Source organism: Pygocentrus nattereri, chromosome 6 (genome assembly GCF_015220715.1).
Source record: "Pygocentrus nattereri isolate fPygNat1 chromosome 6, fPygNat1.pri, whole genome shotgun sequence".
Taxonomy (NCBI): domain Eukaryota; kingdom Metazoa; phylum Chordata; class Actinopteri; order Characiformes; family Serrasalmidae; genus Pygocentrus; species Pygocentrus nattereri.
In genome coordinates, this window is record NC_051216.1 from 26,864,606 (window position 1) to 27,008,784 (window position 144,179).

Sequence of the window (144,179 nt, forward strand, 5' to 3'; positions counted from 1 at the left end):
ACCCTCCGGTCCCCCTTTTTAAAAATAGGGACCACCACCCCAGTCTGCCAGTCCAAAGGTACTGTTCCCAAGGTCCATGCAATATTGCAGAGGCGTGTTAGCCATGACAGCCCCACAATATCCAGAGCCTTAAGCATTTCTGGACGAATCTCATCCACCCCCAGTGCCTTGCCACTGAGGAGCTTACCAACTACCTCAGTGACCTCCACTAGGGAAATGGAACTTGACACCCCAGAAGCCACTGGCCCTGACTCCCGTGAGGGAGGCACGTCTCCCGGATGAAGAAGTCCCTCAAAGTGCTCCTTCAACCGACCAACAATATCCTCATTCGAAGTCAGATTTTCTCCATCCTTGCCAAATACAGCTTGGGCGCAGCCACCCCGACCCCTCCTGACTCCGCAGCCACCCTGACTCCTCACTGGACAGTTGTCCAGAACGTCTTTGAGGCCGAACAAAAGTCTTTTTCCACGGCCTCACCAAACTCCTCCCATGCCCTGGATTTTGCTTCTGCCACCGTTGCAGCTGCCACCTTTTTTGCCTGTCGGTACCTATCTGCTGAATTGGGAGTCCTTCAGGCCAACCATTCCCTAAAGGCCTCTTTCTTCAGATTGACGGCCTCCCTCACCACCGGTGTCCACCAGGAGGTTCTTGGGTTAACGCCCCGACAGGCACCCACAAGCTTTTGGCCACAGCTAAGCCTGGCAGCTTCCACAATGGAGGTTTTGAACAGGGTCCATTCAGACTCCATGTCCCCTACCTCCTCCAGGACATGAAAAAATAAATATAAACTTTGCATCGTGTTAGTCTGGGTCTTCACTCCAGACCTGTTCGCCCTGGGAGACCCTACCAGGAGCATATTGCTCCCGATGGCTTAGCTCTGAAGATCCCTAGACCACACAAGCCCTCCCGCCATGACAAGGCCCCGATCCATGAAGGGTGATCAGACAAAGTGTGATCCAAAATTCCCCCTATGAAAATAATGAAAGAACGGCACTTGTGTACCCTGCACGGAACAGGGTTACCGGGGCCCCACCCTGGAGCCAGGCCTGGGGGAGGGACTCGCCAGTGAGCGTCTGGTGGCCGGGCATTTACTCATGGTGCCCGGCTGGGCCCAGCCTGAAAGGGTTACATGAGTCCCCCCTCCCATTGACCCACCACCAATGGAAAGGGCAGTAGTAGGGTTTCAGTGCTTTGTGGATCGGGCAGTGTCCGAAGGCATGGGCTTTGGCGTTCTGATCCTCAGTTGCTGAAAGTGGCTTTTGGAACTTGGAATGTTACCTCACTGGCGGGGAAGGAGCCTGAGTTGGTGCACAAGGTTGAGAGATACCGGCTAGATATAGTCGGGCTCACCTCAACACACAGCTTGGGCTCTGGGTCCAATTTTCTTGAGAGGGGCTGGTCTTTATTCTTTTCTGGGGTTGACCATGGTGAGAGGCGGTGGGCAGGTGTGAGCTTTCTCATAGCCCCTCGACTCGGCACCTGTATGTTGGGGTTTTCTCCGGTGGACGAGAGGGTAGCTTCCCTACGCCTTCGGGTTGGGGAACGGGTCCTAACTACTGTCTGTGCTTATGCACCGAACAGCAGTTCAGAGTACCCAGCCTTCTTAGAGTCCTTGGGAAGGACACTTGAAAGTGCTCCTCCTGGAGACTCTATTGTCCTACTGGGGGACTTTAATGCTCACGTGGTCAATGACAGTGAGACTTGGAGGGGTGTGATTGGGAGGAATGGCCTCTCTGATCTGAACCCGAGTGGTCTTCAGTTTTTGGACTTCTGTGCAAACCACAGTTTGTCCATCATGAACACCATGTTTGAACACAAGGATGTCCACAAGTGCACATGGCACCAGGACACGCTGGGCCGCAGTTCAATGATTGACTTTGTAGTCGTGTCATCGGACCTGCGGCCATGTGTTTTGGACACTCAGGTAAAGAGAGGAGCTGAGCTGTCAACTGATCACCTGAGTTGAATCATGGTGGCTGGGAAGATGCCAGTCAGACCAGGCAAACCCAAACGTATAGTGAGGATTTGCTGGGAACGTCTGGCAGAAGAACCTGTCAGATTGATCTTCAACTCACACCTCCGTCAGAACTTTGACCAGATATCGGGGGAGGTGGGGGACATAGACTCAGAATGGGCCATGTTCCACTCCTCCATTGTTGAAGCGGCTGACTGTAGCTGTGGCCGCAAGGTAGTTGGTGCCTGTTGGGGTGGTAATCCTCGAACCCGGTGGTGGACACCCCAGGTGAGAGACGCCGTCAAGCTGAAGAAGGAGTCCTACCGGGCATGGTTGGCCTGCGGGACACCAGAGGCAGCTGACAGGTATTAACAGGCCAAGCGATCTGCAGCTTCAGTCGTCGCCAAGGCAAAAACCCGGGTGTGGGAGGAGTTTGGTGAGGCCTTGGAAAGTTCGACTTTCAGATTCTGGCAAACCATCAGGCGACTCAGAAAGGGAAAGCAATGTGCCACTAGCACTGTATATAGTGGAGATGGTGTGCTGCTGACTTCGACTGAAGACATCATTGGACGGTGGAAGGAATACTTTGAGGACCTTCTCAATCCCACCGCCACGTTCTCCAGTGAGGAGACAGAGTCTGGAGACACGGGAATAGGCTCATCCATTACTGAGGCCGAGGTCATTAAGGTAGTTAAAAAGCTCCTTGGTGGCAAGGCTCCAGGGGTGGTGAGATCCGTCCCGAGTTCCTCAGGGCTCTGGATGTTGTGGGCCTGTCTTGGCTAACATGCCTTTTCAACATTGCGTGGACATCGGGGGCGGTGCCACTGGATTGGCAGACTGGGGTGGTGGTGCCTCTTTTTAAAAAAGGGGACCGGAGGGTGTGTTCCAACTACAGGGTAATCACACTCCTCAGCCTCTCTATTAAGGTCTATGCAGGGGTACTGGAGAAGAGAGTTTGGCTTATAGTCAAACCTCGGATTCAGGAGGAGCAGTGTGGGTTCCGCCCTAGTTGTGGAACACTGGACCAACTCTTCATCCTCTCCAGGATCCTAGAGGGTTCATGGGAGTTTGCCCAACCAGTCCACATGTGCTTTTTGGATCTGGAAAAGGCATTCGACGGTGTTCCCCGGCGTATTCTGTGGGAGGTGCTTCGGGAGTACGGGGTACATGGCTCTTTGCTACGAGCCATTCAGGCCCTGTACAAACAAAGCAGGAGCTTGGTTCGCATGGCCGGCAGTAAGTCAGACTCGTTCCCAGTGAGAGTTGGACTCCATCAGGGCTGCCCTTTGTCACCGATTCTATTCATAATTTTTATGGATAGAATTTCTAGGCGCAGTCAGGGGATGGAGGGTGCCCGCTTTGGTGACCTCAAGGTTTGCAGATGATGTGGTCCTATTGGGGACATCAGGCCATGAACTTCAGCTTTTGCTGGATCGGTTTGCAGCCGAGTATGAAGCGGCCGGGATGAGAATCAGTACCTCTAAATCCGAGACCATGATTCTCAGGCGGAAAAGGGTGAGGAGCCCTCTCTGGGTAAGCTCTTGCCTCAAGTGGATGAGTCTTGTTCACGAGTGATGGTACAAGGGAGCGGGAGATTGACAGGTGGATTGGTGCTGGGTCAGCAGTGATGCGGGCTCTTTACCGGTCTGTTGTGGTAAATAAAGAGCTGAGCCACAAGGCAAAGCTCTCGATTTACCGGTCGATCTACGTTCCCACCCTCACCTATGGTCATGAGCTTTGGGTAATGACCGAAAGAATAAGATCGCGAATACAAGTGACCGAAATGAGTTTCCTCCGCAGGGTGTCATGACTCTCCCTTAGAGATAGGATGAGAAGTTCAATCATCCGGGAGGGACTCGGAGTAGAGCCGCTGCTTCTTTACGTCGAGAGGAGCCAGTTGAGGTGGTTCGGGCATCTGGTTAGGATGCCTCCCTCGCAAGTCCACCAGGGAGGAGACCCCGGGGAAGACCCAGGACACGCTGGCGTGACTATATTGCCCAGCTGGCCTGGGAGCGCCTCGGAATCCCCCCGGAGAGCTAGTGGAAGTGGCTGGGGAAAGGGAGGTCTGGGCCTCATTGCTTAGGATGCAGCCCCCCGTGACCCGAACCCCGGAGAAGCGGAAGATGATAGATGGATGGATGGATAATAAAATAAAAAGTTCCAATAATTTTTTTCGTACAACTTCAGTGTGTTTATTGTTCATAATATTAATGAAGGGTATCGTATATTGTGGAAACATGTATCATTTAGTCCTTGGGAATATCAGTTTTATTTGCTTTCAGTTTTGTTTTCATCAGTGTAAATGCTCAGGCATAAGGAAAAAGAGTGCCTGTGAAAAGGAGATTGAACATTATATTGAATTAAATAATTAACATGAAATAATTATCTCTTATGTACATTTTATAACGTTTGTGTGGTTTTATCTGTCTTACTGTATACATAATATTTGCTCTCTTCAGAGGTTTTAGGGTTCATACAGACTCAGACACAGTTACGTTGTGACAACTTATTGTTTTGGCACGCACAACGTCATCGCAACGATGCTGGCGCTGGTGAAGATTTCACACATCCCTGCTGTAAAACCACAGAAACCATTAAGTGTTTCTGTTAGGTCCTGATGTGTTTTGGCTTTTTCCATGGGCTGACATCACAATGTAAAGGATCCTAATGGATTACAAGTGACCAATGACTGATTCTAAGTGCATTTGGCATTTCCTAACAGGATCTAAAGGTTTCTGGTCCTTTTTAACAAGGATCTGTGGAATATACACCTCTTAAAGATATTCCTCTTTGCCTTATTGATATCTATGAAGCTGGCTGGTGACATCCTGTATAAATAAAGAAATAGAATGTGTGGCCACGACTCAGTAAGGTGTGGGAACAAGATAATTAAGGCAAGGCCATAACTTTGTAAGGCATGGAAATGTGATTCTAATGTGTGGCCATGATCTTGTTCCCATGCCTTACTAAGTTGTGGCCTCAACTTAATTATCTTATTCCCATGCCTTAGTAAGTCGTGGCAATGCATTATTTTGTTCAAAATGTTTTGTTATTTTATTGATGTCACCAGCAAAACTAGACATGTGTGCAAAATGTTTTATTATTGTCCAAATTTTACAAAGCCTCGCAGACTCTCAGTATTTTTGTGAGGTGCCTGTCAGGGCTTTGTTTAAGCATCTTGGCACATAGATGATTCTTAAATGATTCTTAAAATGAGCATCACACTAAACTCTCTCGCTCTACCAGTTAGGATGCTTTCAGGAACTGGCCTGTTATTTTTGTCATGAATTTGAACTTGTCCCATGATAATGTGGGGTTAATACTATTGAAAACCTTTGGTTACAGAGCATGTGCTAATGCACCTAAGAGTATGTTCTTTTAGCAATCTAACAGGTGAACATGGCACAGTAGGCAGTGTTAGGATGTTTATAGGTCTAACCACACATATGTAAATATACATGTGTATATGTATAAGGTTTTCTTTACTTAATGTGTTGAAATAATTGCATTTTAAAATCTTGAGAAAGTAAATATTTGGGAATTATTATTTTGACTTTTTTTTGAGAAAATAAGTAATTACTTTAGGATTCTGATTCAAACTTTCAACATAACTCACAGTTGACATACTGCTGCCAGAAACTGAGGGGACAGGGGTGTCTGCAGTTTGCGTAATCATTTATATTCATAAGTGTTCACATTCTTGGCAAGAGCAAAGGTTTAAAGATATTTGTAAGGCGATTCTTTGGTGTAAATGGAAAACATAAACCATTGAAAATATTGAACAGTTAGTTATTTAATGCAAATTATTTTTAATGTTTTAAATGACATGTTTGAATTTTAAGGGGTATTTTCTTTTAAAAACATAAAACTAAACATGCCTTTTAAAGAGGTAAGAGTGGTTAGAAGAGGCTCCAAAATCAAAACAGTATCAAAATAGTATCAAAGTGTATGTTGCTGTCATATGGAACCTTTTATTCATTACACAAAACTTTTTTTCCTTTTTCTGTTAGTTTGTGCCACATAAACAAAACACTCAGCAAAAGAACGGTTTATCACCTTTAATAGCTGCTTGTTTGCAGCTTTGCATTATGTACAGCTAAGCTTGGGGCTGTGCAGAAAGATGACTGTTTAAATCATCATAAAGAGCCATGGTCAAATTAGTTCAACATTACAACATTACATTTAAAATACATTGGTGACAAAAGCATTAAATAAGAGCACAAACAGAAAATACAAAATAAAAATATGAAAAACAGTCACATTACAATATCTTTACATATAGTGAAAAAACTAAACAGTAAAAAAAAAAACTTTTTTACTAAATAGTGCATCATCTAGTTGTTTGTCAGAATTTGCTGCATGCAGATATGTGCAAGTCTACTTGTCCTTATTTGTTACAGCTCTAAACGTGTATGTGATCTTATCAAACAGCTTACTTAACACTCACACAGGAACTGGTTCAGTACAAGTGTGAGTGTGCTACTGAAATATTCATGTTCTCCAACTTTAAAGGACTCAAGTGTGTAGAGCTTCTCATTTCTCATGGCATCTTAGGGTTCACACTGAAATGAAATACATAACAACAGAATAATGTAATGTATGGGTCAATAAATTATAACATCCAATCAGATGCCTTGTTTTCCACATTATAAGAGCAGTGGTCTCTGCTATAATAGTCCAATAATGTCATAATTCTCTGCATAACTCTGCTAAAAGTATGTTAACGTCTATTCACAACTCTTTTTTACTGTACAAACACTACCTGTGATTGGCAACAGCAGGAGAAAGGCCTTTTCCCTAAACATATACAACCCGTAAAAAGCACATGATGTCGTAAGTGTTGTGATAGTCTAAAGGGCTCATTTAAAGTGTAATATGTAAACTCTCGTGATGAGGAAGGACTTGATAAGACGTACTCTGCCACATCACGTTTGGTAAGATAAACGGTTTGCTGAAAATAAGTTTCTACTTGTTTACATATAGGGGAGAGGGAGAGAAGACAGCAGTTGACACTCTTAAGGCAGCTACAGTACAGTGTATTAATACATGATAAACAACAATGCTCGTGTATATATTTGGTGCGTTTGAGAACTCAGTAGCTTTGCAGACTGTGCCTAATTGTCAGAAATGTTCAAACTGATATTAATCTCATAACATGTACACACATCTCTTAATTATTCAAGAACATGCACAAAACTGATAAGGGATGATAAAAGAAAAAGCTATTGTTTTTCTGATATGTTTTTCATTTTTACTTTTCATGTTGAAGAAATTAAGCCTGTAATTAGGTATCTTAAAATTATGTTCTGTACTGACCAAACACACTAAAGGAAATGTGTCCTTTGTAATGGGGATTTCATGGAATTCCTTCACTTTTCAGCTTTGCACTGATGCTGAGTTCTGATGCTTGATAAAACATTTACAAGGATGCTACTAGCCTTCACTACAACCCCAAAAAGCCACTGAAATACCTTTCTACTAGTCTCCCTCCTGATCACCTTTGCTCTAGTAACCACTGACCAATCAAAGGACGGCAGTGAGCAAAACACGGACTTTACCCTTTGTCTGGCTACAGGAAGTGTTCACATGACTGCATTCACTGCAAAGTTTCATTCAGATCAGTGGTGACAGAGTAAAGGGGACAGGCGAACAGCCTGGTGATGAGCAGGTGAGGTGGGTTAACAGATTAGCGTTCATATCAAGTCTCCACTTTTCCAAAAGTGCCCTCTGGTGGTCTGTACTGTTTGGGGAAGGCCTTCAATTGGAGCGAATTGAAGGCATATTTTCTGCTGCCCACGTTCTTCATGGTGTTCTCTCTCCTGCAGCCCTCACTGTAGATGGAGATGGATGAAAGGGAATATTTAGAGAAGTGCAAAAACAATTGTTTGGCATAGTAGCTGGTTTTTACAGCCAACATGGAATTCTGAACCTTTTTTACCTGGTTAGTTCACATCTCTGGTCATGTTAAGGAAGATTCATGATATATTGTTTAAACACAAACTTCCATCAAAGTGTAATGACTTTTGCCTGCCTCTAAAATATCATATGGTTTTTGGATACACCACTAAAGCTGCACAGAGAGGAAAAAATATTATAAACCAATAATATAATATTATGTTTTACCTCCCTTCACACCACCCCACCTGACATTTAACAAAAACACTGAGCTAGTTCAGACACCCTCCCTGAAAGTGGAAGGAACAGACAATCAGAACAGATCTCATGTGCATATCAGTCTTAAAGACAGAGTAACTAAACAGTTTGTTTAATGCTGAAGAGAAGAAGGAAAATGTATATTTTTATAATGTATTTTTATGTATAAATGAATTATGATTTTTTTTTTTACAAAACCCCATACAAATGTTATGAGCTCCAGAGGCAAAAATATAACACAAGAAAAAGGACCAAAAAGGTAAATGAAACAATACAGCTTGACACAGTGACTGCAGTGATTCACAAAATTGTTAGATTTGATTAGATATCATACGGAGGTGTTTATAGTGGGCTCTGTATGATGTAGGAAAAATAAGGAGTGCATGAAAACTTGCCTTAGGTTTCATTTTAATAAATAAATTAAATAATAAAAACACTGCAGATTTCTTCACACTGCCTCATTAAATACACCTAATTCAGCTCATCAGCTAAGTAGCAAGGCCTTCATGAACTGAATTCAGAGTGTTAGATGAGGGAAAACACTAATCTCTGCAGCACTTTGGCCTGGAAGGTCCCCAGTTTGACATGCCTGATTTAAGACATTTCATATTGTAAAAGTATGAGAATTTAGAAAGGCACAGTGAAGTTTCCTTGATGCATGCATACTGCTTTTAGCAGCATATTATCGCTTTTGGGACAAAACCTTGTGTTTCCAGAAAAGGAAAATACATTTTTATGTTAAAAGTTACTATAAATTGAAGACAAAAATGGAGATAGCAACATGTGTACAAAAACAAAGACCTGTGCTTTATAATGTGTTTTACAATGAAATCAATTGTGCTTAGAAGAAAATAAAAGAAAAAAGTCATGTCTTATCAATTCAGCCAATGACCTGAATTATTCACTGTTAAACAGACATTTTGAATCTAGAGCATCACTGAGGGAACCTGATCACTCTTTCTTTTTCTTTTCTCTTTCTCAGGCAATGGCAGGACAGCCTCACCTGCGCATGCAGTCCAGGGCCTGGGTGAAAACCTGCGGGGCCAAGCAGTGCTCCTGCTGCAGGATCATACACTGTTCCAGAGTGACAGACATGGCTGTGCGGTCCTTTGCACTTTTACAGCTGGTCACCCGCACGCCATTCAGACGGCGGCACACCTGGGATAACAGCAGGTGAGCAGTGGTGGGGAAAAGATATCCGTCAGATATGTAGAAGATTATAAGCACTTTTACACAGTCAATTGACTTGTTAATAATTGAAGAAAGAGTTTTGGTTTAGTGAGTCTGTAAAGGACAGAAGGTTTAAGGTAAAACCAGATAGGTACAATGTGATCACTTCACACTGAAATGAATCCAAATGAATGACACTCCAATTAATTCAGATTATAAAGACCAATAGTAAATGACTGTACCTCTGCTGCCTGCCACAGGATGTCCACATTCTTACTCTTTCTGGTGTTTATATTTTGACTGAGAAATTTCAATAGCTCTGGTACACAGTTCTGACTGCGCGATCGAGGCAGACCTGGAGGAGGAAATAATGACTTACTGAAACATTAACCACTACAATAAAACATTAATCTGAGATAAACTGGGATAATTCAATAACCAATGATTTCTATAGTCGTAATCAGATAAAATTGTAAATTGAGCTTGTTTACTCACAGTCCTCCGGCAGCACTTCCTTAAACTGGTCATAGTAGGAGTTGAGTCGTGCCAGACTCTCCATATTGACTATATCCTGTAGTGATGTGTCACCAAACCTTTTGAATAATATAAAGTTCATCAATATTACTTTAATGTTTTTTATTCTTATACTTAAAGGGCACTTCCACTGATTTTTCTAAATTTATGAATAATTAAATGCTTAAGAAAAACTAGAGTTGTTTGGTGTGAAATTCTCAGTGGTGGTGATAGGAACCAGGCATCTGAAGAGTATAATGCTTCCAAAAGCTCCATCAAAGAAAGTTATTAAATGAGATGGTTATAAAAGTTGTCTGATGTCTGAGACATTGTTAATGCTAGTTTTGAGATAAAATGTTGGCCTAAAACGTATTAGATTCTCCCCTTCACGGCTCTTTTATCACTGTCAACATTACATATAAAAACCTCCAATTCACATGTACGTTCACCTTGTGGTTTTGCATGATAAATAAATTAACTGCATTAACTTTTATGTTGCTATGAGTTGGTATGTTTCTCTACAATGAACCATTTACATCAAACCACTCTTATTGACTTTGTTTACATCTCAATGATTGAAAATTTGAAAAATAAGTGGAATTCTCCTTTAAGATAATCAGTTTTTCACAACATGAATAAATAAGATATTATACAGCAAATTTGTTCTGCTTACTTCTCTGCAAGTGTCTGCTGTTCATTGATTCCAATGTTGAACAGCACTGGCTGAACACGCAGTAGCATCCCGTTTTGGATCTCCCGTGGCAACACATCAAACATGTTCCCAGGCAGTGGGACACGGACATTAAACCCATCTCTGTTCCCCGTGATAACAGGCAGCATGTCAGGCCCAAAGCTAGAGGTTGCTTGGGTGACCTTAAAGGTGACGTTCCGAAGGTCCATGATGCCAGTGCTCATGTCCTCCAGCATGGCCAGCTCCTCCCCTATAACACAACGACAGAGCTTTGAGTTCCATTATGATTTTCTATTATAAGAAAATTATAATAATGATAATAAAAACTGCACTTGATACTTCAACAGTTCTCGTTAACACTTAAAAATGTGTTACAGTGTTTAGAAATTGTAAAAAGCTTTAACTATTAACTAAACAACAGTTTAAAAGAACAGAACACATCCTTATGGTTTTATACACTGGCATTTCTTTGATGTTGCATTCACAATTCCAACCCCTCTTATTTTTTCTTAAAACGTGCTTCAAAAGTGTTAGAAAAGTGTCTCAAACCTTAATTTTGGATTTACAGTGTACTTTTGTTTTTATTTAACTGGATCATGGTATGATAGAATTGTTGTTGTTTACATCATAAATTCTCTCTACTTCAATGTGATTTTGACAATTAAAATATTTTCTAAGCCACTCTGTATAAAAACATCCACTAAATAAATAAATGTACATTCTTAACACAATGCAAATAAACATAAACATCAAATGCAGACAAACACTAACACTTACCATAAGTGCTAAGCAGACCCTCAAACTGGACCAGTAATCCAATAATGTGAAGCTGTCTGAGGAAGCCTTCTTCACACAGACAGTTCCTCAGCTTTGTCACAAACCCACAGATCACAGCCGTCAGCTGAAAAGAGAGAGATGCATTCACCACAGATATGGATTATTATTACATAATGGATACATTCAATGACCCACTGCTTAAAGTACGTATGAGGAATATGTACACAGACCTCAAAGAATTATTAATGATGGCTATTAATTCAAAAAAATTTCTTCAGTTTAATACTAAACTGAGAAAATAACGCACTGAATTGAATGCACACATCATTTCCATTGCATAAGATGTTACATCAGCTTAAGCCTCACATTTTGCTTATTCTCGGCAAAAACTGTGGAAATGATTCAAGTTTAAATGAAATGCATTTTTTATACAGAACGCCATACGATGCTATTTGTGTTTGTATCCACATTTTTTGATTGTGAAGCTAGAACTCCTGAGTTGTGCACTATTGTGTTCTATTCGGTTACTCTGTTATTTGTGTAATGACAAATACTGAGACGCTGAGGCCAAACCTTAATGACTTCTGGTTTTTGGATATACAAACAATGACTCATGATTTTAATAATCAAAAAATTGAATTGATTTAAAATAGATTTAACATTTTCCAATTTAAGTGAACAAAATCTTGTTATTCTCATCTAAATTTTTCTTTTCATGATCTGGATGCTGTTGTCAGCTGTGTTGTAGAACTTCAAGACTGTAAGTTAACGGTCTGTTTTTATTCTCTCTGCCTCAACATACTTTGGACTTATTTCAGTTTCATGGTAAGGTAGACTCTTCAAATTCCAATGTTTTCTCTAATTCAAACATCCTCTGAGGGCAGAGCAAAATGTTATTATTAAAATGTTTTCATTTAATATAAAAAAGGTATGTTATTGATTGGTTTATAATTGACTTAGTCAACTTTAGGCAGTGATTCTGAAAAAGTCTCGGAGAAGAAAGGGCAGAGAATAATCTCACCATCATATGCTTCTATAAGTTACAAAGCAAAGATAAATTAAAACTAACTATTAAAGCATATATAATTATGCTTTAATTGCTTTAATAGAATAAAGAATTTACAAAATAATCTACAAATATAGTATTTTACAATTTTATCTCATTACTGTAGCACAGTGATGGTCAATGAGGTTTATATTTTACTTGTACCACATAACATTTTGTTGTTTTGATTCACTTCCTTAGATTTTATAAGGAATATATTAAAGTAAAAAGATTCAGCAGTTAAAAGTAATACAAACAAATTTTTTTCTAGTTGAAAAAAGCAAAAATATTGTACATATGGTAATTAGTTCTGCACATTGTAATGTAGAATTACAGTTTATTTGCTGAATTTAACTTGGGGGGGTGGGGGGGGGGGGTTGGCCAGCGCAAAGGTTATGGTATATTTTAGATATTTTTTCCAATATGTTAAACTCAGCAAATAAACACATTGTCACTAAAATTTGCTGAAATCTATCTTGTATATGATGTTTTTACTTATTTTCACATTGAACAAAATTAACCAAGGTGTTCAAACTCTTGCGTGTGAGTACACTGCGATTCTGAGAATTGGGGACAAAATGCAAAAAAACCTTGAAATAGAAAAATAAGTATTTAAATATGTTTTCCTGAACCATATAGAGATCTAGTTCATCAGCTAATTATATAAATATTTTATCTGCATGATGACTGATAAATATGTATGGACATAGTTTTGTGAGAATGACTCATTTGTTTAGTCATTATGTGTGAAGGTCCTCACTGTTTGACAGAAGACCACGTCCCTGCGGTACTGTAGTGTCAGACTCATGCCAATAGTGGGAGCGCAGTCCTGCATCAGCACAAACACCATAGACTTCTTCGCTTTGTCACTCATCATGGCCACACACTCATTCAGTGTAGTCAAGAGTGGATACAGAGCATCACTCCATTCACCTGCAGCATCACACAGGTAACACATTTCACTCATTGCATAGATCCAGTACAATTAAAACAAACTAAGCTGTTCTATTTTAAACTTGCACAAATGAGACCCACACAATCAGGCTTACCTGGAGAACTGCCCTCAACACCGGGGCTTCCATCTGTAGAGGAATGCAATATGTAGTTTGTATTAGAAAAGCTTTGGGGACTACAGAATATGTTACTCGTGATTTATAATACAAATAAAACAGGAAATTATATGGTCTTGCAGAGAGTTGAATAAGGATGTAAAACTGAAAGCACTAGACAAAGAAGTGCTGGAAGTTTCAGAACAAAAACATGTTATAAAAATAGTGTCTGGACGTACAGGAGGATCTGTAAGAAGAGGGTGCACATGCAGAGGTCAGAGAGAGGGATGATGGTAATGATGAAGGGGACTCAGGGTGAGGATGTGATGAATAAAGGGAGGTGGAAAGGGAGGATGAAGCAGACTCGTAGTTGGGGTTGATCCAGAATGCGTCGCCCTGGCTACCTCTCTTGCTGGTGTTGGGCTGCTGGTCAGAGAGGAAGACGTCCTCACTGCTGTCGCTCTGCAGCCTCTCTCTCGTTAGCAGCCTGTCCACACAGCGGATCACACATTCCAGACTCTTATCGACATTTAACCACACCTTCTCCTGCAGCAGAGGAGGGGAAAGGGGACCAGAACATAGAGACAACAGTCTGAGTAAAAGATTACCCTGTATATGTGTAAACATAGGTGAACGGTATCAGGCACATTTGACAAACACTCATATTTTCAATTTTTCTTGAAAAATTGACATGTAAACTTAACATGTTTTGTTTTGGTTTTATATATCAAAAACAGTTCCAGTGCTGCATGATATGGACATAAAATGCAATGTTTGATAAGCTGTGAGATATCACACTGATGATATGAGAAACTTTGGTGCTGGGTGTATGAGGTAATTTGGTCCGTCATCACAGGCCTTAATAATAGTGTTTATCATGAAAACACATATTGCATTAATGATAAAAATTGTTGCAATGCATTTTTACATAAACATTATCCAACCTTTCTTTATGCCTTAAAGGTTTTTTTTTGCTATGTCTTTAAGTCTGATATATGGAAATGTATTGGCCTGTTATGATGGCTACCTGGTTCAAAAAGCAGGTCAGGATGCAATGTACTGAACAACTTAAATCATCCAGGACAAAGAAAATGAACTTCAGCCTTTTCTTTTGTATGTCTAGATCCTGTTGAAAGGCACACAATGATACACTTGCTTCTTGGCAGCCACGAGAACGATTTTAACTCTACAAGAAACTCCAGTAACACCATTCCTTAGAATTTCAAAGTGAATGCTTATCTGAACTGTTGTCGGCTGAACTGGCAGCTTTATATAAATGTCTTAACAATTTTGATGTTAGAACTATGGACATGACAATTATCTGCCAATGCAAATCCATGATCATTTATAAAATGTAGAAACTGAGACTAAATCAAATCTGGATTAGCACTACGGAGAAATGTCAGATTGATGTCTATAGGGTTAAAAATGCGGTTAGAGAAGTAAAATGCAGGCATGTTAGCCCAGTGTCATCTAAAGGTTCTGCTCTTATGGAGTATGGTAGATTCATTGTCAAATATTGTTTTGAAATATTGGTCAAATGTAAACATCTGATTCTGATATCATCAGGCATTCCTAAAGACAACCATGATAAATTCAATACGTATTGTTTCTGCAGCTTAGTCCACGTAAACAGACTCTATGGACTAGGGGGTGAACTGAAAATTTTGAAGCTTGGTCAATGTTTACATACTACATCAAACTTTATTTTAAAAAGCAAAGAAAATACGGCCCCTGTATACCTGTCAGCACTTTGTGCTAGTTTAGGATGCTTACCCACTCTTCTTCATGCCAGTCCACGTTCATAGAGGCTCTGTTCCCTTTTCCACTCCACTTGGCGTGTGGTGAGCCTTGGTCATTTCGGAGAACCACGCGTTCAGTGTCTGGTGCAGAGGGAGAGGCTTTAGAGGCAATGAACTCTGGCCGTGCTGCACTCAGGGCCTGGATAGCTGAGGCCAGCAATTTATTGTCACATACAGTCACCAGCTGCCTCGTCTGAGATGGAAACAGAAGAGCAATGTACATAATGAAGAAGAGGAATATAAAAGGGATATTGTGTTGAAGAATGTTGTATTCTTAAAATGTTTGTAATACAGTATGCTTGGCAGGTGCAAGATGTGATACCAAAAAGAAAATGCATGATCCAAAACACTTATTTATAGCACAAGGAGAGCAGAGAGTAAAGAGAAACAAAACAACTGTAGTTGTCTGAGTTGTGGTTTAAGAGGAAGCAAGAAACTAAAAAAGGCAGAACGAAATGATGCCAGAGAACAAAACAAAGACTGACCAGGGTAATAAACTATGTAGCACCAAGTTTCATAAAGCACAGCAAACAGTCTGACCTTGTCTGTGAGGATAGCGAGGGTTCTCTCCAGTGCATTAGCTGACCGCTCTTTAGCAGCACGAGATAAGCGCTCAGTGTAGTAGCTGACCTGAGTCTTCAATGTGTTAATGTGGGAGATAATCTCTTTCGCTCGTACCACATCCTGAGACTGGTACACCATTGACTGTGGACGTGATTCTCCAGCACTGAGAGGAGAGGGAGAGGCAAGAGAGGTATAGGTGGGTTAGTCCATAAGAGCTTGAACAGTCTCTCTATCCATTTTTCATCTTTCTGCTGTCTTTTTCCATCTAGATGGTGATGATCAAAGTGTACATGTGAAACATTCACTCAGTGCAACGTGAACACATGTATGTACAAATACACCGTACAGAAGAGAGTGCTGTGCACAGGGGCATCCTACAGTGGTCCAATTTAACATTTAGTGAACACACAAAAGTCTGAACTAAGTAATTTATGAGCATGAAATTAAAGTGGCAAAACACCAGCAAAAGATAAAACAACATGGAGCACCAGCACTGATGAGAATGAACATTTGAAAATCTGTATCCCCATAACTCACCCTTCATCCTCAAATGCACTGATTAGAAAGCAAGCATAAAAAAGCAAATGATTATTACTGCAAATATATTAGTTAGAAAAATGAAAGGCAGAAAATTCCCAAATGTTAAGAGAAAGAAGCAGCAAAATTAAGCAAGTATTTCCAGAGAAAGCAATAATGTCCCTCAACCATCCAGAACATCACTTAGCCAAACTTTTGGCCAAGCTGTGTGATCACATTCCACTGGCCAACTGGTATGCAGCAATCCTAATATGACTGAAAGTTCTACGTCCAGCTTTCCCAACAAAGATTAAATCAAGCCTCTAGTTTACTGTCTCTACTGTAAATTACCTTTACTATAAGATTAGATTAAACCGAAGCAGGAAGAACACTGAAGCCAGGCTTGTATCTTACTGTTTCTTGGTCTCTTCAAACTTCTGAATAAGTTTCCTCAAGCCACTGCCTTTAAAACCTTGATGGTGTGCTGCAGGGGCTCCAATAGTGACCACATCATAGGTTCGGTCTGTAGGAAAATATACTGCTTCAACCCAAGGTTCATGCAAACAGGAACATAAATACATAGTTGCCGTAGATACTACACTGCCTTGTATCCACTGGCTAGATACCAACCCAACTAAAGTATGGTTAGTGTTTTTGAGCATTTGTATTTGTCATTACAGCTTGACCACGCAGCAAATATAGATATTGCTTGGTTAACAACAAGATTAGGGGCAACAAAAAAGGCACTGCATTGATTGTCAAAATATATCAAGCTAATATTTAATGAAAGTTATGCTGTCAAAAAAAAACTTGTGACTCATCACCTTAATTAAAACATTTAAAGACTTTTTTAGCAGCATAAAGGGAAACATGATAATAACTGCACTGCATCCAAAGTCCAGCCTGCTATGCTGTGGCATAACTGAACATAATCAGAAAATATCCAGAGTATCTTACCATATCCTGACTCGCCCTGTACTCTTATTCTCTGCAGGTGGAGGTTGGTGGGCACAAACTCTAACTTTCTTTCTGCTTTCAAAGTACTGGATTTGAAAGAGGGACCTGATAAGAGAAGAACAAGTAACAGAGGTAAGAGAATCTGTTTTAAAGGCATGTAATATTATAACTTGGGAATAGGTACTATTTAATGGCCTATTATCTTATCTAAACTGATTATTATAATCATAAGCTGTGTAACCATGTTACCAAGTAACCACTAGGTTCCAAACCCCCTGCCCTGCATGTTTTAATATTTTTTCCTGCTTTAACACACCTAATTCAATCTATGAAATACTAATCAACTCCATATTTCCTGACATCTTGTCAGAGTTACATTCAGGGACTAAGTAGCTTTGCTACTTTATTTAATTAAAACTTGCCATCAGAATAGTTGGGGCATGTGGTTGTCATGTTGGGTATAGTAAAATGTGTCTCATAGAACTGAAGCTTTCTGTTTGCTTCTGCATTTTCTATTACTTACTGAAAGAAGCACCAATATGCTGTCATTTTTAGTGATTGTGCAATGTGCAACGTTACTGTTATCTGATTTACATCATTGTTCCATTTGTCTTATTATTTTTCTGCTAAATTTTTGTCTCCTCACTCGTTCAACATTTTTCAAGATACTGACACACTATGTGCCCAAAGGTATCCAGACCTCACTTCTCATTAGTGAATTCAGCTACTTGGGTACATATGTGCACCAATTGCTGACACAGTCAATGAATTGTACACAAACAGCTTGTATTACCTCCACAGAAAAGCACGGCTAGTAGAAAGAGCTGCTCTGGAACAGCTACACATGAGTATAGGGTCACCATGCCCAGTGCCCAGAGTCATCTAGAGGGGTAGAAAGCCCAGCAGCATCAGGCTGTTCTCTGGAGTGATGTAGCACCATCAAATACCATAGGCATGACCTTGAGTGGGGTTTGTGATCTGGCATCTAGTGTAAAGCCTTCTCAGAAGAGTAGAGACTGTTACTACGGCCAAAAGGTGGACAAACTCTCTATTAATACTCCTGATTTTGAAAGGAGTGTTGAACAGATGTCTACAAACCTTTGTATACATAATGTATGCAGGGCAAGGATACTTCAGGACCCAGACTAGAAACTACTGAGTTACTGTATCATAGTGAAGCACTGTAAGTCAGATATGCATAGTGTAGTGATGCAACTGTAACTACTTTGCACTACGGTAAGCCAGTGCTGTTGTATTTCTGTTACATAGTTAAGCAATAGAAAATGAGAGGGAGTGTATTATTGTGTGTAACACCGACAAGCGATGATGAGGCAGATGCATATGCGAAGAGAAGCGAGATTTATTAGGGGCAAATCCAGATTCAGGGTCAAAACGGTCCAGGGTCAGAGAGCCAACACTGATAGATCATGGAACAGACATGATGAAAGAAACACAGACTAAACATACAATGGAAGTCAGAAGAACAAACACCAATCGATAAAATACACTACAAAGAATACACTACAAAGACCAGCAAACAACTAGGGAAAAACACAGGGCTTAAATACAGAGACAACAAGGGTTAATAAGACACAGGTGATAAACACAGGTGGTACAATTAAGGGCAGGGTCTAGAAACAAGGGGGCAGGGCCAAGAAAAAGCAAGGAAGCAAAACAAAAGCACATGGAGGATTGGGAGGGGCCAATCGTGACCGTGAAATAACCAAAAAAAAAATTATAATCAAGACTGTGATTTGGAAAGCGAGTGTCGTAGATCATCAAAGCCATGATGTTATTTGCGATAACACATGACCTCAAGTGTTTTATTACTTTTATACAACAGTTAAATAAGTAAAGAAATAAATAACGTGGGTCGTGAACGTGGCATTCAATATGCTTTAATGTGAGCAATTCCTTCCGCCAAATTATAGTTTTTTAACAAGCAGCTTGTGGCAAGATGAGTCTCATCTTCAGAATCTGGCCAAATTGGCTTTAGGTCAAATGTGATCTTAAAAGTATCCATTTTCTGTTTGTGTGTAAAGTAAGAAGTATAAATATTCAAATGGATAAATATTCAGAGCGTCTCCTACAGCTGTCAAAGTCCTTGCTTAGCAACAGCGTCTCAGCGGAATGATAGTGTTTGTGAAAAACCTGTGATGTTATGGTGAAATAACAGCACGGTTAGAATGCTTCTCAACCAATCAGCTTGCATGACTGGAACTGTTGCATAAGAGACATTTAGGTCTACAAGGAGATGGCAGTCCTTTCTTACCCTTGTACTCATGAAGGTCACTAAGCGTTTCTTGGTAGGTGAGAATGATGGTCTGGTATTGAGTGATGATCTGCCTCCTCAGATTCTCCCAGCATGGAGACAACTCCCCCAATTCCTCCAGCTCGCAAACCCTTTACACACACAAGTGATTACACAGATATGCAAAGATGAAGAATTTCTCATTCCCTCAATCACAGAATCAAATGTTTGAACACATGCACCAACACACTTTCACACATTATGGAATATACCTGGCAGCATCCTCCTCCAGGAGCAGTTTTACAAACTGTCTGGGTATGTGGAGAGACAGCACACTCTCCGCCATCTGCTCCAGCACACGAAGGTGGTTGCCATCGGTGGTGGGTAAACGGTACATACGTGATATTGTTCCCCCAAATACTGCAGAAATGCAATAACAAATCATTGTACTTCATTATTTTTTTTCAACAGGTACAATGTGTACTAATCAACAGCACTTTGCCATGATGCAAATGTGCCAGATTTGGCCAAATGGGCCAAATGGGTCAATTTTTCCTCTGCTACCCCTGAGCAGGTTGGTGTTAAAAATAAAAATAAAATAAAAACAAAGAAAATCCACTAAACAGGTCAATTCTTGTATCAGTTAACAAGTTGTCAAATCATAGGTGAGTAAATTCATCCATGTAATTTTTATTACTTTAATTAATTAATTTAATTAAAGGCATTATTGTTGTTTCATTAGTGTTTGTTCAAGTGAATTAATTGTTAATGCACTAAAAACAATTATCTTTGTTAATTTCATATCTAGTAAAGGTTACTTTCTTTAAGGAATATCAATTGATATTTTTACATGAATATAACATATTCCTACTCTTAAGTCTTAATGAATGCAGTGATAGTTTTGACACACAGGTGAAATTGTAGGGAATTTGAAAGAAGTATGACTCATATAGCCTCAACCACCCTGCTACACATTATTAAGTTATAAATGAGGGAGCTTGTGGATAATGAGCTCTTTTTACCAATTAAAGGACTAAAAATAAACATATGCTCCCAGGCACATCTGCTTCAGTTTCAAAAGTGAAAGGTTTTTGAGACAGTGGAAAATGATATACTAATAACTCATACAGCCCAAAAAACAGACATCAGACATAATTATTCAGACACTAACCAGCCTTTAATAGTGTATCTTTGCACAGAGAAGCAGATTTTGCTCTTATCCCCATGGATTCCGTCAGGCTCTCATCAACAGGTAACACCATCTGTGACACGCAGAATGCACAGTTTATATGACACCTATGTAATGCATAGATCATGAGTAAAGACTGCACATCATTCATTTATTGAAAGTCTGTATCTTTGCCAGAATAAATGTGATCTGTTTACAGCAGATCTTATTCAACTGTCCAGTTTAAATGCACAGAAACATTACTACATTATAAACTCTACTCACTCTGCCATTAACTGTATCTGTCCGTGTCAGTGGAGCCCTTTGGTCTTTCTTTTCCTCCATCTGCCAGGAAATAATGGTGATGTTGCCCACCCTCTCGTTCTCTGCTGATCTGAACCATTGAACAAGCAACAAACTAACCAACTACATTTCTCAGACTCTTATCGTGAATTGTGAGTTTGTGGGTTGGTTTAATCAGAGCTGCGTTAATTAGTACTTCAGAGTCTGTGTGTGTCTTGTACACCTACCTTAGTGTGAGGTGTAGTCTATGATATTTGTCCTGTAGGAGTTCTTTGACTGTGAACATGGCAGAGCCCAGCAGATACATCTGTTTAAAACATTGAGACAAAAAACACAAACACTTGGCTCTATGCTGCAAAATGTCATAGATCAAAGTGGATAAAGAGCAAAAAAGTTAATGTAATGTTTAGTATAAATGATGATTTGGATGTAAAGTCAGAGGTCTCTCACCGTTCCCTGCGAACGATCTTTGACATCATAGACAGAAAGTTTGACTTGAGTCTGCTGGGTGATCAGAGAGTCTTGGAAGAAAGCGATGCTACTAAGGAATATTGGGTTACTTGTACCCTTCAAAGAGAAACAAAAACCATTATAATATACACATCATAAACAAAATGCACACAGTCTATATTACAGCTGGGGTATTTTAGCCTTAATCTTCAGAAGTCTTTTTTTTTTTTTTATAATTTTGCCACACTGAAAAAAAAATTGTAACTGCAGTCTTGAGTCTTATGCAGCTCCATGTACCCCCACCCCCTCACCTCTATGATCTCAGTCTGAGCATGCTTTGTCCAGAAAGCTTGAGGAGGGGTGGTGCAGCTCACCGCAACAAAGCTACTGGGCTTTCGCTCCAATGATGGAGTCACTAACTCGCTGCATGCTAAGAGAAAAAACAGAAAAGAAAAAGTACTACTGTCAGTAGATAGAAAATATGGGTTGCAGATTAAAAAAAAAAAAAAAAAAAAAAAAAAATATATATATATATATATATATATATTATATGTATGACTAGACAATAATCAGCATGATTATACACACACATATATATATATATATATATATATATATATATATATATATATATATATGTATGTATGTGTGTGTGTCTATATATACCATTTTATCACCTTCACATACTGTATAGGTGCACTTTGTAGTAGCAATTACAGACTTTAGTCCATCTGTTTCTCTGCATATTTTGCTAGCCCCCTTTTACCCTGTTCAGGATCCTCATGGACCCTCACAGACCAGGTACTATTTTGGTGGTGGATCATTTTCAGCACTGCAGTAACACTGACATGGTGGTGGTGTGTTTGTGTACTGTGCATATCACATGTGGCGGTACTCAGCCAATCAGATCTGTGCATTACGATGAGCACTGTCACTTGAACGAGGAGCCAAAGGAAAGTTAATTCACATGACGTCCTCTAAAAAGAAAAAACTGACAAGAATATTGAAATATGACTAAATTGTACTTTATTTGATTTGATATTCAGTTGTTGACTGCATAAAATATACCTACCAGGCTTCATCAGTATACAGTATATTGCAGTGAATCATAATGGAAGTTAGACATCATGATGTTCCGAACCTTTGCTTGAGGAAATTTTCTTGAAATGGACCTCATTGAATTTTAATTAAATACCCCTACTCTAGTCCTTCATCAGTGGTCACAGGACACTGCCCACAGGATGCTGTTGGCTGGATATTTTTGGCTGGTGGACTATTCTCAATCCAGCAGTTACACAGAGGTTTTTAGAAAAACTCCAGCAGCACTGCTGTGTCAGATCCACTCAGACCAGTGCAACACACACTAACAAGCCACCACCATGTCAGTGTTCCTGCAGTGCCGAGAATGATCCACCACCCAAATAGTACCTGCTCTGTGAGGTCCTGACCACTGAAAAACAGGGTAAAAGTGGGCTAACAAAGTATGCAGAGAAATAGAAGGGCTATAGTCTGTAGTTGTAGAACTACAAAGTGCACCTATATAATAAGTGGAGCTGATAAAATGGACAATGAGTATAGACACCAGGTGATATATCTGCTATATATATTGCCATAATTCCTTCAAATATAACCAACTGCACCAGACAACTTAATTAATTAATTAGGAGGAGACCAAAATGAAACTTTTTGGCAACAGCCCTATATTTCAAATGAGACAAATTATCTGACTCAGAATAGCTGCATCATCTAGCCTGAATAAAAAAAATCTAGTTTAGCCAGAGGGCAGACTCAGGAGAGTGCAATAAGACATTTATAGGCCAGCTGTTATCCTTTCTATATTAGACAACAGTAAATATCTTGATAACACAAGGTAAGGGCTGAATTCCAGACTCTGACACAGACCAGTACCTAAACAAGACTGGAGATGTTACAATGCCCTATAAAATGTATTAAAACATTTAGTCCATGTACTTACTGGCAGAATACCTACAAAGTTATAAATGTTTAGAGAACCATGAGTCATTGTGTGAATTTACAGCCATACATTTATTTGGCACTGTTTAAGGACATGCATAATAGTTCAAACTGCAGTGATTTAAATTTTCAGACCAAATAGTGAGGCAACTTTTCTGTCTGCTACTCACCCAAACTGAACTCCAGCACTGGCTCATCAGGATCCTGGCTGTTTCCTGAATACCATCACAACACAAATGAGACATTCTGTATGCTTAATCTTAGTAGGCTAACATAATAACTCTTATCAGTGACACATATCATCTGCAATGATAAAACATGCTGCCATTCATTATACATGCTAACTAGAACTTTTCTTTAAGAAAAGATTATTTTTCTCCATACCACATTTATGTTTTAATGTAGAAGAGGAGATATTTATTATGATATACATCTGTCTGTAATTATTTATTCATTAATTTAAAAAAATACATTTGAGAAATACGGTAAAATAAATAACTTGTAACTTCTGAGGGTTAAGTGTCAATCTTCAACATCCCAAGACATTAGATTCATGCATTGTTGAGTCATAAAATACATAATTAAATTATTTCAAAAAATCATGTGCGACATGATTTTTTTCAGGCTCTCTTCAATCAAAAGTCAAACTGCATACTCAAACTCAAACCCATAGAGCCATCTCTTACCTGCCAGTGTGAGGCCCATCATTTCAGAGGACAGGTCGAATGTGTTGGCGCGGTACACAGACCAGGGCCGGTGGCGAGGGCTGCGCTCTCTCCCTGCCATCTTGGCTCCAATTTCACTAAAGACCTCTGGGAATCAGAAGAGCAGGGCGGCAGAGCAGTGGCCAAAACCCTCACACCTCCGTAGAGTCAGCAAATCCTCCAAAATCCAGGCCTGCTTTACTCCATAAACTGACCTCTTAATGGTAAAACTGGGGAGAGAACACAAGAGGAAGAAGATAACAACAAATATGAAGCTTTCAACATATGTCAAAAATCGGCAAGACCAGCTGTGAGGCAAGCTGAGCACAAAAGCCTCAGGATCTGCTTTAATGTGAGACAGCAGACGATTTTATGCTAGTGAACATGGTCGTACATTATTAATCTGAGTTCAAAGGAAGCCATTTAAAATTAAAACCGGATACAACAGAAACAAGGGCTTGATAAAAAGAGCGGAGACCTAGAAAACTTTTTCCCGTTTGTATGGCTGGATAATTCATGGCCATGAAGAAGCATTTTGCTAATAATAAGATTTGGTAAACTACTTTAAGAATTAAGCACAGAAAGATTCTTTTAACAGATTCCCTTTTTTCAGCAGTGGAGCTTGAAACTTGATTCTTTACTCAGCATGAATTTCAGTTACTTGGGGGAAATCTCTTCTAAACCACTAACAACACTGAGGCATTGCTTGAGATTAAAATCTTGACAGTGGCATAGACTGGCAACAGTTTCTCAGAACACTGCTTGAGGTCTAAGTTATCATACTAGGATCACAAGCTGTAAGGATGCAGGGTCTGAAGGGCCAGCCTTTTCTTTTTCATCATAAAGGACAGCACTCTGCTCTTCAGACCTTTCAGAAATGATTGATTAAAGCTCATCCACTCAGTGCCATGACACACTGACAATGACAGAACTTACTAGTGGCATAAGAGTGCTTACTTTTCTCATCATTTTCAAGTCCTCCCTATGTATTGCCATTAAGATTATGAATAAAAATGAGATGTTTTTATGGTATTGACAGAATTGCTTTGAAAAATGATGTCTTTCAATACCAAACTTCAGTACCCAAGTAAACAATATTAATGAGTCAATAAGCATACGTGTTCCAAAATCTAGAATAGTGATTGGCTGTCTAGATTACATGCATACATATGGATACAGGAAAACACTGTATTCATATGCCTCTTGCATTTTAACATTAATTTCTCTTTTAGTAGGGTATTGAAAAAAGTCCAGATATTGGTATCAGTATCAAATTATAATAAATATTACCCAGCCCCAATTACCACAAAACAAGATGCCTGTTATTAACACATTCAGACATCCAAAGCTGTGAAAAAATAACCTTTACGAACCCAAAACTAAACCAACTCTGCCAAAAAATAAACAGCCTATTTATAACAATCAGTGTCACAACAACATTGTCAGATTTTCTGAAATAACTCAAAAGAAAAACAAACTAAAAAATCATGCCAGTAGGCACATATCTGAATGCTGATATCTAAAATTGGCAGCTGGCAAATGTATAGAGCAGCAGGTAGTGGGCTGTGAATGAGTACTGGGAGGTTTGGCTGGCTCCACTGCAACCTACAGCATACAGTCACCCAACTACCCACCAGCTATCCATCTGCCTGTACTGTGCTGCAGCCTAACTTCTAGCCATTCTCAAAGAGAGTGTGCATTGGGAGGATGCATATTTGTACCTTTTTAATAATGAACCTTTTAAGTAGAAATATAAAACAAAAAGCCAAGTTAATACATGCTGTGAGGAGTCAATGCAACTTAAAAATAACTATAATGGAATAAGTTGTGATTATGTTCTCTAAGTAAAGGTACTGAAGATACCTTCAGGGTATCACTTCAGTGATAGTGTTTATACCCTGAAAGGTACAGTTTTTCAGTACATTTACAGTAAATTCACTATTAGAATTCACAGTTATGACAAGCAATAATAATACAATACAGATGCATGTTGGATTTCAATATTAATGAGCTTTCATTTATAGCTCTTTCTAAACTTTCAGTTAGGATAGGCAGAAATAGTAGAGAGATATTATATTATGATTTGAATTTGATGAAAAGTTACTTCATGACTGTAGTTGCACAGTATGAACGTAGTTAAATCAAATGTAGACGCAATTAACTACATAACAATGTACTTATTTAATAATTACATAATTACACTTACAGATAAATAATGATAACTCAACATAAATAAGGGTTGCAGTTTGTTTTACACAGACACTGCTCATGACCGTGTGTGATACCAAGCTCACATAGACAGAGGACAGTTAAGACTAATAAAAGCGAGTAACAGAAATGAGCTAGTTTTAACCATGACCAGAATAACTGCAATTGAAAGTAAAACCATCCTTATTAGGGCCACAGGTGCTAAAACTTCAGCATAAGGCACATTGCTTATCCTTCAGCCTTCACAGTGGCTCTTAACAGCTTTTCCACATAGGCTTTTCATTCAGGCTGCAGCATCTGTCTTTTAATCTCTTCAAAGCAGAGGGCACTCATGTTAAAGGAGTGGGTTACAGAGTACGCCACCATCAGAACAAAAAGTCTGAAATAGATTAAATATGGAATAATGTTAATTTGCTCAAAATGGGATACTCTGTGTGTAACCTGCAGTGCTCTTTCATGCAGAGTGACTCACTCTTATGAGTCAGAGTCTGTGCCTTTATCAGCCTCCACACAGCACACGAGCTGCTGATGGTTTAGCACACATCACTCCAGAGACAGCATGAAAATTTAAGGCGAGATTCACCTTTTCACTCTCAAAAAATAAAGGCATTACTCTGTAGAAGTCTTAGTCACCTGTGAAAATGATATTTAAAAAGCCATTCATGTGGGCAGTCTTTTGGCTCAGAAATACACTAACATTAGAATGACAACAAATAACTTTAATAGCAAAAATAGTACATAGTTCATGTATATCAATGTTTTTTTTTAACCCTTTCCAAACCTCTCCTCATCTCAGCTCAATTTTATTTGTAGTTATCATCTAATATCTGGTTTATCTAATCAATCAATACTTCATTAAGGTGTAGTGGTTTTGAAGTTGCACAAATACATTTGATGACTGAGGGTGTTAAGGATTAATATGTAACCAAACCAGTATCCTTCTAACTAGCTCACATTATGTAGACTAAAGAAGAAATTCCTATCACTGTTTACTGCACTTGATGGTATTTACTCTAATGTTCCACTTACAAAATTAAAGCTGTCAGATTGAGAGCCACTTTTTGGTTCCCTAAAGAACCTTTCAATGAATGCTTCTTTTGTAAATGAGATGTTCAACGGTGGTGAACTTTTTGAAAAATGCTTAAATCGGTAAAGAATCTTTATATTTTGTGAAGGTTCTCCAAGTCTTTAAAAGGTTTTTGACACTTAACACATTTATAGTCCAGATACATGTTTTAAACAATTAGTTTGGGTGCTTTCAATGTATAAAAAAAAATAACAAAATGTATAAATCAGATTAGATGTATCAGATGTTCGATGGTGTCTAAACACAACAAAAATAAGGAGTGGCTGAAAGATTCTTATGTTAATAATTTCATGTTTGTGTTTTTACTTTACCACAGCATTCAGTATTATGAACATACAACCTATATTTAATAATAATGTGCTAGCTAAAAGCTAATGTACATTTATAAGGAGTATCCTTTACCTTCCTGCTCTTGAGTTGGAGGTAAAAAAAGGAAGTAATATTTTCAGAGGAGAGAGATTCTGCCCCTATTGTATACTGAACCATTTGTCACTGTGTTTGCACACTGTGAAATTAGACCTCTGCATTTAACCCATTTGTGCAGTGAAACACCCCACATGCATGCACACTAGTGAACACACACACACACTAGGGGGCAGTGAGCACACTTGCCCAGAGCAGTGGGCAGCCCTATCCACGGCGCCCGGGGAGCAATTGGGGGTTAGGTGTCTTACTCAAGGTCACTTCAGTCACAGACTGTTAGCTGAGGGGACCGAACCAGCAACCTTCCTATCACAGGGCTGATTCCCTAACCTCCAGCCCACGACTGCCCCCTGTGTATTGTCGGATAGCTTGTATATTTTTTTACACTGCATGCAATATAATCAGTATTAAAATACTTACTCCTACACAGAATAACCCACAGTTTTTGAACTTTACTCTCATCCAACCTAAATGAATAGAGTGGTGTAGCAGACAGACTATTCCTCCAGAGCATTGCAGAGGCTGAATTAAGGCATCAAAATATGACCTCTATCTTCAACACCCTGCCTTATTGGCTTTCACTCAGTACTGCAGTCTGAATGTCCTCATCACAGACAATATAATAACTCTCTGTTTCTCTTCAGTCTTTTCTGCCATTCTTATAAAGCAGACTGAGTGTGAGCTATGTGATTAGGTGATTGATATACAGAGCGAATGTGGAGCTGTTAGTTTAGTACCAGACTGGCTCTCACATTATGAGCTCTTTCGCAGCTATGATGCAGAATGTAAACAAACCATGACAGCCTTGAATGCATCTTTCTCCCTCTTCTGCTCCCTCTCACTGTCCTCTCACGATGGCTAATCCTCTCCCACTCTCTCTCCTTCACTGTGCAGCCCTGTTTCAAGCTCTTCAATCTGTTCATCGAATGACCCCCTCTTGCCTAACTCCTGTCATCAAACATGGCTTACAACAGTGCCCTGAACCATCCATCCATTCATTCATTATTCATTTGTCTCACATAGGCAGAATTCAGCTTAAGGTATAAAAATACTATGGATGCACCGATATTTGGAATATGATTGTTGGTTGTCAACTGTAAATTGTAAAATATGATGTTTACATTTTTAAACTCATATAAACAGCAGAAACACACAGTCTTAAATACTATAAATATTTTTGTACAGCACTGGGGCAAAGCTACCCAGAATTCTTCTCTCTATAGGAAATATTTTCCATTGTAATAACAAAAATATGTGTAACCAGAAAAGACATTAGATATTAATGTTAGTGGCGCAATTTTCACCAATATCAATAAAACTGTGTGCATATCGGCTTATATTATGGGCAAACGATATATCAGGCAATCTCTAATTTATCAGCTATTGTATTTTTTTGTATTTTACCATCATTATTTCCCGGTAAATGTCATGTGATGTGATAGGAAGTAACTCAAGCCAAAACTGATCATCAATAATACTGAATGGCCTAAATAATGGGCTGGTTACTACACCTATTTCTAAACTCAAAGTAAAGACAAACAGACTCTTATATTTTAGATGAAGTGAAACTTTACTTTCACTCACCATCATTTGACACAAGAAGAGCACCTTAAAATCAAACACTCCTGTGACATTAAGAAATCACACACTCTTTTTTGTCTTGTCTGTGTTATTCCACAGATCTTATGTGCATCATGAGCATCCATAGAGTCAGTGCATTCATGTGTGAAGGCACTTCTGTATGAATGGCTACTGCCATGTTCTTATCTACAGTGCATTATAAACACTGCCACTTGGAGGAAATACCATATACCATGTCAACATCTCAGTATGTCACAACATGAAGCCTGTAATATACCCTAGAACACATATTAATTAATTAAAAACAATGATTATGGCATGCTAATGTGCATATGTCACAAACCAAGAAATCGCCTGTAGCACCGATCCTTGTTTTTGGCTGGATTCATATCAAAATATAATTAGAAGAGCATATCCATAAAATGCAGCCAACTACATTTAGTGATGACTCTTTATGTGTAAGAACAGGATTCTCCATGCTTTCCTTTCATCTTCATTTCTCTATTATTTTGCACAGTATGAATGAATGTCTGCTATCATGAGTACCCTCTTTAGTGTTCTTAACAAACAGAAGTGTGTACATTTTCAACCAACATTCTTTGAGATAAGTAAAAACAGAGAGTGGGCAGAAATGGGCACTTTAACATTAGAAATTACAGGGCTGCAGTCAGTAAGGGTATCTGTTGTTCATGCATGATTTAGCACTGTTTGTAAGCTATACAGACTATATCCTGTACAGACTGCAAAAAGCTTTACAGGAGAAGAAAAGGCCTGGTTACTACCATTTAGTTCCCATGACCACTGACATCCTCTGGGAATGTATTGTACCATGATTAGATCACAACAGTACATTGGCTATGAATTGGTCATCTGCTGTTATAAGTCCATAATACATGATCACTGCTGTCTGTGGGAGATCTGCATGGTTGGGAGGCCTAGTTTTGTGATTATATTGCTATATACAATTGTATACAAAAGTTAGAACATCCCTATTCAAATCATGTTTTTGTTGATGTTCTAATATGGTATTTTTCTGCACATATATTAAAGAAAATAAAATGTACAATATAAATGTGTCATAACTTTTGCACATTATTATTAGTATTTATATTATTATTTTCCCAAATATGTTAAAATAACCAATAATACACAAGCATGTCTCTGTAGAGAACATGTTCTCATTTAGAAAATCAATAAAACATGTAATTTAACCAGAAGATTGTAATGTAATTGCAACTTTTATTGTACCACATGGAAATGCATTGGGGAAGCAGTAATGTGATGTGGTTAAAGATAGTCCTGCATTATTTTGATCAAAACAATGTACTTTTGTTGGATTACACAAACACTTAGATTACATGAATACTTTGACTCACAGGTCATATGTAACTGTAATGAGTGCTCATAGCATACACTACAAACATTGTGATTGCAGCCTGCAGTGTCAGTAATGATGATAAGGTACTTTATTTATATGCATTTTATATTATATAGCAAAATCTCAGACAGCAAAGGCCAATAATACAATACCAATGTTTAACAAACTATATATTTTGCATAGTGGTCTACTTTCTAAAAGGCTTTTTGGGTGAGTGATCAGTGGAGAGGTCAGTGGGGAGGAACAGCCTGGCTGTCTTGCAGCTGTGGCTGTAAGGGATGAAGTGGACTCCCGGTAGGGGCACAGCAGGCCTGACAGATCCAGCACAGCAGGATCCCTCCCCACTCTAAAAGTACCCTCGGAACTGGATGCACTGCGGCTCTTTCTCAGTGCTATCTCAGTCTTTTGCTTATTAAGCCGTGTTTTCTCCTCTCTTTCAATCTCCTTGAATGTTTGCCTCAGCCAATTCTCATACATCAGAGCCTTAATAACACTCACTAACTGTCACTCTCACTTTAAAGACATATGCTTTCTAGACAGTTGTTTGAAGGTCGCAAAGTTTCTACTACACTATTGGGATCAAAGCCTAAAGACTTTACATGAATATTACAGATATACTCTGATTCAAATCTATAAAATCTCTAGATGTTGCTGTGGAGATACAAGAAGGTGAGAGAATGCAAACTGTACCTTAACCGGTTAAACCAAATCATGTACATTTGTGCTTTTTCCATGTTTTTCTCAGTGACACTGGATTTTCTTGGTTTTATATATGAAAACACTCATTTGAATACAGAAGCATTTGTTTTTCTGGCCCCACAAGGAGAGGTCAGAGTGCAGGGTCAGCTAAATCTGCTTGTGGCTATAAGGGCAGTAGGTTTAGACTCATTCATTTCTGCCACTAGCGTTGGGTATTGACCTAGAACTCTGTGTGCTTGTGCTCCTGTTTTACTGCAGCTGGAAAGAAATCTGAATCATTGCGCTTTCAGCTCTTTACAAAGGATTCTGTGAGCAGTACAATGATTTGGTGTTAAACTCTTATACTTTAGATCTTGAACTGACCATCACTTGGCATCATCTACAACCCCTTTTTCAAAAAATTTGGGACACTGTGCAAAATAAAATAAACAGAAACAGAATGCAGTCATGTTCAAATCATTTAAACTCTATTTCATTTAATGTAGCACAAAGACAACATATCAAATGTTAAAACTGAGAAAATAGTTTTTTGACAAATATATGCCTATTTTGTATCTGATGTCAGCAACATATTTCAAAAAACAAAATTTGTGCAATGCTAAAAAAACAACCAGTCCAACATCTCACAACTAATTAGGTCAGTTGGCAACAGGTCAGTAACATGATTGGATGTAAAAGGAGCATCTCAGAGAAGCTAAGTCTTCCATAAGTAAAGAGGAGGAGGGGTTCACCACTCTTTGAAAGACTGCGCAGGCAAACAGTGCAACAATTCAAGTATAACGTTCTCAATGTAAAATAGCATTTCATCATCTATGGAACATTATATCATTAAAGGTTTCAGGGAATCCAGAGAAATCTCTGTACATAAGGGACAAAGCTGAAAACCAGTGTTAACTAGCCATGATCTTCAGGCCCTCAGGTGACACTGAATTAAAAACAGACATGATTCTGTCGTGGAACTCACTGGATGGACTCAGGAACACTTCCGAAAACCACTGTCTGTGAAAACAGTTTGTTGCTGAATCCACAAATGCAAGTTAAAACTCTACCGTGCAAAGAAGATGCTGCCATCTTCTTTGGGCCCCAACTCATTTAAGATGGATTGAGACGAAATGGAAAAGCATCCTGTAGTCCAACAAATCAAAATTTAAAATTATCTTTGGAAATCATGGACAATGTGTCCTCTGGGCTAAAGAGGTGAGGGACCATCTGGCTTGATATTAGCATACAGTTCAAAAGCCAGCTTCCATGATAGTATGAGGGTGCGTCAGTGCATTTGCACATCTGTGAAAGCACCATTAATGCTGAACGATATATATACAGGTTTTGGAGCAACATATGCTGCCATCCCGACTAAGGCCTTGTTTATTTCAGCAAGAAAATGTCAAACCACATTCTGCATGTATTACAACAGCATTACTCTATAGTAAAAGAGTCTGGGTGCTAAATTGGCCTGCAGTCCAGATCTGTCACCCACTGAAAACATTTGGTGCACTATGAAATGAAAAATATGACTGAGGAAACCCTGAACTGTTGAACAGCTAAAATCCTATATCAAGCAAGAATGGGAAAACATTTTACTTTCAAAACTACAGCAATTAGTCTCCTCAGTTCCCAAACACTTACAGAGTGTTGATAAAAGAAGAGGTGACGCCACACAGTTGTAAACATGAACCGTCCCAACTTTCTGGAAACATGTTGCTGGCATCAAATTCAAAATAAGCATATATTTTACAAAAATCAAAATTTCTCAGTTTATATATTTGATATGCTGTCTTAGTACTATTGTCAATTAAACACATTGTTTTAAATGATTTGCATATCATTGCATCCCAACATTTTTGGAAACTGTACGATACACGTATTGTTACGTTCAATAGGATTTTCAACTCTGAGGTCAAGTTTCAAGATTCAAATGATAATAGAATAACCCTCGAATGTCAATCCTATGAAATGTATATGTCCAGTTTTTCTTAGTGAGGGTGCCCATATAACATATGTGGTTTATAACGTATGACATATAACATATGGACAGTGGTTTCCACAAAAAAATGGCAAAAGGGAGACCCTCAAAAGACAGGAATGTATCAACGAGTTATTTTCTGATAACTTTTGTTATAATTTAAGTTATAATCACTTTAAGTGATTTAGATTATTTACGGTTTGGGATGTATTGAGTCTGTTACGCCCTCAATATCTATCTATATGGCGTGCACATGTCCACTTTTATCTTTAAGTGTTACTTGCAAAGGCTGACTACAATAAAAATCATCACTGCTTGCTTTTGAAATGTTTCCAGTGAACAAGCCATTCTCCTTCACCAGTCAATAACTCTAAACATAACACAGTAGGCCTCCAAAACCTAGAGAGGGAGAACACTGGAACAGACCAGTAGCAACACAACGAGTGGACGCAGTTCCACACATAAAAAACAGAAGGAAACAATGAAGAAGAAGAAACGCTCGAACATTGAGGCGCTTGTCTTGACAAAAACAGCGGTACTTTCCTGCTGAGTGTCTGCCGCTTATAATGGACCTGCCTCAGTCATGATGATGTCAGGCTGTGGATGCACTACAGCAATTTCCTCTCAGGCCAAATGACCAGTTTTCCTCCGAAAACTGGCAGGAATGGAGGCCTTGCCCTTCTGAGTCAAAACAGCCGGTCTGCAGCAAAACGAATCCAAAGCAACTAACGCTGTGTGAAACAGGAAATTCGTGAGATTTACAGCTCATAGCCAACCAGAAACACAGCGCTGCACAGCCTACCAGCGAGTAACACGTTCGGCGAATTTAAACCTCAATGAACCGCAACATCTCGATTTCATATATTCGCTTTCTTAAAGGCAGTCCGTTAAATGAGTCGGTGGAGCGCTGTTGTCCAGTCATGCGCTGCTCTGCCGCTATAAAGAGCTCTTCCGTTCTGCTCCTGTAACACCACTCACAGCGACACAAGCCTTTGGAGAAGCGATACCATTTAAAACCGCCCAGCCTTTCCTACACCAGCACAACATATACGATTCGCTTGTTTATTGCTTTTCACACGCGCGATCATTCAGTCTATCCCATCCAGCCGCGATGCGAACCAAAGCTGGTCAGCTCCGACGATGAAGCAGAGGAGACTTACGCTTCGGTCACAGACTCGCTCCATGTTCACAACGTCTGTGGACCATCTTCTGCTGTTTTTAACACCTTTAATCTGCAGCTCTTACACTCGCTCTGTAATGTATAGATCTTCAGACTCGCCCTGTTACTCCGTCACTCGACTCGATGACGTCAGACTCAGTTCCGCCTCCGCCAGTCGCGGTTTCGCACTGTTACACCGACTGTGTGTGTCCGAGCTGGTCCATCTCACAACGCCGTCATATGCGCTATGAGTCCACAGGTCTGGATACACCTGCAGGTGCAGCATTTCTACTGGAATTAATGGCATTAAGAGGGAATAGCAAAGGCTGTTCTTTTTTGGAACCTTGCTGTGAGGATTTGATTGCATTCTCCACTCCAGCTCCACTTGCAGCTGTGGCTGTAAGGAATGAAGTGGGCTCCCTGTAGGAGCTCTCCACTCCAGCTCATCCCAAAGTTATGGGATGAAGCTCCTTCACTCCAGAGAACGTTGCTCCACAGCCCAAAGCTGGGAAGTTTATAGCCCTCTAGCGAGGCCTGAGACTTTAGATTAATCCAGATTATGTCATAATACGCTTTTCTGCATGTTTCAATACAAAGCATGGTCAGTGCTGTTTAAGTGGCTTCAATGCAGCACAGCATGTGAAATGTTAAATAAACTGTACTGTACTTATTGCTTTCTTGCAATTTGGCACTGCTGGTGCGCTATAGTGGTTCCAACATGTCAAACAATGGTTTTCACTCCTACTTTGACTGTGTTATGTAGGACAGTGTTGAATAAATGGTTCAGTCCCAGGGGTCGGTTTGTTGTGAACTGCTCTATTCTGCGCCACACTGGCAATGACTATGGAAACAGAGGAGAGGCGCAGCCACACTGCCGGCTAGTGGTCAGCACCAAAGACTGCAAACACATTGTTTACAAATGTAGCCATGGGTTCATTCATTGAACCCACACTGATTGAAGCTGAATGGTATGATGCCCAATGAAAAACAGAGTGTGGACATGTCAACATGTCTACTGCACTCTGAATCTACAGTGGTTACTCTACACCTCTGCTGTACTTTACTGGGCTATCACTCTTTATTTGATAAAAATCTCAGATCACGACTTTCAATATCACATAGTTTATTGCAGTATTGCTAAACTGCTTGATGATGTCATTAGAAGTGACTAGTAGCCCATCAAATGTTATGCTTTACAGACTGGTGATAAAGTTTAGCAGCAATAGTAGAAACAGTTATTCTTCTGCTATTGCTGTTATTCAGTACCAGTGATATAAGAAAAAGTATAATAGGCTCTTACTTACACTCAATTGAGGAAAAGAATTGACTGTTTGCTCAGCTTCATTATAGTCCTTCACATTTACTTTTTTTTTTTTTAACCTGTCATGTCTGGCAATTTTTGCAATCGGAATGGTAATCCGAATGTACTGATGTACCAAACATATTTGTTTTCACAAGAAAAGCTCTATAGGTTACTAAAGCCTATTCTTGTTAAAGTTTGTATTTTATTTGTTTGGCCAGGCCTGACAGGCAATAAAAAAGAGGACAGGAAAGAAAGAGAAGAAGGGAGGAAAGAAAAAAAATAAAATAAAATAAAAAAAATACAAATAATGATAATAATAATAATAATAATAATAATAATAATAATCAATCATAATAATGATAATTAAATAAGTAAATAAATAAATAGGGAAATATATATATATATATATATATATATATATATATATATATATATATATATATATATATATATGTATGTATATATATATATATATATATATATATATATATATATATATATATATATATATATATAATAGAAACAAAAAAGAAAGAAACAGAAAAAACAAATAAAATAAGTAAATAACCAGGCAACTAAAAAAAAAAAAAAAAAAAAAAATAAAGGTAGGGAAAAAAAACAATTATACAGAAATACATACATATACATATTCACATATCTATACATATGCATATACATATATACACCCAAACATAATTCTACTATTTGCTGCTACATACATACACACACATGTTCACATATCCATACATATGCATATACACATATACACCCACACATCACACACAATTCTACTGTTTGCAGCAATGTGTATATGTGTGTATACGCGTCCACGTGTCATGTGTCATGGAATGTGCTCAACAATGAGGGCAAGAAGCCGCAACCATGCCCCCGTGGTCCAGAGACAGATAGGGAAGGACCTGGGGGACCCGGACCATCCACAGCCCATTAGGAACTCAGGAGACCTGAGGCCACACGCTCCGATGGCCACCAGACGGAGCGCCCACAGACAAGGGGCAAGAGACCAGAGAGCCAGAGGCAATGAGCAGCCCACCCCCCCGGCAGGCCAACATCCCCAGCATGAGGCGAGCATGCGGCCCCCGAGGCCCCAAGCGCCCGAGAACGGCCGACCCCCGGCAGGACCCCCCCCATGCCAAAGAGGCCCAAACCACCCCCAGGACACAACCGCCAAGGGAGCAGGGCAGGGACAACGCCAAGATGTCCAGCCATGCACCCAGGGACCCACAGGACACCCATACCCCGAGGGGGGGGGGGGGTCTGGGGGGGGGGGGGGGGGGTGGAGTCGGCAAGCAGCGGGGAGCGGTGGGGAGGGGTAACTCCTGCCCACCACCATGTACCACAGATGTCCAGGCTCAGCAAGTCATAGACCCAGGCCCAGCTGTCCACACACACATGCTCACATGCACCCACACACACCCACACCCACACTCACACACGCCAGTCACCCACTCATGCACACACATGGAACATACATGGACTCACAGTGTCGGCGGGCGGACACCAGCACCCCCAAGGCCCTCAATGTCTAATGTGTAAATAAAATTGACGGGCAGGTAGCAGTGAGCAGGTAAGTGAGGTCATCTCAGCAGCGCCACCCACCATCCACTGAGTGACCCACCTGCCCCCCAAAGCCCTGTGTGTACTGTACTGTGTCATGAAATGTGTCATTGTAAGGGAAAAAAAAAAAAAAAAAAAGGGAGGAGTGAGACATCACGCAGCACAGCGAGCAGAGCCAGGTAGGTGGCCCTACTCACTGCAGCATGAGCCCCCCTCCCCCAGAACCCCCATGTGTAGTGTAATGTTTGACTGGGTGGGAGGAGGGGAAGGGTCAGGATAAGAAAAACCGAGAGGCAGAGAACTACCCCTCGGAGGAAGAGAGCCAGCTCGCGCTAGCTCACTAGGCACCCCGGTTTCCTACACCCGGCCGCGGCGCGGGGAAGGCCGGCCCAGGGCCTGAAGCGGCCACGGGCCCAGGACACCACCGCGCTCCAGGCCGGCCCAGGACCCCGCCCACACAGCTGACACAGCACAAAACATACACCCCCACACGCACACAAGAGATAACAATTATCGCACATACACATACTCACGATTACCATACACATACTCACAATGACAATACACATACTCACAATTACAATACCAACACATACAAACACACACAAATACATACCAACACAAACACACTCACCCGCAACAAACTTCACACCCACCCATACACACGCAGACACAGTGATCCTGGGTCCAGAACCAACCGGCCCTATGTGGTTGTCCCCCTACTCCTCCCAGGAGGCATCCAGAATCCCGGAATGCCAGACAGACACCCCGGCGCTCCCCAGACCCCCCACCACCCGGCGGTGCGCCCAGGGGGGCACAGACCCTTCCAGCGCAGGGAGGAGCCTAAACGGGAGACGGGCGACCCCAGGTGCCAAGGCCCCAGATCCCGCACCCCGGCCCACACAGAGGAGGCCAGCCCCCCGGGCGGGGCCAGCACCCACCCCCACGGGCCCCAGATCCCCACCCCAAGACCATGAGCACACACATCCAGGCCCCCCACCATCAACAACAGGGCCCGCACACAGAAACCGCAGAGCGGCAGCCCCCGTCTCCAGTCCAAGAGCCATCAGACACCCAAATATTGGATATCACAATGGAACCATATGGATAAGTCTTCATATATTGTCTGCCAAAATCTCTGAACAGGCATGCAAGACCATATAGCATGCATATAATTTTCAGTATAATTACATGAGCAGTTAGTGCATATATTTGTTTCTCTGAGGCCCATTTGGAACATTCTGTGCTCTGTATAATGTATTCTATGGAGAGTTTTGTGTTGTATAAGTTGTAAATTTACTATACATTTACTTTTTAATTCCTGTTCTCAGTCTGTGCTGTTGGTGAGCAGCACCTGGACTGCTATGCTGCATGTAGCTCACTTCCAAAAAATAGAAGAATAGTGTCTTAGAAACTTCAGTTTCATTTGTTGACATTTGCTGGATGTATGAAGGTCCATTGTAGTTCTATTGAAGTGACCCTCAGCCTTGGTTTTGAAGCCCCCCTGCCGTGCACATTTTTATGTTTTTTTTGCTCCTGTGTACATGATGGTCATATTAGAAAGTGTAGAGCATGGGGCTTCCAGGACCAAGCCTCAGAATCATTGCTCTAGGGAACTCAATACTTGAGGGTATGCTTTGACTGGGTACTTCACCTACTACTCCAGTTGAAGTTGCTTTTATGGTACATTGCATTTCATTTGACTGAGTAATGAGTAACATTTACCCAAAAGTGGTCTCACACTGTAAACTTAAATTTGTTGCCTTCACTTAAAAACAAAACACACACACAAAAAAAAAATCATACAAACAGGCTCAGGCTTAAATAATTTTATATGTGAGTTATAGTTAGTTTCTAATTTTCAGTAATCCACACTTCTGCAGCAAGTAAGACTAACTCTAACTGCCCATTTCTTTTTTTTTTTTTTTTTTTTAACCTGTCATGTCTGGCAATTTTTGCAATCGGAAGCAATATTTGCAATCGGAACTAACTGCCCATTTCAAATGGTGACCATTTAACTGGTAATACTCTACCTTTTCAAGTAATGCTTATTCTTGAATTGATTAGAACTTGAACTTGAATCAAATATCTAGGGTAATTTTTTTATTAAATTAAAACAAGTAAAACACCTCCATTACAGTAATCTGAGTGTCCCATACAGGTACCAAATGTGGCTTAGATGAGAGTATTACCACCCGTTTCTGATGACTCAAAAAGTTTGACACATGTCTGCCCTTCTGATTGTCTTTACAGCTCCAGACTGAACTGGTACACCTGACCACAGAACACCATCATGGTGAAAATAACAAAAGCATCCAATTTTCTCATTTAACATGAGGGTATGCTGTGACAAAAATAATATTTTGCAAAGAGAATTATATTTATAAATTAGGGAAATAAAGGTACTTAACATAAACCAGCAAAACTGCCAAGAATGCTGGGAAGCTGTCTGGGCAAAGATTTTTCAGTCTGTAGGACTTTTCCAGATCTTTAACTGGATTTACATGAGTAACCAAGGATTATACAAAAAATAGGAATTGTTCCTAGATACATATGAGCAATTTTAACAAATAATTAAAGTAAACGAAAAAGTGTTATGTTTTACAGTGCAGTGTCCTCAACCTTTACTGGAGGTTGGAGATATTGTAGATGAAGTTTGGCGAGGCTCACTTGATGAACAGTACAGTGATCCTGCTCTCCTATCAGGTGCAATCAGGAGGCCACGCCTATTAGAGTCTCTCAGACTTAAGTGAAGTGCAGGTGAATGCAGACAGCGAAGGGAAACGAGGAGGGAGCAACAAAAGAGCCTTGTACAGCATGCTAACACACTGAAGGACTAATTCTGGACAATCACGGGCTACTAATGGATTGTGAGTGTGAGGGGATTACTTTTTAAATAAATTGTTTGTTGGATGATTTTCTTCTTGCATAATCTGTTATACTGCTCACAGTGATTGGCTGTGATTAGAAAACAGCAAATTTCTTCTAAGATTCTTCACGAGGGCTTATACCGTGGATGAGAAGATGGGCTTTTTGTCTTACATCAGGCCAGTTTTTGCCATTTACATATCTTGTGCAGTGCTGGCATTGCTCGCTTTTGGAACTACCACAGAGGTTTCACCGAAACCAGCAACTACTAAGCCTCCATATAAATCTACAGCACTTGGGCCAATAAATACTGTTCCTAAGGTGTTTCCTGAACCAGAGAAGACCTACCTCCCCCTGTTCACCATCAATTACCCTCGTGTTCAGATTCCTTTTGAGATTACATTATGGGTGTTGCTGGCTTCATTTGCGAAAATAGGTAAGCAAACACAGCCTACAGTTGATAAGCAGTTTCTGTCACAAGTTCCCTGTGAACTTTCTTGTATTCTCCATTACTTTTTACCTCTTACATATTGCTCATGGAGAATTATTTCCCATGTAATGAATATGTTGAGCAGATTGTTTGACTTGTCTCATATTATTCCATTAAATATAACAACCCTTGAAACTTTATTTGGTATACAGGTACATTCAAACCCTACAGATTTGACCTTTTCTTTAACCTCTACAAACAGGTTTTCATGTGTACCATAAGATCACAATTTGGGTTCCAGAGACCTGCTTGCTGATTGCTATTGGCCTTATTGTGGGAGCCATTATGTACTCTGTGCATGAACAGCCTCCAGCCGTCCTCACCTCCAGCATCTTCTTCCTCTACATGCTGCCTCCCATTGTCCTTGACTCGGCTTACTTCATGCCCACTCAGGCCTTCTTTGAGAACATGGGCACAGTGCTGTGGTTTTCCATTGTAGGCACATTGTGGAACTCCATCGGTGTTGGAATCTCTCTTTATGGTGTGTGTCAGATCCAGGCCCTTGGGGTTCAGGACATCAACCTGCAGGAAAACCTGCTCTTTGCCTCCATCATCTCAGCTGTGGATCCAGTGGCAGTGCTCACTGTTTTTGAAGATGTGAACATCCATGAGCAGCTTTACATTGTGGTGTTTGGCGAATCCCTATTTAATGATGCTGTCACTGTGGTGAGTATTTGTGTAGTTAGATTTTCAAGCTCATGTATGGTAATGATTACACCTTGTTTTGCACCAAAGGACCGTCTTACTCATTACAGAATAATCAAGTGGGCCTTGTTAGCTTTGACTGACATCTAGGTCTGCCTTCTACTTCTGATCTGATGACTTGTGTTTCTTTGTGAGCCATGAAAGTATCTATACACGCTTAAACATAAAGGTTCCAGAGAAGGTTCCAGTGAAGGAAATGTTTTTTCAGTGCCATAGAAAAAAAAATTGGCACACCTTCCAATGGATGCTGTTTTAAAGAACCAATTTAATTTAAGATATATGAGTGTGAAGAACTATTTTACAAGTTAAAGAATTTTCAAATAATGTGAAATGGCTGTATGTGGGCTGCCCAAAGTGAGAAAGCTTGCTTTGGCCCAATGAAAAGTTACCCATCCCCCTCACTCAGTGAGAGAACAAACATATTTTTATATGATATAGCTTGTTAAATTGCTGTTTTACTTGTAAATTTGTATTTATTAAGTTTTAGTAACAAAAGATAGTGTAATGTTATAAAATACCAATTTAAAAACTAGGTTTGAGACCTACATACCTTCTTAATTTATACAATATTTTGTATTTTTGGCTCTTCACCACAAATGATTGGGCACCCCTATTCTATATCAATTACAAGCTTTTCTTTTACATACATGTAGGAACCTTTATTTTTAAGAGTGTAATCAGTCATACCTGCAACTACAGCTTCAGGGAATTACAGTAGTGTTTTGTCCAAAGGCTTTTAACACATTGCATTTATAATGAGATTCTACTGCATGGTTTTATACAGTATTTTAAATCCATTCCCATCCTCCTCTGTGTATAAATGCAGACCTTATTGGCATTTTTATTCATTTGTTATAACACTGTTATTGGTATTTCTGTTCACTTGCTATGAGACTCTGTTGCCCATTGGAGTATTTGACGTTTGAAAATGTAAATAATAGCTATTGAGAACTGTTGTCTGTACAACAGGTCACCTTTCAGTCTATGCAGCAGTTATTTGAATCAGATGTTATGCGATATGCTGAAATGCTTCTCCTGGGTTAATCTCTCTGTCAGTTTAACCTTTCTACCTTGCTATAGCAAACAAAACGAAGATAAACAGACACAGATGTCATACAATTCCACTCCATCTTTCAAAATCTGGAAGAAAAAGTGTATGAACAATGTCTGTCCTAAAGCTTTTAGCGATCTTTTGAGAACAGTGCTGTATTTGCCTTTGTTAGCAAGTCTTTTGTTTTACTCACAGTTACTGACAACAAGGGCAAACATTTGACCATGTAAGAGCAGGCGTGGTTGCCACCTGGAAACTTGGAGTTTCAGTCGCACAATGACCAGGCAAAGAAAAGAACTTTCTTCAGGCCAGGAAAATGCCTCCAGATTCAGAAATATCTACCTACAACTGTTTCATAAGCTTATAGCACGATATATAACTATTTTTTATTCTTTTTAACTATTTGTTTAAGATGTTTAACATTGGTAGAACAGTATGTAAATTTACCTATACCTGCCAACATAATCAGACGAGGATGACGAGGAATCAGATGAGGAAGCAGCTGTATTTTTCTTAGCAAAACCACATGTAGAGTAAAGAGATTATTTGTTTAGCACAACACTTGAATGTTAGCATTTACATCTTTGTTATTTTTCATTGTTTTTCTACATTGTTGAGAATGAGTTGGCAACTGAGTTGGCAACACTTTAATGTCTGTATGTGATATTGTCTCTCAGTATATGAAATACTGACTCATGTTTCAGATGCCCCCTTTTTTCAGGTGCTGTATAATCTCTTCAACCACGTGGCGGAACTGCCAGTGGTGGACGCTACAGATGTACTGCTGGGAGTGGTGCGTTTTTTTCTGGTGGGCATAGGTGGAATGCTCTTTGGTTTCGTGTTTGGCTTTGTGGCAGCTTTCACCACACGCTTCACGAAGAAGGTGAGAGAGATCGAGCCCCTTTTCATCTTCATGTATAGCTACCTGGCCTATCTGCTGGCTGAGCTTATCTCCATCTCCAGCATCATGGCGTAAGTGAAGTAGTGCAACACACACACACACACACACACACACACACACACACACACACACACACACACACACACACACACACACAAACCTATGCACATGCACTAATTCTTGGTATCTGGTCAAATATAGCTCTGTGCAAAGACATCACCCTCAATCTATCTGATTTTCAGTGAAACAATGCATTTAGTAGAAGTTATACATTTTTCAGGAGATATTTCTGAGAAGATGAGATATAAAAGCAACATGCACAAGGAAGGAAGGAAAACAGGTGAAAACTTGAGTTTCAAAAACGAAAGTTGAAAAATGATTAAAATAGAAAAAAAAGCAATAAAGAAATTGGGCCTAACAACTTTTCAAAACCTGGTAGAGAACCAGATCTGCACCCATCAGATACACAGTACTTTCAAGTTTGAGATATGTAAAAAGAAATCAAGCTACACTCAGAAAAGCTACCCTCTAAAAAAGAAATTCCTCCTTCCACTGTGAGAAGACCACTCAACACTATGAGTCTAAAAGGATGTGTAGCTATCAGAAAAAATGTACTGTGCAGGTTTATTTTTCAAGGACAAACAATTTCAATATACCCTCAAAGGTACAACAATGGTTTTAAAGTCCAACTGTGTACCTTAAAGAAGTTTTTCTCTGGCAAAAGGTACATATTTTTACCTTCCTAAGCAAGAGAGGCTATTGGAGTCAATACAACTTAAAAAATATATAATGTCAATGGAATTTGGTAAAATTATGTTCCCTAACCAAAGGTATTAAAGACGATTCCTTGAAGGTATCACCCCGGTGACAGTTTGGAAACTGCACTTTCAGGAAAAAGGTATGAAACTGTGACTGGGGCAATATCCTTCATGTCACCAGGGTGGTACACTCAAGGGTACATCTCAGTACCTTTAGTCAGGGAACATAGTTGTACCATAATCCATTGTATTGATTTGACACCCTGTCTCATTTCCAGGCTTTTTATTTTATTGTTCTGTTTTAAAACATTAGCTCATGAAAAAGTACAAATATATACTTTTCCACTGGGAAAGATTTACTTAGGGTACACAGTTGGACCTTAAAACCACTGTTGTGCCTTTGATCGTACGTTCATATTGTTTGTACCTTGATGGACGAAAAATATACCTGTATAGTACCTAACAGTCAGGGCATCTGAGATGTGGAGGAACGTGTAATGGATTGATGGTATATATTTGTGTTATTACTTGGACTGTGAGGAGCAGAAAATGCAACCAACTTCTAAGAAATTTGGAAGTATGGAAAAACATCCCAAAAAATGAAAGCAAGTGTCCTGAAAAAATGGAAACTAAACACAATGGGTGAACACTCTATATATTTAAAATTTAGATTTTATAGCTGTTGGGACTTATGTGTAGTTTTCTGTTATATGTATATTTTCTGCTTTTTTCTTTAAAAATGAATAACGTGTACTTAATGGTTGTTTTGACTGGAAAAAAATGAATGGTGATCTCTTGCGTTTGCAAGGTACTGATGTTGCTAACACACCCCAAAAAGACAATTTTCGCACTGACCACTGAATACGCAATCAGCACACTGCATTGTCTGTATGTCTCTGATGGTTTTATTATAATATCATCAGCATTGTGACCTGTGCCTTGACCATGAAGTACTACGTGGAAGAGAATGTGTCCCAGCGCTCGTGCACCACTATTCGTCATGTCATCAAAATGCTTGGCACAGTGTCAGAGACACTCATCTTCTTCTTCCTGGGTGTTGTTACCATAACAACTGATCATGAGTGGAACTGGGGTTACATCCTCTTCACTCTGATGTTTGCCCAAATCTGGAGAAGCCTGGGTAAGGGGGTTAAGCTTGTGTTTATATGTGAGACATTCGTCATGCAGAGTCAGTCTTTGCAGCTGCTTCTGTTGAGGTGTAATATAGCAAGGACGTGGACTAATTCATTCCAAGCAAAAAAATAAGTAAAGATCAATTTAAGGATCAGTCAAGATTTTAAGACATCCAAGGCATTGTAGTGTCATCTTCAAAAGCATTTAAGATCATCTTAACTATCATTCAGAGCATTCAAACTGATGCTTTATTAGTTTGTTCAATGATGCAATGAATGTCAGTCCTCATTAATCTGTCCCCATTTATTGTCTTTCAGGCATCGTGGTCCTAACACAGATCATTAACCCTTTCCGCACCATTCCGTTTAACTTTAAAGACCAGTTTGGTCTTGCCTATGGTGGTCTTAGAGGGGCAATAACATTTGCCTTGGTCTACACTCTTCCAGACACTATTGTGCAAAAAAAACTTTTTGTCACAGCCACAATTGTCATCATCATCTTCACAGTCTTCATCCAGGTAATCAGATAATTAGGCTATTTAAGAATTTATCCATGACACAGCACATCTTAGCCACTGAACTGGTTTATGTGCATGCAGTCTCCAGTGAATTAACAATAATGTAATTCTTCTGTCATTTGAAATTTTGAAGGCTTATAATGTTTACAGTAATCAAAGTGTGGGCCAATGAAATTAAAAGTTTTTTTTATGCCAGAAAACTGAATCATTTTCCTGACAAAGACTGAGTATAAACAGATATTAAGAAGACTAAAATTTTGCTTAAGTTAATGAGTCAGCAAGGTTAACAGTGAATTCTAATTGCAGTGTAACTTACAGTGATGGTGATTGGAACCAGGGGTCATGATGTCGGCAATGCAAATGAAGCCATTTTATTTACTATCCAGGACAATCAGTAAACTCAGTCAGTGAGTTTTTTTGATGTAATGCTGAAAATTATAAAATTGTAATAAATCAGAAAATCTAAGCTTACTTTCAGTCCTGTTTTGTCTCATGACAACCTTCGTGTACGTTTCTGCCATAAATTAATTAAAAATATCTTTTAGGCTAAAATCTTTATCTTAAAACTACCATAAAACATTCATTCAGGTATAAATATTTTCATATAATTGCTTTCTGTGAGGTGGCTTTTAGCAGCATTGAATTATTTAATTTCTCCAGAATGGTGCATTCACACTGACTTTGTTTACACACTAATGATTAGATTGTCAGGACAAAACATATTGCAAATTGATTGAACTCCCCTTTAACCTTATACATTATTATCCCTTTTTATTTGTAGGGTGTCAGTATAAGGCCAATTATTGAACTGATGAATGTTCGTAAGACCAACCGGAATCTAGGCACCATCAATGTTGAGATCCACTCAAGGGTAGGTAATCAGTGGAGGACGTCCTGGTCTATATTATTAAAGCATTCCTGGCATAAATGATGTCTGACAATCCAGCTTGATGTTGATGAGTAGAGATAATTTGACATTAAATGTTCATCTGCTCTAAGAAACAAACTTTCACTAGTCATGATCAAGTTGCCTTTTTGTGCCTTTCTGCTGTCTTTCAGCTGATGGAACATATCATTGCGGGTGTAGAGGATTTGTGCGGACAATGGAGCCACCATTCCTTGAAAGATAAGTAAGTATTTGGTCTGTGATCACAAGATAGGGTTGCACTAGAAAACTCAGTAATTTCTATGAAGTGATATATTTGAAGGCAGGCTGTAACACTTGTCTGTTATTCAATAGCTCTTGTTTTTAGTAGGCAACTTTATCAAAGCCTTTTTTCCAATTCATATACAAATGCTATGTTCTTGAAACACAACTTCAAAGCTAATAAACGTTTGCATAATAATCAGCATGATTCATAACAACTATAACGTCTGGTTGCCCATATCTTGTTTAGGTTTATGAGGTTTAATAACCGTTACATTCGTAAGATTTTGATCCGTGATGACCGCCCTGAGTCAAGTATTGTTGCGCTGTATAAGAAGTTGGAGCTTCAGAATGCCATGGAGGTTTTGGACACAATTTCTGGTGATATCAGTGCAGCACCTTCGCTCATCTCATTGCAGTATGTCTTTTCTTACTAATTCTTTATTTTCTGTACTGTGCATAGTGTTAAATCATCTTAACACGTGGTAAAGGCAAAATCATATTTGTTTTGTTCTCTGTTTTTGCTGTTTTAGTGAGGAGAAGACTTCTAAGAGTTCTTCTAAACCTAAGAAACCATTCTTGGCATCTGATCTGATAGCCATGCATGAAATCCTGTCAAAGAACATGTACAAGATCAGAGAGCGGGTGAGTTTCTCACTTGTGTCAATGTGAAAGTTTAAATTAGCTTTAACTGCTGTTCATTTAGATACAGTCTGAGCCCAACACAATGCTGAGCAAGACCAACATGTGTCAAGCGTCTCATTGTCAGATTGTCGTCTGTCCACATACCTGTATTAATTTGGATTTTTGCACTCTTTAGGAAAGTGTGAAAATATGACAACTATCTGTGTCTTTAAAATGGGTTAATTCTCACTTTGTAAATAAGTAAAAATTCTTAATTTAAACATCGTCTTATTATGCTTCCTCTTTAAGCTCTAATGTAATACAACACGCATTCAATTGTTCCTTTAACAGACGTGTTCTGTTAAGATAATTAGTCAATATAATTGCATTGTAAGTGAGTATATAACTATTATATATTCATTTTCTATGCACTTTTTACATTTCTAATCTGTGATAACAGAAGCGTGACTGAAATAAACAAATTTAGTCACAAATGCAAAAGGAATATTTTGCCCCTGTTTAAGTCTGAAGTGTAAAGTGTCCTTTACTCTCTTAGACAGTGTCCTACACCAATAAGCATGCCCTGCCCAATGACAGCAGAGCCAGAGAGATCCTGGTCAGGCGGCACACCAGTATCCGACGTAGCCTCAGAGCTAGAAGCTTCCAAGGCTCAGTATGACCTTATTCTTAGTGCATCATGAAATGCCACCTTACTTTTTCATATACTAGATCAAATTCTACTTTACTTCTTGCTCTGCCAGGAAGCGATGAGATCCCAGAAGTACTTTTCTCTGCCTCTGGGTCAGAGTCTGGACTACAGATCTGCTGCAGAGAGATTCTGTCACAATGGTGAGAACAATGTGCAGTGTGGTTTGTACTTATTTTGCATACAAGTAACTAATTTGTGCTTTTTGAGTTAAATACTCAAGGACACACCATTATTTGCTCTTCCTTGATGTATGATCTACTCAATTCAGTTATGTAATTATATCATATCCATTGTTGAACAGCTTCATTTGTAGATTAGATTTCACAAGAAGTTTTTCAGCAACCCAATCAGTGTCATAGTCATACTTGCCATGGCTGCCTTTGTCATGTACTTTAAAGAACAGTGCTTTACAAACCTGGTCCTAGAAGCCCTGGTCTGAATATTTTTGGTTTTCTTTCTACTCGAACACATCACATCCAAGTAATTAGCTATTTAGCAAGATCTTTAAGAGTTAAAAGTACATGTGTCAGGGCAGGAAAATGCTATTTGTAGGGTGGGGTACTCCAAGACCAGGGTTGGGAAACACTGGCTTAGATACTGTATTTTTCAGGCGATGGTGACACTGCCTTCGAACTCAGCTCTTGGTCAGCCAGACCCAGGTCTAAACAGCCTCGGCTCTCCTCATCCAGGACAACGAGACTGGACACTCTCACAGAGGTGCACTCTGTGGCTAGTGTTGAGGATGAAGTGAGGGAAGAGCAGAGGGGACCTGGGCCATCCCACGTGAGCTCCAGTTCCACTGACTCCAGACCGCGAGCTCCACACCAGCGCTACGGATCATCAGGCAAGCTTAGCATTGTAGACAGTGATGCCGAGGCTGAAGAACAGCAGCCCGTACCTCCTCCATCAGCATGGATTCCGGAGCCCCCTGACCAGGGCAGCAGTGGTCCACAGAATCCTCTGCTACGAAGAGCTCAGTGGAAGCCACAAGATCAGTAAGGCATGTAGAGCTGTGAGTGGCATAGGAATTCAAGCAGGATGTTGTGGTTGGTATGTTGTTACTCTGACAAAAGAGGTGAAGAGGTCCACACTGGGCTTTTTGGATTTATAAAAAACCTTTTTTATGCATGTTTATTTTTTTGCAGTATATAAAATAATCAGTTTATATATTTTTTATACCATTCACTAATTAAAATCATTAGAAATCAGAAAACATTGGTATTAGAAATCCTGAAAAAAGACCTATATGTAGTTGGGATAAACAGGTCTGGAAAACATTCTGCAACCAGTTTAAATTTAACTCTTGATTTGCTGTAATTTTTATATCACATATAACAAAATGTAAATGTTTTCTATTTTCTGTAACAACTGAGGAATGACATGAAAAATCTAGATTAAAAAGCAAACAAAAACAAAGTTTCCTTCAGGTTATGATTTTATTTTTTTCCATGTCTTTTTAGAGGTGCATGATCTTAGTATTTTCAATTACATTCATGGATCACAAGAACATTCTTAATTTTTAGAGTGTAAATGTTCATTTAATTCAACAAACAATAAAAAATCTATGTAAAGAATACAATAAATATTGTAACACCTCAATTAAAAAAAAAGCAATAAAAAAAAAAAAAAAAATCAGTGGACTTGAGATGATTGAATTATGCCACTGCTCTCAATAAAACAAAATGGAAAAGCTAATGAAAACAGCTCTTAAGTACAGAATGTCTGTCTATGAGCTGTAAGGCCATATGTATCTTTGCAGTATAACTGTATTATAGTGCAATCTGCATTAAAAATTATGGAGGAGGAAATATCTATTATGAAGTGCAATAATAATGAATAGTGTTTTTGTACCACTAATGCCTCACTGAGGTTAAAAACAAACAGTCCAGAAAGTGATGTTTCCCTGTAATGCACAGATCTCTAAGGACCATGTAAATCTGACTCCAGTGGCTGAAAATTAGTTGGTGATAGTGAAAGGATTCTCAACTGCATAATATCGACTTTCTACTGCAAGTCATAAATTGTGCCAGTTATTGAAAAGCATGCCTTCAGGTATTCAGGCATGCTGTTTAAACCTTCAGCTTGTGGTCTTTTGCTTCTGTCTCTGGGTTTTCATTTAGTGTGGCAGGTCCTCCTGAGAATGGACAGGTGGCTGCCCTGCTGGTGGCTCTGCTGACAATGTCTTACAATGCTGAAACTCACTGCTGTGAGAACTCTAAGATCAATCAGCTGACTGGTAGATCTGTGATAAATCACAGTCACAGCTTTAGCTTCCACCTTCATTTCTGACAGTGAAAAGTCACTGCCAACTCCAGCAGATGGCACCACAACGCTCATTTTTTCCTGTGTGGGAATTTGACCATTGGGTTATCACTATTAGTGGTTCTTGTCCTTCACTTTGGCTTTACTGTCCCACTTTGGAGTCCTGATAAGCAATAAGCCCACAGCTATCAGGGCCAGCACCACTCCCAGACTGGGTGGCCCACAGGGACTGAATTCTTGGGCTAGACCAGACAGAAGGGGGGCCAGAACGCGTCCCACTGCTGTTACCGACTGCCCCGCCCCTATCAATGTCCCGCTGGCTTGTGCACCACCTCGCTGCAGCTCCAGGTCAGTGATACAGGTGCGGCCAATAGTAGTAGAGATGGCAAAGAACGTGGAGGTGAGCAGCACTTGCCACACATTAGGTGCAGTGGTGTACAGGAAGATCAGCGAGCATGTGAGCATGGTTGAGTGCAGTAGGAGAGCTGACATGTTGTTGCCATAAAGATGAGTGACAGGGCCCACCAGGCAGCCAGCAAGGGCACCCAACATGCTGCTGTAGCTTATCAAATAGCCAGTCACTTTGGGCTTGAGATCAAAGCGCTCCTCCATAGCCAGGGAAAAGTTACTGTAGTAAAGCATTATAGCTACAGCCATTAACAGACGCACAAGGAACACGTCCCACATATCTGAGGAGGCCAGCATGCGTATCCGCACCAATACTGATGTCAGCTGTCGCCAGGCAGGCTGGAGAAGATTTGTATCCCTCAAGCCCCAGCAAGAAGCTATAGCAGTACCACAAGCTGTGGTGGAAGAGGAATGGTCATGGTGGTTCCTAACAGGACAATTCTTCAGCTTGTCATAAGATTTGCTGTTGTTACTATTACTATTAGCATCTACACGGTGGTTTAGAGTCTCACTCCATGGCAACATCCAGACCAAACCTGAGGAAGATTACAAAATGGGTTGAGTTCATCTATGGAATAGATTACTATCTAGCCATTTCAGTCAGTTTGAGTTGAAACATACACAAATACGTAATAGCTTGAAGGGGCAAAATGCTTTACATCTCAGTAGACCTTAGCAGATTTTAAAAGAATTTAGTAGACCTTAGCAGCCTATACTTAGCCTAAACAGATTGCTAATTTTTGTTTTCTGCTCTTTATAGGCCAGAATACACTGACGGGACAAACATGAGCAAACACAAACACATTCTAATGATTGCATTTGTCCTTAGAATGTTCAGAAAAAGAACTCAAGTAAAATTAACTAGAATGATTGAAGAAAAAAAAAAACCTTTTAAACTCTTATAACAATCAAACAAGGGTATGGCACACCCCTATGGCACATGAGCATGCATTTGTGCATGCTCACTCCTGTTTGTTCCACCGGTGTACTCTGGTCTGTAATATCAACTGGAATATGTATTTCTCTCTTTTACCTGCATTAAGGAGGAAGATGGCTGCGCAGACGAATGAAGATAAATAGAATCCTCCTTCATGCTCAGTGAGGTAGCCTCCTACCACTGGGCCCAGAATGAATCCCACACTAGAAGCTGCATTAAAGTGACCCATCACCAGGGGGCGCTCTGTCTCTGACACAAGATCCGAGAGGAGAGCTCGACAGATGGACAAAGAATGTTTAAACAGCCCTGTGGAAAAGCAGAGAACCATTACTTATCCATTACTGTATGTTAAAAATGAAAGAATTATGTTTTATCGCAGACAGATCATTGATTTACATAACACTCCATAACTTACCCACTGGTATTCGGGCCAGCACAAACAGGGCAATACTAGTGGATAACCCCAAAAGGCCATATCCAAAGGCACTGAGCAGAAGGCATGTCAGCAAGGAATAGCGCCTCCCCACTACATCACTCCAGCTGCCCTGCCAAACAAAGTTTGTGGAGACAAAGAGAAATCACTATACAGTGCTGTGCAAAGGTCAGAGACCACCTTTGATTTATTCACTATCCAGTCAAAACAGTGATTAAGCATTACATTTTTAATTTTAAGCATCAGGGGGGAAAAAGCAGGAAACATATATTTGACAGAAATATAAACAAAAGCCTCAACAACTAAATATAATATCAAAATTGTGTGTGTCCATCTGTATCTTTCCAGCTTCTTTTCAGCTGTTCAAATAAATCTGCAGGGATATTTTTCACAACTCCAAAGTTCAGTCTCAGAAGTTGGTTGCATTTTCTGTGTCTTGTGATCCAAGTAATCCCAAACACATTCAGAGATTCTGAGGTTTGGGCTCTGGAGTTTTAAGAGCACCACCAGCTTCTTAGTTTGATTTGCAAACTTTTTAAGTTTTGTCTAATTTTTTCAGAGTAATTGTTTCTTAAGAGCTTCACATCCTTTCTGATTCACAGTATTGAGTTGTCTTCTCACAGTGAAAGGATGGACAGAAAGAGCTGTGGATGTTCAGACATGAAGCAAGAGTGGAGCTTGATTTCCTCCTCTCTCTCAAAAATGAAATCTGTAATGCTTTTTCTCAGGTGGTGACAGTGTTGGTGTCTACCAGGTTTCGCACAGCTGTCAGGAGTCCTATTTCCTATATATCTTTAATTTTTTTAAATTCCAGTTTTGGTTTTTTTCCTTTGACTTTCCACGTTCTTACGAAAGTAAAAATCTTTTAATCAATCTCCTCAGCAATATATCCTGTATAAAGATTGACTTATACTTATTGGCTGTTTTAAACTGAAATAAATCAATGAAGGGTGGCCTCTGACTTTGGCACAGTAAAATATGAGACATCACAAAAAGCTTTGTTTAAAATTGTCTCTTAGTCAGACATCTTGTTTTTATACAGGGTTACAGGATGTATGAGGAAACAAAGGCTCTGTGTTAGTAAAAGTATGCTGTACAGGAAATGGTACATTTAATTCGAACTGCATACTGGAAGATAATGCATATTTGTAATACTGTAAAGGAAGTGATTTGATGGTGCAGGTAGAAGTTTGAGTGCAATGCTTTATCTGTATATGCTTCTACAGGATTTAGCTTGACAAACTCCACAGCTTAGTTCCAAGAATAAGTGCTGCTGGTGCCTCTGTACCAACTCTCAGTAGCGTGAGATATGACACATGCGCACACACATTCGCACACTACACTATACTAGACACAATTACAAAACATGCTGACATAATGCAATAAGGGCCCAATTGAATTTGCTATGTTCTGCCTGTCGGCTTTAGGTGCATCACAGAGCCTTGGCTGTTTCTCTCCTCCGTGTCTATGCTTAGCATCCAAGAGAAAACAAACGCTTCCTTCACTTCTTAATTTGCCTCATGACCCTGCAGATGTAAACCAATTTAAAGTAGGGAGGAGGCTTCCGAGGACTAGTGAACTGATCTGCTCAGATGATGCATACACGTCTTACAGTAGCATTTCTAGTTTATAAGCAAAATCTCCAGTTTGAGGCACCATGTAAAATCAACAAGAACATAGAATTATTCCATACACACCAACAGCTTAATGAGCACTTGTAATGTGTGTATAGCACAACTTGTACATTTTTTCTGTATAATTATGTTTTTGTTATCACTCTGAAATGGTCATTTCTAGGAAGCAAAATGTCAGAAGGCAATAATAAGTTACTCACAACTATAGTGCTGGAAAACAGCTGCAAAACCCCATAAGTGGAACCTGCAATATGAAAATAAGAGAGTTAACTCTGAAACCTCTGCTTTGTCTCTGGGTTATTTTTCTAGCTAGTTCACAGTCTAGGTGGTGACTTTTGAGGATCTCCATTGTACTGGTGATGTGAGACTGGTTGTGCTTTACACATCAAGCCAAATTTACAGTCAATATTGCCAATTTTAAGAAATATTTCAGAAAAAAATCCAGCGTTTCATTATCGAAAGTTTAATTCAGTATTTTGGCAAAGTCAGTTTGGAAGAAGAAATCTATAGTCAAAAACAGAAATGCCTTAAAAGAGAAATTAGAAAAAATACTGAATAAAAACAGATAAAAAGAAGAATAAAAAGAGAAGAGAGACTATAAAATCTGATATTTCTGTCAAAAATGTTCCCACATATGGGCATCCCTACCCTAATGTGGGAAATGCTGACTTATGTTGAGTGATTTAGTATAAGCCCTTATTAAGAGTGACCAGTGTAACCAATAAAAGACAAAATTATGAGAAGTATATAGACACAAGAAGGATATGGACACATCCTGAAGAGATGAGTCTTAAAATATAATAGAAGTAATTCAGAAATAGGACCTGAGAGAGAATCTCAATCCACAAAGCAGCAGAACTCTGCCCTGTGAACATCCTTAGATCTTAAGGACAGTTATACTGGCCAAATGCACATTCATAACTGCTATGTGTTTTGGTTCACAAACAGATCATCTTAGCTGAGTTCAGATTTTTTGCTCCTGATTATTTGTCACAATTTCTATGCTCTTCCTCAGAGGAACATTCATATCCTAATCCTACAGTCATCAAATGAAATCACTACTAGTTCAGTGTTAATTTGTTTTACCCACTCACAGAGCACCTGAGTAATGCGGTCAAATTCTCAGAAACTGACATACAGCAAGGAATCACAGATTGAATTATGGATTTTGCATGAAATCCTCCTTTGAAGTAATCATTGGATGGCCTGACCAAAGAAATGGAGACCTTGTGATGACAATCTACATCAACCTTTTGAAAGAAGTAAAATGTTTTTTTCAGCTGGTGATCTCAAGTGTATTGGCCACAAACAGCCTTTTGAAATAGTGTGCATCCAACGTACATGATTTACAAATACCCCAACATTAAAACACGACTGAGAATTCTCTTAGATGAATATCATGATTAATGCATAAAATATAAAGATAAATAAAAATGCAAGGACTGTTCAGCAGGACACATGTTACTCAGTGGACATAGCACACAATTCTATAAAGGGACTCTTTAAGGAAACACCTCATCAGTGTAATGTCTGTAGACTCACACAGTGTTATATCTAGGCTCTTCTAAGACCTATGAAATATTTTAGTGTGATCAATGAGTATTTCAAATGAAATATTAACCAAATACAAAAGTATGCATATATATACTGAAAGTATTAACAAAAGTAATTCAGGGTAAAAAAGAAAAATGTGAGGAATGTAAAATCTTTAGCATTTAAAATGTTGGGTTTCTTGGGCTTTTGCAGAAAATTGGTATTTTGCCAGTGCTTTGGTTAAAAGATCAGCAATGAAAAATATATCACAGCATCACATTTCTTCATGGGTTATGATGGTTATAACTTTAAATCACTAGTTCTTTGAGCTCTAACAAACCAAATTCATCTTGCAAATGAGTTTGGTAATCAGGTGTGTGACAGATGAAAATAGTCTATCCCGTACATAGCTCTGGGTACCCATGATTAGGGCTATGTTCAAATATCGATATGGCAACATATCATGGGTGATCTTGTGGTGATGTGTACTGATGCAGTAATGGCTGTACTGATATTCATAAGTCTATTTTTTCACACACACAAGTAAAACCTTCAACTACATGATTGCATGATATTAGTAACATCACGTATGTGGCAGAGTTTTGCCCTAATAGCTCTAATTATTTGTGTACATTCTATGTATATATAATTTACATGTTAATTGTGTGTAGTTATATAGGTTTAACAGAGTCTTACCCACTATCCCAGCAACTGTAGGGCTGGCACCTAAAGCCTTCACGTGATGACTCAGCAGAGGGATGATCATACTGACCCCAAACAGGTCCTGTGCAAATCCAAACACATTTCAGAATCAGTGCAGTGACATAGGCAGTTTTTTTTTAATCTTATTTAAGCATTAAATGTTTACATATTACATAAACAGCACAGGATCCTAAGCACAAGCTGAGTGAACACAGTGAATACAGTCAGCCAAAATCTTTACCCAAATATACCACTGACACATACTAACATTCATCTGCAGGTTCATCTGTCTTAAGACATCTTAACCTTAAGACGTCTTCACTAACTACTAAAAATAATTTAGTGACTACTATTAAACTAATAAGTGACATAGTTACTTAGTAAGAATGAGGAATAGAAGTGACTTTGTATGAGCCCTTGGAGTTTGAGTATTAAGTTAATTACAGGTTAAGTGAATTACAGAGTGACATTAAAAGATGTTACAATTAAAATGTACGAGTTGACATGCAAGCCCAGAGCCTGTTTAGCCACAATTTTCCTTAAGAAGGTAGCCAGCATCAAGCCAGCCAAGATCATGATTGGAGTCACACCATACTTCTACCAGTGTCACAGCACTCTATTAAACCTAGTTTAATTCGGGGGGGGGGGGGGGTGGGGTAGCGCTCCTGCTGTACAGTGGGAAAAACACTGTGTGAATGGACGTGGGGGGCGGGGGTGTGGCGAGACACCGGGGGTAGTTTTATTCCAGTTTCATCAAATTTGGATACTGGATGATTCATCAAGGGGAAAACGACACTTTACACAAAACACACTGAAGCCAGGCAATTTAAAAGGAGAAGGTTGCTTTTGGCTTTGGACTTAATCATGTCATTAGGACAGTTCATGAACAGCTCAACTCTGTTTCTGTGCGAGATCATGTGAAAGCTTGTGAGGGAAAATGCTAGAGACAAGAACTCTTCCCGCTGAAGTGTCCTGAACGGGATAAGGCAACTAGCACTAACACTGAAAACCATTTGATACACTAACAACCAGTTTACGCCTCTTTACATGTCAGGACAGAAGATATATAGCTTTCCTAACTACAATATGACACTGACTGCAGCCTAAGAAGAGTAAAGGGGAAATGCTGTGGATCTTCTATATCGTTCAGTCTTATCCAAAGTTACAGAAGACAGAGTGGCTCGCAGACGCCCCAGCAACGTCTTCAGAGGAAAAAGAAGCTACTCACCATAAACCCAACTACGTATATACATCTTATAATCCTGGTGGGTCTCCTTGGTTTCTGATAAATGCTACATGCTGAGTTGTTCATTCTCCCTCACTGCACAGCTCGACCTACGCGGAAGCGTCACCGGACTGCACTCATTTACCAAACAGTCCCAGCGTCACCGCCGGGCCTGGACCATGTCTTAGAGAACTGGGGGAGACCAGGGCGTTTGAATGCGGCAGCCCTCCACGGTATTACATTAATGCCCTGTTAAAGCTCGTTTATATAGATAAATACATACATAAGGCATTTATGAGAGAATGTAGATAAGTCGCTCCCGTGTATCACCAGTCACTCAGTAGACATTCATAACATGCCGATTGGTACAGTCCAAAATCTGCGTCATGGTATGACCTCAGACGCGCTTCGTTTAAAGCCCTTTATTTTTCATTTAACTGGACTGTGGTCTAAGATTTGAGGAATAGTGACCCTGTATTTGATCTTCTTTATCTTCAAAAACGAAGCATGTTCAAAAAATGATGTTGGAAAAAAATGCAATTAATGTTTTTGAGCAAATAATGATGGCTATGGATAAATGTCAGCTGTTCAAAGAAGTTTCAAATTTAAAAAGACTGTTATTATAGTTTAGCCAGACAATCAGACATTAATCAGACTTAGCTTTACTTATTGGTCACCTCTTACATTTTTAAGAGCTTAACTAATAGCAGATTATACCTTTAATAAACATTTGGTGTTTACTGTACATCTGGAAGTGTCATGTAAGTATTGTTTACTTAAAATTTTGCAAATTTAATGGACAGTTCCTCTGATGCAGTCTTTTACTCTGGCTCATTTTTTTTCAGTAGCTTGAGTAACTTTCCATATTGACAGATAGGCAGACATGCACATTCCGTGGAGTGTGAGATCTGAGACATTGTGGATTTTGTGAAAAACATTAACATGCCAACATTCGGTACTTCAGATAAAACATATGGTAAAGTTGTATTTGTATTGAGACATTCTGTGCTGTTGTTTGTTCTGAGAATCTGTGGGTAATGTAACACACTGTGAAGCCTGATATCAATCTACAAAAAATCCCCATTAGCTTATCGTATAGCGCCTTGGTGGATTGAGCAATGGAGTGGATGGACAGAGTTGACTATGTTCTCAAATTCATCCATATGTGACATGCCATATGTTGAGAGCAGCCGTCTCTGTCACTTCAGATCTGCAGTCAGCCCAGGGGTGTGTTTAGGGTCTGGCCATTGGGCTATAACCACAGGTCTCTTTTTCCTCTCACCATGGTAGGCTACTGTATGATTTTCTGACACAATTTACAAAGTTACTTAGTTAGTACCCAATTTGATCAGTCAGCCTTCACAATAGTTTATTACAGTACAATGGTTACCATGGTGAAAAAACACACAACTGGAACTGTCACCCCCTTTTCATTTAATAGATAAATTATTGGATATTTTATTGATACAGTGACTACAGAACTGGAAATGTACCGATTTTTATTTCAGAAATCTGGCCGCCTTACCCTGAGGTGTCACTCACCACTGACTCCAACCGTGCTGGAACCTCAGAAACTGTGGTTTCCTCTTTTGACCACCTTCTGGATCAAACTGGGCTTGTTGCCTATGCCTTTCAGATAAGTAAATTAAGTTTTGCATTATTTGAATCTCACTCTATTTAAAATCTAAACCCTAGATTAAGAATATAAGAATTTAAATGAATACACTCAATGCCAGAACTACCACATTTAGTCATCCTTCATTCCTAAATACTCTACAGAATGGCTTTCTTATGCATTTGCAAATCTAATTCTTTCTTTGGACTTATTTGCGCACTTTGCATATTTGTTTCATATAGGCCTACCTCAGAGGGGAAACATCAAAGTCTGTTTGTTATTTTTAGTTCATTTTCAGTCAATATAATCATGCTTATACAACCCCAATTATAATTAAGTTGGGACGCTGTGTAAAACATAAATAAAAACAGAATACGATGATTTGCAAATCCTTTTCAACCTATATTCAATTGAATACACTACAAAGACAAGATATTTAGTGTTCAAATGGATAAACTTTAGTGTTTTTTACAAATATTCATTCATTTTGAATTTGGTGCCTGTAACACGTTCCAAAGAAGTTGGGACAGGGGCAACAAAAGACTGGGAAAGTTGAGGAATGCTCAAAAAACACCTGTTTGGAACATTCCACAGGTGAACAGGTTAATTGGAAATAGTTGAATGTCATGAGGACGGGACGAGGTTCACCACTTTGTGAACAACTGCGTCAGCAAATAGTCCAACAGTTTATGAACAATGTTTCTCAACGTGCAATTGCAAGGAATTTAGGGATTTCATCATCTACAGTCCATAATATCATCAAACGATTCAGAGAATCTGGAGAATGAAAGTAAACCAACATTGAATGCCTGTGACCTTCGATCCCTCAGGCGGCACAGCATGGTATGGGGTGTTTTAGTGCCCATGGCATGGGTAACTTGCACATCTGTGAAGGCACCATTAATGCTGAAAGGTACATACAGGTTTTGGAGCAACATATGCTGCCATCCAAGCAACGTCTTTTTCAGGGACGTCCTGCTTATTTCAGCGAGACAATGCCAAGCCACATTCTGCACATGTTACAACAGCGTGGCTTCGTAATAAAAGAGTGCGGCTACTAGACTGGCCTGCCTGCAGTCCAGACCTGTCTCCAATTGAAAATGTGTGGCACATTATGAAGCGCAAAATATGACAACAGAGACCCCGAACTGTTAAGCAACTGAAGTTGTACATCAAGCAAGAAAGGAAAAGAATTCCACATACAAAGCTTCAACAATTAGTGTCCTCAGTTACCAAACGCTTATCGAGAGTTGTTAAAAGGAAAGGTGATGTAACACAGTGGTAAACATGCCCCTGTCCCAACTTCTTTGGAACGTGAATTTGGAACAAATTCAAAATGAGTGAATATTTGCAAAAAACAATAAAGTTTATCCATTTGAACATTAAATATCTTGTCTTTGTAGTGTATTCAATTGAATATAGGTTGAAAAGGATTTGCAAATCATCATATACTGTTTTTATTTATGTTTTACAAAATGTCCCAACTTCACAATTGGGGTTGTATTTAAACTTTACAACTATTAAAGTACTACTGTTGTTTCATTGTTATGTTTTGGACGGAAATACACACACACAAACACATACACACACACACACATACACACACACACACACACACACACACACACACACACACACACACATACACACACACACACACACATTTCCTAAGCTGCTTCTCCCTCAGGGTCGTGGGTGGACGGAAACAGAAGTGTTAAATTCTTTACAGTTGAAAACTGGCCAAATATAATTATAGTTATATTGACAAATATCGATATAGTTAAGCAAGCTCTCCTATTACTTAGGTCTTCAAGAGCTGACAAGCACTTCTAACACATTAGTTTAACCATCAGCATAATTAGAAAGTGACAGTGGAATCAGTGATCGTGTTTTGATTTCCAATGAGTGGGGCCAGTTTTGAGAGATAAAAACGTGACTCTAAATCTAAAACTTCCCAGACTGTGAATACCAGTGGCCGCCTAACCATTAGAGAACGACTAGAATCCCATAGGGATACTAGCAGAAAGCAATAATAATAAAATATATATTATTAATAATATATAATATAAATTAATAATAAAAATATAGTACCTTTCATACATAAAAATAAAAAGTCAAAGTGTGTCAGAATGAAATTAAATAAAGTATAAATATGGACAATGAAACATTAAAATATAAAGAAGATAGAATAAAATAAACACAGAATAATAATGAAAAATATTAACAATTAAATTAATAAAATAACATTTGAAATAAAACAAGAGCCCAACACACTGCCAAATAAAAACATTTTAAGCTGCTCTTTAAAGCTGGTTACAGACGATGCATGTCGAATGTTAATTAATAAAGAGTTCCAGAGTTTTGGTGCATAAAAACAACACTACTTCACAAGTCTGTTTGTGCTTCATCCTGGGAATATTTAAAAAACAGCACTTGATGGTCTTAAAGCACATTTTGGAACATGTTTTATCAGGCACTCAGAGATATCTAGAAATAGTAGTAAAATATTTTTAAAAGCAATTCTAAATGAAATAGTCAACCAGTGTAATGAAGCTAAAACAGGTGTGATATGTTCCTTCTTTGTTGTATGAATTAATACTTTAGCTGCAGATTTCTGGACAAGTAGTCTGCCAGTTATAGTTTAATGTAACCCAGTAAATAATGCATTACAGTGGTCTAGTTGCAAACAAACAAACAAACAAAAAAGCATGGATTAGCTTTTCAGTATCTTGCAGTTTAAGAAATGTCTAACTTGTTTTACACTTTTTAAATGAAAGAATGCTGTTTTTGTAACGTTATGTATGTGAGATTTAAAAGTGGAGTCTAAAATTACATCAATATTTCTAATTTCATCTTTTGACTGTGGTATTGTATAAATACATACAGTTTATTCAGTTAATGATACTGGACAAACAAGTTGTCAATTTATTTAAAACAATTGTATCATTTGGCTCTAAAGAAATATATAATTGTTTATCATCAGCATAGCTGTGATAACTGACTGCATGGTTTTTAATAATGTGACCTAATGGAAGCATGTAAGCATGTGCAAAGAAAAAAAGAAGTGAGCCTAATACAGAGCCATATGGAACACCACAAAGTATGTCATATTAATTGGTACTAGCTCAAGTAGACTAACAAAGAACTTTCTACCTTTGAGATATTTCTGAAACAAGTTTAAAATCCAGTCCAAGTTCTAGAAAGGCCTACCCATATTTCAAGGCAGTTCATAAGAATATTGTGATGCACTGTCAGAAGCTCTACTTAAATCTGAAATGGACAGAAATCTTATTTTCTGTTTTGAAATTGGTCTAAAATGACTTAAAACTAGATTATGTTTCTTCAGTAGAGCTTGGACCACTGCAACCTTGAGAGCATCTGGAAAAAAAGTATGATTGTAGTGGTGGGTTTTTCCCTCATGTTTTGACCAAGTTTTGACATTTATGGCTCGAGTGGCAGTCATTCTCCTGTTCTTTACACACTGGGTATATATGTAGGGATGACTACAGAAGTGTTTGAAGTTTTACAGCGCTTACTGATGAACTTGAATATGAACATCACGCATTATACTGCAGCTATTGGAAAACATCATAAACACCATAGAAACATTACTGATCTACAATGCTATGCATGCAAACATTACTGGTCTTCCGACAGCATTGCATTCTCTGACTCTATATACCTGAAGCTCACAGCAGAGGGGGTATAGAAACCTATAGGAAAATATATATGAACGACAGTCAACCACTTCTGCTGCTGTGATCTTCACTCACAGCATAGTGCTAATTGATAGCTGGTTTCTCTGCTCTCTGCTAAATGTCCCACTCAGCAGATAATGGGCTTTTATTTTAAATTCTTTTTACGTCTTTTGAAACCAGAAGTATATGTTGATCATTTCAGCATGTGGGTTATTGGGTTAGCTTTTGAGTTATTAATCAGTAGAAAAATAAAATTGAACTAAAATTAGTCAGATAATAATTTAAATATGAATCCAAAATAATGGAATGTAAGGATATATTTAATTTTCGCAACCTCCTGCTCAATTCTACCCACTTCTCAGTGGGCGACTAGGTTAGAGACAATGTTGGTGTCTTTCCTCCCGTTCCCAACTTTCTAGTCCTAAGGGGTGGCCTTCAGCTGGCAGGAGATATTTTGGTCTATACCAGGGCCCCGCCCACCAAACTTTTCCCATTCCCAGGCCACACCTCTAAGAGAGCCAGCAGGCACCTTCAATCAGCAGTCCAAAATAGCAAAAGGGGGATGGCTCCACACATGAGTGTGCTTTTGAAGCCCTTTCCCCTCTCCTATACCCAGGCCAGTTTCATTCTGACACCAGCACTGTGGGAAAGGGACAAGGCTTCAGGACAAGAGATCCATAAACACGAGTGAAGAAGACTGTAAGGACATCAGCACAGCGTGATAGCAGAAGAACTTTGACACTCAACCAATCCTATAGAAACAAACCAAGGACTTTAGTTTACATATTTGGAGTATTGACATTTTTTCAGGGACTTGTTTATAGCACAGGAGAAAAAGAGTGGGATTCCAGCCATGAAGTTGAGTGTGGCATTGTTTTTTGCTGGGCTCTTTGGTGCCTTGGCAGCAGTCTTCATCCTCCTGTCCTTTGGTACAGATTACTGGCTTTTGGCTTCAGAGACTTGCAAAACGGTTTCTACAGAGGTGGGTGGTGGCACTGTTTCAATCAATGTTTATTATAAAGAGCACCAGACAAAGAAATTAGATTAATCAGATGGAACAGGGTTAAGTCTGAGATATTTGAATATCACAGTGGCATGAAAGACAACTGTCAGTTAGTCACATTCTGGAAAATTATAATAGAATTCTACTTGTCACACAGTCTCTCTGGGTATTATATGATTAATCTAAAATCTAAGATAGTCCAAAAGGGCACTTTTTTCTAAATGCAGGCTGAAGTTCAGGATTACATAAATGTAGGTTTGGGTTTGGATGAGGTAACGATTGAGACCTTGTGTATCAAACGTCACTATTTACAGTCTCAGTGAAGCTCAGAGGGTAGAATAGCATATGCTGGAGCATGATACTGCGCTTAATAGTGAGCAATGAAACTGGAATCTTACTGCAATGTCTGCACTATCATGCCAAATCTATTTGTAGCAGTCACACGCATTGCAGTAATTTCCAAGGGGCTAACATTTGCCTCTGTAAATGCACTAGTGGAAGTGACTTCAACCTATACCACTTTTACTGGGGTTGAGAGAGTGAAAGCCTTTTATTTGTTTCTACTCTGTTAAATTGCAATAGAATTGTTCAAACATTAATGCTAGCAATATGTTCTAAAAAATAATTAGTGTAAATTTGGGAAATATTATGCTGATCTTAATTGAATAGTTCTCTAGTACTGGTAATACATGGCTTTTGATTATGAATGCATGGATATTTCTTTATGAGCCAAGGGTTGGTGTAGCATAGTGGGTAACACCTCTGCCTTTTACTCTGTAGACTGGGGTTCAATGCCCCACCTGGGTAAGCACCCTACAAAATAAAAATAAGAGTCCTTCGGCAAGACTCCTAACGCTACCTTCACCTACTTGTGTGAAATGGTCAAATTGTAAATCACTCTGGATGAGAACGTCTGCCAAATGCCGTAAATGTTTTAATTTTGTTTTTAATGCCCTCATGATTTTTGGAAATCTTGGTATATGTTAGCATTGACATTGGCCTTACAGCTGTTAATCCCCATTTAGGATTTTTAGAATCCATCTTTAAAATTTTGGTGTTGTGAAATGCATAATAATAGTCTGCTGAGGAATTTATCTATATTCCAATATTCTATATTTTTTCCTGCAAACACACACACACACACACACACACACACACACACACATATATATATATAAAACACACCCATTAACAGGCTCCATATCCACCCATAGCCCAAGTGACCTTTGCACTCTCACCCCTGTGCTCTTCCACAGAGAGGTGAATTGGTGGTGAATGATACTGCAGATGCTGGAAACACTTCTGTGTTTTACCATGAGGGCTTTTTCTGGCGCTGCTCTTTTGGAGGCAGAGTGGAAGAGGACAGCATGTTGAAGTTCTGGTTTAGTAAGGAAAACCTTCCTACTTTGGGGGGTTAGAGGGGACATGTCCCATCCACTTTGTGAAATTAGGCGAGATGATTTTTGGGTGTCACTGGATGGTTGTTTTAAAAAGTACATGGCTGAGTTGTGAAAGAGCTGTCCAGAACTAATTATAATAAAATGAAGGTCAAAATGATCCAGTTAAAGCTAAAGTAAGATAGAGATTGTCATTTTGTTTAGTTATGGTCTGTAATGACAAAAAGAGAGAAACACTAATCTGCTCTGGAAAAGATCATTTGTAGACTTATGCCATTAAAGTTATTAGTAGTCCTTCATTTTTTTTTAATCACCATATTTATTATAACCACAGTATTTTACAGAAATATTTAAGACTACGTGCAGATCAGGCTAAGGCTAGTGATGCAATGGAAAGAAAAAAAATGTAAAAAAAATGGTAAAAGTCAACAAAATGTACTGAATATGTAATATGTTATTATTCCTGAGAACAAGATTGTTTTTATGTTTTTATACATATAAAGTATGAAATATCAATAAAATAAGTGTAATTGAAGGTTTTTGTTCCAAAGCACATTATAGATTACTTTTTTTGTGACACACATTGTTTAGAATGGGCTTTACACATACGATAAAGCCTTACAGCATATATAACACATTACAGTTAATAACATAAAATACGGAAAAAAGTCAAATTTGCAATAAAACAGCCTGTTAATGATTATATTACAGTACAGTGATAATCTGAGCCAATGTTAATTGTTTTTGTCCTCACAGCAAATCAGCCACACTCCAAAGTCTGCATCCATGCCTACCTGTTCCCTTTCCCACTATCTGAAAAGACCCACAATGCAACTACCTATGATTCTGCTATTAGTAAGAACATTTCTGCACTGACATGACTGCTTTAAAATCTGTCAACTTGATTGTACTATCTTTATATAAGAAACCATCATTTGATTTGTTTGATGCTTCACAAGTACAATACGTGCTCACAAATGAATCGGTCATAGCTCCATTACTTTGCTCAAATAGTAACCGGTTGGTTGTGTTGTTAGTCTACAGAGGTTTCTGGAGTGTCTTTGTGTTACTGGGCGTGACTGCAGTCATACTGGGTGGCTTTATCATTATTTGTGCTGCTCCATTTGCAAGTTACTGCCTCTACAAGGCAGGTGGTGGACTCTTCCTCATATCTGGTGAGTTAAAGCACTTTAACTTTACCTTTTGTTTATATTCTTCTGTTTCAGTTATTTTTAACATGCCTTCATGACTTTGTTTTGGGTTAAGCTTCAACTTTAGAACCATGGAATATTGTTCTTCTTTTTTGGTGTTGCTAGCTTTGTAACCTGCAAGCTAGCAGAGTAATGACTTTGCAAATATGTGTAACCATTTGGATTTGTTTTCCACATAAAGCACAGCCGAATGTGGCACAGTATTGTTACATGCACATGAGCAGTTATTGTAAGTGAGTATTAGGTATTTTGGTCATCTACCAAGCTGATGTGTCCTTCTGCAGTTTTTTTCCTACTCCAGTGTTTGAACCTCTTGAATGAATTTGGCTCACCTGCAAGTTTGCCATGCTCATCCAAAATGGTAGCACTGGTGCCACTACTGATTGAATATGTATTGCAGTGTTTTGTTACTCTGGATTCTAAACAGCTTTGTCTGCTAATTTAAAAATGTTTTAAAAATTGGATCACACTGTAATGAAGTCTACATTTCTGTTGGTCCGATCCCTTGCTCCATTTAACAAACTTCATTCGAGCTAATGCAGCGATGGAGTGGCCTAAAAGATGGCACTGAAGATTCTCCTGTGGAGAAATGGCGAGGCAAAGTAAAAAGGCATGTTCTAATAGTATTGAAATGGAAGAAATGTGCAGAAAGCAAAAGCTCCCCAGTGAGCAAAAATATGTCTTTAATATACCTGGCCATCTGAATGACGTCTTTAGATGGTGCAGAATTAATTTTAAAGATTTTTTTGGACATCCACTCACTGTCAACTTTTAGACATTGAAGTCAAGTTATTGCTGTACAATCATTGTATTGAGTAAATATTTCCTTAATTTTATCCAGAGGTTCTAGTTATTTTGAGAGGTTATTTGTGAATTGTTGGTTACTTAAAGGTATATGCTAAATGAAACATATAACATTCTAAATCGTTTTCAAACAAATAATTTTCTTTAAGACAGTTTCAATTTATTTTTGAAACTGCCATCATCTTTCTCCATTTCTTTCATCAGTTTCTTTCCTTCTACCACCCCTTTTTTCATTCTTCTCATTCTCTCACTCTCCCTTTAGGTTTCTTCCTCCTTGCTGCCACTATGATGTTTGTGATCTGGGTGGAGGTGATGGATGTGGTGGGATCGTATGTGATTTACCAAAAGGCTCATCTTTGTTCAGGCTTTCAGCTGAATATCATCTATGGCCTCTCATTCATGTTTGCTCCAGTGGGCGTGTTCTTCTGCCTGCTGTCCGGCCTGCTCTTCCTCCTGATTGGTCGGTCAGTGCAGATGCATTGCCGCTAAAAACATAATGACACAGACACAGGCCAGATAAATGATATGTTTTTATGTCCATAGGTATGACTTTATGATAACGAGAATGTGCTGTTAAGCTGAAAGGAAAGACCTGGACTGCGTTGCATCAGTTTTGCATAAGTTTATACTTAGTCTGAGCATAAAATCTTTAGTCCTCAATTAACACTAGTTCATTTCAGCCTATCCTTTTACTAAATTTGGTTACACCAAAAATCCTTACACCGCTCCTAGTAACTAACTAAAGTGTATGTTGCTTTAACATGACGACAACACATTCAGAACCAACAAGCAAACCTGCTGCCATGGAAACGAACAGCTGCTATGACTTTTTCCATGAAAAAAAAAAGATGTGTACAAGTTAAACTGAATAAAACAACGATCTAAATCATCAATTTACCTTATCTAGTGTCCTATCTAATTTGTGTGGTGCAACTAGTTTTGATTTAGTAACACATAAGCCTTAACTTGTGTTAAAACTAGCCTATGTTTGAACTTATGCAGCTGGTGCAACCAGCCATTGATCTTATTTTTGCAGTAAAGGGCTGATGGGATGCTTCTATTATATTTAGTGAGGGTTAGGGATAAAGGGATGGAAGGATGAAGGGAAATGTATTTGTGAAGTATTTGTGAGGAAAACAGGCAAGAGTTGTTTGTGCAACCACTCAAGTGGCTCAGTCTATGAGCTGAGTACTGTTATGTTATTACATTTTGAGACTAAGTGACTGAATGAAGAATGATTTGGGATCACAGTGTGTGTGTGTGTTTGTGTGTGTGCCCTCATATGTATGTTTGAATTCATGTAATATATTTGTTATCTTTCTTTTATCAGTGTGCCTTATTATGAGGTCTATATTACAAAACAAGTAATTTGCGTATTCACATACATTTATTAGTATGAGCAATGCCGGACTAATCTTCATGAGTGATTTTTATTGTAGAAAAAATGTTTTTGCAGATTTAACATGAATCATTTATTGTCGTGCATGTACCTCTTCACAAAATGTTATTTTATACCAGCTTTGAATGGTTATGATACGTATTAAATGACTTGTGTGTCATAAACATAACATATTATTTACATGTTCTTAGTTTTCTTACGTACTGCAAGTTCTCATGAATGACTGTAGCTTTTCAAAACGTGCTTACAATTAGTCTCTACTTTGTAAATATTAATCTTGCTTTAAAAAGTGATGTTTTAAATTTTAATTAATAAACTATGAAATAAAAATTCTCCTTGTAAAACTTTCATTTAACACACTTTAGGGTCTGCTTTCCCAGAACACTCTGAGCAAAGTACTCAAATACAAGCTATACTGTCAATAAAAGATGACTCACGCACTCTTAAGCTCTATTTCTGGAAAAATGCTCTGAGGGGAGACAGAGCTATATCTGCAGGTAGAGCAGCTTAAATTTGTACTCAAAAAAAAAAAAAAAAACTATTCTATGAAATAATAACTCAAAGAATAAAAAGGAATGGTTCTTTAAGGGAATTGCTACAATGTAGCTGATTAAAAAGTACTTTACTTTCCTTACAAATACACCTTTTGGTGCTATATAGCCATATACATTGCATTCTTCATCAATTTGAAGAAGCATTTCAGAAAAGAACATTTAAATGCATGTAATGGTTTGATACATGGTTCTAAATAGAACTATTGAATTGACTAAATGACTAAAATGTAACTGAATAAAAAGTACTTCACTTTCCTTACAAATATACTTGAGTGGAAGAAAAAATATTCTGAACTGAAAACACTCAGCAAAGTACAAATCCATCAGAATTTTACTCAAGAACATGTAACTCAGTGAATACGACTAGTTACTACCCACCTCTGTCCTCATTCTACTAAAAGGTACATTCCTTCTCTTTTTCCTGTAAACACTTTTCTGGTAGATACACCCTATTTTTAAGTTGGCTCGAGTTCAAGTACAAAAGTGCTTTCTATTAAATGTACATAAGCCTGAAAAGTAAAAAGTATTTTGACAAATTTTAATGATCCAATATTTCTAATCTCATGTTATCAGTTTAGGAAATTTAAATGTATCCAGCTCACCATTATAGGAGTTTCTTTAATTCTGAAAGTTTGTCAGAGTTGCCTGGGTCTACTCACTCTTGCCAAGCTGTACTTTGGCATTTGGTACTTCAGTGAGAAATTTAGTGATAGATACATTATGACTGGTGATTTATAGGGAAAGTAAAAGTCTTATAAATTTAAATACTTATAAACGTACGGATACAAAGTATAGATAAATTCTTATGTACTTTGTTGCTGCATTCAAATGGTTCTTGAGTTTTCATTGTCCTGCCTAACCACTGCCTTTACCAAAGAACATTAGAAAGATCCATTTTAAGGGTGTCTGATACTGTTTCAGTAGCCAGTTTTTGGGATTCTTTCACACCCAAAAAGGGTTTTGTATATAGTAAGCAAAAAGGTTCTATGACCTGGAATAATATATAATAACAGCAGACATTAAAAGAACTATTTTCTGAGCTGTAAGGAACTATTTAAGCATTCAGTTGGCTCTTCCAGTTGATGTGGTTCTGGATATAACTACTGCCTTTACCAAACAACCCTTGAGGAACTCTTTTTACAGAGTGTCTGCAGTAATAATTTCAGGTCCTCCTACGCAGAATTGAGGGGGAGGTCGCTCTATTTGAGGACAGTGTTCACACAGGGCTTATGTGAATTTAGATCTGCTGTCAGAGATACATTGTCAGGAGATGAGACACTGGCAGGTGATTCCATTTAATACATGCAGCTATGGGAAATATGACTCAACCACATGGCGGGTGACAGCTGTTCTGTGTGTACTTGTGCAAAAGTGCATGTGTTAATGTGTGTGTGTGTGTGTGTGTGTGTGTGTGTGTGTGTGTGTATGTGTGTGTGAGCTTTCAGCATTGATAGTGCAGACATTTGAAAAAGAAACAAGAAAAAAAGTAAAGCTCAAAGTTTGTCAGTAAATATGTTTGATTTGTTTATTTGTACACACTGCCTCTACATCCAAATGATTGAGCTCATATTGAGATTCTTGTCTTTAGTTCAGTCTCAGATAAACATGAGAGTAATTGTATTGGCAAATCTGAGCACACTGTGTGCTACGAAACTCAAGCGTGTCTACTAAAACTCAAGACGAGACACACGTGAGATTACTGAGGTCCTTTGCTCATGAGAGATCCGATCTGAGCAGCAGGAGATTTAAACTGAGGTCTCATCTGCTTTTCCATCTGCTCTCATAGCTGTCTATAAGATGCTATAAAAATATTCAGATCACTGTATTCTGTGACATTTTAGCCCACTGTGGTCAGTGTGTAATGCTGGTCAGTGTGCTATTTAAAGTTCTGGAGAAAAGCATATTATACATAACACACTGAGAGCCAAACAGCGAGAGCTCTAAGCAGAACCTACTGACCTCTATCTTGTGTAAACACAAACGCAAGCCACAACACAGCTTGTGTTTCTGAGCTGCAGTAAATCACAGCAGTTGTATTACTCCAAGCCTGGCTATCACAGCCACCAGAGGTCAGTGTTGCATCACATAACAATGAGCTTTTCGCAGGGCCATATGTTAGTGTTAAAGGCCCAAATTACCACTCTGTGTGGTTTTATATACCAAAGCAGTTATAATTTATTCTATTCAGCAAATGTTGATTTTAAAAATGTGAAGAAAACATGTTTTTCCATGATGTGGGCTAGGGGTGGGAATCTCTAGGCACCTCACGCTTCGATTCGATTACGATTCAGAGGGCTGCGATGCGATTATAAAACGATTATTGATGCATCTTATTTTTCTATGCAGGATTTCTATTTTCCTACTGTCTCGGGATTTGGTACTTTTAAAGCAAAGTATTTGTGGTGATCCATAATGAATTTACTTCCAATACCTTTTATTAATAAATCAAATGGAAGTGATGCAGCAAGTGAACTAGAAGGCTTTCATTCTCTGTTATTGTTTGGAGCACATGAGACGCTGCTGCCGCTCATGTGCGATAAAATGCGCAGTTACGGTGAAAGACCCAGTGGCGGTGGATGTCCACGCAGCACGTTACAGCCACCCTGCCCGTTTTCTTTAGTGATTTTAGAACTTGGGTTTTGGTCTCGTTGTAGAGAGTGGGGGGGTGTCAGTACAACAGAGCGCGAAAGCCCCGTTTCGCGACGACTGAGACGGCAGGTCACCTAGCAACGATGCGTTATTTGCATTCATAAGCAGCTCAGTTGTTTCCCGGCAAGTTAAATCTGCAACGAGAGACTGTCAAACACTAAAAAGGTGCAAAGAGGAAGTCGCTTCTCTTTAAAATTTTCCCGTTCCACCTTAAATGGTGCCGCATTTACATTCGTCGCCTCAGTCAGAAGTTAAGGTGGAACGGGAAAATTCGAACAAGAAGCTGGAGCGACTTCAAGAAGTGACTTCAGCCTCAAAACAGTCAAATGTTGAGAGACATTTTACAAGAAACCGTTCTAGTTTTGAGGGAAAGTTTTCTGGCGGAGATGGGAGGAAAGCGGCTATAGCTGAGCTAAAGCTTAAAGCAGAGCGAAGTAAATCCGCGTTTTCGTTTATATTTTTAACGTAACTTATACTAGGACATTATCACACACTGAGACACACTGGACATTAAATGTTGGGGCTGCAAAGGTGGTCAGATTTTTGTTGAAAGGACCAAATGGCTCTTCTTAACATTCGGGTTGTGCCTCCTGACCTGACCTGGCTTTAATGCAGAGCCGGTCGGATTTGCACTGCCGCACTTCCACGTTCCGCCTTTTACGTTCCGTCAACATTATGTTATCAATTAAATATTTAGAAAATGAATTTCTGACATTTATGAATCGATTCAGAATCGTTCACATCTACGTCGTGATGCGTCGAAGAATCGATTTTTCCCGCACCCCTGTGGGAATGTGGGCCCTTTATGTAACTCTGTGATGGAGTTTCTGAGCATGCCCAGCACTGTCAGATATGTAGTTTATTTTGTTTATCTCTCACTGCGATACATAAACAAGAACTTCTGGATCCTGTCTGGAGGCAGGATGCATGTGTTTGTTTATGTATGTGAGACCCTTAGTTTTTTGTTTTATTTTCTGCACATTGTGACACTATACCCACAGCACATTCACCAAAAGGCAAAGCAATGCAGCCTAAATCAGGTGCCTCTTGTATCTTTCTTGCATTTTTCTGTTCTTCTCATCATATGCATTGACTGTGATCAGTGCAAGGCTATTCTCACTCTGTGGAAACTGTGAAATAAGAACGATGAAATGGATGCTATAGTATGTACTATACTTGGAAGTGCAATCTGATCATTGCACTGTACATGCGATCTGGAGGTGTGAATTAGCTTTCAGTCTATGTGGAACAACAATCATTCTCTGCAGATGACTTATGGATGGCTTATCAAAAGTTGTGGAAGGTAATCTAAGCAGTGCCACCCATACGTGGATTACTTTTCTTACATCACTGATTACAGATATCTGTGGGAATCTGTGGGTGGAAAGGCTGTCTTGGAAGGAACTGCAGATTAATTGATTGCTGAGAGAAAAAAAATGCTGAAAATGTGCCAGGAATTGTGTGTGTTTGTGTGTGTGTGTCTGAGAGAGAAAGATTCTGGTGTCTTTCTCCTGCTGTTGAGTGAATGGTACTGTTCTGTGTGTGTGTGTGTGTGTGTGTGTGTGTGTGTGTGTTTGAGAGAGAGAGAGAGAGAGAGAGAGAGAGATTCTGGTGTCTTTCTCCTGCTGTTGAGTGAATGGTACTGTTCTGTATGTGTGTGTGTGTGTGTGTGTGTGTGTGTGTGTGTTTGAGAGAGAGAGAGAGAGAGAGAGAGACAGAGAGAGAGAGATTCTGGTGTCTTTCTCCTGCTGTTGAGTGAATGGTACTGTTCTGTATGTGTGTGTGTGTGTGTATGAGAGAGAGAGAGAGAGAGAGAGAGAGAGAGACAGAGAGAGAGACAGAGAGAGAGACAGAGAGAGAGAGAGAGAGAGAGATTCTGGTGTCTTTCTCCTGCTGTTGAGTGAATGGTACTGTTCTGTGTGTGTGTGTGTGTGTGTATGAGAGAGAGAGACAGAGAGAGAGACAGAGAGAGAGAGAGATTCTGGTGTCTTTCTCCTGCTGTTGAGTGAATGGTACTGTTCTGTATGTGTGTGTGTGTGTGTGTGTGTGTATGAGAGAGAGAGAGAGAGAGAGAGACAGAGAGAGACAGAGAGAGAGAGATTCTGGTGTCTTTCTCCTGCTGTTGAGTGAATGGTACTGTTCTGTATGTGTGTGCTGTTGCAGGTGCTGGTCTTGGTGAAAATGTCATTACTTCCTGAGTCCCAGGTGATTGTTGCGTAGTTCCACACGATTAAGCCAGATAATTGTGTGTTGATAGCAGGAGTGTTCACAGGGCCTGGTGGAATACATTTCTTCCATGGCAAGCTTCCCATAGAAGCCATGAGAGGGCTAAAGGCTCAGATTAAGGTGGTGGCAGAGCTAAAGGCTAAAGACTCTGATTAGACTAGAGGTAGAGCTCATAGAGCATGACCTGCCTGTTTAGTGTAGAACAACACAGAGTCTTGACATAATCCCAGCACATTCCAGCTGCAATGCAACATTGCAAATCTGAGTTATTTTGGGCACTATAATAAATGTTACACATATGTGAGCACACACTAAGACACTTCACTCTGTCACTGAGATGTCAGTCCCAGTATTTTTTTCTTTTTTCTTTATTTGAAACTTGGTGCTGCATGAATAGATCAACAGAAACAATCCAAAATTACCTTAAATAAAATATCACTACATTAACATAGATTCGAGTTCAAATCCACAAATCAGTTAAGCCATCCCATAAAGAGGGAGATCATAACCCAAAACAAGTGTAAAAATAATGGTCAGACCAACAGTGAGAACACAGAAAAGACAATAAAAAAATAAAATCAGCTTACCATTTTGAAGATACAAGTTACAAAAACATAAATAACAAATAAAACTGATTCTGAGAACAATCCAGAAAGATAATGAAAAATACATCAAACTGGGGATAACACAATCACTGCATTTGAAAAACTGTCACAAAGAGATGAGAAGTGACATCAAACACTAGAGGGCGCCACTTCACCAAAGCAACTAAATAACCATTTGTTTTGTAGTCGTTCAAGTCTGTTTAACCAAATTCCAAATGACACAAAGTGAAAATTCTGCATTTAATACAATCGTGGCTGACTGATTTAAAACCTACTTTGTCAGAATAACTCTGTTACTTTCAAAATACTTTCAAATACCAATAGCTGCTTGACGTTTCCTAAAGTGAAACAGAATGTTTAAACACTGTAGAATCAGAATTGTATTTGTTTTTTGACTTATATATATCTACACAACCTAAGTGCAAGTTATTCAGAGTTTAAGGTAAAATTTTAAAAGAATGTACATTTTAAAATATTGTAGGCATGGAACAAAATATAAGCTAATGTACTTGGTTTACTGTTGTGAAATATGGAATAAAACAGATAATTAAAAATGTACTGGAATAAAAGTGTTTACAACTATAGTGTTTCCAAAAATCTGTTTGGGTGCTGTGCAAAATGTAAATAAAAACAAAATGCAGTGATGTGCAAATTATTCAAACCCAACATTATTCAAAAACAACATATCAAATGTTGAAACTAAGATTAAAAAATATATATATATACCCATTTTGTAACAGATTTCAGAAAATTTGGGACAGTGGGAAAATCTGTGAAAGCCTGTGCAGACAAATAGTGCAGGAATTCAAGAATGACGTCTCTCAACATAAAACAGCAAAAAACTTTTGTTTTTCATCATATATGGTAAATAATATTATTAAAAGAATCAGACAATCTGGAGAAATCTCTGTACCAATGGGACAATTCCAGAAAACAATGGTTGGCAATGAATTAAAAACAGACATGATTCTGCTGAAAAAAACAGCATGGGCTCAGAAACACTTCTGAAAAACATACTCTGTGAAGTTTGGAGCTGCAGCTGCAAATGCAAGTTAAAATTCCATGCAAAGAACTGGCAATACATAAATAGGATCCAGAAAGGCCACCGTCTTCTCCGGGTGTGAATTCATATAAGATGGACTGAGACAAAGTGAAAAATTGTTCTTTGGTCCAACCAATCCAACTTTGAAATTCTTTTTGGAAACCATGGGTGCTCTATCTTCTAGGTTAAAGAGGAGAATGACCATCTGGCTTGATATCAACACACAGTTCAAAAGTCAACACCCGTGATGGTAAATGAATGCATTCGTGCACATGGCAAGGGTGACTTACATATCTGTGAAGGCACTATAAATGCTGAATGATATATACAAGTTTTGGAGCAACATATGCTACCATCTAGATGAAGGCCTTGTTCATTTCAGCAAGACAATGTCAAACCACAATTTGCATGGATTTACAACAGCATAGCTTCTAGTGCAGGTGCTAAACTTATTGTCACCTACTGAAAACAAGTGGTGCATTATGAAAGGAAAAATTCCACAAAGGAGACCCTGAAGTCTTGAGCTTCTAAAATCCTATCCTTCAAAACTACAGCAATTGGTCTCCTCAGTTCATAAACACAGAGAGCTGTTAAAAGAAAAGGTGTTGAGACACAGTGATAAACATGCCACTGTCCCAACTTTTTTGAAACATGTTGCTGGCATCAAATTAAAAATGAGCATACATCTATAATAAAATAATAAGATTTCTGAGTTTGATATTACATTTGATATGCAGTCTTTGTACTACTTCCAATTAAATAAAGGATTTAAATGATTTGCAAATCATTACATTCTATTTTATTTAGTAAAAATGTTTTGAAAGCAGCTTACTGAAGAAAAAACAAGCACAAGCAACAGTAACTGAGTTATTAGTGTGATCAGTTATATCACTGTTCTGAATTTGTAAACACACACACACACACACACACACACACACACACACACACACACACACAGGGTATCCCAGTGGTCAAATTGTAAACAGAAGTTTTAATTATTTTTGTCTAAGTAAAAGGCCTTACAGAAATAAATATACCAGTGTCAACTCAGTTAATGATAGAACAAAATAAAACAAAACACAACACAAAAAACAGTAACGCATTGAACAGAAGGAAATTATATAGAATTCCCATGTTTGTCCTGAGGTCAAATTAAATATAAGCTAATTCAAGCTAATCAGTGTACTTCTACATCAAACAATCAATCAATCAACCAACCAACCATCCAACCAACCAACCAACCAACCCACCAACCCACCAACCCACCAACCAACCCACCAACCAACCAACCAACCAACCAACCAACCAACCAACCAACCAACCAATCAATCAATAAAGATTTATTTATATAGTGCATTTTACAGGCATTCTACCAAAGCAGCTTCCTAAAAATTCTAGGTCCAAGCTCCAAATAAGCAAGGCAAGGGTAAGATTAACAAGGAAAAACTCCCAAACAGCAAGAGGAAGAAACCTATTGAGGAACCAAGAACCAAAAGGGGAACCCATCATTCTCTGGTTGACACTGAATGGCAAAACAATAACACAACCAGAGCAATATGAACAGAAATTAAAATTTTTTCAAAAAAGTACACAATACTCAATATAAAAATAGAAAAGAAATCAGCCTGTCCTTGGACAAAAATCTGTGCCTGTGGTACCCAATAATCTATATCTTTATATGTTTTAGACTACTAGAGAATATTTCCTTTGGAATATTTCCATTTTCATGATAACTAAGCTAAGGGCAGCCTATTGGCCGTTGTGTGTACTATATCACTACTGATGGAACAAAACCAAACAAAACAGAAGAAGAAAAAACATACATTATTTTTAATGTTGTGGGCGGCACAGTGGCATAGTAGGTAGCGCTGTCATCTCACAGCAAGAAGGTCCTGGCTTTACTCTCCCGGTGTGTGTGTGTGTGTGTGTGTGGAGTTTGCATGTTCTCTTCGTGTCTGCATGGGTTTTCTCCCAAGTTCTAAGACATACAGTCAGGCCAATTGGACAAGGTAAATTGCCCCTAGGTGAGAGTGAATGTGTATGTCTGTCTGCCCAGCAATGAACTGGGGACCTGTCCAGGGTGTGTCCTGCCTTCTGCCCGATGACAGCTGGGATGGGCTCCAGCACCACCCATGACCCAGAAGGAGAAGCGGCTTAGAAGATGTGTGTGTACTTTTAATGTAAGTCAATATCAAAACCTGAAAAATGACAAACATGGGGGTACGAGATTTTGTTCTGACAGCAGCGATATCTTACATCCACATGAAGTCATGTATGAAGACACTGGGCAAGAGTATGGTGTCCATCTTTGAGATCAGGTCTCTGTGTGAATGACAGTAAAGGGAATGATTCTTTCATAACTTTTCTAAGTAGGCTAATAGGCTACTTCAGGCTGAGTAGGCCTACAGCCAAACATGCCACTGCCAGCAGAGAAGTCTGAGAAAACATAAAAACTTAGTTCCTCTTTTCCCTATGTTCCTAAGGCCTTATTTATATAAGAAACGTACTTGTAATCCCTTTTGACGTTTGATTTAGAGTTTGTTAGGCTTGCCCCTCGGAAAGTTGCTAGTATTTGAATTGCATGAACAAAAAGTGGCAAGTCTTATTAAAGACTGGGTTTTGTTTAGAAATGGTTTAACATAATTTCAGAAACGGCTCTGAAATAATGAATAAACAATGGGTTATGTAAATAGGCGCATTAATGCAGGGCACGGGCGTATAATTAAGCCTCATAATTCCAGATGAAGTGAGCTGGTGGAGGTGTGCTCATGGAGAACAAACAGTAGGCCCAAACCTGCAAGCTCTCTCAACCAGTGCCATTGGATTTAATGCTTACAACCACGAGGAAGTGTTATGTGGCTCAGTGCACCTTAGGATTTCGAGATTGAAGCAAAAATAAGCAGCACTTTAATGTGATTCAAAGACAGGAAAAAAGATAAAGGGTAATGTGGTTATGGGGTACTCTGACTCTTAAAACATATGATGGCACCTCATTATTGAACCATTTTTATTTAATCACCAGCCATGGTTTAATAAGATTACAGGGTCTTTTCATATTTTGTTAATGTGCCTGTATGCTGCAATTAGAGAGGGATCTCCTCGTTTTGAAGTGATGGCCTACTCCTGCTATTTGATTCAGCATTAAGAATGTAGGCAATGTCTCATCATATAAGCTAGTTTCAGCTGTCCGTGTCATCCCATCTGTTCAGTGGCATACAAAGGGTTATTGTGGACTGTTGCTCTGCTGTGCCAGGCTTTTGATTTTAATTGCGGTGGCACTCATCTACTCCTCTTCACTCAAAGGCTCAAATGCCCCGTTTGAAATCTAGCGTGTGAGACGCTGATTTTTTTTCTCCCTCTCCTCCTCTCTCCCCCTCCTTCTCCCCTCCACTTAACGCTTGTGATACATTAAAAGGTGTAATCCGACTGAAATGGAAATTGCTCTTCTTGAAAACAAATGATGAGAGGAAGATGGCAGGGCCAGCGTCGTGCTCCATCAGAGAGCCTACGAGGTGGGCCTCCCTCTTTCACTCACAGATTGTGCTGGGCTTGTTATAGTGGTTAATGGCGGAGCTGCCAGGCAGGTTGATTACAAGGTTACCGTAAACAGTCCTTTTCAGCTGCGCCAAGTGAAATTACAGGTTGTGTTTGTACTGTATGTGTGAGGCTAGTTTGTCCCTTTGGCCATGATCTGTAGTGTCAGGTGCTTAGCGCTGGGGCAGTGGCCTGAGCCTTGATTGCTCCCAATCATACCTACACAAACACAAAACACAGGTGAAATTCTCATTTTTCTTGTGAACAAGAATGCTGGCCATGTCTGAATGGAACAAACTCTGTGAAACTATCCGCAGTGTTTCATCGTACTCAAGGCTGCTCAACCACACTTGGTCTTGTTTGTTTATTATTTATTTACTTATTTTTGTTTATAATTCCTTAAGTCAACCAATTAAACCAAGCAAATTCTACTTACTTTTGTTACAGCTGCTATGTCCATCAAATCTTTATGATTACAAGGGAAAGCGTACAGAGGAGTATATTTAACACGTTTTAAAATTAAAAAATAAACTGTTCACTGGATTTATATGTTTTAGAACTTACAAAATATGAATGTTTTTCGGTTTAAAGCAAATAAGGATTCTAGAAATATGTTTACATGAATCAAACCAGAGAGTCTTTCAGAGATTAGATTTTAAAGTGGTAGGTTTCTTTGTCTAATCAGGAGGATGTTAGAGAGGAGAATGCTGCCTCTTCAGATGAGCTAAAACTAACGCAGGAGATAATCCAAGCAATATTAGTTGCTGAGGAGGACTTGTCATCTTAAGCACAAGCTCTTCTAATGAAACAATAGAAAATGAACACATGTATACAAACACATTATATTTAATATGCACAATAAGTTTTTTTTATTGTACATTCATAAAACAGATAGTTCTGGTCTGAAAATTTGATTGCCTAAGCTGTGTTCGAAGCTGCAGAATATATATATATATATTCATAGTCATAGTCATAATTCAAATAAACATAAAAACAATAAAAAGTAATAATAATTTCTTGGGTCCATATTTTTCCTTGACATCTTCACAGCCACCAGAGACTTGTTAATATCATCAATTACATCATGTGCACAATTTACTGAAGCACCGATTGGTCAAACCAGGAATTGCTTTTTAACTACATATAATATTGGGCTTCCTCAAGTAGAGGTTTGAAAATGGTTAAACAAACACATTAACATCCACAAAATCAGTATTATATATGTATATATATATATATCGTATCTGCTTTCAATAGAACAAAACTGACCCATAGCACAGAACAGCTGGCCATTCAAGGAAAAAAATTGAGGTTACAGATGGCATATTTGTACTTGCAGGGACTTTTTGCAGCACTGTTCAATTTAGCCTAATAATTGTTTTTTTTTATTTAAAAACTACAATATTTAGCAGTTTTTCTCTTCATAGCAGAAAACTGAATTGCCACTTTTTATTTTTGCCTGTTTTGGTGGCTGAAATTTTGGTTCATCCCTATTATTTATCAATAATTTTCATATAAAAGTACCCAGATCATTTTTAGCTTACTCAGCGTAAATCTGCCTGTCAGTGGTTGAGCTGTGAGTAAGGTGTTCCACACAAACTGAAATAAAAATACCACCACCCTCTAGATCATCAGGACAGGTTATTTTTTTAAATGAAATTTTCCTCAGTAACACGTTTTCACATCTCTTAGACTGATAATTCTAAAGAATTTATTGCCAGCACCGTTCTCACTGCAGGTTTGCTTTGAGTTTTTCCCTGGTGTGATGGAGAAATCGTGAGAGAGGTGATTGTGACAGGCTGAGAGACATCTTAGTCATTATTTTTCAAATAAATTAGATTAAAACATTTAAAAAGTGTTACATTTAAAGAATGTAATTGTTTTTCTGTTAGCTGGTCCTGGGTGATTATTAAGCATTGTTTTCATGCTTGTTTTACTGTGTCATGTGGGATTACCCATTCAGAATGGCACAATGCCCAGTTGTGCTGCTAGCTTGAGATTAATCTTTTGCAGTCCACTCCCACAGCCTTTCAGATGTTTTCCCATTAAAAATTCCTACAAACTCAAAAATGCAACTTCTGAGTTTATTCAAATGGTCATAAAATCACAATCAAATAGTGTTATGTAATCGTCTAGTTCATACATGGCTTTAAAAAATGCAAAGCAGTGCATGAGGCTCATTGTAATTAGCAAAGTTGCTGTTGGGCTTTGGCAGTTGAATGTGTGTACAGTACATCACTTGTAGGGTTCACTAACTGATTCCAAACACACAGTGATTTAATTGCTATTTGATCTGGGACGCATAATATTATTACAGCCCAAGCCAAAGCTAATTTGGTTTGCTGCTCTCAAATATTGTTCTTTCAAAAATGAAAACAAGAATGCTACATTATAGTAATATTGTTTGAGTAAATGAGAACTGTAATATCTCCTTAAACTTCAAACATCACCAGCTTTTGCACAGCAAATATTTAGAAGTTTTTGATTTATTTATCTATGTTTATTTATCTGTTTATCTCTCTTTTTTAGATTGGCAGGTATCATTAGTAGTAGGAGGTAATCCACAAAGACACACACATGTTTAGTTAATATTCTTTAAAATTCTTTTTATTTTTATTTAATTAATAATTACAGTAGACCAACTACAACAGCAATAATGGGAAAACGACATATGCATCAACAAGCCACTGCAGAAAGTACACCTCTGTGTTTCTACATTGTTCATTTTATGACCTCCACTTACTATATAGAAACACATAATCTGTACATACTTTGTTAGCACATTTTTACCCTGTTCTTCAATTGTCAGGACCCCTACAGGGCCACCACAGAGCAGGTACTATTTGGATGATGGATCATTCTCAGCACTGCTGTGATAATAACGTGGTGGAGTTTTTAAACACCTCAGTGTCACTGCTGGACTGAGAATAGTCCACCATCCGAAAATATCTGGCCAACACTGTGTGACCACTGATGAAGGACTAGAGGATGACCAACACAAGCTGTGCAGCAACAGATGACTCTGACTTTACACTACAAGGTGGACTCCAGCAACACTGCTGTGTCTGATCTACTTGTACTAGTGCAACACACAATAACATACCTCCACCATGTCAGCGTCACTGTTGTGCTGAGAATGATCCATCACACAAATAATACCTGCTCTGTGGTGGTGTCATGAGGGTCAATTTTCAGTTGTTGCTGTTACAATTGGTCAACTATTCCTTGAATATTGGATAGTCAGGTGTAATAATAAGGCTTTTGTATCAGAGGAAAATGGGAAGAACTTGCGGCTTTCTGAATGTGAATGAGTTGCAATTAAAAATTTGTGTGTGGTGGGGGTGGGGGGTGGGGGGCTTCCATTGAAATGGGTTTTGAAATTGAAGCAGGTTTTGGGCACTGCCCCAGCAATACAAAATAAGCAGGCATTTGGGTGTTGGAGTAATTAGTTTAATTTAAAAAGGTTTGCCTCACAGCAGGTAGGGGTGAACAGTAGGGGCTGCTGGAGGCCTGTGGGCTTTGATTGGCGTGTGAGGGGCTGGGGTTTGGAACATGGCTTAGGGTCATACGGGGCAAAAGCGGCCTCTTAGGTGAAACATATCCTCAGACTGGGGGACGGAAATGACTACATTTCACCCTCTCACAGCTGCATATCCTCAGTACTCTATTTAAAGTTCTTCTCTGTAGGTTATAGTAGGAGATAAAAATACTAATTCTAATACTACAACCCCAATTCCAATGAAGTTGGGACACTGTAAAATATAAATAAAAACAGAATACGATGATTTGAAAATCCTTTTCATCCTATATTCAATTGAATACACTAGAAGGACAAGATATTTAATGTTCAAACAGATAAACTTTATTGTTTTTTGCAAATATTCACTCATATTGAATTTGATGCCTGCAACACGTTCCAAAGAAGTTGGCACAGGGGCAACAAAAGACTGGGAAAGTTGCGGAATGCTCAAAAAACACCTGTTTGGAACATTCCACAGGTGAACAGGTTAATTGGAAACAGGTGAGCATCATGACTGGGTATAAAGGGAGCATTCGTGAAAGGCTCAGTCGTTCACAAGCAAGGACGGGGCGAGGTTCACCACTTTGTGAACAACTGCGTGAGCAAATAGTCCAACAGTTTAAGAACAACGTTTCTCAACGTGCAACTGCAAGGAATTTAGGGATTTCATCATCTACAGTCCATAATATCAAAAGATTCAGAAAATCTGGAGAAATCTCTGCAAGTTAGCAGCAAGGCAGAAAACCAACATTGAATGCCCGTGACCTTCGACCCCTCACGCGGCACTGCATTAAAAACCGACATCATTCTGTAATGGATATTACCACATGGGCTCAGGAGCACTTCAGAAAACCACTGTCAGTGAACACAGTTCGCCGCTCCATCTACAAGTGCAAGTTAAAACTCTGCCATGCAAAGCGAAAGCCAAATATCAACAATACCCAGAAACACTGTCGGCTTCTCTGGGCCCGAGCTCATCTGAGATGGACTGACGCAGAGTGGAAAAGTGTCCTGTGGTCTGATGAGTCCACATTTCAAATTGTTTTTGGAAATCATGGACGTCGTGTCCTCCGGGCCAATAAGGAAAAGGACTGTCCGGATTGTTATCAGCACAAAGTTCAAAAGCCAGCCTCTCTGATGGTGTGGGGGTGTGTTAATGCCCATGGCATGGGTAACTTGCACATCTGTGAAGGCACCATTAATGCTGAAAGGTACATACAGGTTTTGGAGCAACATATGCTGCCATCCAAGCAACGTCTTTTCAGGGACGTCCTGCTTATTTCAGCAAGACAATGCCAAGCCACATTCTGCACTTCCTAATCCTAACCCTCATCCTGGCCTTAATCCTAATACTAGTTATAGTTATATAGTCATTTCCAGTTTCCCTCCAGTTATAGAATGGTATCAGCAGCATGTCTATAACAGCTTTTTGGTGACGTTGAGATGGTCTGTTTTAGACCTGTTACATGTTCAGTGACATTTCAGGTTTACATCTACAGAATTACAGAAGTTGAACACTCCAAATAAAGTAAAAAACAACTGAATTCAGTATTTATATATATATATATATATATATACATATACATATATAATTATAAATAAATGAACAAATGAATATTTATGCTGCTGCTACATCAGTGAGTTATTGATATGTTGCTGAGAGTCTGTTGAGTGTTTATTTTATTGAAAAAGGACCATTTACTGTAAGTTGTCACCATGTTTTCTATTAAAGTCAGCTGTTATACTTTTCCAAAAACGTTTATTTCCAAAATGTGTCATTAATGTATATACAGCATTTTGAAAACTCTTCAAATGTTTCCTGACCATGCAAAATAATAACTTTAAAATCTTAACATGCTTAATAGCTATTTTGCCTGGAAATAACTGAAAAGGTAGTTTATGACTTGCACAGTATATGACCATGAGAAATGACATTTTGGCAATGAACAAAGTATTATAATAAGACATGTGATTGATTGACAGGTGAACATAACATTTCACTTTCTGATTTGAGCAGCTCCTGGCAGGTTTGAACACTATTGATATTATTTGAGAAACTTACACTGAACTGCCTTAAGATGTAGGAATTTCACTTTGGGGACATTAAGCCTAGAGTACCTGTTTAGGATTCAGCAGTTCAATTTTATTTCCCAGCTTATGGATAATTCTTCAATAGAAATATCAATTATTTTCCTCATGTGTTTCAGATCCTCAGTCTTAGACTGGGCTGTGCTGAGAGCCTGCAAAGCCTCAGCCAAATGGGACAAATGTTCTTAATGAAAGTGGAACGTGCAGAGAAAATGAAATGTTTTGCGCTGGCACAGGAGAAAACAAAAGCCCATACATTGAACTATACACCTTTCACTGACCAATTTATAGGCCCTGAACAGATTTGTATTGTAAATTTCATGGTAATTTTCATTGGAGCAAATTATGTTAACTGAATTTAAATGACCAGCTTGTTTATACAGGTTATGGTAATTGAATTCATCCACTTGGAGAGTTTTCAGTATGACAATAACATATTAAAATGTTATGATAATATATATGTTAATAATTATGAAAATGACAAATGTATGCACTTGTTCTACATGCTAAACGTAATGTCATACACATTTATGCTCTTGTTGATACATTAAACATATGATAATGAATAATGTAACTCTTAATGTTATGGAGATTGCATTCTAAGGGCAGCATATTAAGGGACAAAAAATGATACATTCACAGATAGCATGAAATTAAACTATTTTGGTATGAAACACCCTTAACACGTACTGACTTAAAATATTTAGATTCATTCTCTATTTAAAATATCTACAAAGCCATAAATAACGTGAATGATATAATTAGATGAGCTTTACTGCTGTCCAGATGTACTCTCAGGTTAAAATCACCTGTATGCTGATGATACGTGCTGTAAAAAGATTTTGTACGTGCATGTCTTTCATTTTACTAGCAAAGCCACATCTGGGCAACAAATGTACTGCAGTTCAGCCTTAACTCAGGCCAGAGTCTATAGTTAAGGTAGGCCAAAAATTTTCTGCATATTCAGCTCAAACTTTAAAGCATACTTCAGTATGCTTTTCTATGTTTTTTATTGTAGATGAATCCTGAGTTTGCGATATGTGTGACTGTCCATGTGTTTGTGTGCTTTTTCTGTTAGATGTGTATGTGGATGAAGCGTGTGTGAGTGGACCCCCCCCAATACCTTGTTCAAACCTAACAGGCCATTAGTGGGATTGCGGGCCTCCAGCATTTCAAACACCTTAATTAGTTATTCAGCTCCTTATTTGTGTTTGCTTCCCCCTCCGGCGCCTAATTAATGCTTAATGGAAACTGCTGAACTGAGCCTGTGGAGAGCTCATGAATATTGAAATTAGCCTCAACGATTTTTTTAAGGGGTTGCAGAGGGGAGAGAGGTAAGAATTGGTAGCAGTGGTATTCATTACTGTTGTAGGATACGAGCTTGTGATGTAGCTGTACAGCCATACATGCACAAATTTAAGAACACACTGTTGAATTTCTACAGCAGCATAATTATTCACATGCAAACTCATGAAAGGCACCTTTTTTGTAAACGATACACATGAACACATGAAGCTCACAGTGTAATTTACTTGCACTATTGTATTTGATATACATCACAAGAGCTGGCAATCGAGGAAACTTACCTGCTCCAAATATGCCACAAAACTTACAGACTAATCTATGTTATCTTTAGAAGATCAGGACTTTGCCAGGACCTGGAAGATGTACACATATCTATGGCAAACTGAACAGCCTCAAACTCTCATTAGCACCTATTATGAGTGTCCTTTTAAGAAGCATTTCATACATTTATACAACATGGTTTTGTCACTTTTAGCCTAATTTTACAAAGTTCACGTTGTGACCCCAGGTACTGCGTCTTAGTAAATGTAAATGTAAACATGTTTATTAATGTTACCTTGCAGAAATGGACTGTCATATCTGTGTGCGTGAAGAGTGACTGCATGCAGAAAATAATTTTAAAATATACACTAAGAAGGAAAATGTTTCCATATTTTATTAACACATTTATAATTCAAATGCCCTTTATTCAGATTCCTAGCATTTGCATTGTTATGATTATTCAAGTTCATAGAACGACTGCATATTTAACGCAACTTCATTTGAATAACATTTATGAAAAATTATGCCCATTTTTTAGAGAGAGCAGGCAAACAATGTCTGTTTTCAGACCAGTGGGTAAATCCAGACGGGCGCTGGAGTCACTTACTTTCACATCTCCGCGAAACAGTTTTTCAGAGGTTATTCAAATGCAGTTTGACTTGTGACAAGGCGGTTAATTCGTGAAACAGAACGTGCCCATCAGTGTGTCCCGCATTAACATAACGAGAACTCTTCCCTTTCCAGCAGCTCAGCTCTCCTGACGTCTGAGCTCCAGCCTGGAAAGTGTGTTAAGAGGAGCCGTGTACTCGTTTGGTTTGAAGGCTGAAGAGGGTTGCTGAGCTGTCCCGGCACGTGAGCCATAGTAAACAAAATCAATTCTGCTCAGAGAAGCAATCAGAACCCCTGCAGTGATAGAATATTGTGCAAAGTTACCAAGGCTCTGTATGTGCCTGACTGCTTGCCTGGAAAGAGCTGCACACACTCAAAGTCAATGCGAGGAGAGGGTGGAAAAGTTTGTTTGGCTTTATTCTGCACCCTTTAATGCTAATAATATATCAAGCCTGGTTTTTGAACATGTTAAGAGAATCATTATTAAAGGCATTATTTTTCTCAGATTACAATATATGCAGTGTTTTAGCTCTACCAGATAAAACAAAATGAAGATGTAACAGTACAGCAACAGTAGACTAATGAATCAAAGATTTATCTTCTTTAAAACTGTTTTTCTTTATCTGTTAGTCTATTTATTCTCTCATTAGTCTATGTGATAACAGAAGAAAGTAGATGTAGATCACCAGAGACTTACTCATTTATTTCCTCTTCTCTATTCCTGAAAATCTCTCCTCAAGGTCATTCAGACTCTTGTGCCCCAGCTGTTGTTTGTTTTGTATTTCTATTCTCTTTCCTTTCAGATCTGCAGAAATCGTTGCTACAGTCCTCTGTTGTGCTGGTTCCTATCAGTCCACTCATTCCAAACTTCGAATCAGCCTGCAAACTGTTACCATTCACTCTTATATCCTCTCTGTGGTTGTGTTTTTAACATATCGCTCGAATTGCAAATAGACTTATTGTGATCTCAAAAGGGATTGACATTTGAAAGCAGAAAACACATTCAAATATCCTGAATCTCATGAGCTTGGTGGGCAATGGTAAAGCAAAGCTGTAATTAAAGTATAATATCTGCAGCAGAAATATGGTGGGGTCAGTGCATAATACATCGCTATGCAGATGCGGAATGAAACTGTTCATGTATTCATTTATTAATTTATACGTGTGGATGGGCTCAGAGTCGGACTGCAGACCTTCAAGCATTTGAAGAAAATCGGATTCTAACATTTTTGTTGCTGTGTCGACAGTGCTGGTGGAATAAGCTGTAAGACTGGTTCCTTAATACTTTTCTGACACAAACCAGCATGATCATAGACTCATTCTAAGAAGGACTTTCTATTAAGAAAGGACAAATGAGCTAAGGTAGCTAAAACTTTACGCCCCCTTTTAACATTCCCACTTTTCATACTGGTTTAAAGGTGAAGTTCATAACTGTGAGTCATGGGTCACAGAAGAGCAGCGAGCATTGTTTTAGGCAATGAAATATTAGTGGTGATAAATAAACATTATTTAAGGGCTCCGTCAAGCCCTGTTAGATATCCTCGACGTGGTTCAGTCATTCCGTGTTCCCAGGGCAAGGACTATTTAATTATCACACTAAATGAATAATCAAAAAGTCAATTTCCAAAGAGCCCCCTGCCTGCCTGCATGAAGAAGACAATTGCATTTATAATATCTGTATGCAAAATCTGTCTCTCACCCCCCCACCACCTTAGAAACACCCCCACCCCCCACCCCCCATATGCCTTGGAGCAGTGCAAAGCAACTGCATATGGATCCCTCCCCCTTCCTTGATTTAAAGTTGTCCTTTACAGCTAATGAAATGTTGTAGTGCTTCTCACTGCCTGATATGAACAAGGAGACTGAAGATACATCATGTACTACACCAGCGTTTAAGTGATCTTTATTGATCTGATTGTGCAAGGCATGTCAAAAGAGGTTAATTATTCAATAATTTATTGTTTGCTGGCCTTAACATGCATGCAGATTGTGTATGTGTGAACCAGTGTGTGAATTTGTGTATCATTTACTTTACTTATACACCCTTGTGGCATTCAACAGAGGTGATTATATTTACCCTGTAAATAAGCTTTTCATAAAGACAAGGCTGCTGCTGGTAAATTTTTATTTTTTGTTTCAGGCCGTCTTAGCACACTGAAATGAGGAGGGCTCAGCCGCTAGATGGCGATACAGATTGGCAGACTCCAGTGAGAGGACTGGAGAGTGCTTAAGATGCACAGACTTAGCACCACTGCTCTGCTGTAGGCTTCTTTCCTTTCCACTGTATGTTCTTGTGACATTACATCAGCTAGCTCAGTTCATAGGCTGAAGTCTATTCCTGTGAATTTTTGGTAAATTTTCTAGCATTTTACCAGATTTATTAGCATAGCTTTCTATCACCTTTATGTAAGCAGTGCTATACACACATGAGCAACATGGACCAGTTGTCAAAAAATCCTAGTGTAAATGCTAGGTTTAGCAGATTTGCTCCTCAAATGTTTCCTTAAAATGCCGTTTTTAAGTTCAAGTTTGTTAAGTTTGAGGGTAATCAAAAATGACTAGCATGAATCAGAAAAACAGCACGTTTCTTTCTTTTCATTTTCTCCATTGGCCTACTGGCAGAGGTCCATCTCTTCTCCAGCTCAAGGTTTTGCTGTCTTGAAATACTATTGTGTTGCTCTGAAGCTGCATGCCTGAGATGAGTGTTAAATCAACATTGAGCCAGCGTTATTCTAGCATGATCTCGGAGCAGCTCTCAGCAGGGGTGTAGTTGTACGTTTAGCAGAATGCCCCTGTGACACATGAATTTTAATAGCAGAGTGTCAGTGGTGCAGGATGATGCTAAGTCCCTCAATTCCCCCAGAGCCGGGAGCAGCAGCAGCGGAAGCATTGGCACCAGCCATGCCACTTTCTGAGCCTGTGCCAGAATTCCTCATATGATAGATTTTCTCATGAGGCTTTTATATTATTTGAGGGATTATGTGCTGAGAGGCAATGTTTGTGCTTGGGAAAACGTGCAATTCTCTCCAAGGGAAGTGAATGTTGGACATTGGTCCTGGATTTCTTTTTGCTGATTTTTATAATTATTCAGATGAGGGTAGATATGCCTGAGCTCATGCTGGTGGTGGATGATGTGTGGACATTCCTTTTGGCTCTGATCAGATCTCACATTAATTTTTTTTTTGCTTTGCCTCTCTCCCCATCCACTTAAAACATAGTGGTCCACTAATAAGGTTCCCTTGCCTCTGCTCGTTAACTTGTCCTAATTAAATCTCAGGTGTTCAGTTGTTCATTAATGAGTCTGCAGTGGCACAGTGAGAAGCCCTCACTCCCTGGGCTGTCTCATTCTGCTCTTTGGTAGAGCTTGTTGGGGGAAGAGAGGGATAGAGAGGGAGAGAGAGAGTGTGAGAGAGAGAGAGAGAGAGAGAGAGAGAGGGGTAAAGAGGGGATGGTTACATTCTGCCAGTTTGGTGTGCATCTCTGCCCCCCTCCACCCTGTCATGCCCTACAGACCCATTCTCACACATTTTGAACTGTTGGCATGGTGACACCTGCCTGTTTGGCTGTGGGAGTGGCGTCTGTTGCCTGGAATGGAAGGCACTGGAAAGATGCGTTTTTCATATGGATGTGGGTACATGAATGATATCGTAGAAGCTAGATGTAATTCTTCACTCTCTGCTTTAGGATCTGGAGTCTTTATGCTGATACATGTAGCAGCACTATTTTGTTTTCTATATCTGCTACATAGTCCTGCACAAAAGTCAAAGACCACACTTCATTTATTAAATTTCCCTTCACAATAGCCATTTAACCAAAATGAAAAGACATTTAAGATGTGACAAAACATGACACTATGACACAACATCCTAACAAATGAGCAAGACCTAGTAGCCCAACCAAACTGTCACCATCAGATAAACAGTACTTTAAAGCTTTCATCTTTGAACGATAGGAGAAGCTCCACTCTTGCTTCAAATCTGAAAAGATCCACAGGTGTTTCTGTCCATCATGCGTTGTGAGTGAGAAGACAACTCAAAGCTACGAGTCTGAAAGGATGTGTAACTGTCAAGAAGCTGTGAAAAAAGAAATAGACAAAAAAAAGGACATTTGCAACCAAACAAAGAAGATGTTGCTGTTGTCAGAACAATTGACTACATACCTCAGGGTCCAGACATTTACATTACTGAAAATATTTGAGATTACTTGAATTTTGAGAAGCAGAAAATGCAACCAACTTCAAAGACTGAACTTTTTGGAGAAGAACTGAAAGTATGTCTCCTGGAAAGACTGAAGGCTGTAATAAAGGCAAAGGATAAACACATGAAATACTAAAAAAAATAATTTTATATTTAGTTGTTGAGGCTTCTTTGTAAATGTCTGTTTTCCAGATACTGAAAAATGTATTATGACCATTTTGACTGGAAATTAAGAAAATGAAGGGTGGTTTCTGAATTTTGCACAGTACTGTCTAACTATTTTAATGAAGCATACTTAAGACAATCTTAATGATATTGCTACTCCTTTAAATGCCATTCATAAAGTTTTCCTTTGGTGTCCTTGGCTTGACTGATGAGTCAGCTGCTCTTTTCTACTCTCTATCTGTTCTCTCCCTCTCCGTCCACGCTCTCTCTCTCTTTTATCTCCCCTTTTTTATCATATTTCTTCAGGTTTTCAAAAACAAACACCATTAATGAACTACTGTGCTGACATATGCAGAATGCCCGACAACTAATTTAATACTAGTGCTGCTGATCGAATCTCCCAGTGGCCTGCGTGTCACCCGCTGCATCTCAATGAGTGCACGGAAGCGTCTGAGACAGACAGGGTGACGCAGTCTCACTGCAAAAACACAAAACACACCAAGAGCTCCCCATTCAGATAATGATCACAATCAGGCAGATATTTACAGGCTTTGTTTAATGTTGGATTATTGTTTTGTTTTTTTTGTTTTTTTTTTTGCTGTGGATGAAGGTAATGCTGAGTGCTCCAGTTTGCCAGTGTTTTCATAATCAGATGAGCTGCGAGGCGCAGTTAGTTAGAATGCACAGCGGCTGCATGGCATTGGTTGCCATGGGGGCAGGCCAATGTCGCTGATGTGCAGTAAATTGATTTCAGTGGCGATCTGATGGATGAATTGAAAATGAATGTCTTCATAGGTGACCTCTTTGCCGGCGTCACTGTGATTGCCTCCCCAACGTGCCTCATGTTGATTGACAGGTCGGCTAACGAGTTCTGCCTCTGTGCGAGTTATAATTTACCTGTGCAAGAGACCTCTTCTACCACCTGCCTAACACTCACACACTGAGCAATGCTCTCTTCATGAGTATGCCTAAGGAAAGAGAGAGAGAGAGAGTAAAAGAGAATAAAGAGGAAACTAAATATAGAACCTCCAAAATAAAATGGCTACTGTAATTCTAGGAAAAAAAGATATTTGTACAAAGAGAATGCTCAAACAACCTAAGCTCTCATTGCCAAATTAAGGCAGATGGTGTTTTGAGCATATAAGCCTGAGCTGTGTGATTTACTTCCATCTTTGTGCTAATGATGGTTGTGTTCAAACAAAATAATGAACAAATGAAAAGCACATTGTTATTTCATAAGTGTGTGGGTTGGCTTAACCTTCTTCAAACCTCTCCTTGAGAAAGTCCAGTATTTGCAGTGACCATAAAGTACAAAGTTCAGCTAACCAGTCCTTCATTAACTTAATCATTGATGGAATTGAACAAGTCCATGCTGTGGTTGAAGTGCAGCAATAAGTCATCAACCAAACCTGTGTTAGTCTGTATTCTCTCTAACGAAGATATACACCCTTAAAATTGAGAAACATTTTGATGTTAATTTACAGTATGTGTAATGTTTAATCAGAAACATACCTAATGCCAAAATGAATAGTTTTAGACGTTTACCTTGGGTGCTTAAGGATTTTGCAGATTATTGTATTTTCAGATGAATTCATACTAGATAAAATTGCTATATTTATTATCATTCTTATTATATACTTATAGTTGTATATCCTTATGCTAAGACAATAAACTCTTTTATTTTAATCTCTTGATTAAGGAAAAGTTTAATTTTTTTCAAGGTTTTATTTTTTTCAAGGTTTTTGGAGTTTTTAATAGATACTGAATGGTACTGAAATTTTATATGAAAATGTGCACAGTAAGCTGCTCTTCCAGGAAAGCTGCCACATACATTAGCTTTCTTCTTCCCTCCCTCAATGAGGGTACTGCCAAATTAATCACCGTCTCTGAATACCCATTGATTTGCAGAAACAGGTCTATCAAGATAATATGAAGAGGGTTGAGCCAAGGTTGAACCAATACAAATGATAAGCAGAACGGATGCACTGAACCAACCTTTTGTCTAGTGATACTGTACCATAGTGATACTAAACCTCAATTCAGGCAATACTGGGTACTGATCTGGATACCAGCCCTCTGTTTGAGGGGAATTCTGACATGTTTTCTACATTTCTGCATAATTCAATAGAAAGATGTAAATAAAGTCATTCTAAGTGGTTCACTGTAGAGAAACTTACTGATTTGAATTTCTTTACAGTGTTGGTGATAGGAACCAGGGGTTGTGATGTCTACAACTCAAATATGGCCATTTTATTTTTATTTGTCCAAAACCACCAGTGAGTCTACATGTGTGTTTTATATTTAATGCTATTTTTATGTATAATGCTGATGATGGTAAATAGTGGTAAATCTAAAAAAATAAATTTACTCTGGGGACTGTTTTGCCTTACAATGCCCTGCATGTAAATAGGTTGTGGTCAAAAGCTTGTCAAAAGATAGTATTAAACAATATATCAGGCATCAGATTGCTTATTCATAACTATTTGTGAGACTTTTGTGAGATAGCTTGTAAAGGAATGAAATTTTTCAGGCGTCAGGTTCCTGATATCAGACAATTTTGACTCTCTGCCTCCCTTTAGAAAGAAATATTTCATGTCAGACTACTCTAAAAGATTTTGTATACATCATAATCATTTCATTAGAGAGGGTATCTCTTGTTGCAAACCTCCAGCTAGGTCTTAGGTATCGTTTGTTTACTTTACTGATTTAACAAAACTGCATTAATGTTTACCTTCCCACAGAATATTATTAATCAGTTTACAGCAACAGTTTACACCAATTCCAAGATTATCTACTATATTATTCTAGATCAGTACTGAATAAGGATTGGTCACATCTGATCAATATCTTATCAGTTTATTACAGTTAGTATCCAGTATATCAGAATGCTGTATCACTAATAAGCAAGTACTCTAAGATCAATATTATAAAGTTAGTAAGAAGCACCAAAAGTACTGCATTGCACAAACTGGACTGCTTGAGGGCCTGTGTGCAATTTAGTTATCAGCATATTTCAATGAGCAATTAGCATAAGATGCTGTTTTAGGAGGAATTTGGAAGCTTTTCTCTTTAAGCAGTGAGCCAGTCAGGTATGGATATGTGCCCAGAGGGAGTGTGCAAATGTAGGAGTAGAGTTTGATGGAGGTGATAAGGAAAGCAAGGTGACCTGCTGTAAAAAGCTGGGGGTCAGAGTGTGGAGGGGTCCAGCTGTTCTCTCTGACAGTATCCCGGCTGGAGGAGCTCTTAGCCAGGCCAGGGGGTCCTCAGATTGCACGTCTGTAACCTTGGCCCCCTGTTCCTACTGAGCACTAATGGAGGAGGGATTCTCAGTGCGCAGCGGACTAGGACCATCTGAGAAGAGAGATGGCAGTTCAGAGAGAGCGCTGGATAAGCCCAGATAATATTAACATCTACCCTGTGTGTGTATTCAGCCTCACTTTGCTCCGTTTAGCTAATGTGTGTGTGTTTTCAGCCTCTGTTTAGCTTTCCTGCACTACTCTCCAAATCCCTTGAGGCGAACAATAGCGCCTATCGATTTGTATCAAGCTGGTAATCTTATTGATGTCACGCCTTTTGTCTGCTGGCACTTGTAATTTTTTAAGGATGCAGTATACAAGCAACAGATTGTACATACTCTTCTTAACTAATGGTAAAAATATAATATGTGCATCCATGTGTATTATAGTTTCAGGAGGGCTTGTTTGGATTTAAGTATAAAATTTTTTATCTTTGGGCTGAATGTTCTTAATCTGAAAGACTGAAGTTTGCACATCTCCCCTGTATAGACATTTTAGTGAAACAAACAATAACAACATGAAACTATCAAAACAGAACAGCAACAGCTCACCTGAAAAATGAAAAAAACAAAACAAAACAACAACAACAAAAAAAACAAGCTGTAAAACAATAAACTTTTGCCATTACTTTAACTTTTCTTCTCTATCTTGAAACTAGGGGTTCGGCAATATGATGGCGTTTCATTGCTATTGCGCTAGTTTGTCCTAATGTATGCATTTCTGAGCATACCAAGATGCTACATGCTTCATTAAAAGAAGATTATAATTAGGCAAGTTTAATTGGATTTAGTGCTGCACATATTTTTTTTGCATGTTTTTAAAGACTTTAAAGATTTACATTTACATAGCATGATAAAAGAACAATAATAACTCTAGGCTTAGGACATTATCCTGAGCAGTTATGCTAAAGAATCAGGAGACCAGCGTTCGCAGGAATGATGATTTTATTCAAAGAGCGCTCTGTCCATCTCTGTTACCAACACCCAGTCTAGAGACCAGCTTTATGCTCTATATCACCCCACCCCCAAAAGAATCATACAGAACAAAGCAGGAGATTTGAATTCTGCTGTAAATACTTTACTGTTGTAAAAAGAACAGAGTTTCTATCATAAATTGAGTGCTCTGTTCTTGTCCCTAGGAAGTGTCATAAAAGGCACTTTGCTGTTAACAATGAATGATCAACTAAAACAATTAAAAAGAACAGAAAGCTAGTAAATAAAACAATTCCCAACACTGTTATCCAAAAATATGGCAGATAATGACTGATATATTGTCAACGCCAGTAATGTGTCACACAATCTTACTACTGTTTAGGAATAGACATGATGATTATGAGCATTATATTTACAGTAACATTCTCGTCCATATAATAGCAATGTTAATGGCCATTGCCAGTAAGTTTGTTTTGATTGGTTTTTGTTTTTTTGTTTTGTTTTTGTTTTGTTTTTTTGTTCTATTTTGCACCTGGTAACAAGGACCTGACCTGTAGTCTTCAGTATATAATTTACTGGGCCTTTAAGATTTTTTAAAGAACAGTTCAAATACATAAAAAAGTAAATAACAAATAAGTAAGCAAAAGTTTGTAGGCAACTGCTTATCACAAAATCTAAAGTATTAATGGGTAATAACGGTCTCTACTCCTTTGGGAGGGTAGATGTTGAAATATTGCTGAGAGGATTTGATTAGTGAGGTCAGGCTCTGATGTTGAATTGTTAGTTCTCACACAAACACCACTACAGCTCATCCCAAAGGTATTCAATGATGTTCTGTCACTCCAGAGAATGTAGTTCCACTGATGTATATATACATCTCTAGTTGAAACTCAGCATTGGGCCACCTTATGTGCAACTGCTCCTGAGCATTCCATTGTATATCTGTCTTAAAGTTGCTGAATTCTGGATACATTGACATATACAATATATAATGATATTCAACTGACTTAATATTGACAAATAGTAGTTACAACATAGTTAAAGTACTAGTTACAGTTTATGTAAAATGACATAATTAAAAGAAAAGAAAAAAATACACGTATTAAACATGTATTATAATTTTAACCATGCTCTAATCAGTGTGAGTGATGGATTTGTTTTTCACACTGTTGTATGATGGGTCATGGTGGAGGCTCGGAGCAGTATAGAATGTTTACCGAATATTCCCTGTTGGTTCGCAGACATTTAGAAGCGCACTAAACGGTTCTGTCAGCTCACTCAGCTAGTGGGACCTGTGCCAATAGCTGGAGTTATGTGCCATATCTGCAAGTCTTCAGGGGAATAAAGGTGTGGGAAATGACAGGAGTGTCACTGCTTCCTGGGATTGATTTAGCTGTGAGATCTGTTTCCACTGTCAGCATGCAATGTGCCTGTGTGTGTTTGTATGTGTGTATTTACTGCTGTGGCTGTCATCTCTGTCAGCATTATCTGGAAGAAATGATTGGGTGGTGATGTCCTATTAGACACCTCCAGTACATTTGGGGGGAAAAAAAGGTGTTGACTGCTCCTCGGGGGCTGTATTGTTAGGTAGATTTAGCTCTCTAGCTCATTTTTCTTCTCTCTAGGCTTATCGAACTGACTCTACTCTTTCTGCCTGTTCTTTCCATTTCTTTCTCACTCTCGTACTTCACTCTACTTGACACTCACACACCCCCCCCCCCCCCCTCTCTCTCTCTCTCTCTCTCTCTCTCTCTTTCGCTCTGTTCTATGTCTCAGTCAGGCCCAGATGTCCCTCTGTACTCCTTGTCTCTTTCATGTAGCTGTTAATGAGGGAGTCACATATGGCCTTCACCCTTGTTAGGAGGATTGGGTGACACTTTTGGGGAGTGTGGGGGAGGTTGTTGCTCGGGGTGGGGAGCGTGTGGGTGGGCCGCAGCTCCGTCTCCCTGGCACATTGAGGGGATGTGGAGGGCACTGTTCCAGCCACAGCAGGACAGCTATGCATCGGCTATCAGGGCAGAGAGGATGAAAGGTCAGAAAAAACAGGGTTAACCCCTAAAACTGCAAGGACCTATACATGGACCCACACTACAGTTCCTCATGATGTAACCAATAATTAAAGAATTATTCATAGTACACTATAAAGAAATGAACCAAGGGGCTTCTTTCTGTTTTCATAGAAAATATGCTAAAATACACTGTAATTACATTTTATCTGTAGGCAACAAAGCACATGTACACTCTGAAAGGGATCACATCATGGAAAATTTTAATTTCATCACTTGTTTTAAATGAAAGATTTTTTTTTATATTTCAATACAGGTATGGTGATGTCATAAAAACCAATACATTTACATAAATCTGCCTATTCAGCCTACAGTAGTTGAACTGTAACTGCTTTTGGTACATAAACCACACCAACTTAATTGGACCTTGTCAAGTGAAATATAAGAAAAATCTAGGATATGGGTTTTATAAAAATGAAAAGAATCAAAAGAAGTTCTTTGGAGTGCCAATGAATAGTGGTCATCAATATTATCCACAAATGGTCACTGTGGCTGCAGGTTGTAATTCCAAACAATCAGGAGTGCACCTGATTATACTTGGTTAATTAGTTGGTTTCAGTCTTTAAACAATGAATTAGTTATATGTGGTGAGCTACTGCTTGGTTGGAATGAACATCTACGGCCACACCAGCCCTTTGTGAGTTAGTGAATAATAAACTTTAGAATGCAATAAGCCTGAGATTTTAAGGTGTTAAAGAAAGCTTCAAATGCTTTCAAACCTCATAATATGAATATTCTTTACCTTTTTTCCATCAAACGTCTGTCCAAGCCAAGAACGAGTAAGTGGCTCTTATTGTTATGAATGCTAACCTTACTCTGTTTAATTGAATAGAAATGTGTGTTATGATTCATTTTAAGTTCACTTCTCAATTCCTTACTGTTCACTGTACTTAAATAAATTAACAGTTATCTGTCAGTAAAAATAAACATACTTTTTTTGCTGATTTTCTAGGTGAGAATGTTACCATTATTTACAGATGCCAACAAAAATATGATATTTGTCTACACATTTCAGTGCATATTTGTGTTTAGCACGTATTACAAGCAGTACAACATAAAATTGAAAGTGTGCCAGTTTTGTTTATTTTTATTGATATGTTAAATTTAGCAAACAAACAGTAATTGCACTAAAATGCATAGAAGTGTTATACTCTATAGAGGGCATGAAATGTATTTTTTAGAAAATCAACAAAACATAATTTGGCTGGGCTGCCCAAACTTTTGCAAGCATGTGTGAAAGACTGTCAGTACATACAGCACCGATCATTAAGCATGTAACAATCAATTTGTTCAGTCCAAAGGTTATTACTAATATGCTTGTTTGTCTCAGTAGGTAATGATTATTATCAGTACTGTTTTCTGAATGTACACTAGATGAATGTAGGTGATCTCAGATTATTCAGAGACATTGTGTAAAAGCTCTATGTGCCTTTCAACATCCACCTAGAGTAACAGATTCTTCCCCTGCTTTCTGATGTGTTTATGCCACAGAATTGGCAGAGGATTAAAACAATTCTAATCGGTGGTGTGTACAAAGAAAAAGTTGCGCCGATGTTCACTCGAAACTCTCTCTACTTCAAAAATAATAACACTTGAAACGCTTAGAACACAACAAAGAGGGTTCAAGAGGGTTCAAAGAAATTTGCCATAAACAACTGTAATTTACTTTGCTCATGTTGTTTGAATATTCATAATCACCCCAGGTTTCACCTCGCATAAACAGACATGTGTATACTTTAGTGCGCTGAAATCTCGCTCATGACTGTGTAGAAATGCTGGGAGCCAGGAGTGTAAGTTACATTCATTTAAAGATAGCAGCTGCTTTCATATATCATATTTATCAAGTTCCACCTTACAGAACTCATTAAAGAGATAAAAACAGAAATGTGTGACATGTTTTTTGTTTAAATAAAATAAGAGATTGAAAAATACCATCTTTTCCTTTCTGATATTGACATTTTAACTTTGAATATCAGCCAATATGGATCCCATATATGTTTTTCATTAAAACTACTAAGCTGAGTAATTTAAATGAGCAATTTTAAATAGTGGCACTTCACTTAATGTGAGCACCTAAAGTACTCAAATACTGCTTTAACACTCTCAAAAACATTTAGTGAAAAAAACCCTTTATTTACAGTTTCAATACTGTACTATAAAATTACAGCACTTTACTGTTTAATGCACACCTTTATTTCTAATACACAGTCATCTATTGTGCACTTAAAGCTGTCTGGACATTTCTGTTTCGCTACACTATGTAATACAACAAATGAAGATCTAGGCAAACATAACATATTCTTCTAGCTAACATGCAGTAGGCAATGCTTGAACATTCAACATTTAACACTATGCTGCATAGTTAAGAGCGCAATCTTGCTCCTTTTCATAACAGCGTTGCACTGTCTAGCAATGAACTGAACATCATAGAACAGCAATTAGAAGCACTTATCCAGTCATTAAGATTACAAACATACCAGTAACCAATAACATTACAGGTTAAACTAATTATCTGAAACACTTTTTTGACAAGAAGCTTGATGTGTCTTCCAGAATGCATTATTTTTTCCCGCAGTCTGTTGTAGGAGTACAGTAGATTGCTGCAGGATGTTGCTCTTCAGATGTACATTTACATCAGTCCTTTACAATGTGCTACCCCATGGGAAAAATGCTCCCCTAACATTACATCACACAATTTGAGTGGGTTGGTTTAGGCTATATTCCTTCAAATGTTGGATTAAACTCATTATTTTTTGTTTTCCCTCTTCCTGTATTTTCCCAATTTGCCCAATACTGACACCTGATATCTAATCAGTGCTATCTCTCACTATAATGTGAATATTTTGGCATTGATGCAATGAAACCTTATATCTCCAAAATAAACATTTTTGTTAATGTTATGTTAGAAAGTTGAGACATAAATAGTACAACAATACTGTATAGATAGATAGAATAGCATTAAGAATGTGTTATCATAAAAGTTTTATCAGGAGTGAGACATTATAGGTTTGATCATTTTTGGATTTTTTTTCATAAGACGTTGGGGTACAAACTAGAATATCCATTGAATGGCCAATATCAAACCAGCTTTACCATGCTATTACAGATAGAGCCATTAAACTGTCATAAAATAGGTTCAATTCAGCCTTTCCTCATATTTCAAGACTTAATGCAGTTCACAGTCCTTGTTCATCAATTCAATTGTTCAGTGAATTGTATTCTGTTAACTTCTGGATAATTCCAGTTTGTTCAGTTGTTCTGCAGTCAGCAGCTGACTGGAAAGCTTGTGTAGGAGCAACAAGAAGTTCAAATTTGATGTAGTTTTACTTTCATGTTCTTTAGAATCTGACTAAATGGGCTGCAGGTCAAATATTATAGAAATGATGTATTTTACTCATCTGCTGTTTTTATATGTGGTACACCTTGCTATGACCAGAACTCTTCTCAGATAGTGCAATTGTAGATGAGAACTAGCTGTTCCTAACTTGATACATAAGTTACTTTAATGTTCCCAGTGCAAATCAACCAAGATTATAGCTGCATGATTTCTCGTGAGCCCAAGGCCAGACACATTTCACTTTATGCATTTATTTGAGATGATACAGCACATGTCTATACTTTATAATGCAAGCTTAGAAGCCATGTCTGCTGGATGTTTTTGTTTTGACCAGGCTGCTCGTCTCCCTCAGGTTTTTCAGGGATAGCCATATTCATGAGAGCAGCAGTTCAAAGCACCTTCCACCTCCACTTCAAACAAGTCTAAACTAAATCTTTCTATTTTTTTTTCTTCTTCTTCTTCTTCAGAGTAGCAGTTTCAGCTCAGTCAGACCTCCAGTGCAAGGTCATCCCACGGCTCTGTGCTCTTCTTACAAGAGTCCGCCTTTTCATAGGGCACTCAGACTCTGAGCGAGATAGGGACAAAAGGATAAGGATGAAAAAAAGAAGAGAGAGAATAGTTAAAAAGAGGCAAAGGATACATGAGAGGATAGATGGCGCGTGAAAGGAAAGGTTAGGGGAGGGCAAGAGGGTTGGATGGAGGACGGATGGAGCAAGAGGAATGGTCGGAGCTTATGGCAGAAGGAAGTGTAAGGGTGGAGAACGTGAAGGGTGTAGATGTTCTCTGCCTATTGAATGCTTTCAATCATCTTCTGACCTGAGGCTACAATAGAGATGAGAAAAGACAAATGAAGAGAGGTTCTTCATGTCAGTGCTGTTTACATGAACCCAAGAGCCAGCGGCATCTCCAAAGCACCCTGTTAAATTAGCGATTGTCCTGTCACTTCAATAGGATAGGAAAAAAATAACGACATATGCACCAGACATACCCAGGGATGAGCATGGATACAATGAAAGAGCACAAGATAGATAGAGTCTGCAGTGATTCTCTAACCAGTAACTTCTCAATACACATTTTGTATATTTATAATGTTGATTATAGAGCTTGTTCCATGTTCCATAGGTTCAAATAATAAATTAGATGAATTAATGGATTTTAAAAGATTTTGTGAAAGAAGTATGAATAAAAACTTTGGAAAGTGCACTTGAATTGTGCACTTAGTTGTCATCTGTAATTATATAGATGCTCATACTTATGCACTACTAAGCATATATTGGTGCTGCATGCATGTACAGTACTGTGCAAATGTCAGAGACCACTCTTCATCTTCATTTAATTTAACCCCTTAAAATCCCAGGCTTATTACATACCAAGTTAGGATTAGATTTTTGGTTAAGATTAGGGTCAGGATTAGGATCAGGCTTAGAATTATTTTCTGAGAAATATCTCCTGAGAAATCAATAACTCATGTTCAAAGTCTATTTAATTTGAAACTTAAATGAATGAAGGATGGTCTTTGACTTTTGCACAGTAATGTGCATTACAGAATTGGAAATTGAATGTGATCTCACTATATGCAGGTTATATAGTGTACATATACAGTACAATGCAAACCTGAGAGAGGTCACCTGAGAAAGATAAACAAAGCCACTTATCTGGGCAAAAAACATTTACTTGTTATAGGGATGCTAATATTAGAATAAGTGCAAATGAATGAATGCAGTATATTGTGGTTTGATGTCTGTGAGTGTGCTATATTAATCAGGTTCAAAGCTCTCCTAAATGAAGTCCAGCATTTACAGACACCTTCCAAACCTGCTCTAGCTAATCAATCCTTCGTTAAATCAAGTAAAGTACTGCAAATGGAAATGAACAAATCCATAAACTGGCTGGAGTGCACAGAGACCAAAAACCAAACTTTCTGCTGGTAACCAAGATATTGATGACTGTTTATGAAAGCAAGACATTCTTGACATGTTTTACTCTATTTGTGTTTATTTTTTAATGTACTTTTTTCTAGGTAAAAACACACTGCTGAGAGTAGCGTAGACTACTGCACAGCAAAAAGGCATGTAGACAAAATTGGCATATTGTTGCTATTTGGAAAAAAAAACACACTTTTTTAAAAGAATTTTAAAATGCCAGCCATCCCGTACAATGTGTTAAAATTTCATGATGACTTTAAATACACCAACTTCCGTTCAGAGCTTAGAAGTTTTTTTTTCTCCTGTAAAGTTAGCTTTTTTGTCAAGAAATGTTTTGTTGTGACATATGATCAAAATCCTCAGAAATAATAATTTGTTAATGTATAACAATGACAATTTTAGCTAATATATATATATATATATATATATGCTTTTCATACATATTAGTATTAATTTTCATCCATGACCATCCATGCTTGAATAAATTATTTTAATTTATACATTGCACTTATGAAACATCAGTGTGGATGCACCTGAAACTAATAGTGAATCCAAATGCAGAATGATTTTCTTCACCTCCACACATCTAGTTCATCAAGGTCTATGTGACAGTTGAACTAATTTTTTTTTTTTCTGATGTGTGTTGGCTGGGGCTATGGGCTGTGAGTGTGTTTGAGCAGTGTGGAGGAAAAGGCTTGGTGCGGGCAGACATTCAGACAGTCAGACAGCCTGTCTGCTGTGCACCGGCTGTGCAGGTTTTTTCCCCCTCTGTAAAAATATCACACCTTATTTACAATTCAATGAGGTGCACTGGGTAAGAGTAACAAAGCCTCTCTCCCACTCTCTCCCTCCCTCTCTTCCTCTCTTTCTCCCTCTCTCTCTTTCTCTCTCTCCTAACCCTCTCTCTCCCTCTATCCCCCCTCCTTTTCTTTCTCTCTCTGATGTCTGTGCCTAAGCTCTGCTTGGTGCACTAAGAACAAATAACCAGAAAAAGAGCCCAGATGCTGTGGAAGTGGACAATTCACTCACCTTGCATTTTTCTCATAATGTTAGATTTTTCTGATTCTACTGCTTTTCTCTAACTTAGTGGTGTGATGGATGAAGTCTGAATATTCTGTGGCTCTTTTTTTTCCTCTCAGTGTTCTTGCACATTCATCTAATTGAAAATGACTTGAATGAAAAACGGGTCAGAAACCAGATGGTTTCAAACATCCAAGGGGTTGCTAGTAATTATATGTCATGCCAAACTGCTGCGAGTTGACGGATGTATTCTGACCACATTGTATTACGATACCACTGAAAGTAACCCTGAGGAAATGTTGGCCAAAACACTTTTACCAATGTTGGCTGAGAATAAAAGATCTAAATGTTCCATAAGCATTACTTCTGATTATAGCTTCTTTGTATGCAAACATGAAAGTAACAATATTAAACCTGTCTTATATGTCTCAAGTTAGATTTTTTTCACTGTCACACGCTGAGCTTGATTGACCTTTCTTGGTGCTTTACGTGCCAAAAATACTTATGATTCATTGCATTGTCACACATGCAAAGACAAATACTCAAACTAGGAGGAACATGAACAATCAAAAAGTTGTCTATGATGTGATATCGATTCTTTGCCTTTGCTGATATATTGCATCATAATGACTGGTTAGCCAGTAAGACCACAACTTGTCCTTCAATGGCATTTATTACCATCCATATCAATGTAAACACATTATGCATGTGTATGAACCACAATGTTCTTGTCTGTTTTCTCCTCATACAGACCATGTATGTGATAATTCTTTTGGTCACAATCTTTGAAAATACTGTTGGCCATCCTGCACGCCCATAGCCCACTCTCCCACCAGGAGTGTATCAGCCTGAGCAGCTGTCCAGATGTGGGTCTTACATATTCATGGACTCAGCTCTGGTTGTCAGGGTTGTCATGGTGACGTTTCCAGTGCAGTTAGATGCCAGCGAGAGTTTCTCTCTCATCCATCACCCATGCCAAAGGTCAGCTTTAGTCTCATTCACACCCTGCATTTTAATACACTCCTCCTTGCACAGGTTTTTTTTGTCAATGGCCAGCTCTCAAACAATTTAACATTAGAAACAGTTTCTTCAGAAATCAACTTCTGACTTCACTAACTCCTTCCAAATCCTTCTTATAATCAATTAATAATTATTGCTGTATGAAAGCCTGTGACAACTTTATAGTTTTGTTATTTCCATTCTGATAATAAGAATAATTCATGCCCTTGTTCTCCAATTTGCAGATCGGAAGAACTTCAAAGCCGAGTATGAACGCTGAGGTAGCAGAAGTGAAGCAGTGTTGAGATAAAGAATGGCTATAGGGAAGAGAGCTCAAGGCTAGCTGTTGTCTGCTAACTTGCTCTGCTTTTGCCTTACTGACATTGTCTCCTCTGGCTGCTGGCCTAGGCCATTCTTGAATGTTCAACTTGAAGGTCTTTTAGGGATGCAGAGACCCATACCAATTTCAATAAGTCAGGGTATCGGCTGATAAATGAGTGTTCTTTTTTATTTTGAATTTAAAACTACACTATGTAAGTTTTGGAGACTTTGTGATGAGACCTTGGTGCAAATATATATTTGCATACACACACACTTTCTAAGCCGCTTCTCCCTCAGGGTCGTGGGGGTGGTGGAGCCTATCCCAGCTGTCATTGGGTGGAAGGCAGGATACACCCTGGACAGGTCGCCAGTCCACCGCAGGGCAGACAGACAGACATACACATTCACACACACCTAGGGGCAATTTACCATGTCCAATTGGCCTGACTGCACGTTTTTGGACTGTGGGAGGAAACTGGAGTACCCGGAGGAAATCCACACAGACACAGGGAGAACATACAAACTCCACACTGAAAGGACGCTAGTCGCCTGGCTGGGGAATAGAACCCAGGCCCTTCTTGCTGTGAGGCAACAGCACTACCCACTGTGCCATTTGTGCTTCAGACGCCTTCCCTGAATGGATAAATCTAATGATTGTAAGGGCGCTGAAAGAGTATTCAAAGAGAACTTAGACAATATTTGATGAGGGATGTGTTTTGAGGATGTAAGTGAATTATCTACTGTTGTCATCATATCTGTATCTGTATATTAATTTTGCATTTGAGACCTAAACATTGAGGCTCACCTTCTTTTTGAGTCTGTACATGTAATGTTAATATTTAAAGACATTAGAGAGCCAACCCTTGACCTCAGACTTTTCCTGGAATCATTCTTCTATGGGTAAGGTAACATCAGCCTGTAACTATACATCAATTTAAACTGTAAACAAAAAAAGACATTAAAAAATTCAAGTATGTTGCAAAGTAGCTGACTGAAAAATGTGACAATTATGTAATGTCTCTGACTACGAAACAGTTATAGTTTTGAATGTGGGCCAATATGTGCTGAGTCTAAGAAGGTTTTAGGTAAGGAGGTAAGAAGGTATTAGTGCTGATATCAACCCAGTAAGCTGGATCGGTGCTGGTTCATTTTGAAGGACTAATGTGGTTTGTATAGTCATATGTGGTCTAGACCTCTTGATCTGTAACACTAGAAGCTGAAAGAGGCTTGTTTATTTCACCAGGTATATAGTGTAGATATCTTTATGTCTCATACAACTTTCCAAGTGGGATTATTGAAGCAGATAATAGAAAAGTCTCCATAAACCATTTACCCTGCTGATCTGCTTCCTCTTTTTTGGTCATAAAGATTCTTGTTGTAAGGGTGCCATATGTTCCACTGCCAATTATCATAATTTATTTAGTAATCACACAAGCTACTGAATATTTGGATGATTAATTAAATAGTAAGAGTTTTTTTAAAAGGCCAAACAATTTAAATGAGTAACTGAGGAATAGCAACTCGTGCTTAGCCCTTCAGTGATTCCAAAATGCTTTTTTGTAAAAATTAGGACAGATACCTTTTAAAAAAACCAAAAACAACAAAAAAAAATCCAGACATACTGTGATAGCTAGTATAGTTGTATTTTAGTATGCTTCATCATCATGCATCAAGAAGGTACCTTTCTGATTGTTTTTTCAATCGATTTATCATCACAGCCATTGTTCCTTTTAGAACAGTAGGCTTTCATTTGCTTATTCTGCTCAGTAGTGCTCTGGAATTGTTTTAAAATGCTCTTCTTGAGCAGCTGCATAGTGTCTATTGTAAAAAGCGTCACACAAATGAAACAGAAAATTGTGCACAGCCGTTTCAGACCCCGAGGTGTTATGTTAGACCCAGTCACACCCCCGTACACACTCCTGCTCCTTTTCCCACTCCCTCGCTTCCTCTCTGCGGAGCTGGGCTGGCCAGGGGAGCAGAGGGGGGCGGCGGGGGGTGAGGGAGCAACAGTATCCAGGAGAAAATTTGCACAAAGCTGTGGTAATGAATATTCATCTGTGACGGTGGCTGGGGCCATGGCACGTTATCCTGGCTGAGAGGAGGGCTGGTCGCAGCCGCGCTGCGGTGGGGGAAGCGGGACGGGGGTGGGGGAACATAAAGGCCCGTAGCCGATCCCATTACCCAACGCTGCGCAGGCTTAATGCGATTCAGCCAGGAGCCTGTGTGCTGCCGAGACGCTCCATTCTCCCAGATTTCATCCAGAGCTTTATACAGCAGCCCCGCTACACACTCTCTCTTCAAGCTAAAGCACACACGAGCTGATCCCACACATCTCAGCTAGAAACAGCTGATGTCAGGAATCCTTATTTGTGTAGTTTTAACACATATTAAACAAGAGAAAGAAGCTGATGGGCATTTTTGGTCCTATAAATGCGTGTAGAGTGTGTGTGTGTGTGTGTGTGTGTGTGTGTGTATGTGTATGATGAAGAGTCCAGTGTTTTTAAGCTTGTGGTGAATTGCTGAATTGGATTGTAACATGACACATGACTGTTATTGAACATATGAATTGAATGTTCAAGTTATCCTTCCAATATTTTGCCTTCCTTCTATTGCCCTTTGAGATATTTGTAATGAAAACGAAAAGAGCTACAGTTGTCTGTAAAAAAGATGGGCATCCATCATCAAATTGCATGTTTTGTTGATTTTCTAAGTGACAGCACGTTAACACAATCTCTACAGGGAACACAGTTCTGCACTGTTTATTATCTTCTATTACTGCTTATTTGCTGAACTTAACATACAGAGAAAAATAGAACAAAACAAAGCTCAAAAAAGTCTGGTCTGTGCATATTTTGTGCCATATGTTATTTTATGTATTATTTGGTTTTTCACGTGTTACATTCCTAAAATACAAATTGTGTACTAAAAATACCATATTTAAGTTTATTCATTGTAGAGCATGTATTAACTTATTTTCACAAGAACATCAACAGAGCATGCAATTTGATCACAGGTATTCAAACATTTGTGTATGTATATTAATAAAGGTGATGGTTATTATTATTATTATTATTAGTAGTAGTAGTAGTGGTAGTGGTATTATGGGACTAATCATGAACAATTACAGTTTCATCAGTTAATAATAGTAGATCTTATTTGTTCAAATTTGAGAGAGACTTTCTTTTACAATTTAAATGCCAGCGCATTTTGTTATAGCCATATGAGTAGACAAAATAAGCCTCTGCAGAATCTATGTTAATTGCTAATTTAGCATATACCTAAACATAAAAACATGTGAATGCAAGGAGACCATGAAAACAGGACTTTTCACATACAACTTTACTTTCCAGTTTGCTATTGCTGCTTGTTAAATTATCCATCAGACTCGACATACTTCAGTGATAAACAAATTCACACCCTGACAGTGGCTACAAATAACTATTTTATCAAGAGAGCCATTAATGGAAAAACGTACCATTTGAAACTGTATTTGAAGGAGGGGACTACAGTCATCATAGCAACAGCATTCAAGCAACTGAACTTCAGGCTAGAACTACAGATGGTTTGAAAGGCAAGCTAAAGAAATACACTAGATGTTAAAAACATTTGTGACAGTATTAACATGTTGACACCACCAACTTTGACACCACTATATTATTATTATTATTATTATTAGTAGTAGTAGTAGTAGTAGTAGTATTATTAATGTTGTTTTGTTGTAGTTGTTATACCCTTTCCATTCTTTCTCTTTCATGCACATGTAAGTGCATGCACTCTTAGAGGGCTGGCTTTAGAAGGATCTATCAGGCTTTGGGATATTGACTGAGATCAGTGAAGCTCTTTCACTTCAGCCCCCATTACTGTGCTTGTCTCTTTATTCTTGTTGTGCAGACATACCTCTCCTCCCCTGTTTCTCTGACCCTGGTTGAATAGTCAAAACCTTCAACAACACATATCTTACAAGCAAAGAAAACTTTTGTTCTCATCTGTGGATGTCTAAAACAATAATAACTAATTTTTTTGTTTTTATCTATAGTTATAATATCATTCTTCAATTACAGTTTACACTACAGATGCCATACTGTAAAGAAACATTGCTTTAGATTTCTGATTTGGATATGTATGTCATTTCCTCATCACTAAATATTACATCAACACAATTTTCAGTTTCCACACATTTTTTTGTGCTCAATAATTTTAAACGTACTTGAACAAAATATATGTCCATTTTGGACAAGCAACCCGTGCATCTGTGCTACAAAAGTAAACTTGGACTTTGTTTCCAACAGCTAATGTCATTGAACAATTCAACCAAAAGTGCAAACACAGTTGCTAAAATGCTTTGTTGTTTCCAACCTAAAGGCATAAAAATATATTCATCAAAATAAATGTTTTAGTGAAAAGAAAGAGTGTCAAACATGGGAAGTTTATTAAAGTAGAAGATTCTACTCATATCTAAGGCATACTTTGTTAAATCTAATATAAAAATCTAACTGTGCAAAATAATTACTGCTTTGAATTTATATGACAAGTACTTTTCTTATTTTTTTTATGTGGAAGGCTTAGTTGTATGTTCCAAAAGAGCTGTACTTTAGCCTGGCTAGCTCTCTCTGTGAGTTACATCCTTCACAATAATGCTAAATTACACCCACCAAGAAGATGAATCAAGTAGTAAATGTGTGTATTCTGTAACTAAATGCGCACATTACAGCCCTTAAAAACACTTGTGATGAAAAAAGTTACTTTTATGTTAGAAAAACTCTCAACAACTCTGTCAGATTGTTGCAAAAATTGTAGATGATGATGTTATGGGCAAATGAGAACAGGACTAAAAACACATTTTACTAGAAATGGTTAACTGCATAAACTATCCATGTTACATTTTACTCCACATTAATTTGAGAAATTAAGAAATGCCCCCTTCTATATAATTACAGCCCTGTACATCCAAGACATGTTTTAATTCCATTTCTAATATCAAAAATGTAATATTCACCTCAAGATCAAAAATCATATCAAATCTAAATATTTATATATATATATATATATATATATATATATATATATATATATAAAATTACACCCCCCCAGTACCACTATGTATTCTGTAAACATATCTTTGGACAGTGTGCTTCAGAGGAGCCTTGACTAGATATTGCAGGGGATTTGGGCTTGTGTAACTTCCAGTTATCTGCAGTCAAGTCAAAGGACCCTCAGTGATGCTGTTGGTGTGACATGTAGTTTTGTGGAGAGCTGGTAATCCACAGTGAGAGGTGATATCGTGTCAGCCTGCAGATCCAGAAGAGGGCATGGTATTAAATTCTAACACTGTTGAACAGCACTACAGTTAAAACCACACACACACACACACACACACACACACACACACACACACACACACACACACACACCCACACACACACACACACGCGCGCACACACACACACACACACACACACACACATATAGACAAAAAATCAGAATAGAGAAATTAAAGCGCCTTCGTGAGGTGCGCTGCTGCAAGCATTTAGGCAAACACAATTTTCAGCTTATCGTGGCAAGCGCTCTTTTACCAATCATCCCTAACAGCACCTCGCCTCTCGCTCACTCCAATCCGGATCATTTTCAAATGCAAATAGCAGCACTTCACAGTAATCTCACCCAACAGAGAGGCGAATCTATTTGCATACGTAAGTTGGACGCTACTGCCATAAGTCTTAAACACACTATCTGCATAAAGTAGGGGCAAAAAAAATGCACTGTGTCAAATTTGGCAAAAGCCTTAATGAATGATTAGTTTGCCACTATGAAGAAGGCTGTTTTTAATTTTTTAAATTTTTTTGTACTGACCAATTCCTTTTGTGGTTAGAACCATAAGTACTGTGAATATAAAGAAGGTCCTGTGTTATATTTACTTTTAAATGTATTTGTCAATAAGCTGCAAGGGTAATCTTTGTCAGACTCTGCAGTGAAGCAAAACATTGGCAGTTTTTCTCTTGTAACCTTCATTGAATTCTTTAAAATGTGCTTTGCTGTCCTTTTAAAGTCTTTACAATTTAAATTCTTTATGTAAAGCATGTTGAATTGCCTTTGTACTGAAATGCTCTACATAAATAAGCTGGCCTTGCCTCACCTTACAAAGGTTCATTATTCTACAGCAACATCATTTTAATATTGGACATGCCAGAATGATGGATTAGTCTGATTTGAGACTAAACTTTGACAGTAAGTAAAAGTAGGACACAAGATAAACATAATCTCAATGCATCCTGTAAGAAAAAAATGCATAAAAGGCAGTGTAATTCTTAATTAATGTGATTTTAAATGCAGCTTTGTGCACTTCCGTGGTGATTGCACACTATAATAGTTGTGAATTTTTTTATCTTACCTTTTGCTTGATTATTCAGTGCCATTTCACCTCAGCGATGATTTTAAGTGCATAGCGGAGGTTAAACCTTGCTGTGTTAACTGTGATTTACTTCATCCAGAGTGAAAAAATTCCTTAAATTCAAACAGCACCACTTTTCCAAAGCATTACCAGAGTAGATACTTTCTCAACATATTAGATCAGTAGTCCAAGACCCAGTTGTACCCATATTGTTACATTGTTTATAGTCTGTAAATAGTGTGGATCAGTGAAGGCCATTACTCATAGAGTACTCATTGAACATTTACTCTGTCTGATGATAAAACCAGACTGTGGTGCAGAGACAAGCGTCTTTAGAAAGAAAGCCAGTGGTTTCACACTTGGAGAGAAAAAGCGAGCCAATGTGACAGGATAAATTCATCTGCCCACTGGTGTGTTCTTGTGTGTATGTGTTCCAGAACTCTGGAACATCATCAGAAACATTCTCAACAGCACGTCGCATTATGATTCAGTCTGTTTGGTGGAGAGAAGGTCTCTGGTCAAAGTCTATGTCCAGCAAAAAGTATGGTTATGTGTTGAACGTCACCTTTTAAATGTCATAAAAGTATTAGAAGACTAAAATGAAAAACAAGAGCATGAAGTGGTAAAAGGCCTTGGTGCTTTTCTCATGTAGGAGTTAGCACCTCATTAGCAAGTACAAGTCTTGTGGGGGCGAAAGTGATGAAGATGGAAGAGAGGGAGAATGAAAAGAAAGGAGGCGGAGTGAAGGGATTCAGGAGTTATAGCCTCTTGTGGGAGACGAGATGCTGCTCATTGCAATTGATTGGTTTATTTGTAGCTTACTTTATGGTTGTCAACTCAACTTGCAACTTTGCAGTTTTTGGTGCTGTTAACTGGAAGAATAATGGGTGTAGCATGTTATACAGTAATTCTGATGCATTCTGAGATAGACCAAGAAGTAGTTACATTAGATCAACTGTAACCACTTGTGTTCATGAGCCAATGTGATCCTATCTGTATGGGATCAAATGAGAAGTCTATGAAATGTATGGTTGTTGTGGCTGGGCTTTTTGCTGAAAAATTAATATTGTCTAATGGTTTGAAGTGATCTGGCTGAGACAGGCTCAGGGATGCTTGTGTTATCAATGCTTGCATGTTGGAGAAGGTCGTCAAAAAGAGCCCTGTACATTAGCATTCATAATTGCCTACATGACGAATCTGATATGGTTCGTTTACCAGAGAGTGGGGAAACAAGCTGTCAGGAGTATGTTCTTTAATTAAGAATATGACTAAGGAACATGTCCCTCATGACCGCTAATAGAAGTGTTTGTTAATTCACTTATCTGGGCATGAAATTTCTTTGGCTGTGACTGGCAGCATAAGGTCATTTATTTTACAAAGTAGCACAAATCTTTTAAATCCTCAAAGATTTATAAAGCCTGTTTTTGAAGACCTGATTATTACACCTGTGGGGATACAATACATACAGGATTTGAAATTTCATTGAGAAGAATTCACCTTTCTGTCTGTTGTTTTGTTTTGATAAAAAAAATGGGTATCCACTAATTTCCTTCAGGCAGGTGTTTTGAAGTAAAACGTCAAAAGTTCAATTTCTTCTCTCAGCAAAGTTTAGGACTCTGCCACAAGTTTGAAGAAAAGAAACTTAATTGTTCAAGGTTGTGTGTTTTAATCAAAGTATGATCAAATACATAGACGTATCTGGCTGTGAATAATACATTAATGCCCATACAAAGACACCCCCACAGGCAGTGTGCAGTGCAGGAGGCACTGGGGGATTCATTCATGTCCTCAGGTTATGCTTTACTTTTCTGCTGAGTTGACAGAGTGAGGGAAAGTGCAGGACTAGTTCACTTGGAAGTTACAGAACTTACATCTTGGGGTGATTGGAAGACTGGACAAAGTCATTGTCTGACATTCTAGGAAGTAACATTGAATACTCGTCAATACTCACTTTTTCTGCTCTTTTTGCTAAGTGGTTCTTAGTCTTAGATTATGTAGCAATATTTGTATTTTGAACAGTTAATGGCCTCTTAATTCAGTGGACACTGGACTAAAATGCACATTTACAATGAACACAACACAGGTAGGAAAGGCGAAACTTGGAAAACCACACTAATTGGCAATCGGCGCAATATTAAACAGTTTAAGTGTAGGAAAGCCAGCTAGCTAAGTTAGCTAATGTTCATTGACAAAGGCTTGTTAGCCTTTCTGGTAAACATTTTAAACGATTAGAATGCTTTATAAAACAGAAAACCTTTTGCTCACTATGATGGCATTTTATGTTATAGTTACCATTACAGCCTTGTCTTGCATGATAAAAGTAAACAGGAGGTGACTATAAACCTAGCAAAAGTTTTGCTCTATTGTTAGGAAATCACATGATAGAAAATTGGCATATTATCAATTATGTTTTTCTTGCATCAGCTAAAACTGCAGTTATCACTAATGGCTGATATTACAGATAAAACTGAAATTTTCTGTACATGAAGTGAGGGAATTGTCCTTTATATATACAGAATATGTACAGTAATATTAAAGGAGTGATGGAATTGTAAAATATACTAGTCATTTTTTGTCGATTGTCAATTTTTATTAGTAACAGTTCAGTTTTGAAACACACTTCTCTTCTAAAACATATATGTTTGCATGGTTGCAAACCAACCATAAGTATAACCTATATTTTGTAGGTGTGCAATGATTCATAAAATTCATAATAGGATTGTAGTGATGGAGTCTCAGTTTGATAGATTATTTGACACAGCAAACAATGAGGAGCGGCTATAAAATGCACTAAATTAATGTGCTTATATTTCCATGTTCAGTTTATTCAATATTATAAAAGCAAAATTTTTGAAGCAAGTACTGTACTTCATACTGTCTTTGTCTATTTCACGTGCTACAGGCTATTATGTTGACCACAAGCTAACATGCTAGTCATGATACAATGAATATGATACAATACCATATTGTGTTTCTTAGATAAAAACTCAAGGTGAGAATTTTTTTTTTTTGGAATTTTTACCAAGTTCTGAAATGTATAAATGTTTCAAATCATCTGAAATTTCTCTGACGTTTCACCTACAGAGGTAATCTTTGATGACAGGTAGGCATCTGACTTGCAAGACTGTCTGAAAGTTATCCTTTTGATAGCTTGCTTCTAATGCTGTCATAGTACGCTTCTGAAGCTGTACACCATTAATCTACAGAAAACTGCTCTGATAATATGATGATAAAGGAGGGGAACGATTTCAGTAACACAGTGAAGTGGTGGGAACAGACAGGTGGAGTGAGAGTCTGGCTAATAGGTGCTGTGTGATGCAGTGGTGCATGGCACCTCTGAATGACATCTGTCATAAATGAATAGCGGCTGCTGTCCCTCCTCCCGCTCTTGCTTGCCCCTTATAACCCTCATACAGCTCGTGATTATCTCTCTCGCCTTTCTCTGCTTGGTCAGCAACATTAATATGCTGACTACACTACTGATGGCCAACTTTCCGCCCTTTTCGCATTGCTGTTGCGGTGTATTCAGTTTGCAGTTGAGAATTACAACAACAAAGGATTGACTTGGAATAAGAGGCCAGTTTCTAGAATATATACAGTTAGATTCTGCTAAAATAGACTCCTTAGCCAACTCCCTAGATTGACTGATTCATATCATGTCCAAGTAATTCCCTAACCTGTGAAATGAAACAGTACAAAGTAAAGCACCACAAAATAAGCGATTTACAAAACTAGTTTTTAATTAAATGGTCTGATGATACTTGGAAACAAATGCAAGTAAGTACGGTGTAGTGGCTTTATGAAATGTATTCAGCGTGGAGGGTGTCTCGCCCATGCTGTGCCAGTTCATAATGTGCATTCAGGAAGGAACGAGCGTCTGTAGTAGCTATATGTAAAACCTTTTGATATTATTAGTACCCTGCAGACTCATGATCATATGTATAAATAGGAACATCATGATTGCATTTTTATTCATCCCCATATATTACCTCCAAGCTTCATATTTGTGTTTATGAAATTGCTCACCCACAAATAACTCATGAATATTCATTATACTTTGATTATGGAATCTGCAATCTTTTATCATGATAACTCATATGACTCATATGTGCGCTGGGGCATACTTGTTTCAGTCTTTTCTTCTGTGTGACAGAGTTCTGCACTGTGTGTTAAATTTAATGTAGATAAAAAAATAATTTAAGCATTTTACTGTGTGATTCATATACAATAACAGACATAAAAAAATGAATGCGTGAATTCACTTTTCAAGGTCCTGCAGTCTTCATAGGGTTTTGAAAAGAAATGAGAGAGACCAACTAATGTTACCTCTTGATACAATCTCTTTGTTTGCCTTGCCATTTTCCATTATTGAGACCTGGCTTCCTTTGCACTCTTATCCAATGCTCAGTGCCGCAATTGCTTTTTGAATGAAATAGGACAAGTTTTCGTCCACTTTTAATTGAAATGCAAACTACAACAGTGGTTCACTGCAACAGCAGTGCTTTCTCTCTGATGATAAAGGCTGCAGCTATTTGTCTGCCTATCAGCTTGGTCATGTGTGTAATTGCCTTTTACTATTCTCTGGCCACAAAATGCACCAGAGTGATGCATGAGGAAAAATAGGCAGCGGCGGTTCAATGTAGTGCTGACCAAAGTGGCCTAGGTGTGTCCCCGGGTTTGTCTGTTTGGAAGCAATGACCATTTTTGAGTCAAACAAACATGCAAGTGAGCTTGTGCATTATTGCTGTCAGTTATTTTCAAATCTTCTCATTTTATCTCATGTTACTGAAGAAACGATACTAATTGAGGTAATGAGAAATAATCTCTCAGAACAGAGATGTTGACAAGTTGCTTCAGGCAAGTTTAAGTCAAGTCCTGAGTCTTTAGTCAACAATTTTAACTTAGTCTCATTTTTAACTGCAGGCACTGCATTGTATAGAAGTAAAGCCCTGCTAAAAACCTGCTTTAACAAGACTTCAAATAACAAGCCTCTTTGTAGAAAGGTCTGGCTGAATTGATGTGCTACATTACGTAAAGGCTGTGTCTAAAGGAAAAAGGGAAAACAATTTGAAATGTTTGGTTAGTTTGTAGTTTGCATAGAAACAACACAAGCTAGCTAGCATAATAGCTACTCCACCTTATGTTTTAGTAAATTTTAGGAAGTTTTAAAGGACATTTAATATGGAAACTGAGTTTTCCTCACTCTTTTTATGAAACAAATGAGTTTGATGTAATATATTAATACTGTTGTAAGTATCAAAATATAGCATTCACTCCTGAGTCCATATATATAGAAGCAAAGTTGCAAAAACATCCCATTTTGAATTCACATTCACATTGAAGGTACACATTTTTTATATATCCGCCTATCTATTCTACAAGAATATTCTGCTCATTCCTGCTGAAGTTATAAGGAGTGTTTCAGTCTGTATTGCTTTTTAAATGAGACACAATACTTGTCAGCCAATCAGAACAGAGGGTATTTAAATATTTCGGTCTTAAAGACACAGTAACATAAATGATCTGCTTAAAGAGAGGTTTGAAAATGGTCGCGCAAAAATTAACTCTGAAATATAGGCCTTTTGAAGGAAGGTGACTTTTGAACTTTAACTGCCAACTTTAGCTATCAAAAATCAAAAGTACAGGCTAGTTAAACGTTTTAAGTTGTTACACCTTTACACACAATGTACTGCATGTAGCACTTGGTATGTCAGATTGAAGGTTGTTCTGTACTAAAAGTTTTGTTAATTTGAAGCTGTATTGAACTGTGTGAAAACACCATTGAGGTAATAACTGCATACAGCCACAGCAAATCATGGCAAAGTCATATAATTTATGTTGGAAATGAATGAATGAGGTTGTATTCATTTACTGCATTAAGGATAGTGCTCCCAATTTAATTAGTTTTGCTTGTGTTATTTCTGAGGCTGAAATTTCATAAGTCAAAAAATCTGAAGTCTGAGCCACTTGACAAGCAACTTGAGTCCCCATCTCTGTTTAAGAAACAAAATAAAAGGCAAGGATAGCATAAAAGGATATAAAGGGCAAGCCTGTTAAAGTAGAGCCATATGTGTGGCTATTGATCCTGTGAAGGTCACGGCAGACATGAACTTCACCCTCAGGAGAATTTTCATAGTCACCTTGACCATGAGCTAACATCAGCCTACTGACCTCTGGCCTTTGACCTCCACACATACCCTTCCGTCACCTTCTTCTTGGACTAATCTTTCATGTGACCCCTGAAACTTCACCTTGAGCGTAGACTAATGTTGCAGTTTGACCACTGACATGACCTTTAACCCTGCCTGTGTTTTCTGGAGGAATTAGGAGTGCAGTGAGGTAGAAACAGCAGGGACAGTGCAGCCATTGGTGAAACGCACTCCAAATGAAAACTGACAACATTCCCCTTCCCCAGCCTGCAGCTCTCTGCCTGCCCACTGGGCAGTTAGCAGTGTGGGTTAAAACGAGTCAATAATGTTTCACAAGGCCAAGATATCCCCCCAGAGTGCTGTGTGTTGTCTGAAGTGGTTTGACATTTATGAGAGAGAGAGAGAGAGAGAGAGAGAGAGAGAAGGAGAAGGGAGGGGAGGTGGGGGTTTTGAGAATGAGGGAAAGAGGGAGAGAGAGGTAGACTGACAACAAGAGTGGAACACTGATAGGTAAAGGAGCAAGCAAAGCAAAATGGAGGGATAGGCAAAGTGGCAGGGAGTGAGTAAGTGAGAGAGAGAGAAGGAGAGAGAGGTTCTTCTGGAAACACTGTGGGCAGCTCACTTCTTTATCATATTGATCTTCCTGCCACACACACAAACACACACACTGAGAGCAGACTAAATGCTCAGACCACACACAGCCCAACCTGCAAATGTTCTAACCATGTTTTCAAACCCATTCACTGTAACTGAGATTCCTTTCTGGCTGGTATTGTGCAAATTTGAGCTTTCTGTCCATTAACTCCTGTAAAAAATAAAAATACCTAAATTGCTAAAACATAATTCCATAAAATGCAAAGTAATTAAGCTTTGTCACTGGCTTTTATTATGCTTTTTCATTTCTTCACACAATGAAATTAAATAGATGACTGTACGCAATGAACTAAATCACTCAGTAACAGCCAACTGGGAATTATTGCTGCTGCGCATTTTTGAGTGTTTTGTCCATTAATTCTTTCACACAATAAATTAAAAATCTAACTTTAGAATGAACTAAATAGCTAATTCTTGCAAGCTATTGCTTTGCACACACCTGATTCAAGTCATCAGTTACTTACCAGGTTGGATTGGGCTGTGAGAGGAGCAAAATCACCAAACTGTCCTGGACTCTGGCCACAAGTTCCCCACCCCAGCTTTACCCAATGGACTCAGAAAGCTCTAAAGCTGTAAAGTACATAGCTTAGAAAAAGCTAATTAAGAGTTACTGCTGTTGTTCATTCTTATTGTGCATTTTAAACTCTCTGTCCATTTATTCTTTTACACAATACATTAAAAGCATCGTATTTTACAATAAATAAAACAGCTACATGTAAAGAGCATTTTCCAGCATTCTGTCCATCCATTACTTTATGCATTAAACTTAAAATAACTTTAGATAATAAATTAGATTATTAGGACATGGCTAACAAAGAATTATTGTTGGCTGGTGTTTTGTAGAGTCATGGTTTTCTGTGCATATCTGTGCATTTCTGCACAAGCCAAAGGAACACAAACCCCTCTAAATGCACCCTCAAATAAAACAAACCAAACTGGGACCAGGTGGTCTCATGTACTGTTTTACTGTATGGTTAAAGAATCTTCAGGCTTACAGTACATACAGCCATTGTCTTCCAGCACTTTGGTGGGTAAAACCAAAGTACTCATGACAACAAGTGCCTCATGGGTTTATGCAATCTCACAAAGAGACAGCAGCACTGGGATGTAAATCCCTTACTCATAGTGATATCACTGAACTGCATAGTCTTGAGTGCTTTTATAACAACAAATGTTATTGTATACAGTATAATGAAATGCAATATAATAATATACAATGCTCAATAAAAATAATTTAGATCAGAGATTGAATGTAATCAGTTTTAATAGCTTGGTGCTAGTGAAATATTTTACCACATCTTTCAATGTGGTTGAGCCAACCAGATCTGTTACCTGATAAATTTGAATCACACTATCCATAAATCAGTTTTACTCAGTTGGGGTCTGAGTACTAAACATGTTAGGGTGTGAAAAACAAGCGGTCTAACACCTCATCCATGTTAAAAATGGCCAGAAAGAAAGCGGAATCCCGTTTCCTGAGAGTACATCTTCATACATTTCACACATTGTGAACAATAAAGGTACTGAGGTTGTTTGCTGCTGGTTCCCTTTCAGGTTTACATTAACAGCATTGAGTTCATTTAAAAAGAATTATCTGTTAAAGCACCCTAGCCAATAGCTAACTTAATACTATCAACTGCAACAAGCTAAGTGATAATTATTAACGACTGTCATTTTGTATTTTCCAGTTTTCTGTCCATTAGTTTCTTTACACAATAAACAAAAATAGCTTCATAATCAACTAAATATGTTGGCAACATCTAACCTAGAATTATTGCTGGCAGGTATTGCGTATTTTCATGCTTTCTGCACATTCCTTTCTTTACACAATAAAATAAAACCAAATAAATTGTGTTTGTGCAATCTCAAGAAGAGACACTAGCACTAGGTTATTGATAATAGACAAAGGCTCTTGTGTAAAGCCCCTGTGGACATCACTGTAATGTATGGCCTCAAGTGGCTTATTGTATTCATAAAACAATGACAAATTCATATAATACAATACAATGTACATTCAAAAGATATAGAATACAATAAAACTGCTCAGAGATTATTGTAGGCTTTAGATCAAAAATGTTTCTATTTAATGATTTTTAATACTTTAGTTCTGCTGGAATATTTTACCACTGCTTTGCATGTGACTTGGCAAACCAAAGCCATTATCTGATGACCAACACTTCCCATAATTCAGTGTTACTGAGACCCCTTTAAACTTTGCACCCACTGTGAGCACTGAAAGTGCTGAGGTCATTTGCATCTGGTTCTCTTTCAGGTTCACTTTAACAGAACTGAAGCCATTAAAAAAGACTATATGTGAAAACAACCTAAAAATTGTTAACGCAATAAATTAAATCAGTATGTAATTTTGTTCTTCCGTAATAGATTAAATGTTTAAACACTAAACTAAATAGCTAAGACAAAGCTAATTAAGTCCTTGACTCTTATTGTGCATTTTCCATCTTTCTGACCAGTCGTTCCTTTACACAACAAACTAATAATAGCTCAATACTTGGTTGAAACTCTCGACTCCGGTTATTTAAAAACTGAGAATTGTGTGAAGGCTGAATTTGGAGGATTTTTAGTGCACATATATGTGGTAGTGATTGTCATGGAGCTGATGTAGCCCTTCTCCCACAGTTGCCGGTTGCTGGGTGAGCGTGGTGAGCTTGGCTCGGCAGCAGAGGCGAGAGCATTAGTGAGAGGAGCAGGGAGCAGGGGAGAAAGCAGCAGTGAAATATTTATAGAGGTTTGACTTGCTCCTCTCCCTCCGGAGCAGCACATGCATGCTGGAGATAGCTGCAGGCCATACAGAGCAGCAGGTCAGATTCTGAGGTTTACACATCATAGAGAAACACAACATGTCAATGAGGCAGTGAGGGAGGAGGGAGGAGTGAGGGAGGGGGTGGAGGGAAGGTGCACTCGGAGGCACATTTGGGCTTTGGAGAGTTATAGATTTTTTCTTTTTTTTTAAAACATTTTTTTCCTACTTCTTGTTGTTTTTGACAGATACCTTTCCTGTTTATTTTCTTCTCTTCAGATCAAAAAGTGTCTGTGTGATATTGAATTCGACAGCTACCTGTATCCACATCAAACTTCATTTAGTCCTGTGGTTTTGACATCTTTCATGTGAGCTTGAAACAGTTGTAGATTTTGTTTTCATGCAGTGGCAACAGGTTTTGAAAAGTGTTTGACTTCATGCACGTAGATATGGATCCAAACAGTTGGATTAACAGGGATATGCAAAGTCCCTGAGGTCAGTAGCCTTTAGAGCTGTGAGTGATTTTGATAAGTAAAGACAAATCCTTCTTGTGAAACTGACTTTTGTTATTCTGTGACATTTTAAAAGCAGACTTGGAAAGTGATGGAATACATGTAACAGTGTTACATAATCAGGAAACAAAAAAGAAAAGAGTAACTCTATTCCATTACAGTTACTGACAAAAGGTAACACTTTGGTGTTCAAATTTTGCTACTTTAGTTGAGAGCCAGAGCTATGAGGCTAGTGTTTCTAACAAAGACTAGGAGTGTATTCACCCAAATACTGGACGCAAACAGATCCCCATAACTTTCAAACATGCAAAAGTTTAGGCACCCTTGGTCAAATGATATGTTTTGTTGAAGAACCAATTACACACTTTCTACAAGCATCACACTTCTGTACATTTTAATGCATAAATATGGTTTATTTGCTGAGTTTAACATATTGAAAAACTGGGAAACATATCGATTTAATAGGTGCAAATGTATGACACATTTTATAGTTTTTTTTTTCCAAAATTCTAAATTCAGCAAATAAATGCAAATTATGCATTAAAATGTGCAGAAGTGTGTTCTCTGTAGAGAGTGTGTAACTTATTCGCATTTGACATGAGGTGTTCAACCTTTTCCATATGGCTGTATACATCTCCAAACATGAAGAACAGGAATCAGATTACGTTGCTTTTTTACAGATTGCATTTTTAATAGGTCATCAGTACCAGAAGTATCCCATCCAACTCTGTTTAAAAGACAGCAATGGGATCCGTTGCATGATGCATTAAGTTTAAATTTCATAACAAATTTGTGTCAATGCTAAATAAATATTTAGCTTTAGTGATTTAGTTTTTATCACTGTTGGAACATCACCACTAATGTAAATGATTATCAGCTATATTTTTAAAACAAGGAAGTAAAACCTTACGCAAATCTCTTACCCAAGCACCTCTTCATCCTGCCATTTTGTCTATCAGTGAACATTGCCCCCAGTCAAGTCCAGACGTGATCAATAGGTCATCAGACAGAGGGTTGGAGGTCAGAGGTCAGTGCTAGTCTGATCAGGAGAGGCTTGGTCAGAAAGGGGGATTAGGCTGCTTTTTTGGGGGAGGAGGCTGCAGGAGAAAAATGGGGATCGCTGATTCAGGAGCCTGCAGAAACGCAGGGCCCCTTCCACCCGTCGATAGGCTTTCTCTTAAACAGATGATTTATTCTGACCTAAAGGGCATGGAGGGAAGTATTGATTAGGACACTGTTTCACTGCAGCCTCTGAGAAGCAGCCACCTGAGCCTGGAGAATGAATGGTCGGTGAAGGAAAAAGGGTCAGACAAAATGGGAGCTCTTAGAGGATTTCATGTTTTATGAATTCCCTTTATTGGGGATTTTATGGCAAACAGTGTCAAGAGCTTGTGGGTTTATATGGGGTATGAGCGATTTGGTGGGATAAGGCTTAATCCTCATATTACAACTGCTCTCGTCTTGCTCTCAGTGCAGCGTTTGTAGAACACCTGCTTTTGAAGTCAGACTTGGGAAGGTCCAACCGAGTTTGCTCAGGTACTTTTTTGAGTGGAGTTCTCGAGGCCCATCAAAGCCTCCAGTGTAGTGGTGCACCGCCCTTTCCTTATCTCCTCTTGTTTTAGACACTGTTGTGATCACATTTATTAATCTCATGGCAATAGAACAAAGCCCTGCGTGTTCAAACAGCAATTACTCTCTCGTCTTTGGAGATACTGTCCAGGCATAATTGGATTTAAATGAACTCAAATCTTCCTTTGTTATGGCACATAACACGCAACGCTTTTTAATTAAGATCGCTGGGCTCGAGTAATGATACAGGCCCACGTCGAGAGCCGCAGCCTCTTTCATGTTTCATTCTTCAAACGGTGCTGTGAGACGGGGAGGCGGCGTGGCGCGAGGCCGGCCCACTGTCTGCCTCAGCAGGGAAGGGTGTGGTTTAATTAAGATCCCACCTTATCTGCTCCATCTGCGCTTCCGCTGGAGAGATGAGATGCTGGGTGTTTGAGCTTCTATCATCAGCACGGCTGATGTTCACACGCCACTATTTCTCACCTTGCATGCGTCTCTCGCCTCACCTGGAAGGGCTGATGTAAACACAGAAGACTGTGATACTGATACCCAGATTGGTTTGGACTTATTTAATGATGCCAAGAGATGTGCCGAGCCAGGTGTTAGCGCAGTTCTTACAGGAGTGCACTATATAGCAGAGGTTAACAAAAAAGTAGAAAAGCGAGATGGACTTAAGAACTATGGAACTAAGAATAGAAAGTTGCAATAGCATTCCTCCTGTAGCAGCCAGAGAAAGTTATAAAGAAAGAATGAAGAATGATATAAATAGTTTTGAGTGTTAATTTTGTGATAATGCACAAAACGGCAGTGTAATCCTAAGGAAAAAAGAAATAGGAGACACATAAAAATGTGTGTGTGTGTGAATATATATATATATATATCCCTGAGAATGTAATAGTTTACAAATTGATTTTTAATGTTTCCCAAAAGACAGCCATAGACTGGCTTTTACAAAATTGCAGAGCTGACATTAGCAAACCCTAAGGTTACTTAACATATCATTCTCTAGTATGCTAGACTAGCATGTCATTCTAATATATATGAATCAACATTCAAAGGGGTTTCCTTCGAAAGGGTTTCACTTCAAATTATATCAGCATGAGACTTGAACAAGGTGGTATTCTATGGTGGCATCCCATGCTGGCACCATAGAAAGGGCTAAAAATGAAGCAATCAAACTTGTTTATAAATCATGATATTGGTCAGTCATGTTATGTGTGATTTTTTTTTTCTTTCTGACTTGTGAGGCATCTTGGCATAAAAAATTGAAATGAGTATATGGAAAAATAAATCTTTAGAGGTCATACAGAAACAGTCTAGTTATAGGCCATATACTAGTCAGTATATGGTGTTTATATGTGCATATATGCTCACCTACACCACTGACACAATAATACATGAGCACGCAACTCCGGTCCTAAGGGTAAGTGTCCAGCAGAGTTTATTATTTTGCCTATTAAAACACACCCAGTAAGCCTGGAAATTAAGAGGTGAATTGAATCAGGTGTGTTTGAGCAGAGAGATCATATACTGTGTTCTAGGTCCAAAGTTATGCAGCCCTGGAATAGTGCATTATAGGTGCATTTGCTAAATGACATCTAAAAGGTGTAAAGCAGAGGCATTGGAAGATATGTGGTATACTATAACTTTGAATCCGAAAAGCTAAACAGATCACTAATTGGAACTTTAATTCCTAGTCCCTCAATAAAGATTCACCTTTGTTTACCTCCCTCTACTCTTAGGGCAAGGCACATTGTTGAAAAAAAAATGTTAAATAAAGTAATATATATATATATATGTATATATATATATATATATATACATATACATATATATATATATATATATATATATATATATATATACTCACCGGCCACTTTATTAGGTACAATTGTTCAATTGCTTGTTAACACAAATAGGTAATCGGCCAATCACATGGCCGCAACTCAAGACAACTTGCTGAAGTGCAGACCGAGCATCAGAACGGGTAAGAAAGGTCATTTAAGTGACTTTGAACGTGGCATGGTTGTTGGTGCCAGACGGGCTGGTCTGAGTATTTCAGAAACTGCTGATCTACTGGAAGTTTCACACACAACCATCTCTAGGGTTTACAGAGAATGGTCCGAAAAAGAGAAAATATCCAGCGAGCGGCAGATGTGTGGACGAAAATGCCTGGTTGATGTGAGAGGTCAGAGGAGAATGGGCACACTGGTTCGTGATGACAGAAAGACAACAGTAACTCAAATAACCACTTGTTACAACCAAAGAATGTTTCCAACACCTTGTTGAAAGTATGGCATGAAGAATTAAGGCAGTTCTGAAGGCAAAAGGGGGTCCAACCTTTTACTAGAAATGTACCTAATAAAATGATATATATATATATAATTACATGGAAATTACAATATCAAGATAAAACTACAAAAAGTCACAAAAAGGTATGTAATATGAGGCAGTAGAGAGTAGGATTAGGGTGGTATCTAATGTTAAATGAATTGAAGAATGAGAGAAGCAGTCATTAGTGATTTTTTTCAATTACCCGACATTACTTAATTTAATTTCTGCTATGGACATTTAATTAGAAAAGTGGTCTGTTTTTCATGTTAGACTAAAAGCCCATTTGTAGATAGACTAAGCAGTCATTTTACTCTTGCTTTAGTCTCACAGTCTACACCTTTTGGATCCACACTAGGCCACAGGTCACTAATGCTAACATGTTTCCTTACAAACATGTGAGCAAATGTTATGTCATCTCTCTCCCTCTTTCACTCCCAGCTTTATGGATATATTTGATGGCTAACACTTTATACTGCCTGTGTAATGCCCGTATTAAGGCTTATCAAGCCATCAGCTGCTATGTATCTGGCTGCCCATTACTACTTTATAAAACAATAACTACATTAAGCTTTCCAGAACATTTATATCTGTGTATTATACATCATAACCATCATTTATCACATAATTTATTGATATTGATATCCTGCAAAGGCAATCTGAATAAACTGGGTGCTGACTGAAAATTATGTTAATAAGTGTAGTTCATGCAGAAACTATGCTTAAGTAAGGCTTATGCATAAAATGTTAATACCTTCTTAATTGTAAGAATTGACTATACATCTTCACTGCAGAATATGGAGTAAATTTGTCTTTTTATTTTGATCTAATTAGCGATTTACTAAGGTATTGCTGAGAATTAGTTGGTGAGTACTAAGGTATTATATATGTATAGGAGTAATGGTCTGAACTGTACTCCACATAGACCTAATGCTTAGGTAAGGCCTATGCACAAGATCATGTATAAGACACAAATAACAGTGCTCTGAAAATTGGAAAACGCCTTATTCATCATAGACATTACTTAATAAAGTAGTAATAAGCCATTATAAAGGCACCTAAGATGAAGAGTTACCATTTGATGGTGCAAATATCTGCTGTTTCTTCCAATACAGTCTCCTCCAGTATTTGCTGTTTGTAAACATCAGACCTTCTTGCAGTTTCTGGGTTTAGCCTCTGTGCCTTTACCAGTATTTAAGCAGCAGTGTGCACTCCAGTAGTGAGTAGCTCTTGGGCTGACAGAGCGTTTGTCTTATGGTTTCACTCTTGCTAGATTACTTTATTCACCTTTGTTTTTGCATACAGCACATGCTGAAGGTTATAAATAGTGGAGGGTAGTTTGGGAAACTTCGGCAAAAAGTATTGAACCCTAGCGATGTTATGCTGACAGTGATGCACTAAGGCAAAAGCTCTGTGTGGAAATGGGTAATGGCACAATGATGACCTGGTGCTTTTGATGAAATGTCTAAGTTGCGGCTGGGTGCGTTTCGTGGCTGGAGTTTTAAATCAGGAGCAGACTGTATGATTGATAGGTTATTGTTTTCTTCATCTTTTACACCGTGTAGTCTGTCCACACCACGCACGGTACAAGGTATCATCAATCAGATGGTGCGGAATAACACACTCCTCATTTAAGCAGTATACAAAAGCCTGTGACTCTGATCTGCTGGGCCGGCATATTACTCTCTCTCTCTCTCTCTCTCTCTCTCTCTCTCTCTCTCTCTCTCTCTCTCTCTCTCCTGTTGACTGCTGACTATGCTGAACATTGTAGCAGGAAATATTTCAGAAGTCTTAAACTCCTATATTTACACTTTCAAGATATACAGCATATTAGAGGCACACATGAGGTAAACAAAGGAAGGATGACCACTGTATTTGACCAATCTTTGACCTTGTGGTTGTGCCCTGGTTGTGTGACAGTTGTGTGACCAATCTTATTGTTCCAAACCTGTTGCAATCTTCTTTAGAATTCTTCAGAATTGACCTATGCAAGTTCCACCTACAAATGCAGGGTTGCAGAGACGTCCACAAGTTGATTCATGAATATATGAGTCTAGTCTTCAGTCGCTAGGTTGTGAGTCTGAGTCAGCTATTGAGTCTTTAGTGGAGAAGTCTAGTTAGTCTTAATATTAGCTGAAGGCATTGCACTGTACAAAAGTAAAACCCTGCTAAAAACCTGTCAGATTCGACATGATTACAAATATCAAGCCTTTCGATATAAAACAACCTTGAGTTTGAAAGACAGAACTGAAGCACTGCAGACAGTTAATGCATTCTTTAAATTCAAAATATGCGCTGGACAATCAGTTCTAGTTGTTACAGTTAAATGTCACATTTACTGCATGTAGTTTCAGCCTGTCCATCAGACTGAAGGTTTTTATATTGTAAGATTCATTGTTTGAAACCTGATAGGCAAAGTCACATGCATAAGCTTGGAAACTTTCATTAGCTTGCTGCTTTAAGCTTGGTGGTTCTAATTTAATCAATTTCATTTGTTGGTTGAGTCTTAGTTGAGTTGAAAGTGAATCAACATGCAACTGAACACATTATTCATTCAAAGTTATATTATTTTTTTTATGTGTGTGCGTGAAACATTGCTCTGTTAGTATAGATCAGGTTTGTTTCCTTCTTATCTAACAGACCTAACATCAGCATGCTTAGTCCACTAGTCCAGCGCATTTTAAACTATTAACAAACACTGCATGCAAAATTTGACAAAACAATCTCTTCAAGTTGAATTAAATTTTTGCAAAAGTTCTGGAAAGCTTGATTAACCCTTCACTGACAGGCCCCAAATTTTTTATTATATACTTCTAAGACCTAAGAATAGCTCAGTCTGTACAGTTGCTGAATACTAAGCCTTAACCTGCAACATTACCCAGGTAAGAACAAATTTGTGCCCAGAGCATGGAGGTCAGTTCTTCACAATTGGCAAAGAATTCATTGTTCTTTTCTCATTACAGTAGTTGTCACTGTCCAAAGAAAAGCAAGTGTCTATAATGCAAACTTTACAGGAAAAGTCAAAAATTACTTTTACTTCAAGAGCATTGCTATTGGTCCGATCATCATGAAATTTTCACATAACATGAAAGACAGGTGCCATGCCCAAATAATGCAGAAAAATAAAAATGAAACAAAATGGAGATACATGCTGTTCTTTGGACAGCTCCAATATTTTTGAAAAGCAAGTGTAAGTGTAAGCTGCAGGAAGTGTAAGAAGTGTGTGATCTGACAATGTAGGGTACCTTTTGTATTTCAGGTGAAACCTGTTGTTAGTTAATTAATCATCTGTGAAGTACATTATCTTTGCATATCTCTTGCTCTCTCTCTCTCTCTCTCTCTCTCTCTCTCTCTCTCTCTCTCTCTCTCGCTCTCTCTCAAACACTCACACACACACACACACACACACACACACACACACACACACACACACACACACACACACACACATACACACTGTAATTTATTTAAGGTATATCAGCTGACAGTGTGTTATCCACTCTCCTTCTGTAAACTGAACCTCAGAAATGTGGAAAGAAAACTACTGTATCTTCCACTTGTGCTTTTAATGGATCTGAACCAACTGTAAGGCATTTTAAAGCTAAACATCATTAAGTGATGTGGTGAAGACTAACTATGTGGAAACTACTAAATAAACTAAATAGAGAACAATGTGTGTCTATGTCTGAGTGTCTTGTGAAGGTGTATTACTTTAAAGATTACAGAATTTATCACCAGATATATAGCAATCCTGTCTTTGCTGACTCAGTACACATGCCAGACAGTTATGTGTGGTAAATACAGTAAATAAACAGAGGTTTGTTGCCTGTGATATTGGACTCCAGTCTGCTGTGGGCAACAGCACATGATAAGGGAGTAAATTGATTATGTGGAGTCTCAGTGGTTGTTCATAATAAGGGGAATTATCTTAGACTGGAGTCTTAATTATGCAAGCATATGAAGATAACTAATGACTGTACAGGACCCAGAACACCTCCACTGTTGAGTCGAGTACACAGAGAGTCATGCATGCGCACACATTCACAAATTCACACTCATATATACAGACCCAGCAACACAGCACATGTCAGTTACTACTGTTATTTAAAGGAGATGTCCACTGAATTTTTACATTTTTGTGTGTCAATGATTGAGATGTTAACAAAGTTATTAAGAGTGGTTTGATATGAAATGATTAATTGTAGAAGAACTTAATGACTTAGATATCTTTAAAGTGTGGTGATAAAAACCAGGAGTATCATGTAAATATAGAAATTTTATTTACAAGACAAAATGAACAGCAAAGCTATATGTGTCTATATGAGTATTCTTAATGTTTATAATGGTAAAATCGTAAGTTTGGGAAAAAAGAAAAAGCAAAGAATAATGTATAAAAATATACCTCTCTGTCATTTTAAAAAGGCATTTTATCCAGAACCTTATCAAAACTATCGTAAAACAATGTCTCAACCATCAGGCAACATATTAGTAATCACTCTATATTGTTTTAAGAGGCATTTAATGCGTCAGACATCTGGCTCCTATCACCACCAGTGTAAACAATTCTGACTCTGAGTTTTTCAAGAATGACACATTTCACATCAAACTGCTCTGAATGACTTTGTTTACACCTTCATAACAGAATCACAACAAAATTTTGAAAGCTTGGTGGAATTTCTTTGTAGCTTCTTACTGCATTTATTTGTTCACCACTGACACTGTCAGTCTTACCCTCTGTCAGCCTCTCTTCATTCTCTTCCGTTCTCTCTTTTCTCTTCCTCCCTGACTCCTTCTCCAGGGACAAGTAATTACAAAAGGGGCTTGGTGTAGTCTCTCTCTCTCTCTCTCTCTCTCTCTCTCTCTCTCTCACACACACTCTCTTATTCTCCCTGTGCTTTCTTTCTGCAGTATGTGAGGAAGAAGTTGCTTTACCGAACAGTTGCAGCTGGTTTGTGCAGGAATTAATCATGATGATTAATTGGGCTTCAAGTTAAATATCCACAGAGCGACGTCAAGCTGACAGGCGTCACGCTCAAATTGACGCTGTTTTAGAAAGCAGCAGATTGATTTACACAGAGGCCTAATGAATAGCTCTGTGAACCAGGGGAGACATAAACAGGAGTGTGTGTTTTTGAATTTGACCCTGAACAGTCAGAACAGACTTTCTCTCTCTCTCTCTCTCTCTCTCTCTCTCTCTCTCTCTGTATATGTATGTGTGTGTGTCAGTGTGGTGCTACCTCTATGTGGTCCTCTCACTCCAAATTGTATTCTCTTCTCTCTAGACCCTCATTTTTGTGTGAGTGTGTACTAATAAGAGTTGTAGCCATTCTCTCAAAAGAAAACATGTGCAGTTGCTGAAAAAGGTTAAAACCGCTGGTGTTTTCAAGGGTTTCATTGTGCATTCAGACAAATTTTGTGAAGGGTTAATAAAACTAATAGAATTAAACTGGAGTTAGATCACCTTAAAGGACACATATCCTATATTTTTCTTGGATTCATTTTTTTTCTCTGAGGTCCACTCATGTCATTTGTGTGAAATAATATACAAAATCAGTTAAAGTAAAATTTTACTTAATTATCTAAACTCTCTTTATTGCTTAGATTGAAACATGCTCACTATCTGATACATGTAAATGCACTCTGTTTTGATTGTGCAACATGTGCCCTGGATTGTGCCACATTAAAAAAAAAAAGGCTTGGCTGAAACACTCTTTATAACTTCACTGAGAGTGGGTAGAACTGAACTGCTGCAGACTGAATAGACAGATACATTGTGCAAAGGTCTCAGGCACTTGATTTAAAAAGCTTTTTAACTGGTCAGTAAACACCTTTGCACAGAAAAACACTTATGTTAGAAAAAATATATTTAAAATTTTGTAATCCAAATTTCCAAACCTCTCCTATTATTGGTAATTTAATATACAGCATATGACTCAGTATTATTTTAGTAGTTATTTATTGTTTATAATTTAGCATCCAGTATCTAGTTTGGATAAGCAATACTTCATTATGTTAAATCAGGTGTGCTGGGGAAGTGATAGCTGGGGCAGTACTAAACTTTGTTCTTCAAACTAGCTCACAAGTTATCTACTTTTTTTGAAAACAAAGAATTCTTTTTTTTAAATGTGTTTTATCCTTGTGATATACGCCAATTTTCCAAGATTTTACAGACCCACTTATTGCCAAGATTGTTTTAAATGTGCTTAGTCTTTTGTACAGTACTGAACAAAAATTGTTCATTGTGACATATCAAGTCATAACAATTCATTCAAAACATGCTGTCTTTCCAGCTTAATTTAACAATGTTTACATAACACATCACAAAAATCTTTTATTATAGATCTGAAAAATAATCTCCAATTATGCCCTGTTCTACACTCTCTAGGAACAGTTTTTTTAAGAACTGTTTTTATAAAAGAGATGTGAGTGTGAAGAACTTTGTAAAGATTTAAAGATCAAGATTTACATTTTGTATAAATGTAAGGGTTCTTTCTAGACCCTTTACATTATGTGGAGGTTCTCTAAATTTAAAAAGGTTTCCAAAGCTCATTCTTTAAAGAACCACTCGCTAAAAGGTTCCAAAAGTGGTTCTTCTGCGGCATTGTGCAGTGAAACCTTTCTGGCATCTTTTTTATAGGAGTGTAGAATCAGTTTTGATGGCCAAAGTGAACTTTTTATTTGCTTTATTTGCTATCAATGTGAATTCAAAAACATCCAGTATGGAGTATGTGGCCCAGTAGAATTTTTCAGTTCTCATCCTCCAGTGTGTGTGTGCGTGCATGCATGTGTGTTTCCTGCTCATTGTGTAGGCACATGGGTGCAGAGGGGAGGAGCTCTAGCCCTGGCATTTGTAATCCATCTATTGTGCCGGGCCTCTCCAGCTTTGGATCAATGCGCTGCACTCACGCTGGCCCACAGGTCTGTAACTGAGCCCCTATTCAGCCATCAACTCCCCCACACTCAACCACAGCACAGCAGCACGGGAGCAGGGGGAGTTTGGCTACAAAAGAGCGGGGCAATCCTGCATCAGATCCTATCTGGCTGAATGTCTGTGTGAAAGAGAATTCCAGGAGGAATTCTCTCCACTTTAGATTCAGCCCTTTTTATATTCTTATTATTTTTAGCTCTTACAGTTTTAGAAATAAAGGTCTCTCAGTGGTTCTTGGTTGGATGTGGGCTCTAGAAGACATATAAATTGTTGTAGAACATTTATATTATCTGGAGGTTTTTCAAACAGTGGAGAGGTTTAGCACAGTGATTCCGAAAAGAACTGTGCATTGAAATGTTCTTTGGAGAGCCAAACATGGTTGATCTGTAAACAGCCCTCATTGATACCTTTATTTTTTAAAAGTGCACCCTTTCAACAGGCTTTGGTAAGGCTCATTAATGTGTTGAGGACAGATCTCATAAACTTATTTCTTCAAGTCTTTTCACCTTCAAGTATGTCCCCTTCTGCTGGATGGATTTGATAAGTGTGGTTCAGGTTCTGTATGTCAGTGGCATTTTGGGGATGGCCTTCATGCATCCAGCTTGCAGTGAACTTCTCCTGAACCTCATGATACTACTATTGTGCCTCTTTAATTCATAACATTGAACATTTTGTGGCACAGATGATAAGAGGGAAAACCTAATCCATGTGGCTGTGGGGAATGAGAGAACGTGTGACTGAAGCAGCCAGTAGGGGGAGGTAAGACAAAAGGAAAACTTCAGCAGGAATACCCTCCCAAGTGCCTTATCTGCATTCACTTCCCTCTGTCTTATGAGTGCAGAATGTCTAATACTCCTCAGTAATCCTCTGAATTCAAGTGCACACATGTGGAGGGTATGGCTGTGTGTGAATTCCTCTCAGAAGTTACAGTCTGCTCTGTCAGTCTGGACCATGTCTGGTGGTTTTGCAGCACTGGCTGGTTCTGTAGCATTAGCCTCTCTCTAACCCCTCCCCTTTTCACCTTGAGGTCTTGTGATAGGTTTTTCACCACAAACACAGCCACTGAGGTGCTCAGGGGGGTAATATGTGTGTATTATATATCACACACCTGCTACAGGTCTGAACACTGATAGAAATCCACAGACACAAGTGAATTTGTGTGAGAAGGGCTTCAACCAGCTCAAAGCTCGTGCATTAGAATCTCCTTATGTCTTTTCCAAGCTAACATCAGGTAGTCTAATAGTCTCCAAGGTGTGATACTCTGAGCTGTGGTTCGCTGTTGGAGTGTCACATTAAACTGTGCACACTGAACCATGTGACTGCACTTTCAGGAAATTGCCTACATGATGATTAGGGACACCGTTAGAATACAGGAGTGCAAACTGCAGTCGCACCAGGTGAGACAGTTGTTGGCTTGAACTCAGTCAGTTAAAACAACACAGCAAACTGTACATTTTCCCACAAATCATGAACACAAAATGCAAAGATCACCGACTTCTGAACTGAAAATAAATAAGTTGTTGAGCTGTTACTAAAGTAATTACACAAATAATTACAGTTATTTCATCATGTTAAGGTCTCAGAACAAATGTGCTAAATTTTATGTTTTTTGGGATACAAACACTATCACTGGGGTGGTAGCCTCCTCCTTTAGTTAGTGAACATAACTGTGCTATATTCTGTTGTAATATGTTGCACATCCCCTACAGGGAACTCAAAAATGGCACTTCTTGGCACTTCTAGTAAAGAGTTTAGTATGCAACTTCTGTACTTTCTGTAAAAAAGCAATTTTCACTTAGAAAATTAACAAAGCATGTAATATGACCAGGGGTACATGTAATCTGTACAAATAAATGGCTATGCAAAGCAAAATGTGACATTACTGCTAAAGGTGAAAAGCTTGAGATTTGATAATACAGCATGTTCTGCTGGTGTACAGTATTGTTTCCTTGTAATGTTCAGCCAAAAGGTTTCACTAAGCTACCTATCAGATGATCTTATGTTAGCTTAATTACTTCACTGAATTACCCAGCTAAGCTAGTTAACAACCACTTGATGTACAGCATATAAGCAGGAGCTTAAAGTTTCAGAGAGAGCTATCTTGCTTAGTGTTCTAATACAACAAAGTGTGGGAAGGAAACTAATAAAAGAACACAAGAGCTATTTAGCTAAGTTTATTTAGGCAGCCAGATGATTGCATGCTTTTTGTGAAATGTTTTTTCATTTCCATTTGTCATTTCCACAGTTTCTAGAGGTCCCTACTGAACTATATCAATGGGCCTATTAGCTACTGACTACATCCATTCAATGGAGTGATAGCATTCAAACATGGTGGGCTGGTAACTCATAATAATGATGCACCTTATGAGAAATAAACTCAAGTAAAAGTGAAAGTGTTTTGCTTTAATTCTACTCCAAAAATTAGTGTTACAGGAATTGAAGTACTCTAGCGAGAGTAGTTTGTGTTACTTTGTGCAAGCTGTTAATGTGCAGCGAGCCAACAGACCTGATCTGAGAGCGGCTTGTTTGTCTCCTTCCCTGGAACCTCTGCTCAGTTTGCGTCTGTGGCAGCACTTGTTACTGATGTCAAAAGGCTGGTTTTGATAAAACACCATCTGTTTCTTGAATCTCTCTCACTTTGCTTACTTTGTGTGATTCTAATTAAAATGTTCAAAATTTAAAACTCTTGAATCTTGTGTCAACATTGCTGGACTTTTTGGTAAATAATAGACATGGCCCATATAGACCAAGTCAACTGTCCTTTACAACATCTTGGAATATGAAGTGTGTCTTTTTCAGATCAGAGAAATTTCGGAACAGGAAATGAGCTTCTCTATGGAATTCACAAAGTTCGAGGCCAATTACTGCATCGCCCAACTACACTTTTGTCAGATAGAACTTAGTAATTTTGAGGCCTCATCAACATGGAAATAAACACTGGAGGATGCATTTAAGGCTAGCTCACGCAGACAGATGGTTTTGTGTTTACGTCTCCTGTGTTGGATGTGTTTCTGTGTGTGTTTGTGTTTGTGCAGTATGTGTAAAGAGAGTGTGAGGGAAAGAGCCCGGTGGATAGACTGCATGTTTGATGTTCAGCGCTGACCCATTTCCCTTGTATAAAACCCCTGTTGAGCTGTGCTGCTCTTTTACCAGGTAATTAAAACCTCTCTCACCGACCTTCACAAACAGAACGCCTGCATGAAAGTCATGGTCAGCAGCCCTTTGTATTGTGTATTAGAGAAAACAACAACAACTACAAAAGTAACCTTCCTCTCAGCGGCGGACGTGGGAGGTCTTTGATTGTGAATATCAAAGAGCCGCTCTCCCTGTGTGCTCGTGGTGAGTCTCCCAAGGTCGGCCTGCCAACCCTACACACATCACCACGGACCAGGAAAAAGATAATGCTCCAACTTTTCCACAGCTATTTGCGGAAAGTATGAAATAGTCAAACACTTTAGGTTAAAAAAAAAGTAAAATAGTTATATTAGCTTAGATAGTCAAATAATGAATGCATCACAAATATGTTTTTTATTCTTACAGAGTTGGAAAAGGCTCTGTTGATGTGAACTAAACTTTCTTGATTGATTGTAATAGTCATATCATTGTGTTCAGTTGAAAAGACAGAAGTATATAGAGAGCTAAATCCTTAGAGAGAGAAATAGAGAGAGAGCACATACAAAAAAGAAGCATTCAAATAGAAATTAGACATGAGACAATCTGAAGAAATTATATCAAAGTTTAAGTGCCTTCTAATCACTTTGACTAACACTGTATTTGAAGGTTACCTACAAGTGGACTTAACAATATATTTATAGGACTGAATAATGTATTTATAAACCAATAATTGAGTAGTTTTGGACATCTTGTTCCAGAAATTAGGAATTGACATTTTAAGAAATTGACATTATCTTGACAGACAGGGACTTAAACTAAAGTGATGCACTTTTACCCGTAACCCTGCTACGAAGCATCATTTCTAAGAAATAGAACTAGCTACACAAGTTGCCAGAGGCCTCTTTAAGAAATAGTTCTGCATGTGTACTCTTATATATACAAAAAGTTTTTTGTTAGTACATAACTTTTTGAATGTACCAGCTGCTCTTTACATTTTACATATCACAATTAATGCGCCGATAAAATGCTCAAAAGTTACTTTTTATTATTTGTATAAGATTTTTTTTTCATCCTCCAATACAGTTACCATTTTGGAGAGATGAAGCTTGTTATGACAGTCAGAAAATGCAAAAGATGCTCTGCTAAGCTGAACTGCTTTGGTATTGTTTCTCAGTAGAATTTGCTTGATGCTAAAGTGGTATGCTCAGTGGCTCTTTATTTGCTGGAGTGAATGTGTGTTGCAATTCTTACCCATTCTCCCTGTGAGACAGGTCCAAAGAGGCTTTAACGTCCTCCTTTTGCTCCTCTCTGGGGTAAACGTGATGGCTGCCTACCCGGGCAATCATGCGCCATGTGCCGAGAGAGGGAATACAATAGAGAAATAAAAGGTCTTTTGTGAAGGAAGAGATGATGGAGGGAGAGATAAACGAGAGTGCCCGCAGAGGCTCGCCTCAGATGGAGGGGAAAAAGTGATGACATTTACAGTGCTGAGGGAGTGAATAGAGAGAGAACACTTCAGTACACCAGTAAGAACTACAACCTGTCATTTGGGTTATAATGCATTATAACTGTTAGGCTTTTACTCTCTGTTTCATTTATGAGTGTTAAACTGAGCTCTAAGTTGATGATTCACAGCATAGGAGTTTATGTGCTATAAGACAAACCTGACAGTTTGTGCAAATGTTGTTTATACTGGTTAAAAAAAGTGCCATTACAGGGAAAATGTACTCAAGTACTTTAAGTTGTTACTTTCCACTTTCGAAGAATGGATCAATAGAAAATTACTTAGAATAAAATCTTGTTATATAAACAGAGATTTAATTATGATGTTTTTTCTTTAACATGCTCTCTCTTTCGCTCTCTCTCTCTCGTTGCTTCTTTTGTCTCTTGTTTGTGCTCTCTTGTCCAGTCAGTTAAAACACACACCCCCAAACGCGCACACACACACACACACACACACACACACACACACACCCACACACACACACACACACACCTGCTTGTCCTGCTGTATGTGAGGAACCTGAGCACTAATTGCAGTCGTGGAGCTGGCTGTTTTGTGTGTATATTGTCCATTGTATGAGTAGTAGTGGTGTTTGGAGGAGGGGGAATGGGGGGGTGGTTGGAGAAAGGGGTGAAAGAGCAGGGTTCCTATCCTGAGGGAGGTTGGATGGAGCCTGGTTAGGAGAAGAGAAAGACAAAAAAGGCAGGAGAAGGCCCTTTTCCCACATCTCCCCAGAGGGTTTCATGTAGAGTTTGAACAGTAAGAGAGATGCTGATAGAGGAAAGAGAGACGACTTAGAACTCTCAGACCCGCTCTGTCCGGCCTGCTGCTACACACTCACAGAACACCATTAGCCTTAACCTAAATAGCTACAAATACGACATGCATGTATAGAGTTACATGTGACTAACTGTCAACCGCAGTACTATTGGTGACATTTATTGGTTGTTAGTCGTTGGTGCTCCACTGAACCATGATTTTTCTGTTCCATTCAATACTCAAAGAAATTTACACACTCAGCCACACTCGCATGTTCTGAAACAGACATAGTAGGCCACTGATGAAAACCAACCAGGATTATTTTGCCAATTTTCTCTTGGTTTTAATATTTTTGCATCATTTGGAAATACCAGCTACCCTTTACACTGTGTGAATATTTCTTGAATGATGAATGGATCAATAGAAATTCTCCAAAATGGCTCGCAATTGCATGTCACTATATTAACTTGCGATAAAAGTTAAGAACCGTTTCTATAAAGTTAGCATTTTGAAGATAGGAGGTTTTGTTACAAAAGCAATAAAATATTACTTGACTTGAAAAGTCAGAGTATCTCTGTTCATGGTCTATACAATGTGCTAACAAGTATGTGTTCTGTGATGTTGTTCAGGAGGGTGCTGTCCACGTGCAGGGTAATTGGTTCACTGTATCTTTGAATTGAGTGATTAAGGGAATTGTTTCAACATTGCCTCTTCACTGACCTTTTTGCTCTTATTGCTTTTTTCTTTTTTTTAATTAGGGGTCAAAAAGACCTTGAGACCACGTACTTCAATGAGTCTAATTAGGAGAAAGGAGAAACCATTTTAATTGTATGTCAATGTCAAAGAAACATTTGTAATTAATTATTAGAGCTGATGATTTTGGTGTTGTGTGTATGAGTGTGTGTATGTGTGTGTGTGTGTGTGTGCAAGGGATGTGCATGGGCACTTAACTACTCACTTAACCATTTCAGGTGCTAGTTTTAAAGTACCAAAATCACTATTTGGCTGTTTGTTATGCTACATCTCAGAAAGTAAGGGACAAATTATTCAATATACAGTCCTCTGATGGATCCTTAAATATCAATATTAGTCAGTATGCGCATCCCTATTGCATGTGTGTATCTGTGTGTGCATGTGTGTGTGTGTGTGTGTGTGTGTGTGTGTGGGTGTGCACATCCTATACACTCATTTGATCCAACTAAATACCAGAAATATATAATGACCAAAGTGCAGGAGCTCACACATTATTTCAGTCGCTCCACTAGACACTGTATCAATGATAAAATTTAGCATGTTTCAAATGCCATTAGAAAGCAAAGTTTGACTCATTTATGTTTTATTTAAAGCCTGCATTCCACATGTATTTTCCACACAGCACTGTGTAAATGTTTTAGGCAGCCCATTTAAAGCCGTTTATTGTGTTTTTTCCAGTATAACAGCATTTATGCAAATTTAGCCTAAATAACTGCAGTGCCTGACTGTGAACCTTAGATAAAACAGATTGCTGCAAAAAACACTTTTGTTTTTTGTTGATTTTGTTTAGGCTTCTTGTCAAAAACGGTAAAATGTTTAATTTTACAGCAATTAGCCATTATTTGCAGAGCATACTAGGAAAATGGCCAGTATTTTGTGCACTCTTGAGTAGTCTGTCTCATAATTTGTAATGATCTGAGTGAAACTTCCCAGCATTCCTTGCAGTTTTGTTAACATTCCAGCCATGATGGAGTTTTCTGTTTCAGTTAATTAGTTCATCTCGTAATGTTGTAATTAAAACATATTTGGTTACTGCCATCTTTGTACTCTTAATGACGGGCACAAATGCATGTAACTGCTTTAATGTGGTGTTCAGTTCATGGCGTGATTGATAAACAGCTATGCTGTTATGAAATACAGCGTTATCATTCTCATATCTATGTGACATTATGTATGAATGTTCAGTCATTTACTATTGGGAGCTACATAATGGAAGTTCTCAAGAAGAGGTGTGTAAATGATTGTGCTAACACACTGACACATGTAAAATCACAATATACTCTTTATTTGCATTTATTCTAATGTGCAATGTCTATCAGCAGGTTTTGCATAAATGAAATAGTTGATAAGTGATTGTGTCAGTTCTTGAAACCTGAATTACATTAACAATGCATTACAAATGGATTATTAAGTATACAGTGTCAGCCATGTTGCATAATGGTATGCATTCTGTATGCGTGTATGTGTGTATGTGGTTTAACTTGTGTTACCTCGTCATGGCTCAGAGTTGTCTTTTATTGCTAGCCTGGGTTCTTTGATTTGGTCAAGCTCACTGAAGGGCTTCATGTGTTACTGCAGGTGTGGCGGCTGACAGTTTGTCAGATCCAGAACATTAATGAGAACAACAAATATCTATATCATCCGAGAGCTACTGATGAGAAAAGCAGTTCTTACAACAGAGAAGCGTTCGAATTTGGTTTTCTGAAATAATCAATGCTAAATTTCCACATATTCTCACCACCATTACACGTGTGAGGAAAAAAAACCCAGAACATTTCACTCTGAAATTGAGAGAAAATAGAACAATATTCAGGGAAAGTAAATATGTCAGAATAGCAGGTGCATCCATTCTTTCCTCCACAGTACCTTTTAATTACACTCTCACTGCTTCATGGGAGGTACACGTTAATGACTCTACTAACTATGTCTTCTTTTTTTTACATCACTAATTTTTACTGTCAGAGTTTCAGTAGGATGGATGAAAAATCTAGAATCTAGCAGAAATAAACAGACAGAATGTCAGAGGGAGAAAAAAAAGCAGGCAGTATTTGAACACCTCAGTAGGCTTTGAAGTGTTGGACTTCTCAACTCAGCTGTGTGTGCGGCGCTGAATATTTCCTCTGACAGCTGATGAGGAGCTGACTGCTAATTGTCACGTCCCTCTTGTTCTTTGAAGTGTAAAAAGAGAAGATATTCTATTATATGTTTGCTTTACTGAACTGCATGTGGATTAAAAAAAAAAGTAACTCTGAATAGTAACATAAAAAATGCTTATTATTGTATGTCTTTTTTTGAAAAAAGAAAGGATTGCAGTCACAGTTTAGGTTTTATTTTAAAAGATCTGCTCTAGGCACTGTTTTATGTTGCTGAACATGTGAAGATGTGACACTAAAGCAAGTTTGGAGGCGTTTAATGTAACGCAGGTTCTTGTTGGAGGAACTCAGAGGTGCTGCGAATGTTCAGTGAAGTGACATCTCAAAGTAGCTTCTTTTTTTTCTTGTGTGATTTCTAGGAAAACAGAAGACAAGGTGGTCAGTGGAATAAGAGGAAATGGGGACATAAGGAAACATCTGACAGTTAATGTACATTATGCTGGTATTGAATTACCACTAATGGTGTTTTGAGTGGACATATTTTGTTTCTCTCAGTGGTAATATTTCTTATTAAAATACCGAACCAACCAGTAACAGCTTTGCCAATTTGTGAGCATGTTTCAATGCTTTAATCAGTTAAATGGTCACAGGTCACATATTAACAATGGCGGCCCTCCTAGCCCTGTTATGATAGAAGATGATTGGCAGGACTGTAATAGCTACAATAAGCAGCTTGACCCTTCCGCATTTTGCAATCACTGGCACTGCCGAGGCTACATGCTGTTATTGTACTGCTGCCTGGACGCAGTCTGATTACACTAACATACCACAAATCTTACATCACTGAATGGTGCAATTAACATTATTAATTTTTCAGATTGTTTGGATGTAAAGGCAGAACTTCTAGTGGAGCTTTAGAAGCATCTGCAATGACAAAAATAAATCCTGGGCTTCGGCTCTTGGGTGGATGATGGATTGTTGTGAGGAGGGCTCCGTTTCTCCACTCTGATTGACATGTCTGACATATGGAATAGTTCTGATATTCTCCGGAGAGAAAAAGAGAGAGAGAGTGTTTTAGAGAGAGAGAGCAGGGCTGGAAAGCATAGCTTACTCCCTGGCAGCCAGAGACGAGGAAGAGAAGGAGGAGGAGGAGAGAGGGAGGTTTCTTACTGCAATCTGTATTTGTGATCAAAGGGGCTCTAGAGCTCTCTCGCACTGTCTCTTGCTCTTTTTTCTCCGCCTCACTTTCTCAAGCTTCACTCTTACTGCACTTAAAAATTTGTGTGTACTCAACCTCTCTCTCTTTCTCTCCCTCTCTCTCTCTCTCCCTCTAAATTTAGCACCAGAGGCAATTAGTGCTGAAGTGCTCAGAGCAGGCACTGTAGCCGCTGACAGGCAGAGGTTCCACAATTACAACAAACTACAACGCTGTGTGTGTGCGTGTGTGTGTGTATGTGTGTGTGTGTGTGCGTGTGTGTGTGTGTGTGTGTGTGTGTGTGTGTGTGTGTAAGTGCTTGCTAGAAACTTGTTTAAACTGCATTGTGTTCACCAGTTTAAGCTGAGGTCATCGAGAAGAAGCCTTTGGCATTTACAATATTTGTAAACATCTGAGTGGGCTCAATACATTGTAGATTTTTTTATTTTTTGGTTTTTTTTCCAGATGTATCACAGTTTTTACCTAGTAAGGAAATTTTATGTGATTAACTAGGAGACTTGAGCTGATTGATGACTGTATCAACAGTCAGCAAGAGCTTCCATCCATTACTTTGGTCAGTCAAGTTGAACAATTTAAATATCTTAAAAGATGCTGTTTTCTTTCAATGAGTTGTCTTTTTAAGTGTAATCTTAGTCCATGTTCTGAGGTGCTGTCTGGCTTTAGAACAGTCTGTAGCAGTGTGAGGTCGAACTTTATTTTCTTACCTCTCACTCATGGAATGGCTTCACTCAAACAGGAATGGGGTCTTAAACGATTTTTAACATAGCGATAATAGTTGTTAAAATCAAAATAGGCAATTTAAAGCTACAGTAACCTTTTTGTTATTTAACATGGTTACTTTGTGTTCTGAAGCTTTGTGTTCTGTTACTGGGGAAAGGTGCCATGTATTTTGTCGATTAGGAGGATCCTCTGTCTTTCAGCATAATGAATGACTTTGCATCTGTATGTACAGCCAACTCCCCCACCCAAAAGAAAAAAAAAACAGCATGTTAGTATCGTCAGTTGGTTTTTGCTAGGGCCTGCGATTGTATGATGGCTTATTAAAGAGGATATCACAAGCCTGATATTCAGGCTAATAATAAAGTGCTCATACCTTTTTGCTGTATTGTTTGTTGTAGGTCGTTCCAATGGTAGTAGTTCATTGCTCATTGTACTGTCGCCTGTGAGGGTAAAGGCCAGCACATGCATATATGAGACCTCTCACAGCGAGTTTTTGATCTACTAAGCACACAACATTGTTGAACATCTCAACATATTCACTAGCGAACACTAATCATTCCACTCTGCCACATGACTACGCAGAACCTGCTGTGCTGCCCATGATAATGAAGCCATTTACATTTTCAGGAACTATCAGCCACATATGGCCTGAATCACTAGGTCCACCTCAGGCTCATGCTTTTCCAGGAGCATCACTTCAGTTTTCTCTTCAATATAGACAATACAGGCATTCTTTAAACATAGAGGTTTCTAAAAGATTCTTAGTTTGAAGCTATACATTATCTGTCATTTACAGGAATGGTTTTGGTTGAGAAGTAGCTAAAAGGATCTTTAGGGAACCGAAAGTGGATCTTTGATTGCTTCATTGGGTCTCTATGTCTAAAACTGGTATTGTAGGCTTTTCTGTATAGATCTTAACACTTTTTTCCCATTAACCTGTAGAACCCTGGGCTAATTATAAATTTTTTGTATTGCATTGCATAGTATTAACATGGCCCAATCACCGATGTCATATATTATTATTTACATAATTGTACCAGAATTTATTGCAATTATTAAAAATAAGTTGTATTGACTCCACACATCATGTCTGGTCTCCAGGCTTATTATTTTATTGTTTTGTTGTAAATCATTAGGTGATGCTACAAATCTCTGCCATTCCTCTGGGAAAAACTTATTGAAGATATACAATTAGACCTTAAAACCATTATTGTACCTTTGAGGGTACATTTACTTTATTTGTACCTTAAAATTGAAAAACATACCTACACAGAACTTGTTTTTCTGACAGTGCATGGTTAACAGAATGCAACCATGTTTTTATTACTTTTCTCTAAGAAAATTCTGGACCTAAACATGTGCATTATGTGATTTTTATGGATAATAACAAAAAAGAATAACAAGAGGTGGATTTTGAGCCTTTTTTTAAGGGAATACTTGCTGATATTTTGTCACTGATACACTGATACATGAAATTACTCATTTCATTGTAAGCCCTG

The 144,179-nt window shown here is 38.4% G+C and overlaps 4 protein-coding genes across 8 annotated transcripts; 2 read left to right on the forward strand and 2 right to left on the reverse strand.

Moving 5' to 3' along the window:
* Positions 1-5,997: 5,997 nt before the first annotated feature.
* Positions 5,998-34,905, reverse strand: inpp4aa (inositol polyphosphate-4-phosphatase type I Aa). 4 transcript variants are annotated; one of them, XM_017704659.2, is made up of 24 exons: positions 34,541-34,903; positions 24,024-24,271; positions 23,508-23,552; positions 21,675-21,793; positions 21,364-21,480; positions 21,141-21,220; positions 20,896-21,004; positions 20,614-20,704; positions 19,715-19,862; positions 19,464-19,594; positions 17,192-17,296; positions 16,649-16,757; positions 16,256-16,273; positions 15,695-15,881; positions 15,129-15,347; positions 13,592-13,898; positions 13,353-13,385; positions 13,064-13,236; positions 11,259-11,382; positions 10,464-10,731; positions 9,773-9,870; positions 9,520-9,632; positions 9,111-9,265; positions 5,998-7,785 (listed from the first exon to the last, which is right to left on the reverse strand). In XM_017704659.2, the coding sequence occupies exons 2-24, from the start codon at positions 24,121-24,123 to the stop codon at positions 7,653-7,655; spliced, it is 2,982 nt and encodes a 993-aa protein (XP_017560148.1). In that variant the 5' UTR covers positions 24,124-24,271; positions 34,541-34,903; the 3' UTR covers positions 5,998-7,652. The 4 variants fall into 4 exon arrangements, with proteins under 4 accessions (XP_017560148.1, XP_017560152.1, XP_017560150.1 ...); XM_017704663.2 differs by having other exon boundaries at positions 13,757-13,898; positions 34,541-34,895; XM_017704661.2 differs by lacking the exon at positions 16,256-16,273 and having other exon boundaries at positions 34,541-34,905.
* Positions 34,906-39,686: 4,781 nt separating this feature from the next.
* slc9a2 (solute carrier family 9 member 2) lies at positions 39,687-49,637 on the forward strand. 2 transcript variants are annotated; one of them, XR_005130356.1, is made up of 12 exons: positions 39,687-40,721; positions 40,978-41,441; positions 43,253-43,503; positions 45,114-45,331; positions 45,642-45,841; positions 46,623-46,712; positions 46,901-46,971; positions 47,239-47,406; positions 47,522-47,633; positions 48,173-48,285; positions 48,374-48,461; positions 48,932-48,982. XR_005130356.1 is itself a non-coding variant. In XM_017704571.2 (12 exons), exons 1-12 carry the CDS (start codon positions 40,442-40,444, stop codon positions 49,318-49,320), a joined length of 2,448 nt encoding a protein of 815 aa, XP_017560060.1. In that variant the 5' UTR covers positions 39,687-40,441; the 3' UTR covers positions 49,321-49,637. The 2 variants fall into 2 exon arrangements, 1 of the variants encoding a protein (XP_017560060.1); XM_017704571.2 differs by having other exon boundaries at positions 48,169-48,285; positions 48,932-49,637.
* Positions 49,638-49,738: 101 nt separating this feature from the next.
* mfsd9 (major facilitator superfamily domain containing 9) lies at positions 49,739-57,597 on the reverse strand. The gene is made up of 6 exons (XM_017704572.2): positions 57,459-57,597; positions 56,225-56,312; positions 54,196-54,239; positions 52,344-52,473; positions 52,025-52,234; positions 49,739-51,527 (listed from the first exon to the last, which is right to left on the reverse strand). The coding sequence occupies exons 1-6, from the start codon at positions 57,540-57,542 to the stop codon at positions 50,698-50,700; spliced, it is 1,386 nt and encodes a 461-aa protein (XP_017560061.1). The 5' UTR covers positions 57,543-57,597; the 3' UTR covers positions 49,739-50,697.
* Positions 57,598-63,330: 5,733 nt separating this feature from the next.
* tmem182a (transmembrane protein 182a) lies at positions 63,331-68,912 on the forward strand. The gene is made up of 5 exons (XM_017704573.2): positions 63,331-63,750; positions 65,028-65,157; positions 65,925-66,023; positions 66,206-66,343; positions 67,446-68,912. The coding sequence occupies exons 1-5, from the start codon at positions 63,622-63,624 to the stop codon at positions 67,670-67,672; spliced, it is 723 nt and encodes a 240-aa protein (XP_017560062.1). The 5' UTR covers positions 63,331-63,621; the 3' UTR covers positions 67,673-68,912.
* The last annotated feature ends 75,267 nt before the right edge of the window (positions 68,913-144,179 follow it).

What these genes read in the sequence shown, in the direction of transcription:
- slc9a2 (XM_017704571.2), top strand. Translation starts at nt 40,442, where the DNA reads ATGGGCTTTTTGTCTTACATCAGGCCAGTTTTTGCCATTTACATATCT. An exon ending in TCCATCTCCAGCATCATGGC is followed by an intron (nt 43,504 to 45,113) that starts GTAAGTGAAGTA and finishes TAATATCATCAG; the next exon opens with CATTGTGACCTGTGCCTTGA. An exon ending in CCTTCGCTCATCTCATTGCA is followed by an intron (nt 47,407 to 47,521) that starts GTATGTCTTTTC and finishes TTGCTGTTTTAG; the next exon opens with TGAGGAGAAGACTTCTAAGA.
- inpp4aa (XM_017704659.2), bottom strand. Translation starts at nt 24,123, where the DNA reads ATGGCAGGGAGAGAGCGCAGCCCTCGCCACCGGCCCTGGTCTGTGTAC. An exon ending in ACTGGCATGAAGAAGAGTGG is followed by an intron (nt 13,899 to 15,128) that starts GTAAGCATCCTA and finishes CCTCTGCTGCAG; the next exon opens with GAGAAGGTGTGGTTAAATGT. An exon ending in TGTTGAGGGCAGTTCTCCAG is followed by an intron (nt 13,237 to 13,352) that starts GTAAGCCTGATT and finishes GTGATGCTGCAG; the next exon opens with GTGAATGGAGTGATGCTCTG.
- tmem182a (XM_017704573.2), top strand. Translation starts at nt 63,622, where the DNA reads ATGAAGTTGAGTGTGGCATTGTTTTTTGCTGGGCTCTTTGGTGCCTTG. An exon ending in CATGTTGAAGTTCTGGTTTA is followed by an intron (nt 65,158 to 65,924) that starts GTAAGGAAAACC and finishes TTGTCCTCACAG; the next exon opens with CAAATCAGCCACACTCCAAA. An exon ending in TACCTATGATTCTGCTATTA is followed by an intron (nt 66,024 to 66,205) that starts GTAAGAACATTT and finishes TTGTGTTGTTAG; the next exon opens with TCTACAGAGGTTTCTGGAGT.
- mfsd9 (XM_017704572.2), bottom strand. Translation starts at nt 57,542, where the DNA reads ATGAACAACTCAGCATGTAGCATTTATCAGAAACCAAGGAGACCCACC. An exon ending in GCTGGCCCGAATACCAGTGG is followed by an intron (nt 52,235 to 52,343) that starts GTAAGTTATGGA and finishes GCTTTTCCACAG; the next exon opens with GGCTGTTTAAACATTCTTTG. An exon ending in CATCTTCCTCCTTAATGCAG is followed by an intron (nt 51,528 to 52,024) that starts GTAAAAGAGAGA and finishes AATCTTCCTCAG; the next exon opens with GTTTGGTCTGGATGTTGCCA.